The sequence below is a fragment of the Saccostrea cucullata genome, unplaced genomic scaffold (assembly GCF_032062105.1).
Source record: "Saccostrea cucullata isolate Sc308-1 unplaced genomic scaffold, CSIRO_AGI_Scuc_v1 ctg785, whole genome shotgun sequence".
NCBI lineage: Eukaryota > Metazoa > Mollusca > Bivalvia > Ostreida > Ostreidae > Saccostrea > Saccostrea cuccullata.
In genome coordinates, this window is record NW_026918257.1 from 1 (window position 1) to 142,902 (window position 142,902).

The following is a 142,902-nucleotide window of genomic DNA, read 5'->3' on the forward strand; positions in this document are numbered from 1 at the left end:
TGCGTTAAGAATGTACATCAACATTTTTACCTTGTGGACATTTAACGCACTTTGAAAAAAGTATGTGTAAGACAGAAATTCTAGACTCAGATATCAGTTATTGAGAGAATCGGTTTTTGATAATTTTATCTCATACGTGTTGGTGATACAGGCCGTTGGATAAACTTATGCTTTATCAACGGGTAGATGCTTTATCAATAGCACTTCCGGTTTTGACACGAACCCTCGCTTCAAGATTTTATTTTATTGAAACTTTTATTTGTGAAAATTGTTGCCCTTATAAAATGAATGATAAAGGGTAGCAATATCGTTAAAAGCAAGATGTCAAAGAAGTGTCTTATTTTATCAAGGAACCCGTTGGCTATTTGAAGACAGATGTTACCCCCCCCTCTTAGATCGTTTTCGGAGCAAGTAAAGCCTACATGTACCAGTTAAGTTGTTGTTATAAGACTCCTTTGACATCTTTAACAATGCTTTCTTATATTATACTACGTATGCCTACCTAGTAATGTAGGTGTAACTTACCATGGATCAGCAAACAATCTAGACAAAGTCTAGACCCCTAGCCTTGCCTAGCACGATTTGTACTGCCATCGTAAAAAGAGTTGATTTTCACGATCCCCATAGTCCTAACAACTTTCAGTCAGAAGTTCGTTTGATGTAAAGCTCCAGCAATTTTCACATGATGTTTTCAAAGACACAGATACACACCCTATTACCGGCAACTGTGACAACCGATGCAACTGTGACAACAGACGGCAAAGTTATCAATCGCTATGACAGAGACCTAATTGATATCATAATTTTGACTATTTATAACAATCATTTACTTTCTTTTTGTGGTTTACCGTTTTGATCTAACCTTAAACTATTTTTCTGTTAAATATAAAACTTTGATTCCTTATTGAAACAAAATAAGAACAAAATAAAGCTAAATTTCAATCGCTGTGCAGGAAAAATTGGTCAAATTGAGCTTATATGATAAAAACTGCTTTTCTTTGCTCACATTTCTTGTTGGATATAATAAATTTAGACTTTTTGAGGCATAACTTCAAAATATGGATAATTTTTGTTGTTTAATAAAAGCGCCACAAGCGTTTAATTTTGTTTGGTGAAATCATTTTGGCTATCGTGTACAACAGACGAGGCAAACAATGACAGCAGATTTAAAACGAAATACGTCAATCAGAAACAGTGGATACAAAGTTGAATAAAGTATAAATTAGCTGTATCCTGGTAAGCATCAAATCTCCTCAAGACATATTTTGGCTGTTAATATTGGTCATATGAATGGTACTTGCTATCACAGGTATTTATGGACATGTATCCCTCCCCCACGAGATTTTAAAAAAAAACTCATCGTAAAGATCTTTTTTTTTATTTTCCTATTATACACATGATGAATAAGTGTAATAAATATAATTTGTGGAAAAAATGTCCATTAAGCCCTGGGGTTTTATATCGGAGGGGGTGGGGTGTTCCTGTCCACAAGTACTCGGGTTGTATACGACAGCAACTGAATCAAACTATTATTCGATAATCAACACAATATATTTTGCGCACCTTTGGGGAGAATTTCTCCACTTTCTAGCATTGGTCAATCATTTATCTTTCACTCCCTTATTCTAAGCCCATTATTTAACTAATTTGTATGTTTTATCCATCTCCCAAACACTTTATAATGGTCTCTTTAAGTGATAAACTAGCTTGATTAGAATTATTTGTTAGGTTGTTGAAAATTCACTTCAAGCAAGTTTATTGCCTGTAGAGACAACTATAAATGGTTGGGAGGTGAATAAAATATACATGTTGGCTACGAATATTTCAAGTATTGGGTAGTGAAAGGTAGTTGATTGACCAATGCTTGAAAGTGGAGAAATTTTCCCCAAAAGGCGCAAAAAATATTGGTAAATTTTACCTTTTTTGCATTACTGGATCTGTAGCGTTATGGTCAAAGACAAATATATAAAACCATAACGCTACAGATCTGCAGCTATTTTGATCGCAACATCGCAGGTAGCGACAATAATCTGCAAGAACACTCTTACTGTGTACAATTTTATGCTGAAGTCTGCATCAAACGTAACAGCTTCGTACGTAAGGAATGCCCCTTTTAGCAATTTTATTAAAAAACCAAGTTTATAACTACTTAAAACTTTTACAAAATGATTAATATTTTTATTATTTTTGAATACTTTACTTGTAGGTACTTTAGTGTGGTCCTTGATTTTTCACAGTTCCAAATATCCATTGTTCGTTCCCTAGCTATCGTTGGAAAGCAAAATTACGAACATTCACCAATGGACCGTCTTATTTAAACATGTTGATTATCAAATAATAGTTTGATTCAATTGTTGTCGTATACAACCATAGGTACATGTGGACAGGAACCAGGGGTTTTCCTGGCTTGTTTTTGGGTCCGTTTACAGGACCCATTCCCAATCAAAAAATCAGCCATATTTTCCCAATTCTGAATCTTTTTTTTCCCAATTTTGTATCCTTAATTTTTTTAGAGAGTTCAGAAAGAAGTACAATACTTTGTTTCCTTGCAAGACGTCTGAAAGTCTCAACAGGTGTCAACATGCGATCGTATCATCGCTCTATATCATTTTTTTTATCATCCAATAACAGCTGAATAATGTGTAACTCTTTATAGCTGTCTACACTTGTTTACTCTATTGTAAAACAGACACTTATTGGTCCCTTCATTTTCATTTATATGGGAAAATAACAAAATTGGTCCTTTTTAAAATTTTCCCAATTTGATCGCATTTCGCGTCAATTTTCCCAATTCTATGGACCCCGGTCCCAGTTAAAAAATGGTAGGAAAACCCCTGGGAACACCCCACCCCCTCCGATATAAAACCCCAGGGCTTAATGGACATTTTTTCCACAACTTATATTTAAGGTCTTCCGTCTTCACGGAAGACCTTATAGTGATTCTATTGTTTCTTATTATTAAGGTCTTCCGTTTCAGTCGGAAGACCTTATAGTGATTCTACTGTTTTTTCTTATTATTATTATTATTATTTTTTTTTCCCCAAATCTTGTCGGCAAGATTTCTCAAAGATGGCTGGACAGATTTTCATGAAATTTTCAGAGATGATAGAGAACAAAAATACGCCCAGGCGTTTTTTTCATTTTTTCAAAATTCACTTCCGGTCGTCAGATATGTCCGATTTCCGCTTTTTTAAAAATAATTTTGTCTAAGTCATATCTCAGAAACGGTAAGAGATAAAGACACCAAACTTATATGAGTAATAGATCTTAATAAGTAGGCATGTCCATTTGGGTTAAGATCGTCCGCCGTCACTTCCGGTCGTCACAGGAAGTGATCTAAGAAATTGAAAATTTCAACTTTTCTTTCTTGAATCTTTTTTAGCATCACATTATAAAACCTTATTTGTACTTTCGAAATATATCAGTCCCACCGGAAACAAAAACGTCAACTTCCGGTTTTAAGAGAAAAACTGCATATTTTGAGTATTTTTCTTTCTCATAAATATTTTTTATAGATAAAGTATTTGTAATGATTTTTGGATATGTTATTAAGACTGCAAATGTCTACAGTAACGACAAATATCTTTGTAAAATTCACTTCCGGTCGCGTGATTTCCTGTCCTCAAAATGAGAAGTTATCATAGCTACATCTCGTAAACGGTAAGAGATTAAGACACCAAACTTATAGGAGTGATAGATCTTGATGAGTAGGCAAAATCAGTTGTGATAAGATTGTCAGCCGTCTCTTCCGGTCGTCACAGGAAGTGATCAAAAAAATCGAAATTTTGCACTTTTCTTTTATGAAACTGTTTTTGCATCACATTATAGCATCTTATTTGTAGTTTAGAAATATTTCAGTACTACCGGAAACAAAAAACGTCAACTTCCGGTTATAAGAGAAAAACTACATTATTTGAGTATTTTTCTTTCTCATAAATATTTTCTATTTATAAAGTATTTGTAATGATTTTTGAATATGTTATTAAGACTACAAATGTCTACAGTAACGACAAATATCTTTGTAAAATTCACTTCCGGTCGCGTGATTTCCTGTCCTCAAAATGAGAAGTTATCATAGCTAAATCTCGTAAACGGTAAGAGACTAAGAAACCAAACTTATAGGAGTGATAGATCTTGATGAGTAGGCAAAATCAGTTGTGATAAGATTGTCAGCCGTCACTTCCGGTCGTCACAGGAAGTGACAAATAAATAAAAAATTCAACTTCTCTTATGGAATCTTTCTTATTAATACATTATAGCATCTTATTTGTAATTTTGAAATCTGTCAGTCCCAGTGGAAACAAAAACGAGAACTTCCGGTTATACGAGAAAAACTGCATAATTTTTTTTTATAAAAAGAGCATTAAAAATGATTTTAGGACATGTTATTCAGACTGAAATGTCTAGAGTAACCTCAAATATCTTCAAAAATTTACTTCCGGTCACGTGATTTCTTGTCCTCAAAATGAGAAGATAATATAACGAGATCTTTTAAACTGTAACAGATCAAGACACTAAACTTATATGAGTAATAAACCATGAAGATTGGGCAACAAATAAATGGTAAAATGACTTTTGTATGTTATTAAGACTATAATTGTCTAAAGTAAAGTAAAGAATCTTGGTAAATTATACCTCCGGCCGTTTGTTTACCTGAAATCATTTAAAATATCATATGCTTTTTTTTTTAACCTAGATAAAAGCTCATTCATGCAGACAAATAGAGGAGAACGGAAGACCTTCTTTGTTGCTGTAGCAACAAGAGTTTCTAGTTATTATTATTCTTTTTTTTGACAAAATTTTGTGCAGGCGATTTCTCGAAAACTATCCAGCGGTTTTTCATGAAACTTTCACAAAATATGTGTCATTATATGAAGTTGTTACATCCGAAGAGAAATTTGGAAAATTCGCTTCTGGTGCCAAGTTATAGACAATTTCCTGATTTTAAAATACGATTTTGTCACCCCTTTTTGTCGAAAATGACTAAGGATATGAACTGGAGACTTATTGGAGATGATAGATCATGACTTTGTGGTTTGCAGAATCGCCTTTTCGTGTGTCGTCAGTACTTCCGGTCGTTACGAATTGCAAACTTAAAAAATTCGTATTTTCTAACTTTTTTGTTTTTCAGTATTTTTCATTTATATTTGGTATGGTAATAGAAGCCCTCCGTATAATGCTTACTATTTAATTTGTTTGAATGTTAATAAATCTGAAGTCTAGATATTAGCATTCAAAAATCTGAAGCGGGTCCAAAATGGCGGCTGTCTCTGTCAACGCCGACATTTCGCAATAGTGGTTTACGGAGGCAGCCGAGCGTTTGCTTGAACGAAAGTAACATAAGAATTAATTAAATGTAAAGGAATACTTGGATTGTCACGTCGTAGTTTCGTTGCAGTTCTGTGTCAAACTAACGTCTGCTATAATTGGTTTTGGCTGGTTTTCAAAGTAGAAAAACAAAAGACGATTGTTCAAAATGTGCAAATGAAATTCGATACCTTATATCTTTTGTGCATCACGGAAAAACTTATAAGTACAACTTTCTCAAAAAAGAATATCAATTAATATTGTCAGTATAAATCTTAACCACTGTTTTTCCTATGCACACTTGTGTCATATTAAACTAATAAATAAGACAAAAATAAGAAAACCATTTTTTTTTAAAGATTTCTTCATGGAGTTTATTTTAGCATTCTTGTTTCAAAGACCTGATTCAAGTTATTGAGCATAAATGATTTCTGATTCCTTGACCATCAAAGGGCGATCCATGTTTTTCGGCGAAACGTTTCAACCTTTTTCAATTAACTAATCGGGTTAGTTCAGTTTGGGGATAAACAGGAAATTAAAAAAAAAATTCATAACCGTTTCACCGCTTTAGTGTTACATGCATATATACAATATGCAATTTTTAAAATGTGTTAAATATACTTTCTAAACCTCAAATCTTAAGCTACATGTATAAGAACGTTCTTTTTTTAAATTTCATTGAAGCTATCACACCTATTTAATAGAACCTGCCAAAGAAAAAGCGCGAAGATTAACTCGTTGCGGTTGGCGCTAAATTTTGAATAGTGTCCCGCCTTTCATAATTTTAAGAGAGAAGCACTGTTTCCTTAACATATACAAGTAGATTTAGAGTAGAGGTCCCGATAGCGTAATATTTAGTGCGTTGGAATTTCATGCTCGCGACTTGGGTTCAATCGATCCCCCCTTGTGTGCAAATCTTTTCTTTTTTTCTTTTTCAGTTCGTTTTTTTTCCGGAATCGGACGGAAGACCTCTCGTTGCTCGCAACGAGTGTCATATCTAGTTATTAAACTTATTCATCATGTGTATACAGGAAAATAAAAAAAAAATAGATCTTTACGATGAGTTTTTTTTTAAATCTCGTGGGGGAGGGATACATGTCCATAAATACCTGTGATAGCAAGTACCATACATATAACCAGTATTAACAGCCAAAATATGTCTTGAGGAGATTTGATGCTTACCAGGATACAGCTAATTTATACTTTATTCAACTTTGTATCCACTGTTTCTGATTGACGTATTTCGTTTTAAGGTCTTCAATCCCTAATAGCAACAAATTCAATGAAATTGAAAAGATAACAGATATGTAGGCATTGAATATTCAGTTTATTTAGACATACTTCCCATTTATTACTATAAGTATGTTTAGTGGGATGTGTCCTAATTCATGACCTTGAATTTTGGTAAGAGTTATCTCCCCTTTTTTAATTAATAAAAAAAAAATCAATTAAAAAAAAAAATTTAGCGGGTAAAAAAAATTGTTTTCAATCATCATTCTATTTTTAATATTTCAATGCATCTTTCCACCGCAGGATTTATTGATATTCAAATTATTTGAATTTTTATTTTGAAAAAACGCTTTTCCCCATAGACTTCAATGCAATCTTTGTTAATTAACTACTGCTTAATTAATGAACTTTTTGAAAATTTCTCGTGGGCAATCCTTTTCTACTATAAAGTTCTTTAATATAATATCAGAGTATTGTGTACTTGACGGACATTTAAGGGTAGAGAATTTGGTCCCATTAGGGATTGAAATCCTTAAATCTGCTGTCATTGTTTGCCTCGTCTGTTGTACACGATAGCCAAAATGATTTCACCAAACAAAATTAAACGCTTGTGGCGCTTTTATTAAACAACAAAAATTATCCATATTTTGAAGTTATGCCTCAAAATGTCTAAATTTATTATATCCAACAAGAAATGTGAGCAAAGAATAGCAGTTTTTATCATATAAGCTCAATTTGACCAATTTTTCCTGCACAGCGATTGAAATTTAGCTTTATTTTGTTCTTATTTTGTTTCAATAAGGAATCAAAGTTTTATATTTAACAGAAAAATAGTTTAAGGTTAGACCAAAACGGTAAACCACAAAAAGAAAGTAATTTTATGAATGTTATAAATAGTCAAAATTATGATATCAATGAGGTCTCTGTCATAGCGATTGATAACTTTGCCGTCTGTTGTCACAGTTGCATCGGTTGTCACAGTTGCCGGTAATATATTAATAGGGTGTGAGATAGCTAAATTTTGAACTCGATCTACTTTCTCTCGCCGCATGTAAACATCAACGGTGCTACGTCATCAAGTTATACGTCATCAATTTGATTTTGGCAGTCATTCATGTAGTTTCGCAGGGGAAGTCTCAAAGTTTTGTTAAAACGAAAGTCGTATGAGATAAATAGAACATCTATAATTGTGTGATTTGAAATTGGCTTTATCCAACTCGTTGAAATGGTGTATATTCGCTCGGCAAGCCTCGCGAATATATACACCATTTCAACTTGTTGGATAAAGCCAATATCAAATCACACAATATAGATATCCTCTATATATCTTTCGAAAAATGTTTTAATTTACATGTATTGATTAACCCTCCTCAAGAACAAGGAGAAGATGATTATAATTATATAGAATGTCTCTCGGACCAACTCCTTTTTACTTAGCTAGCAAATTGAAAGTGGAAACCTCTCACCCCCCTCCAAGGTAAGCCCCCGTTTTTAATTCCTATATTATGTATATCTTAACAAAGCATTTGTGTGTCTACCCCCCCCCCCCCCCCCCGGTACTGATGCCTATGTTACACCCAGATATATGTATTTGCATAACTAGTGTGACGTTGAAAATTTCAATAAATTTTAGTTTTCATTAAATGCATGCAAACTGGAAAAAAAATTAAGTATACAGTAAAACATTCAAGAGAGAATGAATTTTCAAAGTATGGAAAAATAAAAATTGCCCACATTCACATCTTGAAATGACCTTATCACCAAAAAGTTATCCAACAGGTTCAATTATTTATCATACCTAAGATTTTCAATCATATTCACCAAGCCATACACATTTTTTCAAAGTGCGTTAATATAGTCGATATCAACACACTTTGGAAAGACATTTTATTTGTTCAAAAAGCGTTGATTTGGTCCCAATTTTAACGCACATTGAAAAAATGGCCAAAAAGGCAATTCACACTCTTCCTGATACAAGCGATTTCCTATTTGAGAAGTGTAATCTTTCTTTGGGTATTACATATATATACCTACATTTTTTATCTCTTGACTTTAGAGTTTAATCGTGGTTTTGCATAACTTTCATTTTTTCTAACATGGGCATAACTTTTGAACGGTTGGTTCTAGGACTTTGTTTCATGGTACATGTAAATGAATTGTTCAAAGTGATCGGTGTTCCACAGTAGCTTTCATTTAAAACCAATTTATTTGAACTTTTGACCTTGACCTAAATCTGAAAAATATTAAACAAAATTTTTAAATAGTTGTTGCCATGTTGGTTCCTTGGGACAAGACTTTTTGGGGTTACACATTTCGTTCCTCATGACCTTGAACTTTTAGTATGACCTGCATTTGAAAAACTAACCTTGCCTGTAAACTTTGAAATTTTTTGTACTCTGACTCATGTACCCTTATTATCCTTCCATTGGTACCAACAGTCTTGACCTTAAAACCTTGATCTTGGAATCTTGTGATGGTCTTTTGTAAAACTCAAACCTTGCATGGCTATATTATGGTTGGTGTATGCTGGGCTTTCACATACTGTAGAAGTACTTTTTTCCGCGTGGTATTAATTTATGCTACGTACGCCGTCAAACATTTTCCGCGGAAATTTGTCCCATTGAACTCAAAATACTTGTAAAGATTATAGTGAGAGTCTAAGAAATCCGCGTAATTTTCTACCCACCGTTTAAACAGAAATAAAGATTATGTGAAATAACGACCCCGTGGAAAAAAGTACGTCTACAGTATTACATTTATTTCTTACAGCAACTAGAAAACTGACCAGTCAGCAAGGGCCCCGCCATGGAGTAGAATTAATAGGATGCAGCTTACGGAATGATTAAAAAATGTACGAAGAATAAGCAACAGCAACTGTATTATTAAAATTTCAAGATAATTCCTGAATATTTAAAAGCCTGAAAATAATATCCTTGTATTTACATTAGGCAGTAAAGAACAACTTAACATTGAATGTATATTTAAACAATTATAAAGCTTGTGTTTTATAAAATGCCAGCCTTCAATGAATGCAAATATCATGAAGGCTTGACCTTAAAACAAACAGCAGTTGCACACAAAGGTTTTCATTAATCTTAAAGTGACAGATAAAGAAAAGCCTACTAAATTTTCTGCAGCAGGCTAGATAATTAATCCCAAGGGATTAATTGTACCTCTCTCATCATTTTCTTCCAAAGTTACAATAAGAACTTTTTCATTATTAATGATAGAATGGGGTTTTTATACAACTATCCTAAAAATTAATAATATTCTTGAATTAACATAAAGTGAAAAAAGTAAATAAAAAAAATCTTCTTTCATCTATTTCTTGTTATTAGAATTCAATGAAATCAGTAATGGTTATAAGCCGAAAACTGTCCATTATGTCAGATATTAGACGACCCGAGGCGCGTTAGTGCCGAGGTGAGTCTAATATCTGACATAATGGTCAGTTTGAGGCTTATAACTTACTTAAAACATTTCTCCACTGTCGAACACTTCCATTGTTAACTTATTGGACAGTCACAGGTAAGGTCTCGTTCTGCTTGGATGGCTACCTGGCACTGTTCATCAAGTAAGGCCAAAGAAAACCAGTTTTGGTTTTCCTTCTCTCTTTATAAATAGTAGGAATCATCGAGAGGTGTTTTATATCAATAAATATGAACATTAACTTTGTTTAGTCTTATTTATCCGCATTGCGACATTTTTTTAACCATACTACGCATGCTTAAAAGTCAGTTCAACAAAATTCTTTACAATTTATTCATTTAATAACGCAACCACCACGGATGACGACGTACATCTTAATTTTGAAAAAAGACCTTCAGAATCGGCAGTTTTGACGATGCCATTTATCGATTACACCAAGATGCCTCAGTTCAAGTTTTCTACCATATATATATTCTTATGTATCGGAATTTGCAAGAAACAGTTTCTGTTAACAGGTAATTTTTGTAAAACAATAAGATTTGAAGGACTTTACTCCAACCACTGTATAAGCATTTTCTATTTAAATGGGATTTCTGATGATTTTTGTTTTAATGCAACGGTTACTCTTTTGTGTGCAGGTTTTGAACTGGGAAGGATTTTACTCCAGCCATCCCTTAAAACAGCGACAGACACTTGCTAAAACAACGCGGGCCTAGGTGGAAAAATGTTCATAGAATACCGATCGAAATTACTACAGATTCCGTTGGAATTTCATGAGCGAAATTTTGTGCTAAATGCAGAAAAAGTGGATATTTAGATAAGCAAAAAAGCCCAAGGTTGTGTGTATGCTTCTCATTCATCTTTTGTGTCCCTTGGATTCTATATATGTTCCATGGATCGATCATTGTGAAATGAATCTAATACGGTGTATATAGCATTTAATGAACGCTGAATTTAGGAAATATAGGAAATTTATGATCGGAGCCACGGATAAGTCTTCAATAATGAATGTGAGACATTCAATTCACTGTGGATTATTTGTGACATTTTCTTGTGAAATGTTAACATTTAATGCTACTAATTTCCTACATTATTAAATTGTTTGATTTGTCATTGTCTTTTAAGTGCTGTTTATTTATTTGCCTCGCCCTTTGTTCTCATTTGAATGTTACCTGTACCTGTCCAATAAGTTGAATCTTATTGGACACCTACAGGTAACTTATTGGACGGGGTGCAGGACAATAACAAATTTATTGAACCAGGTTTAACAAAAGGTGACGTCACAAAAATGTTTTAATAACTATTAAACAAAAATAAATTATAAAAATTTATATTTAAATCCACATTTCAGAGTGTTCATAGCATTCCAAATTGACTTAAATTCAAAACAAACTTCATTTGCAGAAAGAGGTGGTAATTCATCTCAATTTGACAGATAAAGATAATGCTCTGGATTTTCTTCAGGAGGAAGGCTAATTAATCCCAAGGGACTCATAGCAGCATTCAGTTTACAATGGGAACATCTTCAGCAGTTATCTCTCTTTGCCAATGCTTTTGTATATAAAGTTAAGGAATCTACCCCACCACCCCAGCTCCAAACCAGGGGACATAGAGAACCAAACTTAGCATCAAAATATGTGTTTCTGCCTACTGAACTACCATACCAAATTTGTACTTGATTGGGCAACCATAAAAAAGTTGTCCATTCATTCTTATGCATAGTTAAGGAATCTACCCCACCACCCCAGCTCCAAACCAGAAGACATAGAGAACCAAACTTAGCAGCAAAATATGTATTTCTGCCTACTGAACTACCATACCAAATTTGAACTTGATTGGGCATCCATAAAAAAAGTTATTAGAAAAAAACAGAAAGTTTGTGGACGGAAGAGTGACAGACGGACAGCTAGACAGCTAGACAGACGGACGGACAGAGTGATTACTATAGGGCACCCGCAAATCCCTGCAGGGCCCTAATTAAGAGCTTTCCTTTGGCACCACATTTCTGAACTGTTTGACTTTTTGAAAAGAAAAAAAAAAAAACTTACTACCTTGATACTGAGGTATCAATTTTCCCCAAATACATGTATGATTGTAGTTATTTCTTACAATGGACTATTCCGATTTTGTGAAGAACATACATAAAGTTGACTGCACATCACTTATCGATAATGGCACTGCACAAACAATTTATTCCAACTTAGCAAAAAAACCCATGCAATCAAAGGGCTTTCTGGACAGGGCAAAAAGCGCAGACCCTTGGAAATTTCAGAAGAGGGATCAGGTGCCTTCATTGAGAGTATATCCTGTTGACAGGTTATTCGTTATTCTTTACATAAGCCCTATATATTGATAAGGTTGATGAAATATTCGGTTCTATAAAGTTTCACTGGAAATAGCCAAGCTTAACTATGATAATGTTATACATGTATATTGCGTACATATAGTATTTTTAACAACTGACTTTGAAATTCTTTTTGTGTCTTAAGCTGTAATATTGAGTCAGAACTCTATTTTCATACAAAATAATTGCCTGTTAAACACAAAGAAGAATTTGATAGATACCAAGTTTTATTTTAAATTTTTGTATATTTCATTTTTTTTCTTGCTCCATCTTCAGACCATTTCTTCTTCCTTAAAAAATAAAAAGATCAATTGCCAAACATATAGAACATTACTAGTATCTCACATTAAACCATTGCTATTGTGAAATAGAATTTCTTTTCAATTAAAATCTTCTTTAAAATAAGATTTAAATGTTTGGGAATTCCTGTGGTATACATGTATATAATATTGAACTGTAAAATTTGAAGTGTAATTTAACTTTGAACCTTTCGGCTGGTGATTGAGTTCCTGTCTTTGGACAATTTCTCCTCTTGTGACCCAAAGCTCCACAAATATGGCATCCTACATATAAAAAAAATCAATCAATCAAACAATCAAAAAGTTTTCTATATTTTTTAGATCCTTAAGAATGATACCTTTTGAAAGGGAACTGTTAAATATGGAACCTTTCTAGAGCTTTGAAGTAAAAAGGGAGAAAATTATTTTGTCATGGCCTTCTATGACTCAAGATTCAGAAAAGAGAATCTGTATCTACATTTCCTTCTGAATTCATAAGTACACTAAAAATTATTTTTACCTTGGCTAGGTTTCCCACAGTTGTGATCTTTTAACTGACATGATTTACAAACACTGCAATGTTCTTTGTTGGGCTTCACACACCGTTCACACTGAAAACAATGTTTGTATGTCCTGCCATCCTTCAAAAATATAAAAACTTCTGTAGACATTTTAACATTCTTGGAAAAATGTACACCTGAATATTCAGTGTAGGAGGAATGACATAGATTTAAAGAAAAACAAAAGAGATATTTGTGAAAACACTTATGCCCCCCCTCCCTTCCCTTGAGCATTACCCTAAGTCCAGGGGACATACTTCTGTTAAAAATTTCTCGATCATACCCCAAACAGAACTTGACTTAGATATTCTTATGATAAATCTTTATTTCAAATTTGATTTTAGTATGTGCAACCTCAGGCTCTGCAAAGAAAATGAACAGAAACTGCAGGTAATTGGAATTTTTCTAAGTCCATGGGGCATAACTCTGTCAAACATTGCTCAATCACAAAACTTGACCTAGACATTCTTATGATAAATCTGTTTACCAAATTTTATTTCAGTTTGTGCAACCTCTGCAAAGAAATGAATGGAAACTGATGATGGACCGACAGACTGACTGACAGACAGCAGCATAGCAATATGCTCTCCAAAGAGGATATAACAATTATACACGAATAAAATTGTACCTGTAGGTAGAATGACATATACTGAATGGCTTACAGATAATTCGTACAGACTTACTTTTGAGGGGCAAATGTCACAGACATCACAGTGAACATTTTCCTTAGAAGAATACCTATTACATACTTTACAAAACCTAAAAACATAAAAAAGATTTTCATATGATTTATCAAATGTCAGAAAAGTATATGGTCGAAAGATGAAAATGTAGTTTATATATATGTAATCTGATGAATATAAAAAAACTCATGACACACTACCTGTACCCCTCTTCTGCTGGGAGGGGGATCTTATGAGGGGGAACATTAGTAAATATCCTAACTGGGGAACCATACTTCTTCACATCACCCTGGAACAGCTGATGGTTGTCATAATCCACCTAAAAACAGTAAAGTGATAGATCAGATGAAATGAAATAATAAACCAATTACGTTATTATTGAATCATTTTCATTTTTTGTTTTCTACTACGATATTAATTCATTTGAAAACTGCAATCCATTCCTTTTTCATTTGAATGAAACATTAATAGGTAATTTACATAGTTTACCTACCTTGTAATCTAGCATTTGGAAATCTTCAAATGAATCAATTATCCTCTTCTCCATAAAGTAAGGAAAGAACCATAAAATATGTAGCGAGGCATCGTCGGGGGCTGAAAAAATTCAGACATCAGAAAATTTATATGTACAGAGAGGCTGCATATAGGATTTTTCATGATAGTTGGATATGATTTTTATCCAACAATTGTTTTTTTTTTAATCCATGAGCCTTGGCGAGGGGATAAAAACAAAGATGGATAAAAATCTTCTACAAATCGTAGGAGATTCTTTTTATCCCATGTTTTATACAATCAATGTTGTTTACACAGTTTTAATATAGGAATCACTTTATTTCATTTTATCACTCTCATGCAAAACCCATTGTGATGTCACAGCAATGGGATATCAAAAACGAGAGACCCATGGGCCTTATAGATCACCTGAGTATCATGTAACAACTTTCCAACCATTCAATTTGGTTCGTGTTTTAAACCAGAGGCCATGAAATTCACAATTTTGAAAGATCATAACTATACACTTGGCAGAGTAACAAAGAGAAAATGCATTCCACTTTATAACCAGTTGTGTTTCCTTACCCTACATATTTCAAAATTTTATCATAAATTTTTTGGAAATTTTATCATAAATTTTATTTCATCACAAATGGTTGATTAATACCAAAGAGCACATTTCAAAGCATTAATCTATTTTCAGACTAAGTAACAACCCACCCCATCCCACCCCCAGGCACGTCTGATCCGGGGACCCTTAAAGTAACCATTTTGAGAGAGGCACCTTTCTTCATCATAAATATGTACTCCATTCATTAGCTTTATACCCAGGAGCAAAGGGAAAGATTTTCAAAGAATTCATGCATTTTCAATATATAATCAATAGAGCCCCACCCTAACACCAGAAAAGCTGACCCTGCAGCCATGAAATTCCTACTTATGGAAGAGGCAGCCTTTTTCAACATAACTATGTACTTGGTTAGTTTATTTAATTCCCAGCAGTAGAGAAGTAGAATATCAAGAAAATAATGCATTTCCACTACATAATCTGTTTAGCCCCGCCCTAGCACTAGAACCCCTGCCCCTGGGGCCATGGATTTCACAATTTTGGTAGAGGACTCAATGCTGATTACAATCATGCCAACAGTTTGACTGATTGACATTAAGGAGTAAAGAACAAATTTTAAAGATTGCATTAATTTTATTGGTTTTGGCCACATCCCTCAGGCCCCAGGGGGGCAGGGATCATGAAATTCACAAGTGGTTGCAGAGAAGAAGCTGAAAATGTTCAAATGTTAACAGACAACACACAGTGATGGGAGAAAACACCATATAAGTAGAATTTTTAGCGAGGATTTAATTTTGGCATTATTAGCAAGGGTGCCAAGATTGCTAAAATTGAATATCTTTAAAAATTAATTGCATTTTTATTTGTAATATTAATGTGCATTTTAAAATCACTAAAATAACATCTCGCTAAAAATAAATTACCAGTTTTTAAGGACAAATCACTAAATTTGCATCTCGCTAAAATTTCCACTTATACGGTAGACAGCAAAAGGTCACCTGAGTTTACTCAGATGACCTAAAAATACATTTCTGTAAACCTTGTGATGTTATCCTCCAAAGGTTTGACAATTTCCTTAAAGAAGCTGCCAAAGCCTCCACCATCCCACCAAATGGTGGATCAAATACCATGGCAACCTGGTCATGGGAACAACTGTCCAAAAACGTGGTTAATGAAGCTGCCGATTTCTCCCCATCAAAGAAATAGTGGTTAAACATGTTGTACCTAGCATAGTGATTAGGCCCATACAATTGCATCTAAAATTAAAGTTCAGAATTTTATGCTTTTTGAACAATCATGAATTTGCATATTCATAAAAGAAATTATAATATTTTGTGATATAAATTGACTTACATATCTTGAATCCAAATCCAAAAGAAAACTTGTCAGTGTTTCATTCTTTTCATTCATTATTGCTTCATGAATTCTGTGCAAAATATAATAGTAAAATGTTTCCAGAGATATATTTTAATAATGGATATGTTCTTCATTTCTTGATAAATTAATAAAAATTTCACTACACAGGTAAAGTACTAGTTTACTCCATGTTGCTTGGATACATGTATATGTACAAGGGTTGATCCAAAAGTTCGTGGAATTTTTTCATATTTTATTTATTTGTAACTTTGTAAGCGAAATTAGTTGAAATTTACAACTGAGAATAAAGACACTTGTTGAATTTTTTAAATAAAAAAACATTTTAAATATTTATGACTGTAACTGTATAGCAGTTGCCATAGAAACGGTTGCTTGGAAATGCGGGGGAGACATTAAAGCGTTTATTATCATTTTAATTCTTTATATGTGAAATGATAACAAAACCGCACTGTGTGGTACATAAAACGAAAATTATGACATTATTACGATTGCTTGATCTTTTATAAATCTTTGTGTGACAGTTTTACTGATTTTACTGGATATTTAGTTATTAGTTAATTATTCACTGTTCATCTTTAAGTTGTTAGACAACATCCAATTTCGGTCTCGTCATAAGATTTGTGAAAATCCCGGTATCACTCTATCTTCAAAGCGTGTATTATTGACATAGACTGGGGAAAAATGCATTTAGTTACTGGTTTTCTAGTGGCATATGAAATTTAAGAAAAATAGAACTTTCGTGGACGTTGATTTAAGGTGATGCCGTTATTGGAGGCTCTGTTTTAAGTTTTTATCCCCTAGGCGAATTAAAAGCGTTAATGGACGTTGTCGGCTGATATACTGTTCTTGACATTGCTACTAAAATTGGAACATCATATGGAAAGATCGAAAATATTTTGAAATATAAGTGAAAAATGAAAATAAGTTGGTGCGAGAGAGGATACCCAGGCTTTTCTTGAGAAAACAAATGGAGAAATTAAAGAGCTGCATACAATTTTGTAGAAATACGTATTCTGATTTGACATTAGGGTGAAATGCTTCTATAACATGACGTGACATACCTTACTTGACCTAACGTCGAAGTCTCCCCAGGGTTTCACAACTATCCATTTTCAGAAAGCTTGTGTGACCTTATTAGTGATTAGAAAATTTTCCAATATTGTTGCATTATGACTCTTTATTACAGATATGCCTGTTGTTTGCTTTCATCAAATCGCGATAAAATTTTAGAAAGAAATTCCACGAACTTTTGGATCAACCCTCGTATATACATTTGTACATCTCTCTCTCCTTTTATCAGTTAATGTTGATAGAAATGAAAGACTTCTCTCAGAAGACATGTTTCCTTTTTCTCTCATTCTCATTAATGTTAATACTGGAATCATTTTAATTCAGTGAAGTGTAAGAATATCAAAATACTTTGAACTCCTGAAATTTCTACTAGTCTATCATATCAAATTTAATTCCTATGATAAATGCATACTTGTCTTTACATACCTAGGTGCTCCTAAACAAATTACATGTGTTTTATTTAGGCTCTTTAATTGCTCCAGGACAAACTTCACTGTCTTCTCAGAAAACAAATATTGCTGAAAAAGAGGAAACAACCATGAAATCTTTAATTAATTGCCCCATATTTTTTCCTGAGACACACACAATTATGGGTATGATAAAGCAACCCCTTCAATTTAGCAGTTTGTTGTAAGGAGACATTCTTATCCTCAGAAGATTTATTTCTTTTTCCTTCTTACTTCTTGATTACATGTACTTCAGAGTAAATTTTACAAACAATATAAAAAGCATTTATACATATAAAAATGGACAAACCAATGTGATAAGAAATACTCACAGCGTAAGTTTTGTTATTGTCGAGGGGAAGGAAAAGCTTTGATGGTACTTTTAACATGGCATTGCTGATGTTGCTCAGAATGTCATGTTTAGTATGATCCTTCACCTCACCTGGCAGCAAAAACAATCCACATGTCCGGCACAAAACTCTCTCCTTCTGAGGTAGCTTTTTAAAGCTTAAAAACCTAGGATAAAAACAAATTATAGAATAATTACATATCTTAATTAAATTATGAATTATTTTTTTTTTGAAAAATCCTAGTATAATTGAGGCCAAACCTATTTTGTCAGACACCTGATGGAAAAAAAAATATGCACAGGCAAGTGATTATATAAAAAAAATATTGGTGCGTCCTGAATATATGCAGTATATTTTTGTTTTTGTTTTATTCAGTGAATAAAATACGAGGGAAAGTTGACATATGATACCACAGACAAATACCTTTTCCTATACTGTTTGTGTGTATACATTAAATCTTCAGATTTATGTCTCATTTTTTCCATTTCTTTCTTTTCCTTTGTGGTTTTCTCATCACACCACTTGAAGAAACCACAAACTTTTCTGTCCCTGAATGCTGAACAAGCAAAGAATCTCCTGCCCCCATTAGAACCACTGTATCGAACAAACATAAGAGCTGGACCTAAAAAAAACATTACATGTGTATCTAAATTAAAACCAATAATGCCATACCAAAGTATATGTATTAGTTTAAAATAAAAAAAAGACACTTTTTCAAAATTATCATCTAATACATACCCACATTCTAAGAAAAGAATCTGGCAAAAGTGCATCAAGGACCTTTTTCAAGTTGAATTTTTTAAAACCCATAGTGTTTGATTATTCTCTGTTCAGAAATGAAAAGTTGAAGGAGTAGGATCTTTTTAAAAACTACCCCTTGTTAGACCTTACATAGAGAAAATGACAGAGGGGGCGGGCGTTTTAAAACGAGCCATCAACTTCTCAATAGAGAAAAGAAAGTGCAGGACCTGCTTGGTATCGGGTTTGTTCACCCGATCTACCTGTTCGCAGGAGTCTGTTCGAGCAGAGTCCGTTCCCCAGAAATATTGTTCGCCCAATATCTTGTTCGCCCTATACCTGGTTCACCCAATACTTGTATATTCTAGTATATAGTAATTATATGAATTAAGTATTAATTTCTTTACGAACTTGGGATTTTTTTTTAGTCTTATTATTTTTTAATTTGATGTCTTAATTTTTTTGAAGGCCATAATGTTTGAATTATAGTTAATTAGATGATTAATATGATTAATATCAATGTTAATTAGGGGATACATCGGATCCGTGTTATTACGAATTGCTGTATGCTTTGAAAACAGTTAAAGGACTGAGACGTCAATAGGTCCATTAGTGAAGCTGAACAGCGGATGATGAAGGTTTTACCTTTGAAGAATCTCTCCCTTTGATTTTTTTTTTTACAAAAAGTTAAGGAAAGAAATTCATTAAATCCTTATTCTATATCATATGGGCGAACGGACCCTGTGCGAACAATTCTTAGGATGAACGAACATACAACCGACCTGCATGCTTCATGGGCTTTTGTTAAAATTTTATAATATACACATGATATATCCAAGGATTAGATAGAATGTTCTATCGTTAAAATGATATTGTCCTACGGACCCGGTTTAACGACAGAATTCGTTCTGTGTATTCGTAATGTAGCAGAAAGAAACACGGGCGATAACTCGCATAGTGCATTTACTAGGAACAATCTAGAGAGTTCCGAATGTAAACATGGAGGTAATTTGAATCGAGAGAAAAACGTTGAGAAAATTAATTGGATTTTCGTCTTTAGATGGATTATTTTTTGGGATAAAAGGCATAAGCAATCTCAAAAAGGTTTGTTTTAATTATTTTGGTAGTTATTCCCAGTGCAAATCATTTTATATTCTTCAAAATCGTTTCGGAGCGGATCCGCTCCGATCTGCTACATTGCAAGTATATGGGACGTATTCTAACTGTGGTGAGGGCTTGTACCGAGACACAGTTAGATTATTCTAACTAATACAAGGATATGACAAGATAAAGAAAATGCATGTACATCTACACACACCATGTGCACATTGGGGTGCTTCCTCTCCTTGAAGATCGATGATTACATCAGTTTCTGAGATTCTGGCTGCCATAATCACTAATCAGGCTGCTTAAATGAAAGATTGAAGATGTCTCGTGTCCCACCTCATTCACTGTTTTGGGTGTTCAATATTTCATGAAGATCGAACCCGATCGTATAATTTATAAAAATACACATATTCACAAAATACAATGTTTAGAAGGAAACAAAAATAAAAATACTCATATTTTCTAAAGAAAACATTGAAATTTCAAAGCCCAAAAGAAGAAATGTGAATTTCATTAATAGAAAAAAATGTTACTGAAAATTTGAGTTATCTTTCTTGATTAGAACTCTTCAATGTTTGGAATCTCCATGGTTAGCAATACTTCCGCCAACATTTCTACTCACAGAAAACATACAAAATGAGTTTGTTAAATCAGGGAAGAAATGAAATTCGATTCAATAACTCAGATGGAAAATGTTTACTGGAAAATTGGGTAGAAGAGGTACGTTTATATTTAAAATATCGATATTTCTCTGATGAGATTAAGATATGAGATGTTTCAGTGTCAAATAGCTGTCAAACCACAGGGGCTTGTCACGAAATATTTATCTTCTTTTAATAAAGTTACCCCTACTATAAAAATACACAAGGGAGGAATCTAAAAATAGGAAATTCGCTACCACAAATTTTGACCGGACTTTCTGTCTTGTTTCTGGGCGACTTTTGTGGCGGACCAAGTAGGAGTGAGTGGAGTATAGATTCAATTTTAATATTCTTCAGTCAAATTCTAATCAACGCGTACCGTTAGTCATATAACTAACCTCTTTTCTCGATATTTGGATCTGGCGACAGTTCTTTCCATATGAATTTCCGGCGTAAATTGAATGCAGGGCTCTGATTGGTTGCTTTCTGTAAATAACTCGTACACAAAGTAGCTCTTTAATTTAGTGCACCAAAACGGAGGGAAAATCAAACTGTCATGATGGCATTGAACAATACAGCTGTGGTTTCATTGCACGTATTTTACTATATTTGGTTATATTTATTTATATAAACATGTTAAATATCCTTCACTAAGCATGTCAATCCTTACAGTTTATATTTTGTGTACGAGTTATCTACAGAAAGCAACCAATCAGAGAGCTGCTTTCAGTTGACGCATATGGAAAGAACTGTCGCCAGATCCAAATATCGAGAAAAGAGGTTAGTTATATGACTAACGGTACGCGTTGATTAGAATTTGACTGAAGAATATTAAAATTGAATCTATACTCCACTCACTCCTAGTTGGTCCGCAACGAAAGTCGCCCAGAAACAAGATAGAAAGTCCGGTCAAAATTTGTGGTAGCGAATTTCCTATTTTTAGATTCCTCCCTTGTGTATTTTTATAGTAGGGGTAACTTTATTAAAAGAAGATAAATATTTCGTGACAAGCCCCTGTGGTCAAACCACAGGAGCTTGTCACGAAATATTTATCTTCTTTTAATATAGTTACCCCTACTATAAAATATGTATTTTTATAGTAGGGGTAACTATATTAAAAGAAGGTAAATATTTCGTGACAAGCCCCTGTGGTCAAACATAGAGAAGGGAAAGACCTAAAGTACAGGGGTGAACAAAAAGATTATTTACAGACAAATCTTTATATATATGTAAATATGTACAGGTAGACGTATACACTTACATATATATTGTAATAGAGGACATCACCATTATAATAATGAAAATATATGCATTTTTAGCTGCTTCAGTAGAGGAAAAAATAACAATATATAAGCTGTGGACTGAAGTGCACAAAATTTTTTTTTAAAAATATACTGTGAAATCACAAATTTTCGTGGGGGTTTAATTTTCCTTGCTTGAGGTATGACGAGATCCATGAATTTATATCCACCACGAAATGTAAAATATTACATACATAAGAGCTCATTAATTCTTGATCCACGAAAACAAATCCCCACAAACTAAAAGATTTTCCTCAAACCACGAAAATTTGACCCCACGAAAATATCTGATTTTACAGTATATTTTTCTAAAATTTTCTTTTATCTTTCAAGAGTTTTTTCTCTAAATGTAGGTTTTGGATTTTTTTTTAATCTCGTATTTAATGTAATACTGTGTGATCTTCATTAATTGCTACAATCCATAAAAAAATTGATTATTGGATAGCGTGGTGAAATTTTTGGAAGTGAAAGAAAACTTTCCTCTCTTCATTATATAAAGACCAGTTTGTAAGAAATGAAATTTATCTTCTATACTATCTTGGAACAAGATAACAAAGAGTTGCACATTAAAGTAATTATTATACACTTGTGTAAAGTACACTTACAGGTACCTCTGCTCACAGAAATGTCTTTAAAAAAAGAGAATGTTCTACTTGTACAATGTATATGCTATACTCTGTTGGCCTTATTTTTCATTGCAGATCTTTAAAGTCATATTTTCATTTTACCTGGTATTGTTTTGTTTTGTTACAGCGACAAGTTGCAGACCTTGATAAAATAGATAAAGATGAAAAAATAACAAGTAGTGCACAGATCTTTAGAGATGGACATGCAGGAATTCTTACGACAGAATTTGATTCCAAGGTTGATAATGTTACTACAGTTCGTCAGTCCTACAAAAAACCAGAGCCATGTGGTGTGAGGCTAGTAGGTAATGAGATTTTTCCACAATCTGAGAAAGCATAGGCACTGCCAATCTTAATTGTTAAAAAATGTATGTATATCTTCTATACTAAAAACTACAATTAAGCTGGGGAGTGCCTATGTGAGAAAGTTGCAACTCACAAAAAAGTCATCTGAGTTGTTCTGCTGACATACAGGTAAATTATGAACAATGAAGAATTTATTTAAAAAACTAAGGTTAAAATACATCTCAAAGAAAATGTTTTAAAAACTTTCATTTACTCACACAACCCATATCCAAGCTATTCAAGATGTGGATTTTGGGGAAATACAAAATTTTACTTTAAAATTGGTTCTAGTAAGTTGAGGCATGAGTTTAAATGTCACTAATATATGAAGCATGGATTATTTTTCTTTCACATGCAGTTGATTCCATTAATCAAGGCCGGACACACTCTTTACTATATTCATTATTGATATAATTCTTAATTATATGTTCTCTAGTAAATTGGGTCAATTAATTAATTTCAGGTAAAAAGGAAGAATTACAGAAACTTATGCTTTTGGAAAAAGTTGGGTATGATTGTCTTACTGTTTCATTTTATTTCTTCAAAAAGCCAGAAAGCAATACATATGCATTTCCATGACTAGGTTTAAAAAAGAAATGAATGATAAAATATATCATATGCTGCACCAAAAAATTTTTGTGCACACCATGATGAATTTATTTTTCTTGTTGGTCATCAGGAGAGAAGTATTTTCAGATGAACTCAATCCACCTCAGCCAGAACCCACCGATTTCAGATCAATAACAATGAAAGACTTCAATAAACCTGAATTTGTCAGCAAAAAGCCAGTTCCCACAAAGGTACTACATCAAAATCATAGAATCAAATTTGGTGCATGGTTGAAATTAAACAGCTATTTTATGTTACTTTCATACAAATGCCATAAAAAGAATTTCTTTAAATATTTTAAATGTACTTTAAGTAGCAACTGTAGCATTAGTGACTAGTCCTTCTTTAAAGCCTTTTCCCCGATTCATTGACACAACAGTACGTGATGTTAACCAATACTAATGTTAAATCAAGACTAAAGTGCACTAACTTAAGATTGCACTTATCAAGTAAATACTGTAGGTAGATAATGCTAAATTTAGAGCATGCTAATTTTATACGAAATTAAGAGGCCGACTATAGTTTTATTGTGTGAAAACTACAATAGCGAAACTCTTCATTTTTATATCATATATAACTTACATTAACTTCAGTGTACATGCAAAGTTTGGGGGAAATCTACCGTCCAGGTATTTTTGAGGGACCGTCTCAAAATACAGGCACATGTACTATAGGATTATATGGGAATTAAATGCCAATTTTTAGCACTTTAAATCAAATTATACAAAAACTACAATAGACATTTTGACATTTTGTTCAAACTATAATATTTGATGAGTAATACTATATTATACAATATATGTAAGAAACACAAAATTATACCGTGTTGTTACCAGAGGGGGCATCTCAAAATGCAACCAGAAGTCTCTGTCGAGACTGTAGCTCTACTGATTTGTACTTATCAAAAACCATTGCACTATTTTATGTATCTTTGTGTAGTCTACTTGTGTGCCAGCTTATTTTGAAATCAAACTAAAACTGTAGAAGGAGTAGCGTTTTTAAGGAATTTCACAGAAAATTCTATTTTTAGTAACCATGGCAACACCGTTCATCGAAATTAAAAACCGATGCACTATTCTATGTATCTTAGTGTAGTCTACTTGTGTGCCAAGTTATATTGAAATCAGACCAAAACTGTAGAAGGAGTAGCGTTTTAAAGGAATTTCACAGAGAATTCTATTTTTAGTAACCATGGCAACACCGTTCACCAAAATCAAAAACCGATGCACTATTCTATGTATCTTAGTGTAGTCTACTTGTGTGCCAAGTTATATTGAAATCAGACCAAAACTGTAGAAGGAGTAGTGTTTTCAAGGAATTTCACAGAAAATTCTATTTTTAGTAACCATGGCAAAACTGTTCATCGAAATTAAAAACCGATGCACTATTCTATGTATTTTTATAGTGTAGTCTACTTGTGTGCCAAGTTATATTGAAATCAGACCAAAACTGTAGAAGGAGTGTGTTTTAAAGGAATTTCACAGAGAATTCTATTTTTAGTAACCATGGCAACACCGTTCATTGAAATCAAAAACCGATGCACTATTCTATGTATCTTAGTGTAGTCTACTTGTGTGCCAAGTTATATTGAAATCAAATCAAAACTGTAGAAGGAGTAGTGTTTTAAAGGAATTTCACAGAGAATTCTATTTTTAGTAACCATGGCAACACCGTTCACCAAAATCAAAAACCGATGCACTATTATATGTATCTTAGTGTATTCTACTTGTGTGCCAAGTTATATTGAAATCAGACCAACCAGAAGTCTCTGTCGAGACTGTAGCTCTACTGGTTTGTACTTATCAAAAACCATTCCACTATTTTATGTATCTTTGTGTAGTCTACTTGTGTGCCAACCTATTTTGAAATCAAACTAGAACTGTAGAAGGAGTAGCGTTTTTAAGGAATTTCACAGAAAATTCTATTTTTAGTAACCATGGTAATACCGTTAATCGAAATCAGAAACAGATGCACTATTCTATGTATCTTAGTGTAGTCTACTTGTGTGCCAAGTTATATTGAAATCAGACCAGAACTGTAGAAGGAGTAGCGTTTTTAAAGAATTTCACAGAAAATTCTATTTTTAGTAACCATGGCAAAACCGTTCATCAAAATTAAAAACTGATGCACTATTCTATGTATCTTAGTGCAGTCTACTTGTGTGCCAAGTTATATTGAAATCAGACCAAAACTGTAGAAGGAGTAGCGTTTTAAAGGAATTTCACAGAAAATTCTATTTTTAGTAACCATGGCAACAAAGTTCATCGAAATCAAAAACCGATGCACTATTCTATGTATCTTAGTGTAGTCTACTTGTGTGCCAAGTGATATTGAAATCAGACCAAAACTGTAGAAGGAGTAGTGTTTTTAAAGAATTTCACAGAAAATTCTATTTTTAGTAACCATGCCAACACCGTTCATCAAAATTAGAAACCGATGCACTATTCTATGTTTCTTTGTGTAGTCTACTTGTGTGCCAAGTTATATTGAAATCAGACCAAAACTGTAGAAGGAGTAGCGTTTTTAAGGAATTTCACAGAAATTTCTATTTTTAGTAACCATGGCAACACCGTTCATCGAAATCAAAAACCGATGCACTATTCTATGTATCTTAGTGTAGTCTACTTGTGTGCCAAGTTATATTGAAATCAGACCAAAACTGTAGAAGGAGTAGCGTTTTTAAGGAATTTCACAGAAAATTCTATTTTTAGTAACCATGGCAACACCGTTCATCGAAATCAAAAACTGATGCACTATTCTATGTATCGTAGTGTAGTCTACTTGTGTGCCAAGTTATATTGAAAACAGACCAAAACTGTAGAAGGAGTAGTGTTTTTAAGGAATTTCACAGAAAATTCTATTTTTAGTAACCATGGCAACACCGTTCATCGAAATCAAAAACCGATGCACTATTCTATGTATCTTAATGTAGTCTACTTGTGTGCCAAGTAATATTGAAATCAGACTAAAAATGTAGGAGGAGTAGCGTTTTGAAAAATTGTTTACAGACAGACGGACAGACAGACGGACAGACAGACAGACAGACAGACAGACGGACGGACGCCGGACGCATTACTATCACATAAGCTCTTCTGGTCTCTGACCAGTAGAGCTAAAAACTGTAGAAGGAGTAGCGTTTTAAAGGAATTTCACAGAAATTTTTATTTTTAGTAACCATGGCAACACCGTTCATCGAAATCAAAAACCGATGCACTATTTTATGTATCTTAATGTAGTATACTTGTGTGCCAAGTTATATTGAAATCAGACCAAAACTGTAAAAGGAGTAGCGTTTTAAAGGAATTTCACAGAAATTTTTATTTTTAGTAACAACGGCAACACCGATCATTGAAATTAAAAACCAATACACAGAATTATGTATCTTAGTGTAGTGTACTTGTGTGCCAAGTTATATTGAAATCAGACCAAAACTGTAAAAGGAGTAGTGTTTTCAAGGAATTTCACAGAAAATTCTATTTTTAGTATACATGGCAACACCATTCATCGAAATTAAAAACCGATGCACTATTCTATGTATCTTAGTGTAGTCTACTTGTGTGCCAAGTAATATTGAAATCAGACTAAAATTGTAGGAGGAGTAGCGTTTTGAAAAATTGTTTACAGACAGATGGACGGACGCCGGACGCATTACTATCGCATAAGCTCTTCTGGTCTCTGACCAGTAGAGCTAAAAAATTAGCAAATTTTACTATTTTTATAGAGTATTACAAAATATGACGTACACAATGGATTCACATGAAAACATAATAAAAATATTAGAGATATTCTCAAATTCATGTGTTTTAAATTTCAAGAGCGTATGTTTACTACTTTTTCTTTAATAATATTTTCATTACCCCTTTCTTTAAGAGACACAGATTATCATAACGTCAAAAACACACTGCAACGACGTCAACCTACCTATCAATTGCAAAATCGGTTAAAAAATCAGTTATATCAAATTGTCACTACATTTTTATATCTGTAATTTCTTAATTTTGTTTAATTTTGATAATTAAGCAAAAAAAGTTGCATTAAAACACTAAATACGCTTCATTTTACTATGATGCGCGAAATATTGCGCAATGGAAACTATAGTCGGCCCCCTTAAATTTATTATTTGAAAGAGAAGAAAAGGGAGGGTGCCATTATAATCATGGTAACTTAATTCAGTGGAGTACCAGGGCTTAATATCTGTTGCAAAGAGGTCAAGTCAAATGACCCTGTCCCAACTGAAAATTGAATCTTTTTTTCCCAAATTGAGATAAAAATCTCCAAAGACAAGCAGATTTAAACTTTAATTTAGAGCTTTTTTTTTATCAACAATTGAATATTGAGACTGAAATGTAAAGGTGTGATCTCACTCTACATATCTCCTACAAATCCGTGTCAAACAATTTTTATACTTGTCCAAGGATTGTTAGCAATCACATTAAACTCTACCAAACCAACTGACTTTACAGGGACGTAAACAAATAAGGGTTCATTAGCGAATCTGTGATTTAATTTAGAGTATGATGAGAACTTGTACGAGTTAATGTTCAATAATTATTTAAAATCATATATTTTTTAGAGTCATATTTTTGTGGTTTTCAGAAAAATCATTGATAGGAATTTAATTTAATTCATGAGTCTATTATGAAAACAAACTCACCCTCCCCCCTCCAAAAAAAAAAAATAGTGACTTTACATTAATTACAAAAGAAGATATGGGCAATATTAATCTATGCATTAATACAAATACTTCGTTTTTTTTTTTTCCAATTAGACACACGATTACAGAAAAGACCAGCCTGTTACGTTTTGGTCAGAACACAAAGATGTTATTCATGTAAGTGCATTATATTATTTATACATGTATATAACAGTCTATATACTTATTTATCATTTACCTAGATATGATTTATGTCAGTATTATTATCTCATTAAAATATGTGAAGGTGCGTATTCAATTTTGTGGATTAATTGCAGGGAGTCTCCCAACTTAAAACTGGAGACACGCCTTTCAGGAAAAATGATGCTTTCAGTAAACCTATAGGAGAATATTGGAATGAGCCCGCTCCTCATGAACTGGAAGACTACCCCAAGATGTGAAAAAATGTTAACTTTTATAGAAAAACTATTGAATTGTCATGCATCCACATTTTCGACCTCTGTTCAAATAATTTTAATGGTAAAAATAATTCCATTCTTGGATAGTATCAGAGGAAGAAAAATCAGTTATGAACACATTTCTCATACATCTTTGTGAATGGTGTTATAAATGTGCGATAAGATATAAACACAATAAGATATCTGGTAGTTTATAAGTTCACCATTGTATAAAATTTACTGTAATTGAATTTATGGCATATAATATTTCAATATATATACAAGTACTAGTTTTGTGTTTTGTTTTAAACCAAAAATTGAATATTGCAAGTGTTTGGTCCAATCCATTTTCATGGGAACATCTTTTATAAGCCACTTCAAGTTTGTGTGAGTGTGAGTGTGTTTGTCAGTTAACGAAATGAAGGGAGTATTTTTAGAATAAAATACTATGAGATATACAAGGGTTGTTCGAAAAGTTTGTGGATGATGTCATTCTTCGTTACACTACATTCAAGAAATTTAAAATAAGCACAAGAAAACTCTGAAGCGCCTATGTCTGAACTTGACGTTGTACTTATTAGAGTATTTGTTCAGATTTTTCCAGATAAACCGCCTTTTCTTCACTGACTGTTCTCGTCCGATACAGTTTCTTTACCACCTGTACAATTTATAAAGACATGCTCGACTTAATTGCAATATATTTTTTTATTCCTTTAACATTTTTAGAGTTTATTCAGGAGTTTCCCCTAGTATAACACACACTTGCATCAAAATCTGCTGCTCAGTGACGTTCAACAAAATCCTCATTTTTGTCGCTTTCAATGAGGACTACCTATTTTCTCAAACTGATTTCTTTCAAATGAAGCAAAATATAAAGCCCTAATTTGGAATCTGAATCAATGTAACAGTTCTCAATTTAAAAGTGTAGGATTTATTTTCGTTTTTGTTTCATTTTACAGAATATGAATACAAACATTATCACGTTTTTATATAATGTTTTGTTTGTGAATCACTCAATTTTGACCTGCTCCGCTGTCCGATTTTTTAAGTTTTTAATTCTGGATAGGTTTGAAATAAATCATGATAATTTTAATATGTTTGATAACATTTCTACCAAATTTGGTAAGCGTATGACATTAAAAAACCAGAAGTCTCTGTCGAGACTGTAGCTCTACTGGTTTATACAGCAATAAGTAGAGAAATGATCCTTGCCGCTCATCAAAATAAAGCAAAATGCACAGAATTATGTATCTTAGTATAGTCTATTTATGTGCCAAGTTATATTGAAATCGGACCATAACTGTATGAGGAGTAGCATTTTGAAAGAATTTTACAGAATTTTCTATTTTTTAGTAATCACGGCAACACCATTGACGTTCATCAAAATCAAAAACCAATGCACAGAATTATGTATCTTATCTTAATTGGACCAAAACTGTAGGAGGAGAAGCATTTTGAAAGAATTTCACAGAAATTTCTATTTTTAGTAACCATGGCAACACCTTTCATCGAAATCAAAAACCAATGCACAGAATTATGTATCTTAGTGTAGTCTACTTGTGTGCCAAGTTATATTGAAATAGGACCAAATTGTAGGAGGAATAGCATTTTGAAAGCATTTCAGAAATTTTTATATTTTTAAAAACAACGGCAACACCGTTCATTGAAATCAAAAACCAATGCACAGAATTATGTATCTTAGTGTAGTCTACTTGTGTGCCAAGCTATACTGAAATCGAACCAAAACTGTGGGAGGAGTAGCATTTTGAAAGCATTTCACAGAAATTTCTATTTTTAGTAACAACGGCAACACCATTCATCAAAACAAGAGGCCCACGGGCCTTATAGGTCACCTGAGCATAATGCAACAATTTTCCAGTTATTGAATTTGATCCATGTTTTAAGCCAGATGCTATATGACATTCACAATTTTGAAAGAGGCACCATTGATCATCATTACAATACACTTAGCAGTTGCTTAGCTTGGTTACTGAATATCCATATGCAGGGTAGGGGAACAAAAATGCATTCCAACTAACCAGTAGTGCCCCTAACACTGTGACATAAACCCCTGACCCAAGGTCCACACATTGCACAAATTTCAAAAAGGCACCCTTAATATCAAAAAAATAAATGTTTTATAAATACAAAAGAGCAGATTTCAAACAATAAATTCATTTTCAGTATATAAGTAGAGCCCCCACCCCACCCCTGACCCTGGGGCTTTGAAATTCTCAATTCTGCAAGATTAAGGCCCTTGCTCATCATAACTATAAAGGTAGTTCATCTGCTTTATACCCAGAGACAAAGAAAAAAAAATTTCAAAGATTTAATGTTTTTTCATTATATAATCAATTGAGCCCCGCCCCCTAACACCAGAACCCCTGACCCTGGGGCCATAAAATTCATAATTTTAAAAGAGGCATTCTTGCTCATCATAACTATGTACTTAGTTTATTTAATTCCTAGGAGCAGAGAAGAAGATTTTCAAAGAATTCATGTATTTTTAATATATAATCAATAGACCCCTGCCCTAACACCAGAAACCCTGACCCTGGGACCATAAAATTCACAATTTTGGTAAAAGCACTCTTGCTCATCATAACTATGCACTTAGTTAGTTTATTTAATACCTAGGAGCAGAGAAGAAGATTTTCAAAGAATTCATGTATTTTTACTTTATATAATCTATAGATCCCCGCCCTAACACCAGAACCCTTGAGCCATAAAATTCACAATTTTGGTTGAGGCACTCTTGCTCATCATAACTATGCACTTAGTTGGTTTATTTAATACCTAGGAGCAGAGTAGAAGATTTTCAAAGAATTCATGTATTTTCACTATATAATCAATAGAGCCCCCCCCCCCCTAACACCAGAACCCTTGACCCTGGGGCCATAAAATTAACAATTTTGGTAAAAGCACTCTTGCTCATCATAACTATGCACTTCGTTAGTATATTTAATACCCAGGGGCAGAGAAGAAGATTTTCAAAGAAATCATGTAATTTCACTATATATAATCAATAGAGCCCCGCCCTAACACCAGAACCCCTGACCCTGGGGCCATAAAATTCACAATTTTGGTAGAGGCACTCATGCTCATCATAACTATGCACTTAGTTAGTATATTTAATACCCAGGGGCAGAGAAGAAGATTTTCAAAGAAATCATGTATTTTCACTATATATAATCAATAGAGCCCCGCCCTAACACCAGAACAGTTGACCCTGGGGCCATAAAATTCACAATTTTGGTAGAGGCACTCTTGCTCATCATAACTATGTACTTAGTTGGTTTATTTAGTACCCAGGAGTAGAGAAAAAGATTTCCAAAGAAATAATGCATTTTCACTATATACTTATTTAGCCCCGCCCTAGCACTAGAACCCCTGACCCCAGGGCCATGAATTTCACAATTTTGGTAAAGGACTCAATGCTGATTACAATCATGCAAACAGTTTGACTGCTTGATGTCCAGGAGTAAAGAAGAAGATTTTTAAAGATTGCATTAATTTTAGTGGTTTTGGCCCCACCCCTCAGGCCCCAGGGGGGCAGGGATCATGAAATTCATAATTTTTGTTCCCCTTCACCCATAGATGCTTTGTGCCAAATTTGGTTGAAATTGGTTCAGTGGTTGCAGAGAAGAAGCTGAAAATGTTCAAATGTTTACACACGACGGACGACGGACGACGAACGACGAACGACGGACGACGGACGACGACGGACGAAAACGGATAGCAATAGGTCACCTGAGTTTACTCAGGTGACCTAATAAAAAAACCGATGCACAGAATTATGTATCTTAGTGTAGTCTTCTTGTGTGTCAAGTTATATTGAAATCGGACCAAATCTGTAGGAGAAGTAGCATTCTGAAAGCATTTCACAGAAATTTCTATTTTTAGTAACCATGGCAACACCGTTCATCGAAATCAAAAACCAATGCACAGAATTATGTATCTTAGTGTAGTCTACTTGTATGCTAAGTTATATTGAAATCGGACCAAAACTGTAGGAGGAGTAGCATTCTGAAAGCATTTCACAGAAATTTCTATTTTTAGTAACAACGGCAACATCGTTCATCGAAATCAAAAACCGATGCACAGAATTATGTATCTTGGTGTAGTCTACTTGTGTGTCAAGTTATATTGAAATCGGACCAAATCTGTAGGAGGAGTAGCATTCTAAAAGAATTTCACAGAAATTTCTATTTTTAGTAACCATGGCAACACCTTTCATCAAAAACTGATGCACAGAATTATGTATCTTAGTGTAGTCTACTTGTGTGCCAAGTTATATTGAAATCGGACCAAAACTGTAGGAGGAGTAGCATTCTGAAAGCATTTCACAGAAATTTCTATTTTTAGTAACAACGGCAACATCGTTCATCGAAATCAAAAACCGATGCACAGAATTATGTATCTTGGTGTAGTCTACTTGTGTGTCAAGTTATATTGAAATCGGACCAAAACTGTAGGAGGAGTAGCATTCTGAAAAAATTTCACAGAAATTTCTATTTTTAGTAACCATGGCAACACCGTTCATCGAAATCAAAAACCGATGCACAGAATTATGTATCTTAGTGTAGTCTATTTGTGTGCCAAGTTATATTGAAATCAAACCAAAACTGTAGGAGGAATAGCATTTTGAAAAATTGTTTCCAGACAGACAGACAGACAGACGGACGGACAGACAGACAAACGGACGACGGACGCATTACTATCTCATAAGCTCTTCTGGTCTCTGACCAGTAGAGCTAAAAAGATATGACAGGAGTCCACAAATTTTTCGAACAACCTTCGTATATTGAATTTCAAGTCATTTGAAATACTTGTATTCAGAATCTTCAATTCTGAAAGAACTATATGCGGTATATTGCATATGTTTGCCCCCACTAAAGTCAAATTTTGAAAACTTCCTGAAATGTGCTGAATTCAATAAATTGTACGAGAAATATAAGTTAACAGAAAATATTATAGTTCCAGAGCAGTGTATTCACAATTTCTGTTTTTATGACGTCACAAACTAGTTCGATTTTATATCCTTTTTCAGAAAGAGGACAAAATGGACAAAATTTCAACAATTTAAGCTTTAAAATTTATAGAGCGCATGTGTGTTCAGGAACAATATTGACATATTTCATTGATATCATCATTCTACACATTATATCAAAATATTTATCCTGAACACACATGCGCTCGGTGACTTTTATTTAAAATATCGACGAAATATGTACATTTTTCTGCAAAATTCATAAAAAACTGAAATTTACGTCATATTTGTGACGTCATTACGTACATATGACGTCATTATTTATGAAATTATTCAGTGCTTTGAAGTCAGCATATACTCCCCTGTTTAAGGACTTAATTAAATATTACTCCATCAAAGTTTGATTTTGGGGGGCAAATGTTGGTTAATACCGCATATAGTTCTTTGACAATAAATGGCATTATGCATATACTTTTTCCATGTGTATTTACAAGAGCTTGTACGGTGTTATTATAAATGATAACTTTTCATAAAGGAAGAACTAAAATTGATGCTGCATCTTGTAAGCATAAAACCTAAGAAGTGGCTGTAATTTACCAAGCAATTACAAAAGATTTAAAAAACAAAATAGTTTATTTCCTCAAAATTTCACACAAGAGCATCATGGCTCAAATCAATATAATTAGGATTACAGCACAATCAACAAAACAATAAATAATGACTCTTTGTCTCATCATAATGAAAATTCTTATGAACTGCAGTTGCAGTAGCGAGTACACAACTAAACAAAGTATTTTTCTATACTAATTATGTCTACTTCAGTTTATCTGTTTCTATGATTGATAGTTATGACAGAATCGACACAAAAAAAATAGAAGCTTACAAATCTTGGATGGATCTTATATTTGGAATTTTTAAGTACAAAAAACCTTCAATATAAATTGAATATGTTGTATAAGTTTATACACACAATGCCATGACAATTAATCCTAAACAAAACAAATTACTGACATGGAAGGTCATTACTAACAATATAACATGGTTTGTGACAAATGGTTCCTCTTTAAGAGATGTGGTACATATTTACACTATACAGATATGTAAGGATTCTTCGTGAATTTTTGAACTTTTCAGTACATTGTACATATTCATCTTTTTATATGGTCAATAGGTTTTTCTTTTTTGGTTACAAAGGCATACATCATGTACAATTGAAAGTATCTCAGTTGATGAACTGAGAAAAATCCAAAGGTTTTAAGATACTGAGGGTAAAATTCATATAGAAAAATATGGTTAGTATGGAAGTTCAACAACACAAACATCAGTCTACAATACTGAATATTGGGTTTAATAAGAGATCAAATCAATCCAGCACAAACTGGAAACCAACTGGAAATTTTAATTTATTTAAACAATTGAAGGTTTGAAACTCCTTGTCAAAATGAAGAGTACAAGTAATGATCTCATCATTTGTTTCCAAGATCTGAAACAGGTGCATTTCTGAATGATTTGTTACAAATAAAAACATTATGAAATACAATTTTGTAGACTAGATTTTTATAGAAAATACTGTCTGGATTTAAAAATGTTTTTGCAAGAAAAATTTAATTTTGTATATATGTAATTGTGTAAAAAACAGAGTTTTTAGGAATTTTTTTTTCTTTTGCACAAAAACACAATATTATTACAACATATACATAGGTCATTAAATTTTGCAATTACTGTGTATGTAATTTGAACAAAAAATATAGAAACAGCTAGGTTTTGAGTACCAGGTAATATCTTACAAACATCTGATCTTCAATGCATATTTTCCTGCATTTTATTTATACATGAACAACATCTACTGTGGTCATGTAAGTTTTAACAACATGCATGCAAGTGTATGATGTCTTAATAGATCTAAGAGCAAAATTATTGTTGTTTTTTTTTTTAGTTAAAATGTATAGTACTGGTAACTAGATCTTAACCTTAAATAGGACAATGGATTGCCTGAATGAGTATCACCATGAAAAACATGTAACAAAAGTGTTTTACCTGTGATGAATACACAAAATACACAACATATTGATCAGAAATAAAATTAAGATTTTTTTTACATTGTCATTTGAGTTTCTTTTAGAGTTTTTATCTATGTTCATGCTCTTAAATACTTAGTTTATGCCCTATCTACATAAAAAATATGCATAAAAATCTTCAAAATCAACAGAAAACAGCAGGATTGTTCTAAATCTATTAATATTAGCGAAAAATTAATGACAAATTGTAAAATACACAAAGAACTGCAAGTCATGCATATGAACAGGAGGTAAACTTAAATGCTGTTGCTCTGCTACAAGTTCATCAATTTTTTTAGCACTTACTCATCATGAATATGTATCTGAAAGCTTTATATATGCACCCAAACAACAAATTCAATAAAACTGAAAGTAGCTCAGTTGTCTTGCCAAAACAAAAGAAACACCAACAATGTAACAAACTACAAATTAAAACCACCCCACAACCCTCTCCAAACAATAACAAGAATGATACATGTATTAGCAATAATTACAATTTTTTATAAAAAATTATTTGCAAGTGCCCAATTTCCTTCACAAATATTCTTGGGACTCTTTGGAATGAAAATATAGGAATGGCAATTGTATAAATTCAAATATCAAACACAAATCTTTAAGACAACATAAAAACCCTGAAGACCCAAATCCTGATTATTCTTGCACATGCATCCCCACCACCAGTTAAGAAAACAGCTCAATGATGAGAAGCAGAAACACAAAAGAACTTTAGATTTTTTAAACATTTACATGCACAATCAAAACTTGAATGTTTTATTTCTTTTCTTTTTATTTTTTAAACATAAATATTCAAATGAATCCAATAACCTATTCATATTTCGTTGTTTTTAAAACTTGTCTGATATTTTCCTCAATATTAAGATTTCCTTACAAACCATGTACTTTATATTTGTATAAGTACAACTTAGGTAAACAGAGTAAAAATTTGGCTCTTAAATTTGTTTAAAAGTTAACATGATGGCACAATGCTGATTTATACTGATTGAAACATTGTCATTTGAGTAAAGGTTTTATAATACATAAATGGTGTATTAAACAAGTAATCTAGCTGTGAAAACTGCTAACATCATCACTAGAATACATCCACTCACAGAATGTGTACCTGAGGTCAAAAATATTAAGCCATTGTGATGTGGTGGGTGATTTAAAATACAAAACAAAAAATATGGCTGATTGTCTGCTTGTAAACATTGCATAATTCAAATGCAGGGGCTGTCATGTGTACTCATTGAATTCTGTTATGCTGAGCAGAAAACTTGTATGAAAAATGGATTGTTACCATCAAAAAGGGGAAAATGAAAAACACTATACCACATGTATACAGTCACAAAATTTGCCTAAAATGCAAATGACATTTGAGAAAATTCAAACAACATCATGTACAATACTGATGGCTTGGTTTCAACTCTGGTGCATATTGGAAACAGAAAGCTTGTTCTCAAATTAAAGTGTCAAGTCTGGTAACTTAATTCAAATCAACATAATTTTAAATAGATGTAGATGCAGCTCACAAAGACAAGTACAACACTGTCCAAAAAAATTAACAATAAAAATGCCACAGCACATAAAATTTCAAACACTGATAAATAGAAGCTTCCTACAAGCTTCTAATAGCATTTCAATGCTATTTTGGACATATTATGTTGAAAATTGAGAAGATGCAAGCTTTTATTCCATTTTGTTAAACAAATGTTGAGGTTGTTTTAATCTTGGAAAAAAATGATTTACTGCAATTCCAGATGGAGATGTTTAAATGAGAAAGAATTGCATAATAATTTTTTTAAAAAAAGTTTTGTGTTACATGTATATTATTAGAAAAAAGCAACCCATTATGAAAACATTTCCTCACGACCAGTTATAAAAAGTTACACACAAGGTCAAAATAAAATTATCATTGTCCTAATTAATTTATGGCTGAAATTTGTTATAGTATTAAGGTTGATTAATATATTAGTAATATTAAGAAAATACACTGTACACTAAAAATAACTTTAGTAATTTTTATGGCACATATGTAAATAGAAATTCTAATATGTATATTCCATGTTGAGAACTCTGAAAATCAGAGACCCCTTAACATTCCTTAGAAATGTTTATCAATACATAATTTTAACATGTTTAGTGAATTTGACTACCGTACATAATTTATTTAAATTTAAATGCATATATATGCATGCTAGTAATTCTATTTTAAGTGATTCTTTTCACAATCACAGGTTGCTGCAATAATGTGCCCCCTCAGATATATCTTAATAGCTAATGTTTTCAGGCCATGTCAGGCAAAATGATCTGCTTTTAAATTATACTTAATTTGAATAAGATGCAATTGTAATTCATGACCAACAACCTAACACTAAAACTTGTTAAAATTAAAAGTGCATGTTTTCCAGTCAGCCCCAACAAACACAACTGGTCACACTTTGTGACTTGATGTACTGATATTGCACTTAAATATAGGAAAGGTCTTACAAAGTGAAAATGATTTTTCAATATGCTATTACTAATGCATCAATAAATAAAAGCATTAAATATAAGTTTTAAAGGGATACATCAGTCTATCTTAACCATAAACAGGATGTCATATGACAGTTCTATATTGATAGAATTCTTTTCTCTAAAAATTACATTTTCCTGTCAAATATGAATTCATCAAAAATTGTTTTAAGTACATGTACCAGTTTTAAACTTAAACTGAAATTTAATAGAAAGTATCTTTTGCATTTAAATACTATACAGAACTACAGGATGTAAATCCTAAAAATAAAATTATATAAATTTCTTTGTAGCAGCAGATCAGAATTCAAGTACAGTAATGGTGAATGTGAAAAAGCTTTGTAAATACATACTACTCTTGGTGTATATAATCACATTCTTTTCCGGTGAAAAACAGCTAGAACAGAACAAAAGCACATTCCATAAACATTTCTGATTGCACGCAATAAACAAATCAAAGATGGCAGGCTTAACTTTTGTGACCATAAAAAAATAATTATCACAGACTTGATGAAAAAGGTTGACCTTAGAATATATATGTACATGTACATACAGGGAAAGTACACAGTATTTTCCACTCACATGTAAATAGGACATCATTATTCTAAGTAATGACAAATAAAAATGCATAGAGCATTCACACATCATGGATTTTAAAAAATAAAAATCCACAAACAAGGAGACAGAAGCACACTCTCCAAGACTTTTTTCTCTAGCCCTGGTCTTATGTAAGTCCACTTTATCAAAGATTGATGACACACCCTGTATGATTCCAAAGATTGATGACACACCCTGTATGATTCCAAAGCAGAGGACGTAGGTGTTTAATGTATGACTATACTTTGGTGTTTTTGCAATTCTCTTCTTTGGTTTGACAATTGTTTAAATTGCCTGTTGTTGTTTGCAAAGATTTCAGATTCAAACCAATCTAAAATTTAAAGTATTATTAAGTTTGTATAAAATGTATACATGTAATTATAATGAAAATTTGGAAATAAAAAATATTTTTTCCTTCCAACTTTTCAACTGCCATTAAAAGTCACCCATTTTAATTTCAGTCAATCTTTGTACTGAACAACATTGTATACATGGATTAAGGTCTACTTTTATTTTAGGAAACAGAGCAGAGAAATCATACCTCCTCTAACATGTGGAGATTGGCCTCCAGGACCTGGTGAAGTTGTTGTATAGTGGCCATGTGGGAACTGGCCTGCAGTTCATAGAAACTGGAATACAGATTGCTCCTACAAAGTATTACACAAATACAGAAAAGGACATAAAAAATAATCAAATGCAGTGTTTTCTGCAAAGTTTTATATTTGACATCCAACTCAATATGGTGCAGACTGCAATAACAAAATATTTAAGCATTTTGGAAATTTGGTGTTGGCTATGGCTCAGTGGCCTCCATCTTAAAAAGATGGTCAATAAATTAATAAAGAAAAGGTACCTCCAGTTCTGTTTGGCCACTGGGGTCCAGAATTCTTTCCCATCAATTCTTGCTTGAAGAACCAAGATCTTGTATGTAAGGGCAACAGCAGAAAGCATTAAAAACAGAATCCTACAATGTACAGATTTCAATCCTTGATCCACAATTATACCAGATGACAACAATGATATGCAGAATTTTAAAAAAAATCCTACAAAATACAGAATCCAATATTTAATTCATCTGCAATTTCAGATGAAAAGAATATTATAATGATATTGCTTTTTCTGCAAGCTACAGTCGAAAATATTTTGAAAAATTCTCTATTTACATTTATGTAAGCAATATTAAATATAGTTATATAAATGATGTCCAAGTTCCTTATTTCTGTTTAAACTCGAATATCATTCTATTTATTTCATAATTTTTTTATGACTTACATAACAGAACAGACAGCTAACAACAAATTGGTTCTGGGTATCCTGTAAAACAAAAATCTCTTGATGACATACCAGGACATGTATAGTGATATCAATCAGCAAAGAAAGATTTAAATCTAAATATTATATTTATTACATGTATGACAAAGAGCTTTTAGTCATAATCAATGTAATGTACAAAAAGTTCATGGTGCAGAATTAGTGCATGTGGGAAAAAGACGGTCATGTTTACCCCCCCCCCCCCCTTTTTTATCTTTTTTTCCACATTTAAAAAGGTCAAGGCATTCTAGTCTTAAGACAAAGTAATGAATTCTTACTTTTGGAACTTTAAACTTAATTCTGAAAAAGCAGCCATCATTTTATGCACTTCAAAACCTGTAAAACAAAAGTGTAAAGAAAAGAAGGTTAACTGATGGTTATAATGACACATATATACATGTACCTCTGGTAGAAGCAGGGTCAATAAACTTTCATTTTGGCCCAAGATAATTTCAAGATGGTTGCAGAAATTTTATGATTTAATGTATAATGGGAAAAAAAAGATTCCTTTGAAAATATTTTTAAAGCCAAAAATGTTCTTAAAATTGTCTAATATTAACTTGCAAGACATGGATTTTATTCAATCAACATGGAATATTAAGAAATTTTGTGAGGTAATGCACATGCATTGACAGTTTTAATATCAACTGTTTTTTTTTTCATCTGCTAATTGATATTACAGTAGATGTATTTCCTTTTACAAAGCATACTTCAAGAAGATTTATTATCTTAAGTATTGTTTCAGAGTGACTAATTGCCCAATGAATACCGGTACATGTACTACTTACATTCAAAAATATATGGAATGTTAAAAGCACGAATCACTGGTCCCTTGCCTTGATCTTTTCGGACTGAGGTCGGGGATTTGCCATTTTCAAGAAACTTAGTAGAGTCAAGTTTATCACTGTCTAATTTATCACAAAGATTGCACACGCCCACATCAGAAGAGTCTGACGTGACTATATTGTTATTTTGATTAGAGCTTGAGTTGGTGTGGACAGTCTGATTATCACAGTTAACGCATCCCTTGGGATATTCCTCGTGACCCTCTGGATATTCCTCACGACCCTCGGGATCTTCCTCTATAGAGCAGGCTTCCTCCTCCTCCACTTCGTTATCACACTCTGATGGCCCAATAGAGAATACAGGAGTAGAGACCTACAATCATTTCAAAATTTGTTATGTATTATCTTTGAAACTTCAAATTCAGTTAATTTACTAAATTACAGTGTAAAATTAAATTCTTGATACATCAATCCTTTTATTAGAATCCATTATATGCTTGATTAACCCTGAATCATTTTTCTCCTGGCAATTTTAATTATATAGATGTCATGGAGTTAAGCACATATGTACCGAATTTTCAATTAATGAAAAGAACCATGATGTAAATGTGAGTTAAGCAATAAAAAAAGATGCAAAACCAAATTAAGATCAGTCATTAGTATTGCATTTAATTTGATCTTTGATCTACTTACAGAGGCATTAAGTACTGCAGTTTCTTTTAGAAAATCAAATGTATGATCATTCTGAAAATTAAAATAAATACAGCTAAAGCCAAATTTTGTTGAAAGAAAAGTACTGAAACCAAAAGTTACATAAGGCTCTACACAATCAAAAAGAATTTACATGCAAGGCCTCATCAAGTGTTTCACACACACACACACACACACCTGTAAAATATAGTATCTGATGCAAGAGTTTAGTTATGTACATCCATTGACTCATCATCATTGCAAGTTTGGCATAAAGTAGAGCTTTAGAGCTTAAAGTAACTTGTGGACCTGTTCAAAAAATACTTTGTCCATTCACCTTCAAAATATAGGTCACAGGTCACATATAAAGTATGTATATGAACCATGAAAGGTAGTCAGCATATCTACTGTATTCATCAATCACAAGTTTGTCAAGGAAGGATTCATTATTACTTAATCTTACCACTCATCAAAAACAGGTCAAATCAGCATGTGAAGTATGACTGGTAAAAATTAGCACCACTATAATACATCCATCATCCTTTCAGTTTAATCAAACTAATGTTCTTAGTACTATACTTGGGCATGGATCTGCTCCATGCCCAAGATTAAGACATTAAAGATTTTAATGTGCACATGCACTCATACATTTAATATAGGTAAGATAGTCATCCAAACTAAGATTGATCCAGCAGTCCAAACCAAAATTGACGGTGACAGCATCCCTTATGAATTATCTATGCAAGGAAGGACTTCAAGAATTCTTAGTAATAGCCACACATCAGAAAATTAAGGTCTGATGTAAAATCCAAAACACATCTGTCATAAAGCATCTGTAGATACAGCACATCTGCAAGTTCGTATGCAAGGAAAATGAACCTGCTTCATGATGCAAATGCTTACAAAGGGGATGTAGAATAATAAAGTAACAAAAAAGAAAAGTAGAAAACTACAAGGGGAGGGGTGAATTTAAACAAGAACAGAATGTTTTACGATATGAAACAATTAGAAATCATCCATTGCTTTCATTTAAAAGTCTTACAACACAGTGCCACATTTAATGTACAAAAATAAAGCATACTTGTATATCATTCCTTTGGGCAATTAACAACTTTTGTTTTAAGCTAATATCTATTCTAAATGTACTATTACATTACATTCATTTCAAAATCAGAAACTTTTAAATTACCTGAATTCTTTTGACAGATTGGGTTTTCTTCCATACTGTGTTTATAAACTTGTATGCATTGTCTCTCATGAGAAAAGATCCAAATGTATACTGTAAGTAAAAAAGATCTTTAAATGACTTCCGTGTTCTATATTTTTTTCAAAGGTTTTACATTTATTATTTAAGAAAAAAAATGTCAAAAAACAACTTTATCAACAATAAAAAGACTAAAAATTAGATTCCCTATAAATACTGTATCTTTTTTTTTTTGTGTGGATTATCGCAAAAAAATTGGTATATTTCGGTATGAGATTTGCACCCATAGACTATGTAGTATGCATACCTTTTCCTCAGCAGTCTGCACACCAATAGCATTTGGAAACACGAGTGCAGTTTTCTCCCTTGTAATGCTGATCACTTTCTCCAGTGGAATCTGAAGCTGAAAAATAGGGAAAATATTACATTGCATTCTTTTACTTGTTTGTCTTCACTATGCATGCACTGCTCTCTGTTATTGATTTAATGATAATTAGGGGTCTTAGACAGAATTGTTTCCCCACTAAAATATGTGTAAGATATGTAGTCATATATAGATACATGATGAGCCTGTTGTCTCTAAAATGGACACACCTACAGGTGTCATTATATTGGGAAACAGGAGAGTCCCTTCTCCTACGCTAACCCAGATTCCATCAAAGTAACTCAAAAGTAAGCAATCACAGCCACAATTATAGGTTTTACATTTAGAAATGTTTATTACAGACTTTTTACATGATTGTCTGTACATTAACCCTTCATTCTCCTTAAAATAAACATTGTATTAGTCAGAGGTAAAACTATTATTGATATTTTATACCAAATGAAACTAAATATTCTTATAGTATTTGAAACAGATAGAGTCAATCACTTCTAAACCTTCACTTGCTGTTGGTGATATTGGAAAAAGAAACCCCAGAGAACATGCTGTTAACAATTGGAATGATATGTGGCATATTGTACTGTGAAGCATTCTAAATGCTACAAGAATGCTGATAACAAAGAACAATTTTCCAATCAGGAGTCAATTTTTGCTCATCAGATTGAAGCATGTCCCTGTAAATTATTTATCAATTCTTTAATATTGGTACACGTAATAAAATTATTTTGATTTTCAGTACTGAATTCACCAAAGCCAATAATCGTGTTATTGTTATAGGTACTATGTCATCATCAACAGTGTAATTAATCCCAGCTATAAGCCCTATTGTTGATTATACAATGTATATTGAATTACATTGCACCTTTGAAGATCTTCCTTTTTACGTGTGAACATTAGCATGCATTTTGTTCATATAAATTTTAAGCTCTTGAAATTTGAAGTGTAGGAATTTGAGTTTCTCTAAATTATTTTAAACTTTTTTTTGTATAAATCCTTTGTATCTGTCATATTTTGTAGTACTCCATTAAAGAACAAGGAAATTTCATTAATTTTGACATTTTGAGAGTGCCCTTCAGAAATAAGATAAGATAGGATAATTTTGTGTTCCTTACATATAATGTACAATATAGCATTACTCATCATATCTTATAAATTGAGCGAAATTCTTATATAGTATTTGTAAAATTTGCTTTAAAGTGTAAAAAAATAGGTACTTTCCTATATAATCCTATAGTAAATGTACCTGTGTTTTGAGACGGTCCCTAAAAAATACCTAGACAGTAGATTTCCCCTAAACTTGGCCTATACACTAAAGTCAATGTAAGCTACATGTGGTATAAAATTAAAGAATTTCTCTATTGTAGTTTTCACACAATAAAACCCCAGTCAGCTCCCTTGAATCGAACTTCTGAATTTCTCTATAGAGAGTAGAAAACATACAATTCCCTGGTCATCAGAATCCTTCAAGAATAGACACCTCTCGGTATCATATAAAAAAAACTTTGCCCTTCAAACTCAGTTTTTACATGTACATGTATTTGCCAAAAAGAATCTCTCACCAATTGGGCCTTACTCTCAAAGCATTCCCCTGACACAGAAATAATTTCTTAAATACAATGTACAATGGAAATGGCAAGGGAACACTGGCAATGTTAATATTTTTTATAGTGTACATACAAACTGCCTCATTCCTAGATTCTGTTTAACGAAGCCTCTAACTTACCCTCCGTCCACGGGCACGTATCTTGGAGTAAAAGCAAATCCAGTTTTGTGATATGTATATGCTACCATGTAACAGAATATCTCCAATATAGGCACATGAATAATCTGCAATTGAAAACCCATGAAACATGATTCTCAACATTGTTCACAGCATCAAGAATGCAAAATTTAATTCATGTTACACATGTATTAATAATACAAGTAATTTTTTTCTAATTTACAATGTTTACTATGTGTTAGGTACTGTACAAGCACCTGGCATAAAATCAAATCACTAATACAATCGTGTAACAACTTACCATTTAGTGGGTATTCCTCTTCAGGCACTGCTTTGAATAGTTTGTGAAATTTATTGTATTTTGATTTACTTCGCAAAGGAGAGGGGTCCTATAAATAATTGTAAAAAGAAAAACAATATAATTAGTGAATTCAAAAAAAAAATTGTACAACTGTAATACAGATCTAGACAGCTAACAAGCAGGTACTGTAAACCAACTTTCATTCACGTGTGAGTATTTTTCGCGAAGTTCGCGAGAGCCTTGCCATCGCTAATATTTCTCACCCTGAACCGGTCCTTGAAGTCTCTGTGTCAATTAACAACTGATGCAAACAACGCTTGATCGTGAAAACTAATTGTCGTGAACTTGTTTACCCTTGCTAAATCGCGAAATAAAGTTGTCGCAAATTAAAGTTGGTTTACAGTATATAATATTTGCCACAAAAAGTGATGATGACAAATGAAAGAGATATCTCATGTGGAGTTATGGTAATAAATTTAATTACAAAAACTCAAAAGCTTTCTGAGATATGGCCCAGAAATAAAGCTTTACACACACACACACACACACACACACACACACAGAGAGAGAATGTATGACCCCGACCTTTAACCTTTTGACCCAACAGAGGTCTTCCTTACGCCATAGGAAGTTGACATATAAAATTTCGCTGCAATAGCTTAAATATTAAGGCTTCTCAAGATATTGCCTGGAAATGAGTTTTATACACACAGACATTGGGTGAATTTATGACCCTAACCTTACCTAAAAATCAATAGGGGCCTCCCTTAGACCATTGAGAGTTGTTGCATTTGAGTTTATAGCAAAAGCTCAAAAGCTTCTCCAGATATCAGGCAGAAACGAAAGTGTTACAGATAGTCAGAAATAGATAGACAGGCAAAGGTTAAAGTGGGTGACAAAAAAAATTACATTCCCATTACCCTTATAATTTATTCTATTTAATGGCAGTATCCATTTTTGCATTGTAAACCCTAAAAGCAATATAAGCAGCACTTTTAATAATTCTATTTTGCTGTGAAAATGTGCTTTTTTGTTATGATAAAGCTGTTTGTAATTTAAACCTTTATCATCAATTAGACAAAACGAATTAAATTTTTGCAGAAGTAAAATATCTGAACAGTTACTCCAGCATCCTCTAGCATCCATTGTCTGAGGTATATAAGGAGAGTAGGGACGTTAACCTAGGCTCTTACTTGTAGGAGTATCTGAACAGTGTAATGTATAGTATTTATATATTGTACAGGATGACAAAAATGTATAATTTTGCTTCAAGAATACATAGCTGATATTGACTTGTAAAGCTTTGTGTATGAATCTGCTATTGGTCGGGTTTCTTTGAAAGGACAGTAAATGAGAAACAGGGAGATCAAGGTCATAAATAGAGAATTATAATACGATTAAATTGCTCTCATCAATATGTGTCTTTGTGGTAAATTTGATATTAAGCTTATCTTGAATAGTGGAAGCACAAAGTGAATGGACAGAGTGAAGAACAGGAAGGAAGGAAGGACTCATTGGACATGACAAACAACTACATGCCCTGCATGGCATGGTCATATTCCTGACCAGTAAGTGTGTGTGGTTTTTTTTTTTTTTGCTTGATAAAACACATGAAAAATGTGTTATCTATATATCATAAGTACATATTTACTTTTTCATTTTTCTTATATGATTAAGATCTTTGTAACAAGAACATGTGTCCATTTTATAAAAGAACTCGATTATGACTAAGAACAAAAACAAACTTTCTTATTTGCATCAAAGTGAAAACTAGAACTGTCCAAACGGGACAAAATACCCCCGCTGGGTTTTTCAGAAGTAAGTTTTTCCTTATAAAGATATGTATCAAACATGAATTATGAAATTTTTCTTCCAGTGACCTTGAACTTCCCCAAATAACCTTGGGTCAAGGTCATGACACACCCCTGGGTCATGGGCAATCTTTGTGTGAGATGAGAACCTACCAAGTTTATCCATAAGAAAGATATGGACAGGACACGAATTATGAAATTTTTCTTCCAGTGACCTTGAACTTCCCCAAATGACCTTGGGTCAAGGTCATGACACACCCTTGGGCCATGGGCAATCTTTGTGTGAAATGAGAGCCTACCAAGTTTATCCATAAGAAAGATATGGACCCGACACGAATTATGAAATTTTTCTTCCAGTGACCTTGAACTTCCCCAAACGACCTTGGGTCAAGGTCATGACACACCCTTAGGTCATGGGCAATCTTTGTGTGAAATGAGAACCTACCAAGTTTATCTATAAGAAAGATATGGACCAGACATGAATTATGAAATTTTTCTTCCAGTGACTTTGAAGTTCCCCAAATGACCTTGGGTCAAGGTCATGACACACCCTTAGGTCATGGGCAATCTTTGTGTGAAGTAGTAGATTCTAATGTTCCTCTGTAAGAAAGATATGGACCGGACACGATTGCACAGACAGACGGACGGACGGACGGACAGACAAACGGACAGACGGACAAGGTGATTCCTATATACCCCCCAAACTTAATAATGATTTATTTAATCTTTTTAAAAGTAATGTAGAAAGTTATTTTAATGCTAGCAGTTTTGAACAGAATGATCTATTTTGCAAAACTTTACAAGCACCTACAGTTTTGGGTCTTATAGTCGTGAGTTCTCTTGTAAAACAGGCCCCAGCATCTCTTCACACCTACCTTGCTCTCCAATTCCTTTGTATTCATTACCTAACTTCAATCAGCCTGAAATAAACATTAAAACAGATTAAAAAAGTATGAAGTCAGAACACAGTAAGTCAGAGTATTGCCTCTGCTGGCATTTATCAATAATTACCAATATACACATATATTAGGCCTTCACATTAGCAGAATGGTCAACTAAATCAGAAAACTAATATTTTCATTTTCAGTCCTTTGATCTCTTATTCCTTATAAATAAATTGTCTTGTCAATTAAATATATGCTGAATGTTTTTATCAGGCAGTCCAGCTTATTTACAGAGTAAATAACAGAATTGATTCAGAAACCTTTCAAAGACCCAAAATCTATACATGTTCTTTTAATAATCCATGTGCCACCAAGCTTCAAAGTAATAACATTCATTTAATTGATTTTGTAAACTTATATTAACATGGATAGCCTATTGCAGCCCATATATCATCTAAAATGAGAAAATTAAAATGCAAAAACATACCCATAGAGTGTCAGAATTATTTTGCATGAAATACCCCACTTCCAAAGTACATGTTTCAAATTATAATAAAACCTGATTAAAAGCATAATGTGATATATACATATTCTAAATCAGAATTACAGATTTCCTGTATTGATCTTTAATTGTAACTAATTAAGAGCAATTCTGGCCTAAAAGGCATTTACAACACTTCCCTTTACAAGACTACTTCCTCTCACTCAGGATTTATGCATTTGTTTAAAAAATATATCACTCTTCTCTTGCCAATCTTTGTAGAAAATTCTATCTATAAAATATCTACTCCAGGGTGTTTGTTTATGTCTTACATTCATTCATTTAGACAGAGATCATATATTAATTGTTTCCATATTTTTAAAAGAGATGACCCAGAACATTGGCATTGAAACTTGACTGTAAATTATTAAACTGTACCTGCTAGTTCCATTACATTTCACAATGCAACACAATTTTTGTACAGTTTGCATGTTGAAATATTACCAAAAAATTTTCTTGCACAGTTAATGGTAAATTACATTCACATTTTCGAGATAGTCCATTCTAGAGCACTACATTTGTAGTTGAAAAAAAAAAAACTCAATAAAAAGGGAGTTCAACACAACAAAGCTGACAGCAGACTAAACACCCAATACTTGTCAGTGAATTTTATTTACACAAGTGTTTTACAGCTCCTGATTCTAGCTCACTTTTTTTAGAACCTCTACAGACACCATTTATATTTTTTTCTTCATTTCCTTCCAATATTTTAGTTTATAATCTTTTATTGTTACAGCTATAGGATATATGTATTTCAATTCCCAGAATTTCTTCCTTACCCATCTCCCCTGTTACAATTATTTCCTGTACACAGCAAATTTCCTGTCATTCCTTTCATAATAAAGCCATGTTATTTAGCTTTAGCTTCTTGAATTCAGTAAAACACTCAATCACACTGCACTGTACATACCGGGTACATATCTACCGGTAGTTAAAAGTATCGCAAACTTGTATCAAAGACATATATAACAGTTTTATCAGTGCATTTTATAGTCCATACATCACACTTCCTTCAACACAGAGAGAGTATAAAACAGCCATAATTAAAGGTGATCAGACTGCCAAAAAGTTGAGGGCTGGTAGTTCATCATTTATTTAGGACATGACTGCAGCATCTGATCAGATTATATACATATACTGACAGCATCATCAAAGCTTACTTTTTTACAATGTAAAAAAAATCAATAGTCTAATGTGGAATGAGTGTTGTATAATGCCAGATATCAATTTTGTTTACAACTCCTTTCATGGAATAGCTTCTGTAAGAGTGCTGGAATATGTACACAGAACATTGTGTAGGACAATTGAAGTTACATATATAATGCATTACTAGGGGCCCGCCCCTTTTCTGTAAGAAATATTCACTTAGAGGAAAAAAGAAATATTGGCCTTCAGGTTACAATTCTGTATTACGGTATATGTTTATGTTTAGGACTCCGACTGTGTATTGAGCCAAAAATTTCGATACAATACCATACAATATTTTTTAAAGCAATATGCGATATATTGGATTCTAAAACAAATCCATCAGAAAAGGCTTTAAATCCTTTTAATGCATAAATTTCATAACAATTAAGTGTTTTATTACCCATTTTAAAGTTCTTGTCTCATTTTCATTACAAATATAACACTTCAAATTAAAACTTTTAATGACAGCAAAATCAACATGTTCAAATAAAATTTTCTTTGTATTTTGTAATAATTCTAAAACCAGAAGTCTCTGTCGAGACTAAAGCTCTACTGGTTTGTACTTTTTGTATTTTTAGTAATTACGGCAACACCATTCATCTAAATCAAAAACCGATACACAGAATTATGTACCTTAGAGTAGTCTACTTGTGTACCAAGTTAAATTGAAATCAGATCAAAACCTGTAGTAGATGTAGCATTTTAAAAGAATTTCACAGAAATTTCTATTTTAAGTAACATTTTTACGGCAACACCATTCATCAAAATCAAAAACTGATAAAGAGAATTATGTATCTTAGTGTAATCTACTTGTGTGCCAAGTTATATTGAAATCAGATCAAAACTGTAGGAGGAGTAGCATTTTTAAAGAATTTCACAGAAATTTCTATTTTTAGTAACCACGGCAACACTGTTCATCGAAATCAAAAACCAATATAGAATTACTGTATAATCCCTATATACCACCCCTGCCCCTATAAGCGCCCCCTTAGGTCTTTTTTAATTTTCAGGAAATAAGGGCCCCCTGTACAGTGATTGAAATCATCTACAATCATATCAAAAGTCTGCCTAAATTTGAAGAAAGTGAAAATGAAACTTGTCTATAATCCAATTTCTAGATGGAAAATCAATCATTTAGCTTAATTTTGATGGATTATCTTCAATTAAAATTTTTTCAAAGATTTTTTGGAAGTTAAAATATGACATTAAATATTAAAAATAGAATACTAAAATAATCGCCCCCCTTTTGCAATTTCTAAGTGCCCGGGGCGGTAAATAGGGATTATACGGTATGTATCTTGGTGTAGACTACTTGTTTGCCAAGTTATACTGAAATCAGACCAAAACTGTAGGAGACCTAGCATTTTGAAAGAATTTCACAGAAATTTCTATTTTTAGTAACAACCACAACATCTTTCAACTAAATTAAAAACCGATATACAGAATTATGTATCTTAGTGTAGTCTACTTGTTTGCCAAGTTATACTGAAATCAGATCAAAACTTTAGGAGACCTAGCATTTTTAAAGAATTTCACAGAAATTTCTATTTTTAGTAACAACCGCAACACCTTTCATCTAAATCAAAAACCGATTCACAGAATTATGTATCTTAGTGTAGTCTACTTGTGTGCCAAGTTATACTGAAATCAGACCAAAACTGTAGGAGGAGTAGCATTTTGAAAAATTGTTTACAGACAGACGAACAGACGAACAGACGGACGGACGCAGGACGCATTACCATCGCATAAGCTCTTCTGGTCTCTGACCAGTAGAGCGAAAAAAACTGTTTTATTTCCTTACAAATTTATATCCTTTATTTTATTATCCTCTATCCTTAAATCATCCTTTATTTTTAAAAAATGAAATATAATCTTTGGTGATTGAAATTCCCATCTTTTTAACAGAATTAGAAGAAAAACTGTTTGTCCGATACGTATTGGAAGTTATTTCTTGATATGATATTTTTCTTGTCATGAATATCGATATGTATCGATATATCGATAAAGCCCTTAATAATTTATGTTCCATATATTCTTTACCCCCCTCATATTTTTGTAGGTACCTCATTATAGACCCACCACACAAAATATGTTTGACTTATGTTCATATTATTTATTATATAAATACACAGTCTGCACAGTTGTGTAAACCTAAAGGTATTACATTTTTACATCAGCTTAATTTCAATAAAGCAGGATTGGTTCAGGAACATTATATTTAAACTTATTCCTTTGAAAATCAGTAAAATAGAGAGTGTCCAAAATTCCTATCAAATTTCTTTTTATCCGACATGGTAAATCTTGAGGGGAAATCCCTGTAAAATTTTTAAATGTACGTAGTATGAAATTCCTACTATAAAAAATAAAAGAGCTCTGTCAATTGATTCAGCTCAGACTAAAGATAAACATTGTATAACAATAAAATAGAAGATATTGAATCAACTCAAATGTTTTCCTTAAAAAAGGGGGCTCATATGAGCTGTGATGAGTTCTAAGAATTGACAGGGTTTTTTTACAGGCTATATGAACAATCTAGCTCTATGTGGGAAAGGAACTTTGGTCTCCATATGCCAAGTTTCTCACAATTTTGTTAAAATTGATACTGTATGAAACATTGTATTTAATAGTTTAACTTCCTAGATATGTGGTAATATTTATAATGAAAACAGTTAAAGATATAAATAAATGCATTTTAAACATGTATGATCTATCTTGCCCTTACTTTACCCCATTCCTGGGGACAAAAATTTAATTAGGAACTCATGCATATATGATATTAAAGTAGAAAATCCATCATGCTTGCTTGGAAAGCTTTCTTGCTTATGGTTTAGGAATGGTATACACTTATCAATTATAAATTTTCATTAATATAAACACAAAATATAATTGTACATGTGTATTACAAATACCCAGTAATTTTATTGTATAATACATAAACACATATTTTACCAATTTTTTTCCACTGCTGGCCTGAACCCAAGGGACTGTTTCATTATTATTATACTAAACTAATTATAGCTTAGGTCATTTAACACAGACAAACGGATTTCTGTGTTGCAATACTATATTTTCAATATATATGACATATTAACCCATCCTAGAGTCACTAAATCTTGGAGTAATGAGTTTCACAAATCTGTACAGGGTAGCTGCTAATGTTTACATGTAGCAAATAGCTCATTTGCTAATTAAAATTAATTTCCAAAAATATGGAACACAGTTTTTGGACACTGCATAAATTTTGGTTGTTTTGGTTCTGTTATCTAAAAGAGCTCGGAGATGAGTTTCATTACATACTACAGTGCAGCTCGCTACAAACAGAAAGAACGCTATGCTTAACAGAAAAACACATAAAATTTCAGAATATAATTAGTTTCAAAAACATTATGAATGACAATATAAAACACTGCTAAAATTGTGCTCCTTAATAAAGAAAATAAATTAAAAATGTTCCCGGCCTTAATTCCCATACTTCACATTTACAGTTTTTATTTGTTCTTATTCTTATTCATGCATGCCTTTTAGACATACTGCTATATATAAAATCACCTATATGTTTTTGTATCTCTGTATACTATTGTAAAATGGTGGAGATATTCAAATAAATGATTGATTGGTCCCATCCCTCAGACTTTGAATAGTAAATTCACAAAATTTGTTCCTTTAATTCTTCTACATGCAAAAACTTGTTAAATTCTGCTCAGCCATTTCAGAAAAAAATTGTTAAAAAATGCTCAAAATTCAAAGACAGGAATTTGGATTTAGCTATTGGTTACCTGGGATCTGTCCTCAAGCTCTGCACCAAAGAAAGTTTCTTTTAGCAGTTAAAAATTAAAAATTTATGGTTATTTTACCTACCAGGTAATATTTTGACTTACTAGGTTATGGTTTATTTTATAAGTGATATTGCATTAAATCATTATCAAGGCACAATATTTAATAAAGTAAGGTTTGCATGATTTATACAAAATGGTGCATGACTACTGGGCACTATAGCACCTTAAAACATATATGAAAAGAAATAGATTTGGCAATAATGGGTGCATTTTTAGTCTCTAGTATCTAAGAATATCTAATGCTAGCTGCAGATCTGTAACTCTCCGAAAAAAATATATTGATAGACCGGAGAGCTATAGAGCCACCCATTGAAAAAACTGTATATTTATTGCGCACAAAAAAGTGCGCTCGGTTCTCGATTTATTTCTCCATGTTTTCAAAATGTGATCTCAAAATATTACTAACCGTATGTTCTTAATATATTCTTTCGCTGTTTCCACAACCAAACATTCCTCATAAATGTTGTTAATATACTCATGACCCTGATATTGTAATCATAGAACATTTCGCTTATTTATACTGCCATTTTGGTTTCAAAGATAATTCGGTCCAATATGCTTCGTTCAGATGTCAACTACGAGAGTACTTGATAGAGGAGAAAGGAATTTTTTGAAATCGTCCCTTTTTTGCAATTGAGATAAGAATTTGGAAGAATTAATCAAGAACTGAGCGCAATAAATATTCAGTTTTTTCAGTGGGTGGCACTGTAGCTCTCCGGTCTATCAAAATATTTTTTTCGGAGAGCTACAGATCTGCAGCTAATCTAATGCAAATTTAATTCAGATCATCTGTTATTAATAGTCCAAAATATCCAGGACAATGTAAGAACTTGCACGTCATTATGAAAACTGGGAATTTTGCTGTATCCAACTGGAGTTATAATTTCAATACTGACATTTTTTTCAATTTATTATTTAAACTGTTCGTAAAACGATCCCCTATCTCCACCCTGAATATACATTCAACAAAATACCCTATGAAAAAATTCTTACCTTAATAGATTTTATGAAGAAAATGTATGTATCAAATATCCTTACATTTTTGTGAAAAATTCTGATCACTGAACTCAATGACTATGATTTAGAATCAATCACTCAGCACTTAGAGAAAAAGTCCAGCCAATTTAAAGTATTTGATTTGACATGAGGAAGTCACCATGTTTCAAGGTTTTATGTTTTGCTTTTGTATTTAGCAATGGCTGTTCTGGAGTTCAATAATAAGAACTCCCTGAATTGCAAAACCGCTTAACCATGAAGACTTTTAACTGTGCAGATTATTTAAATAAAAGTACATAATTAATATCAATATGTGTATAATGACTTTATGTCATTGGAAAAAGAACAATTCTGATAAATAACTTTATAGATTATAACCTGCTTACTTCTAAGGTATAAGTAACGTAAAAGTTACATTATGAAACACACCTTTTAAGCTATAGTGCTATTAATAAAATAAATCCTCAGTGCTTTAATTAAAAGCATTTTTGTTTAAAAATACATAAATACGATTTACTAATTTCTACTTCAGAGTAAATTTGATATCAATTAATCATCTCATTTGATTTTTAATTTGGATTATACTATTGTGTCAAATATATTTGACAAAATTTTGTTCTTCCTAATCCAATTTAAAATACATAAAAAACAAAATAATAGGAACTAGGAGCAGGCTCACATCTAAGCCATATGTTTTTTAAGTGCCCTTAGCATCTTTGTGAATGTGACCTTGAACTTGCGAGAAAAAAGGTTGAAAAAAGAGAAACATCCCCCTATCACAAGCAATATTTGAGTGAACATATGGAAAATCCTATATTCTTTCATTAGAAAATAACAAACATACCTGATATTAATATCATTTTTTTTTCTGATAGTGACCTTGAACTTGCCACAAAATAACCTCCTCTTAAGGTTGTAACGTACTTTAACTCAAAAACAATTTTTGTTTAAAATTTTTGCAAATGGCCTTGAACTTGCCTCGTCTTTAGTTCACTGTTCTTGATCAAGACATGTACACCTCCAAGACATAATATTTTATGAAATACACATTACTATTGGGTTTTTTTCTGGCCACTTTTACCATGAACTTGAAGTCTGGTAGTGTCCATCCCTAGATGCATCCTCCATGCAAGTTTGGTCCTGGTAGGGCTTATACTGTATACAGGGTTATTTTCGCCCCGTGTTATTTCCGCCCTTTTGAACTCGCAAACAATTTTGCCCCGTATTAAATTCGCCCTGTCTTAGTTCTGTTTAAGAAATTATATTGTGTAATTTGAATTCGCCCCGTTTTAAATTCGCCCAATCAAGAAGTGGGCGAAAGGGGCGAAAATAAAACGGGGGCGAAAATTTCCCTGTATACAGTAGTTACTTGGGAATGGACCTGCTCCTAAAACTTTAACCTGGTCACTCATCTGGAAAAACGTATGTCGAATCCAGCATCCGAAGCAAGTCTGGTAGTGTCCATTCCTAGATGCATCACCCATGCAAGTTTGGTCCAGTTAGGATGTATAGTTACTTGGGAATGGACCTGCTCCTAAAACTTTAACCTGGTCAATCATCTGGAAAAACGTAGGTCAAATCCAGCATCCGAAGCAAGTCTGGTAGTGTCCATTCCTAGATGCATCACCCATGCAAGTTTGGTCCAGTTAGGATGTATAGTTACTTGGGAATGGACCTGCTCCTAAAACTTTAACCGGGATGCAGACACTTACGCCGACACCGGGGGTACAGCATAAGCTCACCTCGACAAAGTCGAGAATGAAAAATGTCAAACAATTCTAGCAAAAAGTTGTACCGACTTATATGGGGGTTAATGGCAAATCCCTCCAAAGTAACCGCGAAAAATACAACTGACTTATAGGTGGACCCACTTATAGGCAAGTATATACAGTACTTTGTAGTAGCTATCACTAATTCTCTACAACAACGTTATATCCTAGACAGGAACTTAATACTTTTTCTGTCAGTGACCTTGAACTTGTCAAAATGACTTTGGGTTAAGGTCATGACATACCCTCAGGTCCTCAATAACCTATGTAAAAAGTATGAGTTTCCATTGAATTTCCATTACAAAGTGACAGCCTTGACAAGATTGCATACATAGGCAGAAGAATGGACAAACAATTCCTATATGCTCCAAAACTTCATTTGGAGGGGTATGAAAATATGCATATACAGGAATATATGTAACATTATATGATACATTGTTAAGAACTTAGTTCTATGAGACTTCCCCTGATATCTTTTTAATTATAAACATGAATACATAAGTATCTTTCTCAAATTTTTAAGCACATATGGAGTAAACTACTGTACAGTAAGAAAGATGCACCTTCCTTTCATTCTGAAGTTGCACTTTCATGGGTCATTTTCCCAATAAATTCGAATATAATTCACCATTTGACTAAAAATTAACAAAATACTGACCCATTCTGAAATAAAATTTACCTGAGAATGACCTGATTCTTGTAACTGTTCACATACAGGTATAAACATTTTCATTTTGACTTCCTTCTGGACACTCTTGTAATGCAACCAGGTCAATCCGGGTCACTCTGGTTCAACCATCACCATTCTGTAAAATGTACAAATAACACAGATTTTAATAAATATGAACTGTCAAATATTCATTCAGCTTTTCAATCAGTCTATGCTGAGGTGTATAGATTGAAAAGTTGTAATTTCTCTTGAAGAGAAAAAATACACAGCATTGCCATCTTTAGTAAACCTCACAATTCTCTAATCTGGAATGATTAGAAAAGGAAGAAATGACAATGTAAAATTATGTCGCTGGACAAATCAATCAGGAAAGCACTCAGTCAATCTACCTAATCTATCTAAGTTCTCTCCAACAGGAGTCCAGCTGCAGCAATTAGTCCAACTCGGATGTGGACTGGAAGTGCACTTTATGAGCAGCTTTATCCACAACCAATTCCATACTGTGCCTATATTTGAAATTAATAAGGAGCTTACTATGAACTATATTTGAAATTAATAAGGAGCTTACTATGAACTATATCTGGAAAAACATAGTAATTGGAAATATACCTTTAGGCAATTATTCTGGAATCTATTGACTGGCTTATAGATAGATGATAAAACCAACTAATTTTTTCTTTGAAAAATCAGGGAAATAACAACTACAGTAACAACTAATTAAACAGTATTTATGTGTACACAGTTTTGAATTTTTGCCCCTGCTTCCGTGAAAGTGAGAGAACATAAAATCTCATTAATATGTCTATCTGTTGCAGTCTGACAAAAACTTACCTTGTTCATGACTTTTGACTGCATAACTATTATGACTTTTGACCGCATGACCTTAAGAAGAGATAAGGGTTTCATATTTCACTCCTACATTACCTGTGAAAAGACTTTCCAAACATCTTCAGATTTTTCATCCTGTGACCTTGACCTTGAAGCTTGACCTGATTTTCAAAAACTTAAATATTGATAATAATTTTGAATGAAGACAGGACATTCATAATTGATTTGTCCATTATCTGTGACAAGCTAGATCTTCCCAAATACATTTAAAGTAAAACTTCTGTGACCCTCATCTTGAAGGCTGACTAATCAGTCTATGCGAAAGACATCGGACCGTCGGACCTGACCAATGTGCCGTGCCTCCAGTCCAATGCATCATTTTTTACACTGGACCAGAATGTCCGATGTCTCAGTGTCTAGTTTTGAGCTTTACTACTTTGACACCGAGTCATTTAAATGCTTGTACTATAAGTAAAAAAATTTGCACAAATCCAAATATGTAAATAAATGTGATTTAAACCACATGGAGTCCATGATCATGATTGACCGCTTAAGTATTATGCTGGAGGGAGCCTTGGTAAAAGAAAAGCTGTTTCTTGGTCTGACAGAATTTGGTTTGGTCCTGTATGTTCATTGATTACACAGGAGCGAATGTCCTGTGTGGCCCAAAAAACTTTTGCATAGACTGCTTAATCTTAAAAATGATTTTCAAAAATGTTTAATTTGCTTATATCTTTTGAATCACTGGAAGAGAGAGGTCTCTCATATTTCATATGTGCATTACCTTTGACAAAGCCTTTTCAATATGATATGTTTGACCTTGTGACCTTGACTTTGAAGTTTGACCCAAATTTTCCAAAATTTAAACATTGGCAATACCTAAATGAGAGAAGATACCACTTCATATCTAAGAAGTATATTATCTGTGACAAGATATTTTTGAATGTGCTGATATTTTGACTAGTGCCCTTGACCTTCAAGTTTGACCTAATTTTCAAAAAATCATCACTGCTGATAACTTTTGAAGAGAGAAGAGGACATTCATTATGTGCCTTACCTGTAACAAGATGTTTCCAAATGCACTGTGATTTTTAACCCCATGACATTAAATTTGATTTTCATTTTCAAAAATTTTAATATAACTGACCAACTTTTGAATGAGAGAAAATAAGAAATTTATAATTGACATTGTCTGTCCCTTAAAGATGAGCCAAATAAGATCTTTGTGCAAAATATTTCTTATATCTGATGTCAGTGACGTGCAGGCATGGAAAGTTTAATTTTTAATAATTTATAAGAAAGATCTTCAGTTAAGAGATGTAGTTTTATAATGCCACATAACAATATTCGTTGCAACAAAATCTATAAGTATATTCAATTTTAAAATCATTTGCATTTCACAAAAGATCAATCTCTGTGAAGCATTTTCAATGTGCTAATAGGATAGGCTCAAAAATACTGGTTTACTGATTTAATTATTAAAATATAACTGAATTGAGTTAATGTGTCAGACACTCATAAAAGATGCATAGAAGATGCATAGAAAAATCAGAAATACATGTGTAAACCTGAATAAATTCACATCTAGCTTGGCCTACACAGGGCTGCCTCTCAGTGATGCTGGTATTAACTATTTGTGTAGAGGTTAAAAGTTAACAGATAATATCTGTTGCATCAGATCTTAAGGGAATATTGTTTGTAACTTTCTATATCATCAGCAAACAGTGATGAGTTCAACAGCAATTTTCATCCAACTGCTGAATGCATATTCATGAAAAGTACCTATCCAATGTTGTTCTGCCTATAATATTGTTCAGATTAGAAAAAGTTTACAGTTTGGTCAGGTTTTGTAAACTGTTATCAAGTTTATGTCTCCAGAAGTATGAATTAGGTCTTACGTTAATTAACCTTACTCAGCAAATAAAACAATACTATGGACTATATTATAAGAAACTGCATCTTATGGTCATTAGAACTCCTTCTTTTTAATTTTTAACAACTTGGCTGTAGACTGCATTTTTTAATGTAGTCCAGGGTATTGTTTTATTTGCTGGATTCAATAATTGATGATTGCCGAGTGTTAGGGTTGTACATATTAAATAGCCTTACAGTAAACCTGCATTATGCTGGAATCTCTAGAGAGCAGATCTTCTATTGATTTTACAGATTTTGGGCCAAGCTCTTCACAGTGATAACTGTCCATGCAACAAGAACATTTCTCATTTGACTTAAAATATGCTGAATCATTATGTGAAGAAGAATAAAAAGAGAGGTTTCAGAAATAAACCTGAATAAACAAATGTCTTGGACACCATATAAATTCTCTCACTGATTGTTTGATATTTAATTCTAATTTTGTCCAGAAAAAGATATTCAATGTATTGATAATTTAAGAGCATCAAATGTCATTAAATGAACAACTCAGCTGTGTTTTATACAATAAACTTTAAAGATAAATAGTATTAATGTACAATAACTTGATAGTCAGTTTCAAAATTTCACAAAATTAAAAATTAATTGGATAGTTTTTCCCCAAGGTCTCACACATTGATTCAAATCTACAATCATGAAGGAAATGTCAATGAGTTAGTAGAAACAAAATGAGACCCATGGGCTATATTTTAATTAGTATATGTTCCCTCTATGTTCTCATACGCAATTTGCATATTTTGTTCATGTATTAACCAAACATATGGTAATCAAAGATTTCAAAACATAACCTTCGATAACTAAGGTTTTATTATGAATTGAATTTTATATACTAATGCTAAAAGAAAATAAATCTCAATTTATCAAATTTTTCTTGAAATGTATAAAAGATGCAAATTTATCCCAACAACAAATTCAGTTTGCTATTTGTTTTTAAGAATTTTACATGGCATATACACATTTCTATGCACGCTATAGCATGAAAAACATGTATAGTGTAAACAAATATTTAAATAAATTTGTTGCCTATATTGCAGATAGAAAAAGGACTTCAAGTTTATTGTAAACAGTTATCATGTTTATGTCTCCAGAACTTTAATTAGGTCTAACCTTGTATGGAAAATATAGGTCTAGATTCAGCATACAAAGCAAGTCTGAAGTCTTCTTTTTAATCCAACTAGGTGCATCATCCATGCAAGTTTTTTTTAATGTAGTCCACGGTATTGTTTTATTTGCTGGATTCAATAAATGTAGGTCAGATCCAGCATCCAAAGCACAGTAAACCTGCATTATGCTGGAATCTCAAGAGAGCAGATCTTCTATTGATTTTACAGATTTTGGGCCAAGCTCTTCACAGTGATAACTGTCCATGCAACAAGAACATTTCTCATTTGATTTCCCAGCATCATTAAAGCAAGTCTTGTAGTGTCCATCCCTAGAATGCATCATCCATGCAAGTTTGGATTCCCACTGATTGTTTGATATTTAGCTAATTTTGGAAAAAGAAAATGTATTGATAATTTAAAAGCATCAAATGTCATTAAATGAACAACTCAACTGTGTTTTATACAATAAATTTTAAGATAAATAGTATTAATGTACAATATTGATAGTCAGTTTGGGAATGAATATGTTGGTCAGATCCACATCCAAAGCAAGTCTTGTAGTGTCACATCCCAAAAATGCATCATCCATGCAAGCTTGGTTTGGGTAGGTCATAAAAAATTTAAATAGTTACTTGGGAATGAAAATGTAGGTCACATCCAGCATCTGAAGCAAGTCTTGTAGTGTCCATCCCTAGATGCATCATCCATGCAAGTTTAGTTCGGGTAGGTCTTATAGTTACTTGGGAATGAATATGTAGGTCAGATCCAGCATCCGAAGCAAGTCTTGTAGTGTCCATCCCTACATGCATCATCTATGCAAGTTTGGTCTGAGTAGGTCTTATATTTACTGAAATGAAAATGTAGGTCAGATCCAGCATCCGAAGCAAGTCTGGTAGTGTCCATCCCTAGATGCATCATCCATGCAAGTTTGGTCTGGGTAGGGCTTATAGTTCCTTGGGAATGGACCTGCTCCTAAAACTTTAACCTGGTCACTCAAATGGAAAATGTAGGTCACATCCAGCATCCGAAGCAAGTCTGGTAGTGTCCATCCCTAGATGCATCATCCATGCAAGTTTGGTCTGGGTAGGGCTTATAGTTCCTTGGGAATGGACCTGCTCCAAAAACTTTAACCTGGTCACTCAAATGGAAAATGTAGGTCACATCCAGCATCCGAAGCAAGTCTGGTAGTGTCCACCCCTAGATGCATCATCCATGCAAGTTTGGTCAGGGTAGGGCTTATAGTTCCTTGGGAATGGACCTGATCCAAAAACTTTAACCTGGTCACTCATCTGGAAAATGTAGGTCACATCCAGCATCCGAAGCAAGTCTGGTAGTGTTTATCCCTAGATGCATCATCCATGCAAGTTTGATCCGGGTAGAGCTTATAGTTACCTGGAAATGGACCTGCTCCAAAAACTTTAACCTGGTAACTCATCTTGGGAATGGACCTGCTCCAAAAACTTTAACCTGGTCACTCAAATGGAAAATGTAGGTCACATCCAGCATCTGAAGCAAGTCTGGTAGTGTCCATCCCCAGATGCATCATCCATGCAAGATTGGTCAGGGTAGGGCTTATAGTTCCTTGGGAATGGACCTGCTCCAAAAAACTCCAAAAACTTTAACCTGGTCACTCATCTAGAAAATGTAGGTCAGATCCAGCATCCGAAGCAAGTCTGGTAGTGTACATCCCTAGATGCATCATTCATGCATGTTTGGTTCAGGTAGGGCTTATAGTTACTTAGGAATGAACTTGCTCCTAAAACTTTAACCTGGGACGCCGACGCCGACGCCAACGCCGGGGGTATAGCATAAGCTCATCTCGACTTCGTCGAGGTGAGCTAAAAAGTAAAAACTTAATCATTAAACTTGAATCCTCTCTTACTCTCTCTCTTTCTGTGCATGTATAAATATACATGTACATGCATTATAAACGAGGGGCTCATGGGCCACAATGCTCACCTATGTAACATTGGCCCTGCTGTTCTTCACCCCCCTATAATACCTATTGTGGACCTGCCCTACCCAAGGGGAGGGAATTAGAATCTACACTATCATCAAGGATACCTGGATAAGACATAAGTTTTAGCTTTTCTGACCCAGCTATCTCAAGAAGATTTTTTTTTTTATAAAGTTTTTTTTATATATACACGTATATATATATTTCAGTGTAAAACTTTGATTTTCCATTATGGCCCCACCATATGCCCATGCTGGGCTCGATGATGATTTGAACAATTTAGAACCTACACTACCCCTGGATGCTTACAGTCATAACTCTTAGCTTTTTCGGTTTTTGAGAAGATTTTAAAGACTTAATAATATGTAATTCTATTGATATGATTTGATATGATGAAAGTAGGTATGGAAAAGTAGGTGTGGAGGTTTAAAAAGTTTTGAGTTAACTGGGCTGTTTTTAGCCAGTAGATTAGGAGAGTCAGTGCCAAAAGACATTTTTTTTCAGATGACTTCAGAAGGAAAATAATTTTGCATTTTGCTGTTATTATTTCTGTTCTTTTTTGCTTTGTCTCGTTTTATGACAAAATTAAACATCACATTACGGTATGTCAATATTTCCAAACAAAACAATGGAATATCCCACACTATAATCTTCTTTATACTCTGAATCAACTATGATTACAATTTAACTTAACAAGTATTTTGTGACTTTTTTTTTTAATTCTGCATTCATGACATAATAAATCATTGCTGTTTCCCATTAAAAACTTCCTTTGTTTGTGGTGATATTAAAATGTCATTGCAAACCTCTTAATCTAATAATATAACATGTATGTTCAAACAATGGAATCAAGCGTTACCAAAACTTACATCAAATCTCTTTTTACAGCATGTATACTTTGGCCAAAGTAAATACATAAAATGAAGACCCAGTTTGTTACCCCCTGCTTTAGACCAGTCACCAATGTTCCAGTTAAATGCTACTTTAGAAAACATCAAACAAAATTGTGGCAAAAATTGGAACATTTAAACAATAACGGGAGATATCGATATCAAATTATAATTTTTTTTGTACTTGAACTTTGGCTATCAAAATGATCAATATTATACAGTGCATGACATAATGACAACAGCTTAAATAATTGACTGCTAGCCAATACACCTATATTACAAAATGTAATTAATATTACAGCTAGGGTCATTTATAAAACACTGTGTGAAAAAGAACAGTTGGGTTTAGGATTTCATGTTTATTCTCTCCAATAAACACACACAGTCACAGTGATTCTGAAAAACTCTACTTCAAATCATGCAATACACAGTGTTTGTATTGAACACAAGGTTCTTTCTTTTTCCCAGATGTTGGGCCATTTTATACAGTTGGTTAGGAGTTGGCAACCAAACATTTTTTTTTAACAGATGGCCTCATATAATTCCATTAAATTCTAGCTGAAGTATTAGACAGTTAAAACAATTAAACCATGTCAAAAATCAAGAAGTCCAAGAACAACAATGTTTGTAGACCGATTTTGTCTTATATAAACTATATATCAATACCAAGATGTCATCATCATATTCATGTTCAAGATTAATACCAAAATAGTACTGAAGTTTGTCTCATTTCCAGTCTTTAATCAACAGAAAAATCAGTGTAAACAGACTAAGGTGGCTATTAAGAGTTTAAATGGTTTTCTATGTAAGATTTGGCATATTAAATGAGCCAGAAATAGAACTGGTATTGATTACCATAATTATGTTGAAATCACCATGTTTTGCAGACTTAGACTATGGTACTACAATATATCCAAGCATGTACTAAATAATACACAGGAATCTATTATAAAGAACTATATGCAGTACATTACATATTTTCCCCCTAGAAAAGTCATATTTTGAAAATTTCTTGAAAAGTGCTAAATTGTATATATATTGTATGAGAAATCTAAGTAACAAAAAATATTAAAGTTTAAAAGTAGGATATTGTCCTGTTTTTATGATGTCACAAACTATTAGGATTTTGTGTTAATTTTCAGAAAGAGGAAAAAATATACAAAATTTGCTCAATTTTTACAATAAAATTTATAGAGTGCAGGTGTGTTCAATAACAATATTTATATAAAATATTGGTATTAACTATCATTCTACACATTATATCAAAGTATTGAGCTTGAGCAGACCTGCAGTCAGTGACTTTTGCTCGAAATATTGACCTAATATACCAAGATATACACAATTTTCTGTAGAAATCACAGGAAATTTTAAACTTACATCATTTTCCTGACGTCATATCAAACATATGACGTCATGGCTTATGAAAATATTGTGCTTTCAAGTCTGCAGATATCCTCCTGGTTTAAAACATAATTATATATTTCTCAGTCAAAGTTTGATTTTGAAGGCACATATTGGCCATAACCGCATTAAGTCCTTCAAATTTTGTTTCATGCAGATTTGACAAACATAAACACTTGCAACTGTAAATGCTACCGTTTCATTGCTAGGAAAGAAAATTCTATTTATGTTTCCAATTTTTTTAATTGGTTCTCTTCTTTTTAAAAATCATGAACTCTAGTTAAATAAGAAGAGGAAAGGGGCATTTACAATATATTACTACCCTCATCACCTTTGAAAAACAGTAACAGTTTTTAGAAAATTATTTCTCTGCCTCAGACATATGTCTGGCGGAGGATAACATGAATGCACTTTCACTCTTTCACCAAATTTTATGCTAAATCATTCTGTCAGCATTTGATATGTATGAGCATTTTTCATGCTATACCTTAAGCATTTATTATACCCTTGAAGCTTGAAAAGGGGGAGGGTATGGATGTCCATCCGTCTGAACGTCTGTCTGTCCGTTCGTTACGATTTGGGGAACCCATCTCTTATCCGCAACTCCTCTTATACTACTGATTGAAATTTAATAAGACTTTCATAGAATGTTTGTTACATGGTGTCATTGTGATTTCCTATTTTACTTTTTGATCTGAAACATATTTTGGCTTTCCCATAGCCAAACATTGATACCACCAATTTTTTTCTATAAGATTGAAGGGTACCCATCTCTTATCTGCAACTCTTAACCTATATACCACTGAATAAAGTGAATTTGAATTTAACAAATGTTTAATTTATATTTATCTTACCGTAATAATGAAGTTTTATACAATCCTTGGATCATTATTGATGATTTCAGTTAGACTGTATTTTTATATCAGGCATAAGTAAGGTTTCAAATATCATAGTTACCAATAGTAACCAAAGTGATTTTGATCTACCATACCTGTATAAAACATTATCCAAGATTGTGTTTTATTACAATGCTTGGCTATGCATTTTATTGGGAAAAAGGGTGTTGAGGTGTAATTTTATATCATCTGAAGCTACTAAGGTCACACAGTAAAATAAATCTGTTCAGCCTGGTCCATGACATTGACAGCCTCATTTATATTCAGAAAAAAATTACAGATCCTCACTCAGTATTTATAAAAACAGCTGTAAAAATATATACTTTTCCAAAGAAAATTCTAAAACTTACAACTAGAATCATTGATATTTTACATATAATATTTACTATTTGATTAGTTTTCTTGTTAGCATTTTACACGCTGCATAGAAACACACGTTTTAAGCCTTTTGTGATAAAATTACAAATGCAATGGCAACCAAAATATTCCCTTGAACTTCAAGAGAAAGTAACTGACAGCATAAGTGTACAAGTTTTACATACTTACGAAAACCAAAGAAGTGCACCAAACAAATTCGATTCTTAGGTTGGAATGAAAAAACTAATTTAAATAGCGCACTTTACAGGATGATGATCTGTTAACAGGTCCAGCACAATCTCTTGATTAAGCTATATAGCTTTAAAAAGCTATATAGCTTTATTAAGCTATTCAAAATAGCTTGATAAAGCTATTTATATGCAGTTTTTAACAAAAAAGTTGTTTGAAAGAAATAAACAAAAAGTCGCAAGTATTTGACTATTCATATATGTACTATGGACTATCAAAAATACAACCTAAATCATAGAAAGTTCTTACATTGCTGCTGTTGAATACTTTAAGCAAAATATGAATTTCCATTGTTTGAGTAACTGTGTGTGCGGTGAGGCGTGGGTAAGTATGATAGCTTCTCATTGTGCTGAACTGTTACTAATCAATTATCCTGTTGGCCATAACTGGCCTCCTTTATAATTTCATTCAAGAAATAACTGTGTGGTCACTCATCAATAGCCCCAAAACTTTTAAAATTTTGAGTACAAAGTCTCTCAAGGAGACGCAATTTGGTGAGTGATTTTTACATGCATTGTATTCAGAAGAGAACAAAGTTTAATATTTCCACTGCACCTAGGTGCGACTTTTTGCACATGTTGAAAAAATAACACATTGGAGGTAAAAGTCTGAGAAAATAGCTTAATCAAGCTATTCTGAATAGCTTAATAAAGCTGTATAGCTAAATCAAGCTATATAGCTTAATCAGGAGATTGTGCCGGACCTGGTTAAGCCGTTAGCGTTATCAATGACAGTCATCTTGAAGAATGGAATGAATATTGTCCTTAGTCTAACGTTACATAAAATACTTATCAAGCATGCTAAGCTTGGAAAGTGGAATTCATAACAACGTTTCAGAACCCAATGAATCATTGTCATCAGCTTACCTGCATGTAACCAGACCTTCACCAATACATTTCAACTTTCGCAACACCTCACGTCCTCCATATTAAAACGCACGATTGTCATTGGTTGGTACTTGTCGAAAGATCAAGGGGAGTAACTCGTATATAAAACAAAATCTTTGCGCCCCCCCCCCCTTTTCCCCACAATTCACCCCAAAGTGTACAATTACCATTTGTTAATAGTTATGAGCGTCGTAAACATCGTAAAGAACAATCTGAATACTTCATTCATATTTGCGAAAAATAGATTTCTTCTGTATTTTTTACTTGAATATATACCGACTATATTGCTAATTTTCCAAAATTTACTAATTTGGCCATAACTTTTAAATGGTTTTGCTGGGATTTTCATACTTTGCAGATGTTATCCTTGTGACAAGACCTTCCAATAGATACCAACAACTTAGACCTTTTGACCTTGAAGATTGACCTACTTTTTAAAATGTTAACCTTGGCAATAACTTTTGAACGGTAAAGGCTATAGGGCTTTCATACTCCACAAATTGACAACCCTTGTGACAAGACTTTTCATTTGATACCAACAACTTTGACCCTTTGACCCTGAGCTTGAAGTTTGACCTACTTTCTAAAAACTTGAACTTTGGGTATAACTTTTGAACAGATGGTGCTAGGGTTTTATATTTCATTTTTGTAGAACTTCTTAATTTAGTGAGAAGGCCTTACTTTGCCAGTTTGGGTATCAATTAACATGTTTGATATTTAACATTCGCTATGTTGCCAGACGGGGGCATCAGTGTTTCACAAACACATCTTGTTTTTTTTTAATATTATAATTCTAACCAGTAGTTCTACGAAAAATGAAACATTTCAGGGTATAAAACATGAAAAATGTTTCAAAAAGCAATATTAACATCATAATACTCTAAAGGTCATATACTGATCAGTGAACATGAAAACAGATTTGTCAATAAATCTGGTGGGTCTATTGTTAACTTATTACAACATTTTCAATATTCCATTGATTTGAAGGTAATGTTAAGAAAGTTAATGCTAGATCAATTCAGTCTTACTATTTTTCAAATAAAGCTGAATATGACAATTTTTTTTTTTATTTCTGACGGTTCAGTATAAATTATGATTCATATAGTCTCGCATTAATTCATTTGAATAAAAGTTAAAATTCCGGTAAAATTATCGTTACAGAAGTGAACTCACAGCTCAATAAATGTTGAAATATCCGACAGTACACTGTTAAAATCAAAGCTTGTTTTAGGATATCAAACAAAAGTATGAAGCATTTCGATCCCAATATAAAAAAAAGAATACCTTTAATGCAATAACCTCTTCTGAATTACAGCTAAAGGAGTTTTTTTTATGCCCCCATAATTTCGTCCGCCTGTCTGTATATCTGTCTGTCTGTTTGTCCGCAAAAACTTTAACCTTGCTCATAACTTTTGATTTAGTGGAGATACTACTTTCATTTTTCATAAAGATGTGTATTCCTTGTGACGAGACCTTTCTTTGAGTACCACTAAATTTGGCTTTTTGACCTTGACCTTTGAGTTTGAAACACTTTTACACAAAAATTCCAAACTTTTTTTTTAATTTGGCTGTAACTTTTAAACGATAGATACTAGGACTTTCATACTTTACATAAGGTATTCTTTATGACAAGACCTTTCATTGCATACCAACAACTTTGACCTTTGACCTTGGAGATTTATACTCGTATATTTAAAAAACTTAGCCTCAGCCATAACTTTTGAACGGTAAGGACTAGGGCTTTTATACTTCATATATGTAATCCTTGTGAGAAGACCATTCTTTGGATACCAACATCTTTGATCTTTTGATCTTTTAACTTGGAGTTTGACCTACTTTTTATAACAAACCTTGACCATACCTTTTGAAGGGTAAGGGCTAAGGTTTTCATACTTCGGGTGAAACTCAAAGGTCAAGGTCAAAAATTCAAGTTTGGTACCCACAGAAAGGTCTAGTCACAAGGAATACACATGTGAATTATGAAAGTCATATCTCCACAACATCAAAAGTTATGGGCAAGGTTAAAGTTTTTGCGGACAAACAGACAGCTAGACAGACGGACGGACCGACAGACACGACAAAAACTATTTACCCCCGATTCTTCGATTACGGGGGCATAAAAACCATAACGCCACAGTTCTGCAGCTATACTTGCCAATTTCATTTGATCGAACTGATGGGTTTATGCAAGTTGTCCGTAAACAAATGTTCAAATCACTCTTCCAGTAACCACGAATTCGAACGGGTTGGAAGAGACACCCTTGCTCATCAAAGCTATTCAATTAGTTTGTTTGCTAAATAAATAGGAGGAGATATAAAATTAAGGAATTTTTATAATACATAGTGTACCATATCACCGTGCGCAACGTCATGATGAACAGACCTGGTCATCCATATAACCAGTGGCCCGATCCTGGGGCAAGGAATATGACAATTTTGGAAGAGGTCTCGATGTTCATTTTAACATTTTGAATGAAAGATGTCCATTCGTAAAAAAGAAGCCGGTATATCAGTTTTGTTGGATTTGGCCGCCCGATCCCTTAGGCCATATATATATACAGGGGACTTAGAACCGAAACTTAATAAAATTTATTCCCATTGTGTTTCAGTTTAAATTATGTTAAATGTCAATTTTCCTTAAAATATTTGTTCCATCTTGATGACAGTTCAGAGAGTGATTTCATCCGTAGATCCGTTGGCAGGGTAAATCAATTTCTAGTAGTACTCTTCTATAGGGTGCAAAACACAGTTTTATGTATGACGTTATCAGGACGTTACTTGGTGCGGGACAAGCAAAACTGACCCCTATAAAAAAATAAAATGGAGGCTTGTTACATAGACTTCTGCATATCAATGGAAAGATAAAATTGTGAATTTTGTAAATATTCAACTATAATACATTCATCAATTACTACTGGGGGGTATTTGACACCAGAAATATGGGGGATATTGGGTTGTTTATGCATCCATTTTCAGTGCACCTATGCATTTTTAACCCCCCTGCTCAACAAAAACAGAAAAAATCAGACAAAATAAGTTGCATGCATTTCACAGAACAAGTCTTAAGGTTTTCTTTTAGTGTGCTTTCAGGGTACATTTTCCACCTCTTGAAAGAGCTACATTACCTGCTAATTGACTCATGCAATTCTGCACATGTGAAAACTGGATGTTTTGGGAGTTATCTCCCCCTATTAAAAAGTCTCACAATTTTTTTTTTCTAAAAATGAATGCACATTTTTTTCTTTAAATATTAAGATAAGACTCTAATTTATGCGAATAAAAACAAAAAAGATGCAGTTTTCATCTAGATTCCTATAAATAGCAGGAAAATCCCTACCCAGCATGCTTCTCTCTGGGGAAAACCCCCTGGATTTTATACGAACTAATTTCTGCCTGAAAATAGAATTTTTGGGAAATTCCTTCAAAATGCTTCTCCTAAAGTTTTGGTCTAATTTCAATATAATGTGGCACCCAAGTAGACTAGCCTACAATATAATTTAGTAAATTGGATCTTGTTTTTGATGAACATTGTTGCCATGGTTACTAAAAATAGAATTTTTTTGTGAAATTCTTTCAATATGCTTTTTCTCTTAAAGTTTTGATTTTAACAATTATTAATAAATTATCAATCTGCTATTATATTATTATTATGTTTATTCACCAATCAAGGGCCCACAGGGGGCATGAACAATTATTACAAAATGATAACATTGATTACAATTCTATATTAAGGATAATGTAACATGACTTGTGATTAAGTTTGACATTGAGAAGTGCATCACCACACTGGATCAAAAGCATAAAAACCATAGAATGATAAAAGAAAACACAATTAAATAAAAATGATAGATATAAGGTAAAAAAAAAATCTTGTAGTAATGGCAGTAAGAAATAACTATTTTTTACGGAAGCGTATTATAGGGTCAGGCTCAGCAGTATCTTTTATTAATTTGTTTTAACAAATTATCAATTTGTTTTTAAAACACATTATCTAGATAGATAAAACAAATTATTTATTTTTAAAACAAATAACTATTTTGTTATAACAAATTAATAAAAGATACTGGTACAGCCCTAATACGCTTCCGTACGAAAATGAGTTATTTAGTTCTGTGTACAACTTATCTATAGACCATTACACCGGAAACCAGAAGGTATCAGCGGTCACTGGTCAGCATGGCTCGATACATACACAAACTTATCAATATTCAAGGCAGTTTAAAGCTTGCATGTGTGTCAAGGCTTAGAAATTTAGAAACTAATACCGGAAATGCTTATTTGAAGGAATCTGTGAGAAAATTCTCTTATACGTTCATAAACTTCGAAAAACCGTTTTGCAATGTTGGAACAATAGGTCATGTAGATCACGGAAAAACAACTCTTACAGCTGCAATGACAAAAATCTTATCCGAAGAAATAGGAACTACCAAAGCTGTAAAATTCGATGAAATCGACAAAGCACCAGAGGAGAAGAAAAGAGGTATAACCATAAATGCTGCACATATTGCCTATGAGTCAAACAAAAGACGATATGCCCACACAGACTGCCCAGGCCATATAGACTTCATAAAGAATATGATCACAGGGACAGCTCAGATGGATGGTGCTATTCTTGTTGTAGCTGCAACAGAAGGAACTATGCCACAAACCCGAGAACATGTATTACTAGCCAAACAAATTGGAGTTAAACATTTAGTGGTTTACATCAATAAAGTTGATGCTGCAGATGAAGAAATGGCAGAGCTTTGTGAAATTGAAGTCCGTATGCTATTGGATGAATATGGATATAATGGATCTGAAGTTCCTGTGGTATGGGGATCTGCACTTTGTGCATTGAATGGAGTTAATGAAAAGCTTGGGAAAGAATCTATTTTAAAGTTAGTCAATACACTTGACGAGTATGTACCAATACCGGAACGAAATTTGTCAGCTCCATTTGTTTTTCCCATTGAAACAGCAGTAAAAATTCCAAGTCGTGGTACAGTTGTTGTTGGAACTTTAAAAGAAGGTATCATTAATAAAGGTGATGCTGCTGAAATCATTGGACAGGGAGTGTCCGTTCTGACATCAGTCACTGACATTGAAGTGTTTCACGAATCAGTGTCTAAACTTGTGGCAGGTCAAAATGCAGGGGTTCTTTTGAAAGCTGTAAAACAGACTAACATTACTAGGGGTATGTTCTTGGTAAAACCTCATACAGCCAGTCAACATACTTATTTTGCAGCGAAAATTTATGTCCAGACTAAAGAGGAAGGAGGACGTACCAAGCCACTCAGAAATGAGTATCAACAACAACTATTTTGTTCATTGTGGTCCATGGGATGTATTGTTTACTTGCCGGAGGATTTACCAATGATCATGCCAGGGGACACTGCCGACGTCAAAATATTATTACGCCAACCCATGATTTTAAAGGCTGGACAGCAGTTCACTATCCGTGAAAATCAAATATCATCTGTGACTGGAATTGTGACAGAAATCTTACCTCCTCTTAATGTTGAAATTAAAGGGTTCACATTCCTCAAACCCCAACCCCCTGTAAAAATAGAAGGAAAGAGAAAAAGGAAATAATGAAAATTGAAAAATCTTGTTGTGTCTCAGAATTTTTTTTTTTTTTTTTTGAAAATCTTTTATTTTTATAACATTTATTTTAAAATAAACATCAAGTTTAACTCAATTAAGTTTACAAACTTTACACAGATATTACTGACTGAGGCAAGTAGATTTGACAAGGATTCATGTCTGATAGGCCTATGGATTTTCTTTTCTCAGAGATGGGCGCATTTGACGTGTGATCTGAAGGAATCATTTGCGAAACATTTATGGTTTAAATATCCATGATTTGGTTGGCTGAACATATAGCTGGTCAGATTTTACAAACACGTCCATAGGGGTTTTTTTTTCATTTAGTTTGAAAGACCTTGTGAGATTGTAACATTTATGTCTTTTTTTTCTTAAGGGGTACTATAACATAGTAATTTTTCACAAAAATAAACACCTAAAAAAATGTAATGCATAGATTCATGATACGTGTACATGTACACTATAGACTAGAAGATCAGAATTCATTTCGATCGAGAACCAAACTGAACCAAAATTAATCTAATTCAAAATTTAAATACATCAGTACATAAAACGAAATTGACAAAATAAATGGTTGTTTGCATGAAAAAAAATTAACGCCCAATGCCAGGCTCGAACCAAAAACTTTTCGCTTCGAGTGCACTGAACAGGTAACCCAACTTACTGAGCTATCACTGCTACAAATAAATAGCAGATTTTAAAAAGACAAGCACCACATTCACACATTTGGATTTTTTGTGAAAAACTTCATTTTTCTAGGTCTCTGGGTCTTCTCTCCATTTTTAAAAAATGTGTATTTGTTTCTTTGAATTAAAATACACACAAATAATTTTTTTAATTCATGGAGAGAAGACCCAGAGATAGAAACTTTTTAGAAAAATGTGTTTAAAAATGTACAATTTTGTACCAAATGTTTGATCTGGCCAAATTTCAAGTCATTTTTTAGCAAATCAAAGCTCAATTTCGGGAAAATATTTTCCTTTTCTGTTGCACAGGAACTCGATAAATAAAAAAAGTGTTAAAATTTCATGTGACGTCGATAAAATTTTCACTTTTCAATTACGCCCAGATTCCTGCCGAATGCCAATCAAAAGCGCTCTCGTTCTTTAGAATTTAGTGAATTGCACTAGGTGACTCACTTTTCATTCTCATAAAGATGTGTCCTGGAGAAGGAAGTTATGATTAACAAATGCTAGATGGGCAACATTTTAAGAAATTGTAATATCATTATTGATATGGTATTTGTAAATTTGAAAAAAAAAAAAAAAAAAAGTACATGTATGAAAATTTGAGGGGAGAGGGGCTAATTTCCAAGAGGGTCTGTAGATTTCATTGACTGGTTGCAGGTCCTACAAACCAGTGGTGTCAAAAGTACGGAATGAGTCTATTTATGAATATGAAGTTCTCTCAACTTTTTTTGGGGAGGGGAGGGGGGGGTGTCTGAATATTGATCAACAAGTTCTGATAGCTTACAAACGTTTACAGCTACAAAAAATTAATTTGCAAATGGGAATGGGAGTCAAATGAAATTTCAATGGGGTATACAAAAATAAATTAAGTGGTTTTTAAGGTAGCTGCAGATCTGTAGCTCTCCGAAAAAATAATTTGACCGACCGGAGAATACTGAGTATATTTATTCGGAGAGCTACAGTTTTGCAGCTATTTTGTAAGGGTATTCCGGGTTTCTAAAATCTTTATCTAGATGGACAATGAGTCAGGTAATACATGTATCCATAAAATTCACTGTTTGAATTTTTCTTTTCCAATATTTTAGCTAATTCTGATGTAAACTTTAATGATTAATTTTCTTTTAGGTTTCTAATATAACTGTTTCAAGCTTACTTCTTATCAGGAATTTCTTTTTACATTCACACCGTTTAGTAATACATGTACATGTAAAACATTTATTGCTATAGACAGGTTATCAGTTAAAGTTAAAAAAAAAAACAAGATGTGTTTGTGAAACACTATGCGCCCCGGTGGCAACAAAGTTCAAAAAAGCTATTCTAAGCATATAGGTAACAGTCAAGGTCATTGGCCTCGATGTCATTTGAAAGAACTTAATTAGTGGAGTATGCATACCAAATACGAAGTCTCTATCTCCTATGGTTCAAAAGTTATGGTGAAAAGTCGAAAAAGCTATTTTTGGAATATAGGTCACTGTCAAGGTCACAAGGTCATTGACCTTGGTGTCATTTGAAAGAACTTTATTAATGGAGTATGCATACCAAATATGAAGTCTCTATCTCTCAGAGTCCAAAAGTTTTGGCGAAGGTTAAAGTTCAGGCACGAATCGGAAATTTTTTCCAGGGGGGGGGGGGGTCCACCCCAGTCAAAAAAAAAATCCAATCCCAAAAATTTCTTGAAAAGCAAAAAAAAAAAAACAAAACAAAACATTAAACTCGCCCAAACGTTAAAAACCTACTTCGTTGGGGGGGGGGGGGGGGGGGGGGCTATGACACATGAAGTTGACAACAGACAGAGAGAAAGACAGGACAAAAACAATAATCGCCCTGCATCTATCGATCCGGGTGCATGACAATATGTGTGTGAAACACTGATGCCCCTATATGGAAACATAGCAAATGTTGAATTTTCTCAAATACAAATCAAATATGTTGGTACCCAAAGTAAGGTCTTCTCAAAAGAAATGTAATGGTAAAATATGAAAGCCCTAGCACCACATGTTCAAAAGTTATGGCTGAGGTCAAAGTTTTTTAAAGGTTGGTCAAACTTCGGGGTCAAAGTTGTTGATTTCTAAAGAAAGGTCTTGTCGCAGACATAATATATTTTGAAGTATGAAAGCCCTATCCCTTAAAAAGTAAGGACCGTTGTTTAAAGTTTTGAAAAAGAGGGTAAAACTTCAAGGTCAAAGTTGTTGGTATTCAATGAAAGGTCTTGTCACAAGGATTATATATGTGAAGTATATAAGCCCTAGCCCCATCCGTTCAATAGATATGGCCAAGATCAAAGTTTTGTGAAAAGTAGATCAAACTCCAGGTCAATGTTGTTGGTTTTTAAGGAAAAGTCTTGTCACAAGGATTACATGTGTGAAGTGTGAATGTCCTAGCTCTTAATTACTGTTCAAAACCTATGGCCAAGGTAAAAGTTTGTAAAAGTGGGTCAGTCTTCAAGGCCAAAAGGTCAGAGTTGTTGGACGGTATCCAATGAAAGATCTTTACACATTTATAATATATATGTGAAGTATGAAAGTCCTAGCACCAACCGTTCAAAAATTATCGCCAAAGTAAAAGTTTGGAAATTCTGTGGTCCCCAAAGGAAGGTCGTGTAACAGGGAGTAAACATGTGAAATATGAAAGCCATCTCCACGCAGTTAAGGACAAGGTTAAATTTTTTGTGGACAAACAGATAAACAGACAGGGAAAAAATTTATATACTTGTACCCCCAAATCTTCGATTTTAAAGGGGGAATAACAACTTACATCCAAATCTTATTTATTCATCTAGTAATCTAATCAATCCATTCATCTAGTAATCTAATCAACCCTTCTGTAAATGAGCAGTCTGGGAAGCTGTAGACTGATGAGGAGTGGATCGTGTCATAGGGCCATATGTTATAAACTGATTTCATTGCAAAATCTTTTTGAAATATCGCTCAAATGGAAAGATTAACACTCTTACTGAATGTATGAATTTTCGACTTTGACCCCCAAATCAATGAGGGTCTTCCATAGATCAGAGGGAGTTGTGGTATACATTTTCAGTGCGAAAGCTCAAAGGCATCTAGAGATATTTCACGGAAAGGAAAGTATTAAAACAATTTATGATCTGAACCTTTGTCTTTTATGTCGATGGGGAGTTACGTAAAATTTTATTGCCAAAGCTCAAACTTAAGACTACTCGAGATATTTTGCGGAAACGGAAGTGTAACTAACAGACAAAAATACAGACAGACCGAAATTAATATCCCCCACTTTCAGTGAAAGCGGGAAACTATTACCACCACTTTGTGGTGGAGAGCTGCAATTTTAGACCTGTGCTTGACACAACCATTGAGAAGTGATGGTCTTTTTGTTTCAGATGCTTTAAACCGAGGTCCTCTGTCAAAGCAGGTCTGTTTCAAATATGGATATTTTACTTGAAAAGACGTTAATGGTAATCTAACAACCAAGCTTTATTATAAAACGTGATGACTTTAACTTTTCTATCGTCAACTTCCCTTACTGACGCAGCACCTGCTACGGAGTTTATGTATCTCAGTTGATTCGATACACGAGCATGCTCTAAGTTTCGAATCAATTTCTAAAACTAGGTAAATTATTGACAAATAAGTTGATGAAACAAGAATATCAACAGTCTCGTTTAAAGTAATCATTTCGTAAGTTCTATGGTCGATACAAGGAATTTGTTTATCATTGAGTCAAATGTTGACTGACGTTTTTCACACTGATTGTTAGTCCATTATTTATACACTGAATTGACGACGGATTTTTCCGTTATTTCCCGATCATGACAAGGAGCACACGGCGGTGTGATCGGTGGGTAGGGGATGCTCACTCCTTCTTGGTACCTGATTCCACCTCTGATGGTTACAAAGGCGTCGGAACCGGTGGGCTAGGGGGTCTTAGCCCCCCCCCCCCTATTTTTTCTGCAAAGATATACATTAAATAGGCATTGAAAATTGGGGTTTACCTTCTTTTGTTGGTTTAGCCCCCCCTTTCAATTAACCCCCTCACTTTTAATTTGCTTCCGACGCCTATATGGGGTAGGAGATCCGTGTTTGCTATGCTCCTATTTTGTATTGTTTTATGGACTTTTGATCTTGTATATACTGTTCGTTATCTCCATATGATTCATGATCTAACCTAGATTGTCCGGATGAGTGATTTTAGCCATGCATATTTTAACCAAATATAAGTTCGGATGATGTATCCAGGGGATGGGTACTTCCCAATTTGATTAAAATCAGATCTTTGTATTGGACACTTCCAGAATTGCTTTGGATTTTGAATCTGACCTTTTCATCTATTATTTTCAGATGAGTGACCAGGGTTATGTGTTTAGAATAGCTATATAATATTATGGTCTGCTATGATAAAACTTGCAAAGATAGTGGAGCTAAGGGTGAAAACTTTCAGACTTATTTTGAATGCTTGAAGTGAAAAAAAATGCTCTCTTGATTACTTGGGGACAGGACCACCCCCAACCCACCCCCTGTATAAACAAAGGTCCCGTGTCGCAGTATAGATGCTGGCACGATAAAGATCCCTCCCTGCTCGGTGGCCCTGAGTGCCAAGTATAGGACAAAATTTGCAGCTCTCCACCGGCAAGTGGTGGCGTTTCCATATGTGTGAAACATTCTCGAGAGGGACTTTAAACAATATAAAATCAACCAATCAATCTGTTTTAGTATCAGAGAGTATGAATATTAGGCTACACTTTTAGCAGCATTTGATGTCGACCGCGATGCAAATTACATATACATTACTTCCGTTTCGCACAGAACATAACACACCCCAAACACCGTGCATAACTCCACATATGGGGGCGCGGAATGGTGATATCACTGTGTTCCGCCGTAAGTGAATTTAGGATTACTTTCATCTCAATCACTGTAGGAAAGCTAATCAAGTCAAAGTACATTGCAAATTCCGCTTCGAATTCCGCACCCCCGTATGTCACCATTCCGCGCCCCCATATGTGGGGTTATGCACGGTGCCAAACAAACTCCCCCAAACCCCAACCCCAACCAAACTTTCTCTAGCTTATAAAATTAAATAAACACATTTTAGAAGGATTCAAACACTGGTTTTATTTTGTTCTACGATTGCGCATTTTACAATTTTTAATAAAAACATATTTTATTCTATTTTAATATTTTATCAATGTAATCTTCTGCTGGGACTCCTATTCGATCACTTCTTTTTCAGGTTGATTTTTAAGTATTCACTCCGTTTACATGTTGTTTTTTTTAGAATATTCTCCATTTACAGTATGATTTCCTGATATTTACTTCTTTACAGGTTGATTTCTAGGTCTGGACCTATACTTGCACTGACGTCACTTTCAACCCAGCTGACATGTATCTCCGAGTCATTTAAGCTTCGTCCCTTTAAACAAAATTTTACATATTCTATAAAATACTTATCTAGGTTAATTAATTTCTCATTTAAGTTATGAGAAGAAGGTTTTAAAAACTAAATGGAATGTACAATTTATAAATACCTTGACGGTCGGAGTTTTTCTGAATTCAATATACATCAGCCAAAGATAGACCAGCTCCATTAATACAAGCGACACCAGTCCCTAGGGTTTATTGAAAAAAGGTAGAATTGCGAATTATATAAAGGAGATTTCCGTAATAATTTGTATTATTATACATATACCTCTATTGATTTTTTTTGTTATATAAAAATTAGGTAGTTAAATGTGAAAAGTTCCCCTCGACCTGTTCTATTTCCCTCAATCGGCTGCGCCACAGGAAATAGTCCTGGTCCTGGGGAACTGGAATCTTGCTAACTCCCTCAATGATATTCTTTAACTGTATATTAATTAACAACGAAAACCAGTTAATCGTCGAATGGTGCGACTATCTAACATTTTCATGTAATACATGTAGTAGCAGTTGCATGCATTGATGGATTTGATGCGTTGTAAAACTGGGGGTACTGTGAGCACCGGGGTCATTAGATTGATACCCCTACCTTCCTATGATTATAATGACAAAGTTCGTGTTTTCTGTGAGACCCGGATTAAGTGTCAGATCAGGCGCGTAGCATCGTTTCTGAAAGGAGGGGCAGCCAGAGAATTTTTTTTTTTACGTTTTTTTACTTAACTGAAAAAGTTGACAATCAAAAAAAAAAAAAGGGAAAAGTTGCCCAAAGTCGAAAATCCTATTGGGGTGGGGTGGGGGGAGGGTAGAGGCTAACTTTTCTCAATGTCAATTACTTTTAGTAACAATTTTTCATACTACAATTCTCGTACATCACTAATAGTGGGGGGCCAACTAGACTTTCAATTAACATTTCCTATACTATGAGTACTTCAGTATACTGTATACTGCCCCCCTGTTGCTACGCCCCTGCAGATCAAGAGTAAAATATGCACAACTGCATTATGTAAGAAGGAATCTGTGAAAGTATCATTAAACTTTATTCAGTGGTATAGGATGAGATATATGCGGATAAAAAGATGGGTAGCCTCCAATATTATATAAACAATGGCAGTGGGAAATCCAAAATATGTGGAGGAGAATTTTAATCATAAAGTAAAACTAGAGGTACTGTGAGCTCTGAGTTCACTAAATGATACCCCCGCTCCCATATGATTATAATGGCAAAGTTTATGTTTTGTTCTGAAGGATCCGTAATAAGTGTTAATTAATGCTTTGTAATAACATGTATATTTAAATATATACGAAAGCCTAGCTATTAGTACAAAAGCCTATATATAATAGGATCAATCTATGGAGAAAATTTTTTTAAAGGGCGTTATAACGCCTTTCGAAAAGGCGTAATAACGCGAAAAAGGCGTTTTTTCGCGTTATAACACCTTATAAATTTTTTTCTCTTTAGATTGATCCTAATAGGCTTTCGTAAATATGATTGAAAAGCAAATTTAAAGGTCACGTGAGTGTGTATATCTGGATTTTAAAGTAGAGGGTTCATCGTGAGGCAAAAAGTGTGTTATAAATATTACTCACTATGATAATCCTGATGTCGAACGGATTTGAACAGTTTGTATCCCTATCACAACCCGCAAAATCTGAGAGTGTTACAACATCCCAAAGGGATACTTCTGGTTCATTGCTAAAAAAAATATAATTATGATCTGAAGATATTTTAACAGCGGAAGACATGCAAAACAAGTTACTTGTAACCTTTTGTAAGGAAATTCTTTAAATTATTACATAGAGATTTTCTGCTATCAAAAATATAAACAATACGAGATACTGTAAATAACTGTCATGAAATGCACCTACCAGTTCAGAAACTCATACATAGGATGAAGTAAAGCAGGCATTATCGCAAGTTTAGATGCCGAATAGCTAAAAATCCTTAAAGACTTAAAAAATTTCATTGTTTCTGTTCTCTAGCTTGGGCTTATTGTGACGTCTTTTATTGTCTTATTGTGACGTCAAAGATTAAAAAATGTAATGAAATATAAAGAGTTCTATAATGAATTGCCGTGTGTTGCTGCGTATCATAGTAATTAAATAATAAAAATAAATAATGATAAAATTTACTTGATAAACATACTAAAACATTTTTCCTTCTTATCTTACAGTGTACAACAATTTCAATTTCGGGATTGAACGATGTTGGTCCGAATTTTACCCTCTCCTTGTCCAAACCCGATGGAAATTAATCGTGTTGCCTGATGAAGAGATCAAGAGTTTCTCTTGAGTGCATCGGTTGTTAACAACAAAATTTTAGCTCAGAGATAATTATACAAGGTAATCAATATTGCTGAATTTTTGAGCTAGGAACCCCTAGTATTACTAGTATTACTAGTATTATCTCTGCTTGAGAAAATTCGGACAGATAAAGCTGATAGCTCACAGGGGCTTGTGTAGAGAAAATAAATCAGTTTATAAAAAATTGTACCTCGGAGAAAAAAACACTTTATCTCCGAGGTACTAATTTTTTTAACCGATTTATTTTCTCTACACAAGCCCCTGTGTTTCAGGTATTAGAAATAATTCAGAAATTATCGTTTCAATTTTCACACGAAAAATGCCTCACTAATAGTAATATAAACCAGCATTTCAGGTTGACATAAAAAACACTAGGTTTTTAAACCCCCAAAACACCAGCTGGGGTACAAATTTTTTTAAAAACCCAGACTGGCATACCTTTCTCTGTTATAATGTAATATTTACATTTGCAAATGTTTTCCTTTATATAACACTACTGAAGGCAAGCGTTTTTATAACTGTGTAAATACAGGTATGGGGTATTAGAGGTCATAGATGTGCAGAAATTAACGTTTCAATTTTCTGTGACGTCATAAAGGTCGACGCGCGTATAGTGGATTACATACATGCCGTTGGGTTTGAAAAATAAACGCATTTCACACGTTAAAAGTAAAAAAAATATAAAGTATGAATAAGTCACAAATGTAAATATAAGTAATAAGGTATCAAGTTTTTTTTTTTAAAACCCAGAAGCCCTTCGGGCTTTGGCATACCTTTCTCTGTCAAAAAATATAATTTCTTATTAAAGGGGGTATTTTTGTGTGAAACATAAGGCCGGGTTCTGTCCACGTGCAAGTACCTGTGATACTGTGCTAGGGATACCCAATACTCAAGTTTTTTTGGTCTATCTGATTCATGTAGATCTATTTGTCTTTTGAAACAAAGTTATATTCTATCAATCTATTGATATGTTTTTTTTAAAGTAAGAAAATGTACATTTTTATTAATCCACAGGTATTCCTCAGCTGTAAAACTTTTTAATTGAAAATCTTACGTCACATGGAATAATTAGTACTTTTTGCCCAAACTAACAATAATGTATAAGTCTAGAATTTTTTGTTTCAATGTAACATATTTATTTTTACATTACAGTATTCAAAATATGTTTTAAGTTAGTTTTTGTTTTGAATAATAAATACCAGTAAATAAATTCTATTCTTTCACCACATCCTATTTGGTATCATGTTGTATGGTTAATCTTTCTTTATGTACATGTATATGTTGTAGATCTGATAGATATGGAGGAGAAGAAGAGAGAGAGACAAGAGTTTATAGAGGAGACTAAGACATTCTTACAGACATGCCAGAACACCTTCAGCAATATCCTGCAACAAATGGACTGGTCACCTTCCCATTTTATACAGGTACATGTATTATACAGGTAAATGTATTACTTTAAATGTGCGTAATTTATCCCCAGATCTTATTCTTTAACCAGTTTGAAAAGTCAATACATTCTCATGTCTATATTTTGTTTTAGAAACAAAAGAATTTAATGTAGTTATTCTGAAATCAATTTTATAATCTTGATCACTACATGTATTATTTTAATATAATTCTTTTAATTATTCAATTTTATAATCTTGATCACTATAAGTATTATTTTATCATCATTATTTAATACTTCAATTAAGCAAAAGGAGATGGGAGTATGCTGCTTTGATCCAGGACATATAATGAGTAAGGAGGAATTGAAGAAACATGAGCCAATATGTAGGTTTACCTCTAGAGGGGTCCCAAAAACAGAGGCTCGGGTAACTATTGCATATATACTTGTTAGTCTTGTTAACCCCCTTCCCCGCAGTCACGCATTTTAACGCATATACCATTTCCTATATCTATAAACGCAAAATCACGCATTTACCGTTTCCCCGCAATCACGCATTTTCACGCACTTTAAAAAGTTCAATAAATCTTCAATTTATTGCCAAATTCCAACTATTTTATACTTGCTCAAATCTAATAAAATAAGAAAATTTATTTTCTAATTAAAATATTACGTTATGATATTATTTTTTTGTACCCTTAGAAAGTGCTTTTTAGTGATGTTGCTTAACAATTCTGTAAGTTGTAAAGAGTTAAACTGCAACATGATAATGTAAATTTTTTGTATTATTTTAGTGAGAAGTGACTAATACATTTGTGATTGGGCAATTTAATTACCAGGTAGATTGGTGATCAGGTTACTTTGTGAATGACAATTGTTAGGTAAACCATTCCATTAGGAATAAAGTAAGAGAAACATGTTTAAGCAAGATGTGTTTGTAAAACTCTGATGTCCCCATATGACAAGCATGACAGCTTTTGGCAAAGGTTGAAATTTCTCAAATGCAAGTCAAACTTCAAGATCAAGGGATGAAAAATGTTGTTACCCATTAACCCAAAGAAAAGACCTGTTATCAATGATTTTACTTGTAAAATATGAAAACCCAAGCACGGACTATTAAAAAGCCATGGCCAAGATTGTGGGCTAAACATGAGCAAGGTTAGGGTCAAAGGGGCAAGTTAAAGGTACTGAAGGAAAGGCCTTACCATAAGAAATACACGAGTGAAATATTAAAGCCCTAGCTAGCACCAGTTGTTCAAAAGCTATGGTCAAAGTTGATATTTTTCCTCAGTAGTCAAACTCCAAAGTCAAGGTTAAAATTGTTTTATTCAATGAAAGAATACACCTGTGAAATATGAAGGTCCTGATACTAACTGTCCAAAAAAGTTATAGTCCAATGTAAAAGTTTTTAAAAGTGGCAAAAAAAGGTAAAAAATAATTATATCCATAGAAAGATCTTATTACAATAAATACATGTACACACATAAAGTTTGAAAGCCCCAGCACCAATTGTTCAAAAGTTATGACTAAGGTTAAAGTTGAATTAATTATAGCAAAATTGGGTCAAATGTCAGGTCAAGTTCAAGAGTTCAAATACTGTTGTCCCCCCCCTCCCCCCCCAAAAAAAAGGCATGTCACAAGAAATACAAATAAGATGACAGCCATAGCTTCAGCCAATCAAAAGTTATGTCCATTGTTAAAGTTTTGTGGACAGACAGACACACAGATGAACAAAAAACTATTTACACTATGAATCTTTGATTACTGGGGATTTACTACCAGGTGAAAATAAAAGAAATCTGTATATTACTTGAGATGGTGTGTTTGATTTGAAATAATTGATTTCTTTTATATCTTGTGTAAAATATTTTTAGGATGAATCCAAGAAAACATCACAGTTTTTCTACAGGAATATAAACAGTGTCTGCAATGTTCCTATTGGTATGCATCAATATATCATCTAGCATTAAATTGTTAAACAATTGAAATGTTTGGTTTCCATGCCAGTTCTCCAAAGAATTCTCTCCTATTTTGATACTGCTATAAATTGAAAAAAAAAATATAATGTAATGATTTGTAGACAAGGAGACATTAAACAAAGTGCTGTGGGAGCATCATGTGGAAAACCACTCAAGTAAGAAATTGCTTGCTATCTTTGATGATAATCTCTGTATAAATAACTTACAAGAACAGAGCGGGATTGTAATTACAATACCTAATAATATATGCATTATTTTCTTAAAGAATTTATACTGTGAGAATAGATTCTGTGTATTTTACAGAAATACTCATGGTATAAACTGGACCATGTAAGGAAACATACCTATATCAGTATTTTTTTCATGTGCAGTTTTTTATGGCAAGAGTGAAGTCCCTTTGACAACAGAAGAGGAAACCAGTTTGCTTACGCCAAGTGAACGTGGTGCTCTTCATAGTTATATAATAAATAAAGCCAAAGAACAACGAAATATTCAAGGACTGGAAACAGATACTCTGCTCACTGCAGATTTTCAAGAAATTGTTAAAAAGAAAGCTTTAGGTAATGGGAAAAATTCTGTTGAAATGCTAAGTATATCCTCTTCAAATTATGATGCAAGCTTTAGTAAATAAAGATTGCTTTTAAAGATTTTATTGAGAAAAGAAATCTGTTGATGTGCCTTTAACACTATCTTGAAATTTTATGTGTTTACAGAGGGACAGAATAGTAAGCCTACAAGTTACACTGAGTATCTGAAGGCCATGAGAGACTACAAGAGAAGGAGACAGTCTTACAGAGCAAAGAATGTACACATCACAAGGAAATCTTATACAGAGGTACATGTTATGTTCAAACTAGAGTTATAGTAAGACAACTTCTCAATCTTACCATGTTGAAGTTATTAAAACAGTTGTTCTTTTTTACATTGTTTTGGTATTAAACTTCCTCTTCATGTTTTTTGGTATTTAGATCATCAAGGAAGTAATTGAAAATCAAACAGAATATCTCACTGAGATATTAAAACAAGACCAACAAGGTGACCAACAGGCAACAGAAAGAGATAAATCAACAGAGCTCACACAGGACTTAAAGGACACTATCACAGAGAAGATAGACGGAAGACAAAATGAGAATTCTGATGTCCATCAAAAGAGAAGCTTAGATACTTCTTATCACAGAAGTAAACACAGGAGCAGAAGTCGTGAAAGAAGTCGACACAGAGAAAGGGACACAAAGCATGATATGGACAGGGAAAGAAACACAAAGAAAATACCAGAGTATAGAAGCAGAAGCAGGGAGCATAGAAGCAGAGAGCAAAGCAGGGATAAACATAAACACAAGCACAAACACAAGCATAAACACAAAAAATCTGAACACTGATTTTATTTCATGCTTGTTTACTAGTCTACAAATGTTTTGCTAATAAAATTTGAGTTGCATATATTTATTGTGACTTTATTAATCAATTCCAAAATTGACCTATATTTTTTACTCTACATTAGATTGGACCCCTGGTCATTCACATGTATGGTGATGGTGTTTGAACTGCAGGGAAAAGCTGCATAGCATTTGCACAATCTTTCAGCACTATAAAGTTATCTTTTTACTCTAGATTGTAAGATTAATTTCATTCACCAAAAAAATTTTATTATTTGTTTCAACAGCTACAGAGCCATATTGTTCTATCTGAACAGAAAGTTAAAATTTTAGATTACTGTATTTGATTTTAAAATATATTATTGGCAAAAGTGTGTTACAGTTTCCTAAGTGTAAGTCATATTAAAGCAATTTCAAGGGCTGTGCTTCTAATGCTTCAAAATCCTGAAGGGACAGGGACATGTTTAGTTCTTACAGAGAGAATTAAAAAAAAAAATCAATGTACATTTTAAAATATTTGAATTGAAAATATGAACAAAAAAAAAAAAAAACAATTGGCTTGCAGAAAAAATGCCCACTAGCTGCCACCAAAAAAAGAGCTTGAGGTGATATTTGAGACTTTCTGTATTTTTAGATCACCTGAGTAACTCAGGTGACCTATTAATTGCTATCCGTTTTCATCCGTCGTCGTGTGTTGTGCATTGTGTGTTAACATTTGAACATTTTCAGCTTCTCTGAAACCACTGAACCAATTTCAACCAAATTTGGTGATACAGCATCTATGGGTGAAGGGGAACAAAAATAGTGAATCTTATGATCCCCACCCCTGAGGGGTGGGGCCAAAGCCACTAAAATTATTGCAATCTTGAAAAATCTTCTTCTTTACTCCTGGACATCAAGCTGGCAAACTGTTGACATGAATGTAATGAGCATTGAGTCCACTACCAAAATTGTGAAATTCATGGCCCTGGGGTCAGGGGCGGGGCTATACTCTACTATATAGTGAAAATGCATGATTTCTTTGAAAATCTTCTCTGCTCCTGGGTATTAAATAAAGTAACCAAGCACATAATTATGATGAGCAAGAGTGCCTCTTCCAAAATTGTGAATTTTGTGGCCCCAGGGTCAGGGGTTCTGGTGTTAGGGTGGGGCCCTATTGATTATATAGTGAAAATGCATTAATTCTTTGAAAATCTTCTTCTCTGCTCCTAGGTAAAAATAAACTATGTAAGAACATAGTTATGTTGAGCAAGAGTGCCTCTTTCAAAATTTTGAACTTTATGGGGACCCAGGGTCATGGGTTCTGGTGTTAGGACGGGACTCTATTGATTATGTAGTGAAAATACATTAATTCTTTGAAAATCTTTTCCTTTGCTCCTGGGTTTTATGCCAATTATGATCCAATTATATACATGTATATTTATGATGAAGAAAGGTGCATCTAGCAAAATGGTTATTTTTTATCCCCCCCCCCCCCGGGTCGGGGGTGGGGGATGGAGTACATAGTCTGAAAATAAATTAAATGCTTTGAAATCTGCTCTTAGCAGCTGCTTAGGTATTAATCAACCATTTTATTATAAAATTTGCAAAATTTTGAAATATTGTCTGAAAGTTACATGCATGTATCTGAAGAAAAGTGATGATACATTTTTACAAATATCTTTAAAGAAAGAAAAAATCCTGGAAAACGTCAGATGTATTATTTAAATTGGTGCCTAATATATTTTCAAGCAATATTAAGACAACCGCCCGAGGAAAAATCCGCAATACAGGACAATCGGGCTTTCGTTGTCCTAGATTTACCGCCTGTCATCAAAGTTTCACCACTTCCGGCCAATACACCACATTGTGCAATATTTTATGACCTTATTCTGCTTTCTGATAGCAGTATAAATAGGACGTCAGATATTCAGTAGACCAAAAGCCCTTTGGGCGTCCAGCGTTCCAGAACAACCTTCTTTACCAAGTTTTCTTTTTTCACTGAGTGTAAGCTCACCTGTCGAGCTTGCACACTCTCAAGTCCCAACAACGGTGTTAGGCGGAGTTTATTCTAAAAACTTATCGATTTCCATAAAACTGTTGGAAGAAGACTCAATTCGTGGTAAGGAATTTACAACAAACCTGTTCTACGAGCAAAAATCTTCATCTGAAGTCGGTTATCGTAGTATGCTAAATAGATCAAAACCACTTTGTCAATATTTTAATACGAAAAGTGGTTGTAAATTCAAAGAGAACTGTAAATTTTTGCATCCTTCTCCAACAAGCATTTCTAGTCCATCATTATCAGATAATCAAGAAAATGGAGCGCCAGTAAACGAGCAGCTAGAAGCCGACCTTCTTTCTACTGCTGTTTCTCAGTTGTCTGTAAGCAACCAGAATCATGAGGCAGTAAACAAGGAAAAGGACACAACACAAAAACTCTGTTTTAATTTTGAAAAACATGGAAATTGCAGATATGGGAACAAATGTCGTTTTCTTCATGCATTGCCAAAGAAAACGCATAATAAGGCACAAAAATCTGACAGAACTTTGAAATCTGATGGGAATGATTCTAGGAAGAGAAATGGGAATCAGCAGACCCAAGAAAGAAAGCGAACTTGTCACTACTATCAAGCAGGCCATTGCCAGAAGGGAAATGATTGCAGATTTTATCATTCAGATGAAGTCGGTAAAGGAGACATCTCAGATGCCATCTTAGCAGAGGACAAGAAACAAGTAAAGAAAGAAAAGGATGGTTGTAATGAAGCAGTATCAGCAGGCCACACCAATGGCAGAAAGGGGCCAAAAAAGGTTCCATTAGCAGCTGGCCAGAGAAAAGTGGTACCCAGACCAGTCCAGCCTGTGAAGGAATTTAAGAGAGATAGCTTAAGTGAAAATGAGGTTGAACAGCTCCGATTGACAGAAATTGAACAACTGAAAAAGAGACTTGCATCGTCTAATGTAGAAGTCATTACTGACAGTAAAGACAACTTCTGTGTTCAGTTTGACTTTTCATCTAGTGACCCAGACTGGGTGAGATTTTTATTTCTTTCTTTAAAGACATGTAATTGCATTTATCAAGTGTTTATGATTAAAATTCTTTGTAAATGAGGTTGCTTATTAGATGAGATTTTGTATATCCTACATATAAACTTGTGCTCTTATGTAATTTATAAATGTCTTTATTTTCTATATTTAATTATAGCCATATGATGTGGAAGTATTCACTCTTCAAGTCACCATACCAAATGAATACCCTCTGGAGGTATGTTACATTTACATTTTCTGACTTTTATGGTCTTACAATATAAAGCATATTTAAGATGTACTTTTTAAACTTTTGCTCTAATAATTTCTTTTCTCTTTGCAGATGTTTGTTGTTAGACTACCTGATGAGCAGAATTTACCAGAAACAGTACGAAGGTAAGTTTCAACATTGAATTATTTGATGAAATCCAACAAATCAAAGTATTTTGGTATTCATATAAGACTTATTTTGAATGGGAATGTAAAGAGTAATGTTTGTTAACCTCTTTTATGTAGGTACATAGAAGCTTCTCTTGAAGACTGGGTAAATACAAAACAGGCAGAGTTGATAAGTGCTGGAGTAGTTAGACTGGAATTTCGACCTTTCCTGAAATGGTTGGACAGGAGTCTGGAATCTATTGTGACAGGTGCTCTAAAACAGGTTAGTAATGGTAAAAATGTTTGCTAATAATTTACATGTATACTCTTTTTCTAACTTCAAAATATTATAGAAGTCCTCCTTTTGCAAAAGAACGCAATTTTTGTGATCTGTATGGTGTAAAAAGATAAGATAAAGTAAATTCCAGGTTTCAAAGCATGAAATATCTTTCTGAAAAAATAGATCTCTTTGTTTCAGTTAAAGAAGGAACTGGAAGCCAGAGCAGCAGGACTACAGTTTATTCCAGCCTCCAAACTACAAGAAAAAGTAAAATCAGCAGGAAGTGATGAGGATCAGGAGGAAAATGAGGAGGAGGAAGAGGAGGGTGAGGATGAAAGCATGATGTTTAAAGGAGTGGCCTACAGGAAGACTGATGAGGACTTAGTGTATACAGGTATGTGAGAGTGACGTGTTTCATGTACTGGAATATTTCATTCAATCTAAATGAGAAAGGTTTCTTTGAGTAATTCCCCTTTATATTCGTTGCACATTGGTGATGAGTAGTCATAGTTTCATTGGTTTTGTATTCCATTCATTCAGATTTCTTTGAGTAATGCCCGTTTGTATACTTTATGATTTCAATGTCGTATTTTGCAGGACCACAACAGGATGTGGAATCTTCAGAAGAAGAGGAGGAGGATTTAATTGAGTCTGCCATTACTACTGACAACAAACCAGAGAAAGATGAAAGGCGGGGGACAGAAATCAAGCTAAGGAACCTGACACTGAAAGACAACGCTTCAACACTTACCTGTAGTAATATAAAAATCATCATTCAGTGTGCTCGCTGCAAAAACAAGATGGATGTCAACACACCCTCCGGGAGACCTAACTTGGTGACCTGTTTAAAATGCAGCTACCCTCAGGTTTTGACCTTTCGATCAGCAATCATGCATCAGTTCTCGTCTGTAGTTGGCTATCTGGATTTAGATGGATGTCTTCCATTTGATGTTATCCTTCAGGACTGTGTGTTTAAGCTAGGATGCTTCAGCTGCAACAAAGAAATGAAAGCCAAGGTACATTTTATAGAAAGAAAATAATATTTGTTGGTTATTTTCTAAATTTATTGAAGGAAAAAATGTTTAGGAAAACAACAAATTGAAAGAAATTCTCTCTTCTAGTTCTGTCTACAATATCCTGTTCATTATGTTCACTTTTTTATGAACAGAGTATGGCTTTTGGACAAGTTACAGAGACATGGTGCTCTACATGTCACGGAAAAATGAAAGTGTCAGCAGAGTCGGTCAAGTTTGCCCAACTTCTTCCTTCAGAGCCAGAAACAGGTATCACTTTACATTTTAATGATTTATTGTAGATACAGGAAAACCTCATTGTCTTGAACTATATGGAATGGGAACAAAAGTTTTAGATGTATGAGGAATCAATATTTTGAGAGTAGAATACATAAGGAAAGAAAAGGTGTTTGACTCTCAACTCACATTGACATATCCAAATATAGACAAGATTTCAATGTTAGAGATAAAAAGTTCAATTGTATTTAAAGGCTTTTCTGAATAGAAATACATGTATTTGGGTTCTATTTTCAGATGAGAAGAGTTTGCATAAAGTTCCAGTCTTAAAGCCAAAGAAAAATTTGAAAGAACCAGAGATCCAACTAGGTCGCCCACTGCCTGAGGATGGGACATGTAAACATTACAAGAAAAGTTTTCGATGGTTCAGGTAGATTCATTTTCAGAATTATATAACTTTAAATTTAACAAGTGTTTAACATTTATAAAGACAATAGTTTAAGTTGGACTTTACTAACATGGGCCTGTCTTCTTTTAGGTTCCCCTGCTGTGGTAAGTGTTACCCATGTGACATCTGCCATGAGATGAAGGAAGGGGACCATGAGATGCTGCTGGCCACCAGAATGATCTGTGGACACTGTTGTAAGGAACAGCCTTTTGCATTGGATAAAGCCTGTGTGGCATGCAAAAAGTCAATGACTCAAGTCCGCACTGCATTCTGGGAAGGGGGTAAAGGATGCAGAGACAAGTCTAAAATGAGCAGGTTCGTCCAAATGATTGATAAAAAATTCACTGTTTACCTTCTGTTCTCAATATACATTTACTGATTAATAATATTTTGAGTAAAAGTATTTGACAAGGAATGTATTTATTTTGAAGTTAAAATTTTTTTTTTTTAGGAATGATGTTCAGAAATATTCTGGACAATCAAAGACTGTATCCAGAAAGGCTCAAGAGAAATTAAAGTCATCCACAGCAAAGAAAAACACCAAGCTACGACACAGCAGCAACTAATACAATAACATTGTTTCTTTAAAACCTGATACACATGGGTAAAATTTCAGTAAAGTGCTTTGAAAGAAGATTTTACTTTATACAGTTGATGCCATGCATCTAGATGCAATATAACATTTGCAAAATATGTTTTAGGACAAATCTAATCTAAATCTAATGTATATACATATACCAGTGTGACAAAAATATCTTGTTTTGTAGTTTGCATTTTCAATACTGATAATTTATTTAAATATTGAATGCCAAATAATTGGAAAATAATAGTAATTAAAAATGAAATTACTGAATACCTAAGTAGCAATGTACAGTAAACCCAACATAACTGCTGATTTTCATATGTTTATATTGATTTAAAATAGTTATATTTTTAATATCATGTTTAATTAAGAAACACTTTTGATAAATGTATTTGTTGTGAAAATATTTTTGAAAATAAAATTACAATATAGCAATTAAAGAAATTTTCTCAGAATTTTGAGCTTTGCAGATAAGTAAGTTTTTGGGACACACTACTGTGGTTTCATCAATTTTCATTGGCATCAATTTTTGTGTATTTTGTAATACAGACGTTTTCGAGGATACGTAATTTCGTGGAAAAAAGCAAGGAATGAACATTTATTAAATTCGTAGATCTGCTCCACAACAAAATCCTCGAAAATTGGTGCTCGACGAATATTGATGAAACCACAGTATTTTCAATTCGTAGTGGAAATAGAAAAAATTGCTGTCAGTATACAGTGAATTGGGGGATATTGCACAACCCTGGAACTCCAGAATCTCTCTAGCCCAACAGTATTGCACAATCTGAGATTGGCATTATACTTCACAGCTTTTGTTGGTTTCTCAGTCTTGGAACTAGTAAGAATTGCTTTAAATATGATGTGTGTGAAAACTGATGCCCATGTATTATAGCTTATGGCAAAAAGTTAAAAGTTTCTTAAGGCAAACCTACAGAAGCATGTTAGTGCCACTTGGACACTTTTATTTTAATTTCAACACTTTAATCTAAATTTTACACTTTAATCTGTAAATTTTACACTTTATTCTGAACAATCTATATTGATGCCACTTGGAGACTTTTTTTTAATTTCTACACTTTAATCTGTAAGATTTACACATTAATCTGTAAATTTTACACTTTAATCTGTAAAATTTACACTTTAATCTGTAAATTTGACACTTTATTCTGTAAATTTTACACTTTATACTGAACAATCTGTATTAATCTGTTCACTAAATGATGTCCAGCCTCCCATATGATTATAATGGCAAAGTCCATGTATTGCTGTGAAAGACCCAAAATAAGTGTCGGATCAAAAAGTAAATTAGGAGACTTAGATGCAAAATGACATTATGCTGTAAAGAATCTGTGAAAGTATTATATTTAACTTCATTCAGTGTTATAGAAGAAGTTGTGGATATAAGAGATGGTTACCCTTCAATATTATAGAAAGAATGGTAGTACCCATGTTTTGCTGTTGGAATCCACACTTTCTTGCGTATAGAACGCAAACCGCATGAGACATTTGGAAGGTCTAGAATGTGACGTCACATTACATTGTACATGCATTTCTATTAGGACTAAACAGTTTTTAACTTTTTATGTTCCTGTAATCGAAGATTCAGGGCATAATTTGCCACATCCATACGTATGTTACAAAGTTATTTGTCTCGTGCGGTTTGCGTTCTATACATACGCAAGAACGGCTGGTCACTCAGGTCCATTCCCATGAAATTAAATTGGTGAGCATTCAGCTCACTATTGATACCCTGCCTCCCAAATGATTGTAATGTGTAATGACAAAGTCCATGTTTGTTCTGGGAGACCCGAAATAAGTGTCAGATATTATGCACCTGTAATATGAAAGCCCTATCTGTTCTCTTTCAAAAGTTCTGACCAATTTAATGTAATGCTAATTTTTTTTAAAGTAGGTAAATCTTGTAAGGTCTAGGGTAAAAATCATGGCGTATTTGGAAAGGTCTTATCACAGGTAATATTCATGTAAGATATGAAAACCCGATCTCTTCTCATTCAGAAATTATGTAAAGTTTTTGTGACAGACGGACGGACAGACTTACAGACGAATGTCCCCTCGCTTTCGCGGATAAAAAAAATAGGAGGTGCACAATGGTATTATGTAATAGAGAATCTGTGAAAGTATCGTTATATTTTATTCAGTACGTGGTATAGGACGATTTGCGGGTAAGAGATGGATGCCCTTCAACATTATAGAAACAAGATATGTTTGTAAAACACTGTTGCCCCCGTGTAGCATCATAGCGATGGTTAAATTTTCTCAAATGCAAATCAAACATGTTGATACCCTAAATAAGGCCTTCTCAAAAGAAATAAAATATGAAAAATAAAACCCTTGTACCACCTATTCAAAAGTTATGGCTAAGGATCACGTTTTTATTTGTAGATCAATCTCCAAGGTCAAGGACAAAGGGTCAAAGTTGTTGGTATCCAATGAAAGGTCTTGTCACAAGAATTACAAATGTGAAATATGAAAGCCCCCGCCCTTACCGTTCAAAATTTAAGGCCAAGGTTGAAGATTTTTAAAAGTAAGTCAATCTCCAGGGTCAAGGTCAATAGGTCAAAGTTGTTGGTATCCAGTGAAAGGTCTTGTCACAAGGAACAAGGAACATATGAGAAGTATGAAAGTCCTAGCATCAACAGTTCAAAAGTTATTATTGCAAAGTTTTTTAAAAGTATGTCAATCTCCAGGGTCAAGGACAAATTCAGGTCAAAGTTGTTGGTATCCAGTGGAAGGTCTTGTCACAAAGAATACATATGTGAAAAATGAAAGTCCTAGCATCATACGTTCAAAAGTTATGGCCAACAAGCTTATAGTTTTTTAAAATTAGGTCAATCTCAAAAGTCAAGGTCAAAAGGTATCCAATGGAAGGTCTTTTCAAAAAGAATATATATATGAAGTATGAAAGTTCTAGCATCAATCGTTCAAAAGTTGTGACCAAAGTAAAAGTTTGGAATTTTGGTGTAAAAGTGTGTCAAACTCTAAGGTCAAGGTCAAGAGGTCAAATTTGGTGGTACCCAAAGAAAGGTCTTGTAACAACTAACAAGGAATACACCTGTGAAATATGAAAGCCATAGTCCCATCCAGTCAACAGTTATCGGCAAGGTTTCAGTTTTTGCGGACAAATAGACAGACAGACGGGCGGACAGGGCAAAAACTATATACCCCCGAAACTTCGTTTACCGGGGCGAAAAAATGGAAGTGTCCATATTTTGCTCAAAAAGTAAAATACCACGGTAGGAGGTGCACAATGGCACAGAGTTGCGGAAAATAGATGGGTACATCTGGGGATATAATAAACTTTACCTGTAACCATTTTGCACAGATGGTGCAAATATAACACTACCAAAATTGCTTCGGATGCTGGATATCTGACCTATATTTTCCAGACGATTTACCAATTTATTTAAAGTTTTTAGAGCAGATCCATTCATAAGTAACTAGTTATAAGCTCAAACTGGACCAAACTTGCATGGATGATGCATTTAAGAATACGGACACTACCGGACTTGCTTCGACTACTGGATCTGGGCTCCATTTTCCAAAGAAGTGACCAGCCATCTTTAAAATAAATTGTTTGCTTGCCCTCTCCCGACTCGGGGTAAACTATTGGGTCGGTAGGGAGATGGGAAAATCTTTTTTCCAGAAAGTTTCAACATATTTGTTCACGTGATAAGAGGAAGAAGCAAATTCAAAGATTTGTGGTCTGCCGCTTTCGGTGTCTTTGTGGGTGAGATGTTATTTTTTATGACATCTTGTGTCTAATATGAACACCCTATCACATGTCATTTATTTAGAAATTATCATTGAAGTTGATTTAAAAAAAAAAAATAAAGTCAATCGTGAAGGTCAACGTCAATGGGGTAAGAAATCATAGCATGCTCGGAATTATCTTCTCACAGGTAATGCACATGTCGAATATGAAAGCCCTATCTCTTCTCCATATAAGGAACAAGATGTGTTTGTGAAACACTGATGACCAAGTATGGTAACATAACGAAGATTAAACTTTTCTTAAATGCAAATGGAATATATTATTACCCAAAGTAGGGTTTTTCTCACAAGAAATACGATTGTGAAATACAAAATCCCTAGCACATGTTCAAAAGTTATAGTCGAGGATAAATTTTTGAAAGGTAGGTCAAACTCCAAGGTGAAAGGGTCTGAGTTGTTGGTTTCTTAAGAAAGGTCTTATCACAAGTAATACATATGTGAAGGATGAAAGCCCTAACCCTAACCGTTCAAAAGTTATGGCCAAGGTTAAAGTTTTTTTTAAAAGTAGGTCAACTCCAAAGTCAAGATCAAAGGGTTAAAGTTCTTGGTATCCAATGAAAGGTCTTCTCACAAGGATTACATATGTGAAGTATATAAGCCCTAGCCCTTACCATTCAAAAGTTATGGTCAAGGTTAAAGTTTTTTCATAAGTACGGAAATCTCCAAGGTCAAAAGGTCAAAGTTGTTGCCACAAAGAATACATATGTGACATACGAAAGTCCTAGTATCTACCGTTCAAAAGTTGGGAACAAGGTTACAGTTTTTAAAAAACGTAGCTAAAACTCCAAGGTCAAGGTCAAAAGGTCAAATTTGGTGGTACCCAAAGAAATGTCTTGTCACAAGGAATACACATGTGAAATATGAAAGCCCTGGTCCTTACCGTTAAAAAGTTATGGTCAAGGTTTAAGTTTTTTATGCGCCCGCATCGAAAGATCCGAGGCGTGTATTGTTTTTGTCCTGTCTGTTTGTCTGTTTGTCTGCAAAATTTAACCTTCCTCATAACTTTTGAACCATGAATGAAAGAGACTTCATATTTGATATGCATACTCCACTAAATTAAACTCTTTCAAATGACACCAAGGTAAATGACCTTGTGACCTTGACTGTGACCTATATGCTAAAAAATAGTTTTTTTCTGCAAACTTTAACCTTTGTCATAACTTTTGAACCAGAAAAGATGGAGACTTCATATTTGGTATACATACACCACTGATAAAGTTCTTTAAAATGACACCAATGGTCAATGACCTTGTGACCTTGACTGTGACCTATACGCTAAATATAGCTTTTTTGACGGCAAACTTTAACCTTCCCCATAACTTTTGAACGAAGAAAGATAGAGACTTAATATTTGGCCTGCGTACTCCACTAATTAAGCCTTTTCACATGATACCAAGGACAATGGCCTTGTGACGTTGACTGTGTCCTATATGCTAAAAATAGCTTTTTTTGGAACCTTCACCATAACTTTTGAACGATGAGAGATAGAGACTTCATATTTGGTATGATTACTTCACTTATCAAGTTCTTTCAAATGAAAATGACCAATGACTGTGTGACGTTGACTGTGACCTATATGCTAAAAATATGTTTTTTAACTTTGTTGCCGCCGGGCGCATAGTGTTTTTACAAACACATCTTGTTCATAAGTACGTAAATCTCCAAGGTCAAGGTCAAAAGGTCAAAGTTGTTGGTAACCAGTAAAAGGTCTTGCCACAAAAATACATATGTGAAATATGAAAATCCTAGTATCTACCGTTCAAAAGTTGTGACCAAGGTTAAAGTTTTTTTTAAAAGTAGTTAAAACTCCAAGTTCAAGGTCAAAGGGTCAAAGTTCTTGGTATCCAATGAAAGGTCTTTTCACAAAAATTACATATGTGAAGTATGAAAGCCCTAGACCTTACCATTCAAAAGTTATGGTCAAGGTTAAAGGTTTTTCATAAGTACGGAAATCTCCAAGGTCAAGGTCAAAAGGTCAAAGTTTTTGGTATCCAATGAAAGGTCTTGCCACAAAAAATACAAATTTCAAATATGAAACCCTAGTATCTACCGTTCAAAAGTTAAGGCCAAAGTAAAAGTTTGGAATTTTTGTGTAAAAGTGGGTCACACTCAAAGGTCAAGGTCAAAAGGTCAAATTTGGTGGTACCCAAAGAAATTTCTTGTCACAGGGAATACACATGTGAAATTTGGAAGTCATAGCTCCACTAAATCAAAAGTTATGGGCAAGGTTTAAGTTTTTGTGGCGGACGGACAGCTAGACAGACTGACGGACAGACGAATGAGATTTAATGTCCCTTCGCTTTCGCGAAAGCGGGGGACAATATTAATAAAAAGAACAAGATGTTTTGTGAAACACTGATTCCCCCGTACAGCAACATAGCGAAGGTTAAATTTTCTCAAATGCAAATCAAATATGTTGATACCCAAAGTAAGGCTTTCTCACAAGAAATACAAATATGAAATATAAAACCCTAGCACCACCTGTTCAATAATTATGGCCAAGGTTAACGTTTTTTAAAGGTAGGACGAACTCCGGGATCAAGGTCAAAGGATAAAGGTTGTTGGTTTCTAAAGAAAGGCCTTGTCAGAAAGATTACCTATGGGAAGTATGCAAGCCGTAACCCTTCAAAAGTTATTGCCATGGTCAAAGTTTTTTAAAAGTAGGTCAATCTCCAGGGTCAAGATCAAAGGATCAAGATTGCTGGTATCCAATGAAAGGTCTTGTCACAAGGATTACATATGTGAAGTATGAAAGCCATAGCCCTTACCGTTCAAAAGTTATTGCCAAGGTTTTCGTTTTATAAAAGTAGGTCAAACTCCAAGGTCAAAGGGTCAAAGTTGTTGGTTTCCAATGAAAGGTCGTGTCACAATGATTACATATGTGAAAAAATTAAAGCCGTAACCTTTACCGTTCCTACATGTAAGTTATGGTCAAGGTTAAAGTTTTTTTTTAATGAAAGAACTTGTCACAAGGATAACATTTATGAAGTACGAAAGCCGTAGCCCTTACCGTTCAAAAGTTGTGGTCAAGGTTAAAGTTTGGTGTAAAAAACTCCAAGGTCAAGCCCAAGAGGTCAAATTGGGTGGTACCCAAAGAAAGGTCTTGTCACAAGGAATACACCTTTGAAATATGAAAGCAAAGTCCCACCCAGTCAAAAATTATTAGCAAGGTTAAAGTTTTTGCGGACAAACAAACAGACAGAAATACATTCATACATACATACAGACAGACAAACGGACGGACAGGGCAGAAACTATATACCTCCGAAACTGCGTTTACCGTTAATAAAAAAATATCTTGTCATGGACTGTAAAACAAAAATTTTGAGTCGGACCATTTTCAGTCAGTCCGTCGGGAGAGTGCAACCGAACAATTTTTTAAGGTGGCCCCAGTTTAAAGTTTTTGGTGCAGATCCATTGCCAACTAACTGTAAGTCCTATCAACAATAAACTTGCAAGGATATCAAACTGAAACCAGGATGACAGATTATTTGGTACTAGTACTAGTATTATAGCTGCAGATCTGTAGCTCGCTGATCTGAAAAAATTGGGATAGACGACCAGATCTGTCCATATTTATATTTTTCGGAGAACTACAGTTCTGTAGCTTCTCAACAGTATTAGAAAAAAACAATATGTGTTTGTGAAACACTATGCCCCCGATTGTTACACAGTTCTGGGGTGGAACGTGGACTGAAGTGGTATACACTTACCCTTGACAGCTCAATAATTATGGGCTGGGTTAAAGCTGACAACAGACAGACAGGAATCTTTCGATCCGGGGGCATAAATATGATGTTAGATCTGCTTTTCTTATAGAAAACATTTGTTGAGGTGAGCTTCGTAATATATTTTATTTTTTTGATAACGTAACTTGCTTTTTTATAAACCATGTAGTGATGAATTCAAATTTTTTTTTATAATGGAGGATGGAGAGTGGGAAGGGGGGAGCCTTTGAACTTCCTGCATGTGTTAAAAATTTCTTCTTAATTAAGAACTCTGTTAATCATAACGTCAGAAACACACTTTTACGAATTACATCTAATAATCAATAAGTAAATCAGTTGAAATTGTAGTTAGAATTTTTATACCCCCCCCCACCGCTTGAAAAGTGGGAGGGTATATAGTGATCAAGATGTCCGTCTGTCTGTAGGTCCGTCCGTCAGTCCCTTTGTTACGCTTTGGGGTACCTATCTCTTATCCGCAATTCCTCTTATAGTTATACCACTGAATGAAATTTAAAGCGACTTCAAGTATCTTTGTGACATAGTGCCATTATGCACCTCCTGTTTTACTTTTTGATCGCACGTACCCATATTTCGGGTTTCCCACGGCAAAACATACATAGGTACTACCATTCTTTCTATGATACTGAAGGGTATCCATCTCTTATATCCACAACTTCTCCTATACCACTGAATAAAATTTAATGATACTTTCACAGATTCTTAATAGCATAATGCCACTGTGCATCTAACTCTCCTATTTTACTTTTTGATCTGACACTTATTTTTGGTCTTTCAGAGCAAAACATCGACTTTGCCATTATATAAACAAGGTTAGCTTTTTTAAAAAAGCTGACTGTCAGCCACTGGAATACAGAAAGTTTCTCTCTTGTTTTGTAATGGTTTATGATTTGATCTATCCACCATGTTGTGTTCCTTAAATATAATAAATGCCATTGTAAGAAAAGTTAAATTCTTGTAATCGTTTTCTTATTTGTAACATAATGCCACATACATAATAAATAATAAAGCATAGAATAATTTTTTTAAAGAAAAATTATGAATTCATGAAAACCACCACAATATGAAATATTTGTAAAATGGAATGACCTTTGTTATGGCGTCCGTAAAAAATGAAAAAGGGGCAGGGGGTTAACTCTATACTTAATATATTTTAGTTTAGGAAAAATTCTGCGTGATCATTACAATGATCTTCAATAAATTCTCTTCGGCGCAGACATCAGAGAAAGTTCATCTTATACCGGTAAATGAACAAAAGCAACCATGGCGACTAAGATCACGTTAAATTCTATAAAAATGATATAGATTCTGATGAATAAAAGGAAGGTAGACTTTGTGTTAGTTTGTTTTTAAGTTTTCATTTGTGCATTTCGATGCAATGCATGATGTGGAGGGGGGAGGGGGGGGTGGGGCATGCTGCATGCATATTTAATTCCATTTCTAAGTTTTAGCATCCATTTTAGTGTTATTAGGAAAGAAAAGAATTGCTTCCAAAAAAGTAATGAACGCCACAGAAAACAATTTAAAATGGAAATTCAAATATGTTTATCCATGTACACACAATGTCTTTGATGATGTCTACCATCATAGCAAAACTATAGCTTAAAAAACTGGAATCCATCTCCCCCCTCTCTCCTTTCATGGGGGGGGGGGGGGTTGACCCTGTCTATAAATCAGCACAGTTCTCTCAGGCTATCGCACTTCCACTGTGGTCAATTTCTCACATGTGGGCGCGGTTCACGTGCACAAGCGGCACTTACATGTCTATCATCATGTAAATTATAAGAATTTTTAAATGTCTCACAGTGGTCTTCTGATGTTTTCATAACTTCCATCATTAGAGTGAAAAGAAATTGATCTTTTTTTTTTTTTTTTTACTATTTTGGTACCTTTGTGGCAAGTGGATTGTTGTGTGAATTCCGACCCGTACATGTCTTATGCAAGGTATTGAATATTGATCGAGGGAGTTTTGCATCAGGCATCCAGAAGAAATGTAAATCTTCGGCTTCCAATGGCGATTGAGGGAATAAATGTACTTGTCTTCTATTAGAAGCAATGAAATATTTTCATAGTATCATTTAATACTGACAAATATCCCATCTAGAAGCTGAACAGTCTATGTCATGAATTTTCGTCCAGAACTACGAAGAACAAGAAACATATTGACGCAAGCGTCAAAAATCGGCCGCAAACCAATTAATTCTTTCATAATACAATTAGAAACTATAAATTCTTATATTTATCTGTTAATATATATCCCTATGACATTAAACATTTGAATGCGACATTCCAGGGTTTTCTTCAGTACATAATACCTGTACATTGCTACATGTACAATGTATTTAAGCAACTTACTCATAGTCCTCTGCGCACTCAGTTTCATTTGTACAAACGAACTCTGGCGGAAGTTTGATGTTTAAGTAGTTTTAACACTTAGCCATCAAAACTAACGTTTAAACTTATCTAACTAGAGACAGTTTAACTTTAAATAAAACGTAACAACTATGTGGGGCTCCTCGCTCGCTCAGAGGATGTTGAAACCCCCAAATTCCCTCTAGATCCGCCACTACATTTTTTTCTCTATCTTGTTTTCGTGTGAGATGTGGCGGGAAAAGACTTGGCATATTGTAAAACGCGCTTTGTCCTTGTCTGTTGGAGAAAAATCTCCTAATATTCTGTCTGATAATAAACTAAGATTAAGTCATATTTTTGAAAACTTTCCGTATTAAAGTACATTGTATATTTATATTTACACGTCATTTTAAATTATATATACAACAAATCCTGTTGAAGTAGAGAAAGTAAATTTGTTTATACATGTATATAACGCGGCCCTTGCTTTAGACTATGCCCAACATGTGTGCTTATATATTTCTCCGCACTTCAGTTACGTCGGAGTTTGTCAATCAGGATTGGATGAAACATTTAACCCAATATTTATAAAATTTTAATTTTATGATTATTGTGCGTTTTTGTTTAACATTTAAAAAATCTTTCTTAATTTTCTATTACATGAATGTTAAATATTTTTTATTCAAATTGTTCTAACTCCGCAGAAACGCACGGCGACTTAAAACTTTCATATCATATAACCGACCGCCTCCTGGCGGCCGGTAACAATGCATGAAGTCTATAAATAGATCGAGGTCGTGAGTGTGCGTGAAGAAGCACGCCCTCTGGTTGGAGAAAATTGTGCAAAACTTTTTCCCAGAATTCCGTTTAACGCAAGCGCACTTGCAGTTTCATCCTAACGTAACTAGTCAGCCCGGGGGCTGACTAATCATATAGGAGGCGGGGCATCATTTAGTGATCATTGCTCACATTACCTCTTGTTTAACAAAGGATTTCTTTCTTTTTTGGTTAAATTTGATAAATTATGTGAAATAGTGTAAAAAAAATAATAAACATGAAATTGTTTTTCTGCGCGAAGCATTGGGCAATGAAAACCTCAGTCGACCTTCAAATACAGGTTAGCGTTTTTGGCCCATGGGCCTCTGTTTTACAATCGAAATACAAACTCATTCATGCAGACATTAAATGCTTATTCAAGTTCGGGATCGGCATCAAATCCTTTTTAAATGCAGCTTGTGTTATGTTTTAATATTTCAACTTATATAATTTGATGTGCCAGGTGGGAGAAAATATTTTTGCAGGTAAGTCCATGTTACAAAAATAATCGATAGGTCTACATTAGTAGCAATGCCCAATGATTTTTAAAGAGTCAAAAAATTGTTAGTTTTTTATGTCCATTGTGTAAAGTATGACCCACTGATTCCATATCAAAAATCATTTCTTAAATCGGGTGAAAATTGAGCTTTTAATGAATGTTTAAAAAATGCAGAATTCTTACAGAGTTATCCATCTTTCCGAGGAAAATGATTGGAAAGTGTACATCAGCAGATTAAAAGCAGATAATGCAGGAATACTAGATCAAAACAATTTTAGAATATAACCTATGTACCAGTTTGTTAATTTTATCTAAAATTTCATAATTTTCTAGTGCCACTGTTGAGACATAGAAGAAAATATGACACAGAATGTGAAATGCAAGAGTTGTCTTCCTTTGTTTTCTTTATTTATACAGAATAGCTTATGTCTCATTATTCGTATGCTGTGTTGTCATTTAAAGAAATAAACTTAGCAAGAAAAATCAAAGTATGATTATAAATGAATTTTCATTTGACTTTCACTGTTTTCTTCACCAATGTAAGTCAATCTTGAAATTTATTCTTGTTCACTTTGAGATGAACCCTACTTTCGTTTTCGGGCACGAAATAGTCTTTGAACGGAATTTCATTATTAAAATGCTTCAGGATAGTTCAAAAACAAGAATATAACATTGTATCACTTGACAAATTAGTAAACAGACCATCAGACGTTCAATTCACGTTGTGTACATTTTTTCTACACACGTGTTGGCTGGCTTACAATCCGAATTTGCTCCAGTAGGCCTTAGAAAATTCGTGTGGCGAACAAGAACGGTTGAATACTTGCCTGTAAGTGATATGCATTTGTAGTGGTATATCAGAAAAGTTATTTTTGCATGTTTTGACACTGTACTCGTCCGTATATGAAAATTAGAGATTTTTAAATTTTTCAATCTATTTTTAAAACAAATCGCGCCATACTTAAACATTCAGGGTTGGTAAAGGGGGCATTCAAACTTCATAGAAAGGTCGTCAAAACGCTTGAAAACACGAGGGAAAATGTATTCACTTTTTAAGCTCTTTTTTGATACGGAATCAAAACGAGGCTGAGGAAATCTGGAAAGTTATCTCCCCCTTGCTTGGGCATTGCTAACATTAGTGTCAGGATTATAACTAGAAATGGTGACAATATCTGAATATTGTTATTATATAATAATTCTTATTTCCATTCGGCTTTGTCGTTATGATGCAGCTTAATTGCTACTGGCCACGGATATAACTTGACAGTGACCTGTAGTCAGTTTAGAATTAATATTATTAATAACAAGATTCCATTGGCCATAAGAGTAAAATTTGGTGTTGATTTAAACAAGTTCCTTTCCCACTAATATTAGGGAAAATACTCTCAATGCTCGTAAATTCAATTGACAAATTAAAAAAAAGTAGAACACCTGCTCTTATGAGAGTCTTGGACTTGACATAAGGCTATCTGGGCAAGGTCACTGGCAGAAAAAGTGTATAATTTGTATAGACAAATCCATAACTTTAAATGTATAAAAATTGCAATTTTGAGAATTCAAATGACATATAAAACTTCCTTCACCTGAGAGTGGGACATTTAATATATATAACCTTTATTAACCTTTACTGTCTGTGCCAGGAATAGTAAATATTTTTTGTGTACTTAAAAATGTTCTTAAGGAAAAAAATATGGAATTCATATTACTTATGACCTGAGGGCATGTCATGACCTTGAGCCAGGTCACTTGTATGATTTCAAGGTCACTTAAAAAAGATGCTAAAGTGTTTCTATAAACTCTTTATTGGATAAACCTTGGAGAATGCTTCACCTGAAGATGACTTTTGTCCTTAGGATGTGTTATGACTTTGACATAGGGTAATTTGTGCAAGGTCAAGGTCACTTTAACAAGTCTCTGCTATACTTTATGATAGGAATACATTAGAAATTCATACTTATGCAAAAGTATGATCTGGATCGAGTCTTTCATTAAATTTTGGGGTATGTTCAAGTGTTCAAGGTCAGTGACATTAGTATCGAATGCTCTAAAACTTCATGTGAAGTACTGCATGGTATATTTGATGCAGCAATGTTTTTTTTTAAAATAATCAAGTTGGAGGTATCCATTTGTAATCATGATAAATTTTGTCCCCAGCTTTAGCGAAAGCAAGGGGACATTAAATTCTCAATTATCTGTCCGTTTATCAGTCTGTCTATTACGTCTGTCACAAAAACTCTAACCCTTGGTCATTGTTGAATGAGAAGAGACAGGGCCTTCATGATATGCCTGTGACAAGACCTTTCCAAGTATGCTATGTTTTTTTTACCTCTTGACCTTGACCTTGTGCTACTTTTCAAAAATTTTAATATTTAGACTTTAAAATTGAATATAACTTTTGAAAGATATCCAGATGCTTCAGTATCTGGACGATTTTCCATTGGAACAGATTTTAAAAAAAATATTTTTGTTTTGTTTAACGGGTAATTCAGATATCCGGACGCTTCACATATCCGGGCAATTGACTAGGAACCAAAGCATCCGGATAAATGAGGCTCCACTGTATAACTTTTGAAAGATAAAAGAAGCTTTCATACTACACATATATGTTACCTGAGACAAGAACCTTTCTAAAATATACAATGATTTTTTACCCTGTGACTTTGAATGTTGAAGATTGACCTACTTTTTTAAAATGTTATTTTTCCTTATTTTGAAATTTCTATGGAATCATGTGTTTGCCCTGTTCACAGATTTGCATTGTTTGTAGATTTTCTTTTAGATCAATTTCTGCATGTTCCTTCTCTTCACTAATTTAGCTGACCTTATCTGAAAGTTTCTGATTGCCTTTCATCCATCAGTCTGTAAACTTTTCACATTTTCAACTTCTTCTCAAAAACCACGGGGCCAATTTTAAACAAAGCTGGTATATAGCATCCTGAAGCTGAGTTTAAATTGTTAAGATGAAGGGCTAAGCCCCCTTACAAGGGGAAATAATCAAGAAAAGACAGAAATAGGGTAAGTAAGGGCAAAAAAAAAATTCTTCTCAAAAACCAATGTACCAGAAAGGTTGCATATGTGGAGGCATCCTGGTATAGTGTAGATTCTAAATTTTTAAGATCATGACCCCAAGAGGTAGGGCTGAGGGCCACAATAGGGAATCCAAGTTTTATTAAAAATTGAAAGATTACTTAGGAAAAAATCTTTGAAAATCTTCTCTTCAAGAACCACTGGGTCAGAAAAGCTGAAACCTATGTGGAAACATCCTGGGTAATCATGACCCCCAAGGGGTAGGTTGGGGCCACAATATAGGTATTACAAGGGGGGAAAGTCTCTGGTGAAGAACTGCGAGGCCAAAGTTACTCAGGTGAGCATTTTGGTCCTTGGGCTTTTTGTTTCATTTCATCTGTAGTTTAAAAGTCTGTTTAATAAGTAATTGTTCTGAGTATATATATATGATCTTTGCAATCAATGACATATCTGTTAGTTTTATCTCACAAATAAAATATGATTTAGAGTGGAGTATGGCTTTTTCTTTATTCTTTCTCCATCTAGTATGAGAATGTATACTTTATGTTGAGGAGAATATCAATCATGCTCACTCCAATAAAAATCATAAAAAAGATTCATCCTTTTCTGCTTAGATGCTTTTATTATATATCCATGTATGACATTGCAAAATGTGGTTTTAAGTGTTATTCTACATTATAAAAATTGCTATATTGCAAATCGAGGTGTACATTGCAGTGCTGTGACGAACACAATTTTTTTGATAATTTCCAGAATATGAAAATACACGTATAAATGGCTAAAAGGGAAAACATTGAAAAATGACCCTCAGATACAGACTGGGCAGTTTTACATGCTGCATGGAATTTTGGAAGTTACTGGCATACATCTATAGAGTCGTTGTACATAAAAGACCAACAACATGGTATCAGGAAAGGGACTGCCATCTAAGGATCCTATGGCTCCCCATCCAGGGAATCCGAGCGGTCCACCGCCCCAATATCATAGGAATGCACATGCTGGATCTGTACAAATACTATCCCACGATGACACTTGCAAACTGTGCCATGAGGGTGGTCTACTACCCATTTCAAAAGGTCACAATTCTCCAGCAGCAGCAAAGTGGTATATGGCTTGTACTTGTCACCTTTACCTATTGTTAATAATTATGTATATATATCTTTGTAGTAATTAACACCACTGTGAATAAATGCAATTGGTCTGAAATTACCAATATCAATGATGAAGTCTCACACTAAAAAAAAAATCTAGCATGGTCGTACGTCTCTTAGGGGACTTTCATATGGACTAACTGACAAATCAATTTTTTAAGTGTTGTGATTTTTTGTTCCAGAGAAAGAGAAGATATACAAAAACGTAACAGATACATTTGTCAAGATATTTCGACGGCAGGGAATAAGTGGACTTCTGAGAGGTGTAACATTCCGAGTGTTTGGACAGATTCTGTCCTCTCTGACCTATTTCAGTATTTACGAGGGTGTGCGAGAACTAACGTCCCAGCCCTCTATAGCTGGGTTCACTGCCTCCTGCACCGCCTCCTTCATAATCTGTCCATTTGATCTCATAAACCGACACGTCATTCTGCTAACAAAGAAGGCCACAAGTCAACAAGAGGTCCAGATCCTGAAAAGTCTCCAGCCTCTGCGGTACCCTAAAGAAATAAGACATGGGGGACGGTGGATATTGGAGAGTTCAGTCATCAAAGATGTGGGAAATAGACATGGATTTAAGGGGTTTTGGAGATCTCTACCATTGGTGATGATGTACAATGGAGTTCATAGTGCCTTGTGGTGGTCATCATTTGAATTTGTCTCAGGTAAAAACAGGAAGTAAAATTGTTGTAGCAAAGTCCTAAGGACTAGCAACTTTACCTCACTATATTCATTATATTTGTATACCAGTTTGTCAACAAAGTATGTAAATAAAATTATACCCAGTATCTTATTTGCAATATACATGTTCATATAGATGTTTTCCTTTAAATATGAAAGCATGCATCTCTCTGGGGAGTATCTAATATCCAAAATTGATTACATGTAACTGTAATCACTCAGTTTAACACAATATCAGAAAGATATTCACTAAGACTTCTGTTTCCTATAATTATTGAGAAAATTCTTTTAATATCATTTTATTTGGAACTCTGGTTTCCTGAGAAGTAAGGACTATACTACCAGGTATACATTTTGAGGTCTCAAGAGTCAATCTGGCCATAGAAATATCTTGAGAAATCTTTGCTTGACTAACTAATATAAATATAATAGTTTGCGTATAAAATAATTGTAAGAGTTGCTTTTTATTGTATAGGTATCATGGCCAGTATGTACCCTGAGATCCAACTTGGTTCCCTTCAACTTTAAAATCATCCAAAAATTGCTCTTGACGTCAAAGGTCAATTGGGTCAGATCTAATATAAATATAATAGTTTGCATATAAAATAATTGTAAGAGTTGTTTTTTTATTGTATATAGGTATCTTGGCCAGTATGTACCCTGAGACTTCTCGGGTGCTGAGGAATAGTGCCAGTGGCATAATATCAGGATTTGGAGTAGCTACTGTCACAAATGGTCTCTCCATTACTACTACAAGAGCACAGGTAAAACACCTTCATTTGAACTAACTTGAATCGATCTTACCAAAAACAAGGAAAATTTAAGAAATTTTCAGATAGATTTTAAGCTAAATAGAAGAGTCCCAGAAAAAAAAAAATGATCTGGCTAGCCAAGGGTTTTATCCGCACCACTCCCCATAAACCACTCCTCCTTTATGGGGAGAAAGATTTGATTTGAAAATGATTTAATTAACAAGATGAAGTGATGTGGAATATGTGCCTTGATTTTATTTGTTCTACAAGTAAATTGATCTCAGAAAGAATAATGATATGCATGATTTAGCAATTTTATATTATTTTTTTTAATGATGCAAAAAACTTTCAGCTGAAGCAGGCCAGTATTCAAGAGGCTGCCAGGAATATCTACAGAGATGAAGGGTTTCTTAAATTTTTTACCAAGGGACTTCGCCCCAGATTGCTGCAAAACATTATATTTTCATTCCAAGCCACACTAGTGTATGATTCTGTAAAACAGTTCTGCTTAAAGGAAAAATATAAGTCAAAAGTTTCATGGTGACCATAAAATAGTTGTGGGCAATATAGCAGACAAAATTAAAACAGCTAGATTACATTTTCTGTGATCTTTTTTTAATTATTTTTTAAAACATGTTTTATATAATTGTATTGTTGAGATTATTTCTATATTTGTATCTATTTATTGAATTGTGACACTGAGGTTTTGGAGGATTATTTTACTTTGTTCTTAGTTGTTTGTTTAATAAAACTGAAATCACGAGAGATATTATTTACTTTGGGGAATGGTTTTATAATTTGACGATGCTCTTTTACCGAAGATTTGTTTAAAACCTACATGTTTATGTACATTCTAGGAAAGACCTCAAATTTATTTTGGGGCTTTATTTCAAGACAAGGCTACACACAGAGATGTAAACTCAAAATAAAGGTACCAATTTAAGGTAATTATTCAGAGATTACAGAGCTCACCTCAACAAATGTTGTAAGATAAACTCCAACAAGTTGCACATGTCCCACAATAAATTCATAATCTAGCAGTGATCATCCTTAGATGAATCATTCATACAAGTTTTGCTTCAGTTATGTCTTAAAAGTTCCTTGTGAATGGAGCTGCTTTAAACTTCTATTTTGGTCATCCATCCGGAAAATGTTGGTCAAAGTGTGCAAACATAGATGTATCATCCATGCAAGTTTTGTCTAATAGCACAAATAAATACTTTAGAATGAAACTGCTCCAAAAACTTTCCCCAGGTCAACTATATCTGGAAGATGTAGGTCAGATCCAGCATCTGAAGCATGTGTTGTAGTTTGCATCCTCAGGGCTCTTAATTAGCAACTAATTTAGTTGCCAAATTGAAGACCATTTTAAATTGACTTGGCTATCATCGAATTCCAGAATTTGTTTGTTTATACATTTTTAGCAATTTATATTTTTTCTGAAGAAGCGAAAAGAAATTTTTACAAAAAGAGGAATTCTTTTTTAGCAATGGACATGTGTTTTCTTCAGGTCACCTATTTGTGTTTTAGTAATCACCCCTATATTGTTTAATACATGCATTTAAATAACTTAAAAATTGTATGGCGACTTAAAAAATTGCATTTGTGACTGATTTTTTTTTATTATATAGGCACAAGCTGATGCCCAAATTTAAGAGCTTACTTAGAAACTTGATCCTCAGCTTATCTTCTTGCAAGTATTGTCATGGTAGGTCTTCTTGTTACTTGGGAGAGATCTGCTCCGAAATCTTTAACCTGGTTACTCATCTAGAAAATGTTTGTCAAATCCAGCATTTGAAGCAAGTCCAGTAGTGTAAATTCTTAGATGTAAGGGGACTTAACTTTCAATGAACCTGTTATTTAAAAAAAGTCTGCAAAAAAAGGGGGCAGCCCCCCATCCGCCCCCGCCTCCTCCCCTCTGATAATATGTGACTGCTAGTGTTTCATAAATGAAACCATTTTATTCTAGCTTGTCTTAAAATAAAATTCTATGATTTCATCAAAAATAACAAGGTCACATTAGTCCGAAACATGTATTTGAAGGCTTTTGACATAATGACATTCACTTTATAATACACAGTAAAATACGTGTTTGCCAGGGAATTCTTATCATGCCCCCATAATCGAAGAATCAGGGGTATAAAGGTTTTGTCGTTTCCATCCGTCTGTTTGTCTGCAAAAACTTTAACCTTGCTCATAACTTTTGATTTAGTAGAACTATGACTTTCATATTTCAAATGTGTGTTCCTTACTACTAGATCTTTCTTTGGGTACCATCAAATTTGACCTTGACCTTGGAGTTTGACACACTTTTAAACTTGTACTTTGGCCGTAACTTTTGAATAGAAAGGGCTAGGGCTTTTATACTTTCCATATGTGTACTTTGTGACAAGACCTTTCATTGGATACCAACATCTTTGACCTTTTGACCTTGGAGATTAATGTACTTTAAAAACTTTGAACCTCGGCCATAACTTTTGAACAGTAAGGGCTAGGGCCTTTCATACTATTATTATACCTTGACTAATCCTTGTGAGAAGACCTTTCATTGGATACCAACATCTTTGACCTTGAACTTGGAGTTTGACCTACTTTTTAAACCAGAAGTCTCTGTCGAGACTGTAGCTCTACTGGTTTGTACTTATCAAAAACCATTGCACTATTTTATGTATCTTTGTGTAGTCTACTTGTGTGCCAACTTATTTTGAAATCAGACAAAAACTGTAGAAGGAGTAGCGTTTTTATGGAATTCCACAGAAAATTCTATTTTGAGTAACCATAGCAATACCGTTCATCGAAATCAAAAACCAATGCACTATTCTATGTATCTTAGTGTAGTCTACTTGTGTGCCAAGTTATATTGAAATCAGACCAAAACTGTAGAAGGAGTAGCGTTTTAAAGGAATTTCACAGAAAATTCTATTTTTAGTAACCATGGCAACACCGTTCATCTAAATCAAAAACCGACGCACTATTCTATGTATCTTAGTGTAGTCTACTCGTGTGCCAAGTTATACTGAAATCAGACAAAAACTGTAGAAGGAGTAGCGTTTTTAAGGAATTTTACAGAAAATTCTATTTTTAGTAACCATGGCAACAGCATTTATCGAAATCAAAAACCGATGCACTATTCTATGTATCTTAGTGTAGTCTACTTGTCTGCCAAGTTATATTGAAATCAGACCAAAACTGTAGAAGGAGTAGCGTTTTTAAGGAATTTCACAGAAAATTCTATTTTTAGTAACCATGGCAACACCGTTCATCGAAATCAAAAATCGATGCACTATTCTATGTATCTTAGTGTAGTCTACTTGTGTGCCAAGTTATATTGAAATCAGACCAAAACTGTAGAAGGAGTAGCGTTTTTAAGGAATTTCACAGAAAATTCTATTTTTAGTAACCATGGCAACACCGTTCATCGAAATCAAAAACCGATGCACTATTCTATGTATCTAAGTGTAGTCTACTTGTGTACCAAGTTATACTGAAATCAGACAAAAACTGTAGAAGGAGTAGCGTTTTTAAGGAATTTCACAGAAAATTCTATTTTTAATAACCATGGCAACACCGTTCATCGAAATCAAAAACCAATGCACTATTCTATGTATCTTAGTGTAGTCTACTTGTGTGCCAAGTTATATTGAAATCAGACAAAAACTGTAGAAGGAGTAGCGTTTTAAAGGAATTTCACAGAAAATTCTATTTTTAGTAACCATGGCAACACCGTTCATCGAAATCAAAAACCGATGCACTATTCTATGTATCTTAGTGTAGTCTACTTGTGTGCCAAGTTATACTGAAATCAGACAAAAACTATACAAGGAGTAGCGTTTTAAAGGAATTTCACAGAAAATTCTATTTTTAGTAACCATGGCAACACCGTTCATCGAAATCAAAAATCGATGCACTATTCTATGTATCTAAGTGTAGTCTACTTGTGTGCCAAGTTATATTGAAATCAGACCAAAACTGTAGAAGGAGTAGCGTTTTAAACGAATTTCACAGAAAATTCTATTTTTAGTAACCATGGCAACACCGTTCATCGAAATCAAAAACCGATGCACTATTCTATGTATCTTAGTGTAGTCTACTTGTGTGCCAAGTTATACTGAAATCAAACTAAAATTGTAGGAGGAGTAGCGTTTTGAAAAATTGTTTACAGACGGACAGACAGACAGACGGACGGACGCCGGACGCATTACTTAAGAAATAAACAACGTTATTCAGTGAACATGGCGTTATGAATAGCAATTGCTCTGCTGGCATATTCCATGATGCGCGCTAGCGCATCATGGAAAATATGCCAGCAGAGCTATTGCTATTCATAATGCCATGTTCACTGAATAATCGTTGTTTATTACTTATATTTGCATTCTTTGATTTTTTTCAAGAATATCAGAGGAAATCCTGACTTACATAAGGACGCAGCTTGTCTTCAGTAAAGAAAAACATACGGCTTTAAAATCAGTACACCTAGCTGATCAGTGCTCCTTTTCTCTAATAAATCACAAACAATTTATAAAGTATTTCCCTCTCAAACACAGTTATCTGGATACAAGCAGCGCCGTCATAACATTTTTGTTTTGATGCGTGACGTCATCGATCAACGTTATTGAAACCCTCTGACAAAAATCAATAATTTAATACTATGATGAAAAATGAGAATGCTTTTATAATGATTATTACTCCAGAATGCTTTTCTATGATTTTTCTTTTTAGTTTTTCTATTTATTTTTAATAGCTGAAATCATTCTTGAAATAGATATATACTAGTTAAAGAAATTTTCTCTTTCTGAATGTTTTTACCCAAGTGTGAAGAGTTATCGTTCTTTGTATAAAAATGCATGATTCGAAAAAATTAAAATATGGCAGTTCTCTAAAATTTTAAAAAGTTTTATTATACAATTAAATACATTGACCAAAATTGAATTTTTAAAGATATAAATCAGCAATTTTAGATATTCCGAATTTCGTTTTTTTTCAAAGAATATTATTAAAAACTTTTATTTACTCCTCTTTCGAAACATTTCATATATATACTTCTCAACATGATACTTCACCGTAGTCGAGATTGTTCTACACGAATCGGACAGAGCAATTGCACTATTAACAAGAGCAGTTGCGTCTATAGTCCTATGAACGCAGTCGATGACTACATGTTCATAGTGGGGGAGAGCAGTGAATATGCAAATATTATCGCATAAGCTCTTCTGGTCTCTGACCAGTAGAGCTATAAACAAACCTGACAATAACTTTTGATTGGTTATAGGCTTGGGCTTTCTTACTTCACATATAAATTCATGTGACAAGACCTTTTATTCGATACCAAGAACTTTTATCTTTTGACCTTGGATTTTGACCTACTTTTAAAAAACTTCAACCTTGGCCATGACTTTTGAATGGTTAGGACTAGGACTTTCATTCACCACATATATAATCCTTGAGATAAGACCTTTCTTTAGAAACCAGCAACTTTGACCCTTTGATCTTGACCCTGGATTTTGACCTACCTTTCAAAAATTTACCCTTGGCCCTAACTTTTGAACAGAAGGTGCTAGGGCTTTCATATTTCACAACTGTGTTTCTTACTTTGAGTACCAACATATTTAATTTTCATCAGTGTTTCACAAACACATCTTGTTTTTAGAGAATAAAAATATCAGATAGTCTCTTTTTATATTTTACTTTTCCTTTTTTTTTTTTTTAATTTTCATTACACAAGAGCAACCAAACATAACAATGTCTATGAATTCAGCACAGCTACCTCCCAGAAAAATTATATTCAGAGTTATGCAATGCTGATATATAAGTTGCATTTACATGTAAATACAGATAATACTACAAAATCTGATTAAAAAGCAGTGAAAACAAGTTTTTTGAACAATACAAATCAACTAGAACCTTTATGATTGGATGATCTTCCAATGACTATGACATCACAATATACAATAAGTTTCATCATAGACATGAGTACAGGAAATTGTCAACAGCAATTAACAGTTCAAGGGGGCAAACTCTGTACATTACATAAATTACTATAAATACTGATATACAACTATAATCAATATTTTTCAATTTGCATTTAAATGACAAGGCCAAATCCACTCTACAAACACTAAAAGTCATTTTCACATTCATACAAAATCTATTGTGTACGTAATTGATAGAAAAAAGTAAAATTAACCACTAGTTGTTTGTATGATAATGAAACATGACCAATGAGCCATACTGCTCACTTGAGTTATATTCACCTTAACTTGGATTTAAAAAGTTTCCTCTATATTTTCATGGATAATAAATAATCGCTCCCATAAAAATACCCCACTATACATTACAAGAGGGCTGTGGAGCAATTATTTTGGGGTTTTGACAATTTTTTCATATTGTACACATAATGAATAAGTGTAATAAATATAATTGAAAAAAAATGTCCAATAAGCCCGGGGGTTGGATATCGAAGGGGGGGGGGGGGTCCTGTCCACAAGTACTTGTGATCATAATAATATTAAATACAAGGAATAGAAGCCTTGAAAAGGTTTGACAATTTTTTAGGAAATAAACCACGATTTTAACTTTCTACATGGGAATTCTCATGTTTAATATTGAAATTCTTGAGTTTTCAAAAAAAAAAATTAATGAAAAAAAAAGAAGAAAAATAATGCAATTTATGTTAGGACATGTAGAATGTAGTTGTAAACATGAATGTCATGCCTCTATTATTACTGGTGATGGGATGTATGTAGTGAGCATCAGGCCTTTTGACGTACATGGAGAGTCAAAAAAAGATCTTTACCAGTCTTGATACATATTTTTTCTAGAATTAAACAGGGCTTAATAAGGCCAATTGTGAACAGTGGCTAAAGGCTCTTGCAAGAAAAAAAAGAGGGACACAATAGCTTCAATGCATATCACCAGGAACAAAATTTTCTTACCTCAAAACAGAACAATGTCAAATACAAATGTACAAGTAGTACATCATTAAACACAATGATATGTCAGAACACAAACATGGGAATTTAAATTAAAAAAGCCCCACTAGACATGTAATAAGATACATGACTCTCCCATCCCTTTTGACTGAGGAAAAAAGATTATCACAGAGCTTTGGATAAAGTATAATAACAGTTCACATGTATTAGTTGTCAAAGAAACAACATGTCAAATAACATTTGTCCAATGTCGCACTAGTTCCATAAGTACAATTAAAACACAAAACACTTTTTCCTACTTCTGGTTTACAAATGAAATTTCATTGTTCTATTTGTGTTTAAAATGAAATTCATGTCCTCTCCAATCGATTTTAAAATTTTCAAAAAAGTTTCACTACCACGGGTAAATACACGTATCATCACTTCCAAATCTTATTTAGAGCTAACAAATAAATAAATTTAACAATCCCACCTGCCTGTTTTGACTGGTTGAGACCAATGAAAAACTTGAGAGCCAGAATAGTGCATGCGTCTATGTATCTGCTTGTGCAGACTGAGTTGGGAGATTTTTTTATAGGTGTGGGCAATGTAATCAATTGAGAAATATATGTTCAACATAAGTTTCAAACAGTATTTTGGAGGCAACATTTCAAAAATGTTTAAATCCTTATGGAACTTGTGTAGTTCAAGAATCAGGTAGGCTAAATGTAAGTATGTAAACTGAGACAATAATGCTGAGCAACTCTAATAAAATCGTGTAATGAGGCCAAAGTCAGTTTTCTTCGTATACAAATTTTAACAGCACTTCCTTAAGTATAATGTCTATGTTACATGTATATAGATAAAACTACTTGCAACATTGTCTCTGGAACTGTTTAAGAAATAGAAAATCCCACAACATGACATCTTGCTACATTTGCAAATTATGCGATTGAGTAGTGTTGAGCAACTGAAAATCATTAATCATTACAAACAAAGCAATACGTGTACAACATCTTGTAACCTTGTTACAATGGCACAAGTTATTTTCAATGATTACACAGTGAACACATTTAAGGCAGCCAAACTGCTACAAGAGTTGCTGAAGTTGATAAAGATCCTTATGCATCTGTTTCTTATGAAGTTGATAAGACAATTATTCCCTCAAATTGTTCAATTTCTAAGCATAAACAACATTATACCTGGATCAAAGTAATAGACTTCATATAAATACTGAAATGTTACAAAGTAAATTAGATGTGTCAGTCTGACTCAATTGCTCCTTACCCATGTGCACATGCAAGTTTGAAATATGCAGAACTCCAAGTGCATGAAAATAACAATGAAAGGAAATGGCACAAAATTATATATTGAACTGATCTTTTTTATTTTGGGAATCAGTTCTCTATGCCCTCACACCTTACAGCAGTGAGAAATCTTACAAGAAGAGCACGCTAAAAATCCCAAAACAAAGGTGTATCTAGAAAATTTAAGAAGCCAAGGATCATTATCTTTTTAAAAGTTTCAATCTACAAGAACTACATTTGTCAATGATCTGAAAGTTATCAATATAAAAAGACAAACAAAAGATATTCTCTTTATCTACAAGCACAGGAAACAAGTACAGAAAACTGAACTGTTAGAAATTTTCAAATTCCAAGGGCCATACTTTCATAAAATGAGTCAAGTAACACAAATCTTAAAGTCTTCAACATCAAGAAACACACCAAAAATCACCTCATTATCAACAATCCTAGCAAAAAAAAAACCAAACCCTTTTAAAACAGTTACATTTTAGAATTTTTCAAAGTTTCTAAAGGCAAGATTTTTTATAAAAATTAGTTAATCTACAAGAAACTTGAACTTGATCTGTTAGACATCAATAACAAGAAACATACCTGGTACCACAAAAAAATCAGTGTATCATCTACAAGCAACGTAAAAGAGAAGTCTAGAAAATGGTAATTTTTAGAAATTTTCAAAGTGTCAAGGCCATTACAAATGAGGAAGCTGTGGTTAGGGTGACCCATGAAATCCAGAACATCAGTCCCCCACAAACAATGATGATTCCACAGTAATGTCAAATCTTGTCGTATGTGATCTAAGGGAGAGTACCAGTCCCCATACATCATGTATTAAAAACAAATTGAAATAACTGAAATCATTGCACTTTTATCCACATTAAATTAAAACGGCAAGAAAGGTTTGTCAGTTGGTGATACTGTACAATCAATTATTTTCCTTGAGTTAAATTTTGTGTATGAGGAAAAAACGGATCATGGTTTGATTTTGGAAGAGGGTAAAAAATTGATACTATAATTTACAATTTTGTGCATGACCTAAACATGTGATTTTCTTCATATCACAAAAACAAAAATGAAACTTTCAGGAATGGTTTCACAATACAGTAATTATTATCTGATCCATCTCATTTTTTTTTTAATTTTAATTATAATCAAAATTTTGTGTGGTTGATAGCTTCATACAATGTCACATGCTTGCACTCAGACACCCTGTTGCTGTCCCAAGAATAACCCTTGATGACATTAATAGCCATAAAGTATAGCCCCTGACCACTGTTAACTGCCAGTTAAGTATATGCCTGACTTTGTAGTTTACAAATTTTGGTCTTTTATCTTTGATATTCATGCTGTGAGGGAATCTAAGGTCTTATCACTGTCCAGATCATTCTTGACAAGTTCTTCTTTGATTCTGTCATCAAGGAATCCCAGCTCCTGGAACTGCTTGAACAATGCTAGAAACCTCTCAATCTGAAATAAAATGAAAATCAGTTTAAAGAAATGAAAGGAACAAAACATGAATATTGTTGTACAGTTATGACATCCCTTGCAAGAGGGAATACTAAAGCTGTATCTAGAGAGATAAGATGAATACTGTGTAAGAATCATTCATATGTATGACTGTTGGAGATGAATTCTTCCTAACCAGGGGCAAAAAGTATAAAGAGGATATTCCATGTTTTGTAGTTTGACATTTATCTATTTCAGGAGTGTCACAATTTTTTAAAAACATTTCCATTAATGCAAAGCAAGATTAAAATTTCCTGTCTCATGAGTGATGTATGAAAATACACATATGGATGCAATCAATGCCCCCCCAAAAAAGTAATAAGATGACAATGAACAACATACTCTAATAACTTTTTGAGAGACAAACCTTTTCCTGGTTATTTTTGAACAGAAGAAGAGCTTCTTCCACTCTGTGAAATTCGTGTCCTTTGTCCGTAAATTTTCCAACCACACAAAGGTACTCAATGACCTAGTAAATTAATAAAGATATCTCAATAATGATTTACCATTACATAAAGAGAATATTTACTGAAGTAGCAAATAGTCATTCTTTGAAGCGATATCAAAATAAAATGAATTTACAGAAACATTTCAAAAATTGAATGTTAGGGTGTTCTTGTTCTACCTCTTTCTCATCTGCACCAAGTTTTTCTACTGCCCGGGCGGCACAAGCTTTCGAAAAGCCCATTCCAACAACATTATCAACAATTCTCCTGGAATCTTGTGGTAAATTATTGTACGGGTCAACATTTACAACCATCTTTAAATCTGTTGTACTTCCTGTTTGTAATCCCGGCTGAGCTGGCTGAGGTAATGTGGAATAGCGGTTCCAGGACTGCAACAAAAAAATCATCATTGAGTCACCAGACAACAAGTTAAAAAACAAACATAATTTTTAAAAATGGTACTGGTTATGGTTCCTAAATAAAAGAAACTACTTTACAGGGGAAAAATATGTTATAAAACTATATGAAGCAAACTTTCATTTCACTAAGATATAATATTATCAACATGAAGCAGGCAAATCTATTAAACTGATGGATTTGTCTCCTCTTCAATTCTTAAGAACCAGCTGACTCTTTCACAAAGTACCTTGCAACTTAGTCACTAAGAACAGATGTTACAAATCACGAAGATATAGCAGATAGATCACAAAAAACTATCACAATACATAATTATTACATTAGATTTACATGTATTGTGAATTTTTCTTTAAAAGAAATGAGGTGCTTTGATTATTTTTAATAAACAAATTAAAAAGTAAACAGTTGTCAATTATTTATGACAGTTAAAGTTGTTACATGAAAAAATTTACAGCTAAAAGCTCAGTGTAACTATACAATTACCCTGTACTGCACTTGCCTGGATCTCCTTGTCCTATCTGACCCTTAATTCAATAAAGGGACAAAACAATTGATTTTTTTATGTCCACTAGTCAAAGATTCGAGGGCTTCTAGTTTTTGCCCTGTCTGTCGTTCTGTCTGTTTGTCAAAAAATACTTTAACCTTCCCATAACTTTTAAGTTGGTGGGGCTATGGCATTCAAAGTCAAGTACAAAATCTTTATTAACATGCTGGATCTACAATGGGGAATTGGAACCCTTCCTCCCTCAAATTTGCAGAGTTATAAAATGTACATACCAAAGTTATTGAAAATGACTTTGGCTCCCTAGAAAACACAGACCTCTGTCAACAATGGTTAATAAGGTAGAAAAAGTCAGTCATGTGTACGAAGCTTAAGAAGTGGAAGTATGTTGCTGCATGTATTTTTGCTGTTTTTTTCTATCACAGACATTATTGAGTATTGACTGAATACTTACAAAACAGGATTATGAGGTGAAACAATGCATGCATGGGGAAGTTATAATTTTTGTATTACATTAGTCAATAGGAATGGCAAGGAAAAAAGTTCCTGTTAAATCCAGTGACTACAAGTACATGCAATGCAACACAAAGACAGTACTATAGAATGATTACAACAGGAAGTGGGGGTTATGGGGATGCTTCATACTTACTGCTTGTGAATTTCCTTGTGGATCCTGTTAAAAAGGTACAATGCAATGTTTACATGAAAGACACAGGGTCTATATATACATTACACAACACTCAATTTTTGACACAAAGTGGTTACTGTTTAAGCTCTACTTTGAATGAAAAGCTAGTATATGATTTACTGAATAATGAAATTTGATACATGTACATGTATAGAGCAGTGTTACATTCTTTCAACCAAATACATGAAAAAAGACACAAAAGTGAAACAATTCATTATTTAAACCACAACAAGGGGATACATGTAAAAACAAAGAATTTAAGTGTTAGAGAAACCAGGTTAATCAAAATGGTTTCATCACTCACTGAACATCAAGCATATGTTAAACTGATTTTACCTGTTTGGAGGAGGGTCTTGGAGGGGGTGAGATTGTGAGAGGGAGGGGTAAATCTTGACTCGGGTTATTTGATGGATCTGGTAAACTATTGGTCATCCCAGGCTGAGGAACCCCGAACGGTTTAACAGGAGCCACGTTTACATATGCTTTAGAGTTTTTAGATGCTGTCTCCTTTGACGGTTGATTTGTAGGTAGGAATGGATTAGTACTTTGTGATGAGCCATCAGTATCATTAACAAGGCCAAAACTTGGCGCCTTTGAAAAACTAACAGACTGTTGATCACTCATGACACTCACATTTTCATAAGTTTTCGATTGGAATTCACTTTTGCACATAGGTTTTTCATGAGTTCCATCAGGTACATCTTGCTCAAAGGAATTTGTTGATTTTGCGGTGCCACTAATTGCTGGACCACCAATGGGTGGCAGGGGGTTCTTGGCAGCCAGGCTTGGTCGTGGAGGAACTGGGGGTATGATTTTGCCCTTGTAAGTCTTTTGCTTTCTAACTATTTTATTTTTGACATTTCCACTGGGTCGTTCTGGCTTCTTTGTTACATCCAACTCAACATAATCCCCTCCATCCACTTTGTTAGTCACTGAATTTTTAGAGGAGCTTGACGTCACAACACCATTGGGAGGATTGTTCAAAATCTTTGTGTTTTCATACACAGTTTCTGGTTTCTTTGCCCCTCCACTTGTTTCTTTTGCACTACCACTATTGTCAAACACACTTTTCAACTCAGTTAAGTCATTCAGAGTCAACCTCTCAAATCGATCAAAGGGATCATCCTCTTTTTCAAACAATGAAAAATCCACAGGTTTCTGTGGATCAGAATCATTTTGGTTGGTTGAGTCATTTTGACTTGAGACATCTACAGGTGTCAGTATGTCGTTAGAAATAGCTGGCAGTACAGGCCTGGCTGGAGCCTGTGCCACTGCTACAGCTGGAGAGGTGGCCTTGTTGTTTTCCCACCCATCGTTCTCATACTCATGGTCTGATTGATCAGAATCACAGCTTTTATCCTCAGCCTCCAGCTGGGCTCTCACTCTACGTTCTTCCTCTGCTCGTTGCTGAGCAGCCAGTTGCTTTTGTCTCTCATTGGCCCATTTCAGGACTCCCTCCTCCAAGGAAAAGTCATACTGAAAAAGATACAGCAAAATATCAAAAAACAAATAGTACAGCCAACTAGCAGAAGTACTTGTATCTCTTAATGCTAAGTCCTTTTACAATACTTTTGAATTAAATTCAATTTGTTGCATTAGGATATGAAACTTAAGATGATTTTAGCACTATACAACACTAAGGGTATCCGCTTTTCATTCATTTAGGTATACTTAGTCTTTTACATTATAAACTAATATTTATTGAGATTAACCAATACCTCTTCCTCCACTGCATGTGTTCTCAAACTCTTTAAATCTCTTGGGCTGATAATCTGAAATAGGTAAAATACCATTAGATCTTTCATAAGAACATGACAATCACTTCACTCACCTGAGCCACTAGTAGTCTTTCTGCTCTTAAACAGCAGAATTCCCCAATACATTCCTACATAAAACTGTTGTGACCCAATCCTAACCCAATGAGTCATATTTAAAAAAAAAACAACTTGAATCTAAACTTTCTATTAAAGATGCTTCAATATTACCATAACACACAAAAGAAACCTCAATAGCCTTCTTCCAAGAATTCTCTGAGCTAAGTTTGGTTGAAATTTACCTAGTTATTATGGAGAGAAGACGATATTGTGTAAAGTTTACGAAAATGCCAGTGAAAGTGACACTGAGGACAGACAATGGACAATTCTATTATAAAAGCTCACTTGAACCTCAAGTAAGGTTTTTCAAGTAGTTGGATATGTATATATGTGTATGAAATTAAGGCTTTAGCACATCAAGCAATGCAATAGGTTGCTGGCAAACTGAGATATCAAGATGAAGCTCCCAGAAGACCAAAAAATCGGAGAAAAAATTACATATACATCAAAGCTAAACCTTTCATAAAAAGTTTCACATTTTTAACTCGGACATGAAAAGTGATGAAATAATATGATGCGTGATGTTATGTCACAGTCTGGACCAAACGTGTCCAACCAGTGGTCAATTATTACGATTTTTTTTATAGTATCTATTTATAAGTACAGCTACACTCTTCCCAGTGGTCACACCATCAAAAACACTGTTTTTATTATAAATAAATAGAATTCTGTAAGTTTGTTTTGTATTTGTAATATTCAAAAATTAAATTCCCCTTTACGACTTTTGTTGATTACATATTCCAACAAAAGACCATACAATGGAATAAATGATTATATCGGTATGTCTTACTACTGAGAATAAATCAATAAAGGGCTTTACACACATACAACATGTGCACTATACCATGTATACCTAGCCTCTATTTAATTCTGAACAGTCTTTCACAGTGAAATCTCAGTACATGTAAACATATGTTTCAGTACACTAGTTTTGAGTATACATGTATCATATACTTAAGACTAATTATCTACCATATTAATGTATCAAATTTCCTTATCTGTAACAGAAAGTGAAAATGGTTCTTCCTTATATGTTTGTGAAATTGTACATCTTAATTTCAAACTATTCATTACATACACACATATATATTCATCTTTCCAAAATCTTAAAAAATTCTTGATGATATTTTTTTTTACCTTGTGTTTCTGTGTAAATTTTGGTCCAATTTTAAATGGTACGCCATCCAAACTTGAGTGACTGGAACTATATGCTACAACATATATGTCAACACATTATTAAAATACATCTATCTATATGACGTCCATGTAGAAAGCAAAACATCAATTTAAAAAATCCTCCAAATTCTATTACATTAATGTGCATGTGCTTTTAATATTTTAGGTAAAAAAAAGAGAACCTATAACTGAATCAGAATACGTACCAACACTGTCTTGTCTTTGAAAATTTCTGTCCATTCTTTAGATCAGCATCTGATAAGAATCAATATTTATCTTTTGATTAAAATTGAATTTAAAGTATTCTTAAAATACAAATCTGAAATCAAACATCATTTTCTCAAACTCATGGGACCTATCTTCAAGGATTGGAGATATTGAGGGTAAAATATTAAAAGAAAAAGTGCTTGAGACTTTTCATTCACTTTGACATAACCATGGTATTCAAGATATCAGTGTTTTTGAAACAGATATTCAGCTGTTCACAGTTATATGACATAGTTTTATTTTTCATTTAAAGCCTTATAAATTAAATTAAAGCTTTATAAATTCATTTAAATGATGGAAAGGACATTCGTGAATAGGTTTGGCAAATCAAAATTAAGCCTAAAGGATTTCACTCACAGGCACTAATGATTCTGAAATAATTTTTTAACCCACAGTATAATAATAACTCAAGGTATCCAACTCCAAATTACACTAGGTACACCACTCTCTAGAATCACACTCATTTACACTTTCAGAGAAAATGTTGGGTTTAACTGTTTACACTATTGTCTTCTATGATAATATATCTACACAACCAAAAATGGTATGTTTGTCTTTATTTTCTTTACAGCATCAAAACTCTTTTCGCCAAGTGGAAAAGTCAAATTACCCAATGAAATGAAAAGTTTTGAATCTATTACAGAAGCATGCAAGTGCCTGTGATTTCACTTACTGTTTTATCATAAGCACAAATCTGAAGATATTTCTAACCAGTTTTATCTCTTTGTCTACTTATTTTTAGCTTAACTGATCTAATAACAAATTTATCTAAATATAGCTGTATTAATCATAAAAAGAAGTGATTACACATGTTACAGATTGCTTATGATTACAAAACAAACTGTAATCAATTACAGTGGATTACTACGTCAATCATCCCATCCGTGATCAGCAAAGATGTAGAATGATTCCATAAATACTATAAACTATTTAATACTTATATACATAAATAAAAATAAATAAAGAACTAAAATACAAAAATGATACCAAGAGATATAAAAACATGATTTGATTTAAAATGTATAGTGATTCATATTAAAGAATTGGTTTGAACAGGAGGCATGGATGCCTATGATTATTCTCTACATAGATCAAGGCACAATTACATGTACATTTAAACACTGATTAAAAGGTATGAAGAGTATATTATCAATTGGCACATATTTAGACTAAATCAGTAAATCTGAAATGTTTTGAAGCAAATACTGGTATTGAATATTATTGTAATACACAGTATTCCTGATCATGTATTTTATCTTATAACCAGTAATAACATTAGGCTCACTTTGACTTCAGTTCAACAGAAATATTTTTTTCTCTTCTACTGTGATACACAAATCATTACAACGTATATAGCTATTTATGTTCATTTGCCTTATTTAAAACTTCTTTCCAATAGATAAGTTGACTCACTTCATTTGTTGATACAAACCTTTTTTGCTACTTTAAATAAGTACGATAACAAAGCTGATTTATGGCCAAATGGCATCAAATGAATTAACTGATTATATTTCCTATATATTTTTCTGCCATGTTCGTGATGTCATTGGTTACAGACTACTAATTTTACCCCTATTTCATTGACCACTCAAGTAGTTCCAGTTTAAAAATAGAGGTTTTTTCTTAAAAATTCTATGGGGTGTTTATGGGGTGGACTGATGTTATTTTTGGGTATAGATGGAAAGAAGAGGGTTTGAAAAAAATATAAAATTGTTAATATGTGAAATTTTGCACTTAAGCGCGTAGTAGTAAGGGTGTAAAGAGGCCCATATTTACCCTTTCCCCGAAGAGAAAGTGAAAAAAGCAGGGTAGGGGTTATTTGCGATGCCTTAGCAGGAACTGCATGCGATGAATTTTCCTGAGAGTCTGAAAAATTTTTGGACTTGAATTCTTCTTACTCTGTGCCAAGTTTCAGGTAAGTTGAGCTGGTGTAATTTTTTTAATCATTTTTTATAGTATAAAGGAATGTATAGCAAAATAATTGGTAGTCTGTGTCCTATGAGGTCAGAGGTCAAATCTCACGTTAATCAATTTATTGGCACTTTTTGGATAATTTGGAACTAATTATGCAAATTGTTGACAAATTTAATTGAAAAAATTGAATTTTGGAGAAGTTAAATGGATTTAGAAAATTGAAAAGGGGGAGGGGGGCACCTGCTCAGGTTGTCAAATGATATGACGTAATGTGTGCAATTTATGTGTGTCAAGAATTTATGCAATATGAATTTTGATTCTATATATAATGTTGTAGGTGACATAAAACCCATTCCTCGCCTATCCTGTTATTTTAAATGCCAAATGGAGTTCAAAAACCAAGGTATGTTTTAATCATTTGATTGTTCAGATTACACTGTTGTTAATAGGAAAGAAATGCCTAATTTCTCAAAACTTTGGCTACTTGGTGTCTGTAATTATAGTTGACACAGTTACTTATTAATTTGACACAATTACTTATTAATTATGAATGTAAACTAAAGTTCAAATTCTTAATAAAGCATTTTTTTCAGTGGCTCATTTCTAGCTGACTGATGTGGGATTGCAAGCAGTTATAGCCTGGATAGGTGGTTATATAAAATATCAGGCCAGTTGCCAGTCAGAAGTGAACAATTTTGTACCAGTAGCAGAGACAATGATCATTCAGAAAACAAGATACAGCTGTCAACAATATTACAGTCCACAACAGCCAAATTAAAGGTATGTAGTCAACGACTCTTAAGTTTGTATTATTTTTTGTGTTCTTTTTTACACTGTTTTCATCTGCCATCATCATCTCTTGCCAATCAATGTGTACTCTCTGAAACTTTCTCTTTTTCCTTCTTCTTTTGGAATTAAATATCTGCTGTCTGATTGCTGGCACTGATCTGTGATTGTCCAAGAAAGGGGATGTCAGTAAGGTGCTCAACATTTCATATGGGATGTTTGGTCCTACTGACTTCTTCTACTCTTGTGGCATCTTGGACATCATTGTCGGTGGTTGCATATCAGACAAAATCATCAGCTTTTGACAAGGAAATGTGTTTTCAAGATTTTGGATAAACACTGTGCAGAAATAGTGCTCCACAGGTAAGACAGAATTTATGTACTCCATTTTAATAGAACCTTCTCTACACCCCCCCCCCCCCCCTTGTTCTTAAAAGTCAACTTCCAAGCAACTCCAGGAGTGATTATAAGTGACACAGGCATTGTATGACTATGTATTTTCTATGCTGAACCATTGAAAGTATATAGACATGCTTTTAAATCATTTTGTTTTTTTGGTACCTTTACAGTGCAGAGTTGCCTCCCCTTTTTCTACAGCAGCCTGAAGAATGTATGTAGGTAAAATGCATATATAAATTTCTTTTCTTGAAAATTCAGAATTATAAAATCCAAAATTTCACAGAATTTTTGGTATTTATTATCTAGTAATGCATATTGTTACAAGAATTACCCATTAAATATGACCAGGGATAATCCAATTAGAGTAGTAAGTACCACTTCCTGACAGAGGCTGAATTGACCAGGTTGGATAATCAGCTTATAACAAAGGTATTAATCTCTTTCTCTTAACTTTTATACTTATTTTTTATAGCCTATATATTGTAGAATTTTTTAATATTTGTTTTACTAAAATTAAAATGTGCTAAATATTTTCATTTTTAATATTTCTAAGAATTTTATGCTTCTTGAAGGTATTTTCTTGAAAAATTGTTTAAAATAATTATGCAATAGGTTAAGTTTTGTTCTTGAAATTTGTGTAGGACATATTTATCTAGTATACAAAAATATAAGGAAAGAAAATAACTGTCATCTATGTGAGCTGTGAGCATTTCAAACACTGTGTGCCTAATGCTCATTTTACCCTCTGATTTAAGGTGTTCCAGCACATCAAGTAAAGGGCCATAACTCTGCTTAGGAATCATCAATTTCAATGAAACTTCACCGGCCATTTTGTATATACAAAAGACTCCAGCATGTCAAATTTCAGCACAATCAGACAAGGTTTGTGTCCTTATTAGGTTACAGACTACTAATTTTATTTCATTGACCACTCAAGTAGTTCCAGTTTAAAAATAGAGGTAAAAATTCTATGGGGTGTTTATGGGGTGGACTGATGTTATTTTTGGGTATAGATGGAAAGAAGAGGGTTTGAAAAAAATATAAAATTGTTAATATGTGAAATTTTGCACTTGCCGTAGTAGTTATACCCTTTCCCCGAAGAGAAAGTGAAAAAAGCAGGGTAGGGGTTATTTGCGATCTCTCTCTCTCTCTCTCTCTCTCTCTCTCTCTCTGGTGTAATTTTTTTAATCATTTTTTATTTAAAGGAAATAGCAAAATAATTGGTAGTCTGTGTTTATTAGCTGCGCAAAAGGGAGATCACTCTCAAGTCCAAAAACGGAATACCGATTATCAAAATAAACTTGATAAACGTACTCATTTTTCAAATCTTTCAAACTAATGAGAAAAAAAAATCCAATAACCACCGATTTTTAACTGTAAAATGTAATATTCAAGCTTTTTCCCTTTTTAATGTGATATTTTCAGGCTTAATTCCACAACCCCCCCTTAAAAAATTACAATATTGCAGCTACAATTTTGGGAGTTTTAACATTTCATATCCCTTCTATCTTACATGCAATTATCCATTCAACCACAAAACAAGATAAAAATAAAAATTGAATAAATAAATGAGTAAATAAATAAAATTTATTTATAATAATGTCGAATTCTATGAAAATCTATACATTTCTCTAAAGTATTTAGTTTTTCATGCGTTTTATTTAACCCAAAGAACCCGATTTCGTCAGCAATATATCTTTAAAAAAGAAAGGTTGTTTGTCATCATTCAAAAGTATAAAATTATCAAGGTCTTAATTGTTTAACGTAGGGTTTACCACAACACACCTCCCCATCCAAAGAATGAACTTACGGCTATAGGAAATCTCAGTATATAAGGAACTTTTACTTGAAGTCACAATTGATTTGTCACTTGCCAGTGTTATCTCTCTCTCTCTCTCTGAAATTTGAAAGCGATGGTTTTTACAGCAGAAGGATCTGTGACGCGCAGTATTAATTAAAAACATGCATATGAAAAATAACACCTGATTACTCATTTGCAAGAAATTAAAACCCCGGAGAATTCTTTTCGTAGAAAGTTCAATGTTGTTTTTATACAAATTGTCGAAGATTTCAAACGGAGCATAATAAAATGGCTACAGAAAGCTCTCCGAAAAAAAAAATTTAAGACCGGTCTGTCAATATTTTTTTCCCGGAGAGCTACAGTTCTGCAGCTAAATGACACCCCCCCCCAAAAAAAAAGAAAGGTTCCGAAACAGAAGGGATGTGTATCTGGCAGATTATAGACATAAATATCGTTATACTAAAAACATTGCAAATAAATAACCTGTCCTCCGCTGAGAATAAAACCAAGAGACCCAAAGGCCTATAATCGCTCTCCTGATAATTTTGTACAATTTTAAATCTATTTGAAGCCTCCTATTTTTTCTACATTTTTGAAGAAAGCCTTAGAATTTCAGTTGACACACTCCGAGGACACAATTGATGAAGTAAGAGGATTCTAAATTAATTAGTATCTAAAATATTTAAATTATAAGCCATAAAATTCCAAAAGTTGGTCTCTCTGACCTACTTTTTAGTTGACACAATTTGAGATTCATCAGCTGACAAAGTTTGATGATTTTGTGCCAATTATAGGGTTATTTAAAAATTACCACATATTCCAAAAATACCAAATACCAAAAAATAGATCACTATGACCCTTTTATTATGGCATAAATGACGAAGTTTATTATCGTCTAGGTTTCAAAGTGCCCAAAATACTACTCTAAAACAATTTGAAAATGAATGGCTACAGAATTCAAAAAGTAGGTCACAATGACTTACTTTTTGTTAAATATTTTAAGGCACCAAGATGAATCAACTCACAGGGTTTGACGATTCTAAACTTTTCATTATCTAAAAATGACATTGACGTTTGAAAATGAATAGACACAGTGACCTACTTTTTGGTTGACACACTTCAAGGCCTTATGATGCGTATTTATGATCATAGACTTCAAAGTGTCGAAGATACATGTATGCATGAAGTATGAGCCATGCAAAATTAAAAATTTTGTTAATGATCCTATAGTAAGCAAATGATTAAAGTTTTAACACAACATGATTTTTGGGCAACTTTGAAATGACCTTGAGACCATGCCCTTTGCCACAGGGCAATGCCTTGAAAAATGTCAACTACAACATATCCATATTTATGTAAGTTTGGTGATAATCTGCCCAATATTTAAGAAGATGACTTTTTAGCAACCACTACTTTTGTTTCTATTTCCCTAATCATTTCCCCTTGTTTTAGGGTCACATTCCTAGTTTTAGCAAAAAATGGATTCTCTACAAGACAAAAATTGACATAGGGGTTCTTGAGATATGGCCAATATTTCAAAATTTTGACTCACACCACACAAATGGCTTTAACATTAGCTTTTGGCCCAGATAAGCTAAAAATAAATAATTATTTTTGTCTGATGATTTTGCAAACAAATTTTGACTAAAAAGAATTGTCATATCCCCTTTCAGAATTAATTAAATGTTTGTCCCTTTAAATACACAGTTTTTAAAAGAAAATCAAAATCAGAAAGTTGCTTTTAAAATTCATGTCCACAAGTAACATTTTCATTAGTGGAGTTAAAAGGAGTAGAACAAAGCTAGAAGATGAGGGCAATCCAGATAGACCTATGGCCATACATATATGCTAAATATGACTCAGAAAGTATCATCTGGGAGAATCCTTGGACAGTCATCAGCTGGAAGGGCATTGACATGATATTTCAAAATAATGAAAGTATTTTTTATAGAATTTTCCCTCAGTCTGTACAAGAGTTGTCCTTCTGGGACTGATTGATACCCCAGCCTCCCTCCTCCAAGGGGACACACACACACAAAAAAATATAGGCATCTCTTTAGCTATCCCCCAAAAAAACTATGCTTGGGACATCATTTTCCATTCTGATTGTTAGGGAGTGGTGTAAAAGTGAACATCTGGAATTACTCCAGGCATTGGAACATTGATTACAGAAGTTTGTATGTAATCCTAAAAGATTATTGAGGAAAAGATAAAATCCAAATATATGGCTAAAGCCAGTTATATTTGTACCACCCCATATAAAAAAAAATAATCCAGTCTGTGTGTATTACTAGTAATCAATTATGTTTATTTGTTTTTAACACAACCAATAAACATTTTCTTTGATCAGAATGCCTGGATCAACAAAATTGCTGAGTAGAAAAAAAGTTTTTTGACTTTGACAATGTTAAATTAATTCCATAAAATAAGGCTCAAGTTACACATTTTCATATGAATAACTGATAGCTGAAGTACAATAAATTTATAAAAATGCTCTTAAGTTCATGCTTGTCGATTGGATAAAATTAAATTTATTTAAACTTGATTTTTTTTTTTTTTCCCAAAACCAGCAAGATCAACTTACAAAACATTTTACACATAATTTGTAATAATGTGTTATAACTTTAAAATATGAATGCCCACAATGCACAAGTATTTGCTTAAATTTCATTGTTATCTTTTGCAATCAAAAAATGGTGCTTTTGAAATAAAAAAAAATTCTGAGAAAGAAGATGTAGAGAAACTGTCACTGGGTGAAATAAAAAAAAGCTTTTACAAAATTGTATATGTACAGTACAGTATTTGTAATGAAAACCACTACACAACTAATTTATTTTTTAGAAAAAATACGTGCAATTTTTTTTTTCAAATTTGTTTATGAAGCACCAAAAAGGCAGCAAAACACTAACAGGAAGCACCATAAAATTTCTGTAGCCATAGCACACTACAGAACATAACGTCCTTCAGCTGATTATAAATATCAGCTTCTTACAGTGAGACGTCATTATATGACCTCACGGGGGAACTAAATAAGTACACATGCTTCAGATATGGGGAATCGACTGTTAACTAGAGATGGCACTGTGACTATAGACTCCTCCCACTGTTTGGTGACCAGTAGCACCACTTCTTGGATTTCCTCTACAATACTGAATGGACAAGTCTCCTATCCTTGACCACCTTCCATTGACATTGCTATAGCCTGTTTTAACATTTCATCCTCTGGCATTTCCTCTGAAAAGAATAAAAATTTTGGGTTTTAATTTTTTTTATTTTAACATCAAATGTGAAACTATAATTCCATAATTTGAATTCTAAATAGTAAAATACTGTCAAATCTACTTTGTAATATATTGTATTTTGCACTATCCTGTCTCAGAAAATTGTAAACTCTTCATTTTCTTGACTTTTTTAGTCTTTTTGTGTATACGGATAGAGTCACTTGGAAAAAAAAAATTCAAGAAAATGTGAATTTAGATACGGTGAATTAGTCGGAACATCTTACGGTTAACCGATTAGCAATTCTGTATTCAATTGCCATCCATTAAAATTAACCATGTAATTTTCTTTTCATTTTCTTGTTTCCTTCTTATTTATTTATTTTCATTGAAAACTTCACCCTAGCAAAGTTTACAGTGGGTAGACAGCATTCATGTACCTTCTTCCACTGCCAATTTTTCCTCTGTTAAATCACCTTTTTCTACAGGCTGGGGTTGCTCTGTTACAGAAGTCTGATTTGGATTTTCTTGAACCGTGCTGACTGTCTCTTTCGGATCTTCAGTTATTTGTTCAGTATTGGCTGTCTGATCTAATCGTTGTAGAAATGCTAGTCTTTTCTGTCTCACCTCCTCTTGTGATGGAGGTTTGACATCTTTGGACACAGTTACTAACTTTTCTTCACTTGGTCCTGGAGTATTGTCATCTTCTATTATATAGCCTAATAAAGTGTGCAAGAATGATATTTAAGCCTCTATGAATTAAAGCACTACAACACCTGATATATATGCCCATACACTGAGTACATAAACATAAATATTACAAAAATGCTCATAGAAGCCTCTAGCTTGTTTTTTTTTCATTTATAAATTATCATGACTCAGTAATCTTTATGACTGGTTAGTGGTATTCCCCTACAGTGATTTGATTTTCTGTGTACCTGTGTTTTTTCAAATCAACTTTTCTAGAGGCTTGAGCCAAGTACTTGTTATCAATTCACTTGGATCGATATACTGTTAACGTATTACATTTTGCTGTGTATTCTTTTTAGCGTCTTTGGCGGTCAAAAGAAACGTCCGCTAATTCAAGTACAATGCTAAATGTCTTGCACATATACTCATGTATACGAAAATGAATAAATGCGCTAAATGAAATCTACGCTAACCTGTTCAAAAATCAATTTGCGCCAAATATCGTACACGCCAAATATAATACATTTACAGTAGGTAGTTATACAGGTAGTAAAATGTAAAATTGTGACTTTGAAAATAGTTTCACATTTCAAATGCAATATTTTAGAAAATTTATGTTCTTCAGATGTTTTTTTTATAATTTTTATGTACAGTAACAAATTACTCGGTATGACATGCGCGTCAGATATTACCCTCTAGACTCATCTGTAGTGCCCTCTGTAACATTTTATCATCCTTCTCATCCTCGCATCGACTCTCCATTAGAGCCCGCTGTAACTCGGGGTCATCTGTCTGGGCGTCTGACTTACTAATGGACTGATTCTCATTAATTAGGCGCGGTTTGAGGAGTTGTACTGCTGGAGCCAAGCTAAGGATATCATCTGCTTCACACTCTGGTAATCGACCAGTCACAATAAATATTGAGTATCCTGTGAAAAAAAATGTATTTAATTCTTAAACTAAACAAAATCAAAAACAAATAAGAGCATTAATTTTGTGCTTGATATGACACTAAGTACCGGTATTCAAATCTTGGCTAAATTAAAGATGACTCATGTGCATGTGCTATAAATTGGTGTTTCTTGTACATGTATACTTTACAGCTGAACTTCTGTCTTCAGAATGATTTTTTAGTATTTCTAAAATACTAAATACAGCTTACTCCACTTATATTGAACTCGCTTATTTTGAAATTCCGCTTATTTTGAAATAGAAATAAATCCCCAGTTTTTGCCTCTTATATTCTTTGCATTAAAATAACGGTTATATTGAAATCGGATATATTGAAATTTCGCTTATATTGAAGCCACTGATCGGTCCCCACAGGTGATAATGAGTTGTTTTCATAACGGTTATATTGAAGTACTCCCTGGCGGCTGTCATTACGGTTGGTGGCAATAATTAGGCCTGATTGACCAGGTGATATACAAAAGTGTGATTAATTAAGTTTTCACCTTGTGTGTTTTTATACTGCATGTTCTTATGAAGTAAAATTCATCACTGTTAAATTCTTTGCGTCCATGTATATAATACGGACATCGAGGCTAAACCCCCACAAATCTAGAAAACAAACATAACTTTGAAATTAAATGCGTGCTGTTAATGGCTATTGATATGCCTAAAATCAAAATAACTAAGGGATTAACCGGAGTACACTTTCGATGAAATACAAGCAGCTTTCAGCAGTACTACTCAACCGAGTTTTAGTCCGGTGAATTTTCTCCAAAACGCAAATAAATGCGATTGGGGAATAATAATGAGGTTGAAGATTGTCTTTTCAATGTAACAGAAAAAAAATATTTAAACTTTCTAGGACTCATATTCTATGTTATCTGTTCACTGTTATAGATAAACGAGAACAAAGTTAATTTGTTCGGGTTTGTTCTTCTTTATTTTAGATCGGGATTGAACTTGTAAAAATCGCGGCTTCGCGATTTCGCTTATATTGAATTACGGATATATTGAAATAATTTGCATGGTCCCCTGAATTTCAATATATCCGGAGTAGGCTGTATATCATTATTTTAAATATCTCAAATTGTGAAACCCCAAGATGTCTCAGAGTTTTTTTTCTGTCCCATCAAGTTCACAATAAGTAGGTTTGACTGTATATTTACATTCAGAGTCTTGTTAACCTCCAAAAAATTATAAAATTTACAATATTCAAAAAGAATGACACTCCATTTACTTAAATACTGTGTTTCTTTACAGATTTCAAATTCACAGATTTGACATAAATCATAGAAAGAACATGAAAAATGTATCTATAAATAAAGGTGAAATGATCTGAAATTAGAGTTACTTCCCTTTGGATGTCAGAACATGGAAAAATGGGAAATTAATCAATGACAAATAAGTCAGTGATAACATCACTTGCCTTCTTGTTGGAGTTGTGTAAGGAACAGAGACAGATAGGTGTCAGAGATAAGTTCAGGACCCGTTAGCAGAGAATTCAGATTAAACCACTGTTTTCCAATCTTTCTGATGCAAAACCAATGATCACGGAAATTGCAGATATAAGCATTCTGTGCCCTGGAAAAGAAGAATATCATTCAAAAATACTTTTTTGCTATGTATTTAATAAAGCTTTTGATATTGATGAATGAGGCAATTACTGGGTGAATAATTCTCAGTCACTAAAGATTACTTCAGATGTTTGATGAATGCCAGGGAATTCTGTTTTTGAGAGATAGAGAGAATGAGAAATGGGAGGAGGAGGAAAATTCTAAAAGTTCTCTCTCTAAATGAAAATCTGTATTTTTTTTTTCAAATTTTGAACATTAAATAAATATTTTGACCGCTTATGCCAAAATTTGTAATATTTCCTATATTGAATTTTATTCCCAAAGTTTAGAAAGCGATATGCAACAGAATTGGTTGTGTACATACTATGCATAGTAATAGTATGATACAATGTTTCCTACTAGCTTGGACTAGTGGGTTAACCCTGTAACTCAATTGGTAGAGCACTGGACTGGCATGCCAGAGCTCTCTGGTTCAAACCCAAATAGAGGCACACATGTCTCTGTTACAGATGCTCTAGAACGAGTGTACATGTATAGTGAAAACTATTTCTCAAGCTTTGATTATACTTAGCAATATTAAAATATATTCTTTGCAATATACAGTGTTTTCCCTTTATTTTAAAGTAAAGGTTTAAAGATCGATTCTTACAGGCTAAGGGTTGAGGTTGATGTTAATGAACAGAACTATGTTAACCTTAAAACAAATTTTGATTTCTAGGCGGCATTTTTATCAATCGAAGCGGTCAATTTGGCCGTCAGCCGGTTCTTAGGGAAAACACTGAATATGCTCAGTTACTCACACTGGATTCTGTCGAGCTTCTTTTGCAATAGTATCCTGAGAATTAAACTGAACTACATTTAGCCCCCATACTTGTAATGCTTTCACTATGACTTGTATGGAGAAAAATCCACTGTCATCAAAGTTGGAGGAAGCTTGCTAATCAACAGAATGGAAAACGACAAACTTTGAAAAGCTCATTCAACTACAACATCAATTTAAAAAAAAAAACAAATAAAAAAGCGCCAAAATTCACATCTTTAACTAAACATTCAGCATCATTAAAATACTGTGTCTATTTTGTCTTTGTATCCAAAATATTTATCTGTAGAAATGAGATGTTGAGCAGACCTGTATAAACCTCTGATACTCTATACTCTGGGTTCCAGCCTCTGCCATTTGTAATCGCTCTGATTCATCAAGTTGGCGTGCAATATCTGCTAAGTCAACGGCACTAAAATACTGTCCTTGTAGCAATGCATTTAAACAATGCTGAGCACATAATGATCCCTCCTGCTGTAAAATCAGAGAAATTGAAGAAGTTTGATCAATGTCTCAAAGTAAGAGAAGAAGCATGAAAAAAAAAAGTCAGGTGTCCCACTGCACTGAGTGGACTAAGGACGCTGATATTGTGAGGGATCAAAGAATGCAATATGGTTTAAAAATCAGATTGATTTCTCTATGGTAACTATACAAGATCAACACTTTTGCTGATTTTTTCTTTTTTTTTCTTCTAGATTTGGATCAATGCAAATTTGAAAATTAGCCATTCTTGTAAACTTTTGCAATTTCAATTTAATTTCAATTTTAGAATATAATTTTGGAATATTTCTTTTTCATAGGTACAATGTTTCTTGAAGATTTATCTTTAGATTGAAAAAAATATCTACACAATATATGATACAGAGCCAGATACTAAAATACACTCTTTCATGATAGTATCTAAAATCTTGACAGACTTATTGATATTTGCCACAATTAGTACGACAGTAAGGGTAATTTTTTTTATTTATTATTATAAAACGAACTTTAAAAGCTATACACTAGGAGCAGAGACACAAATAACAGAGATTCGCAACTCCACCATTAGCATGTTTGTTTACTGAAATATGTGATGGTCCTGGTACTATCCTAAGAATAACTCTATTTTTGTCTTGTACTTCATTCTAAACTCTAAAGTAAATTTAATATTAATTTTACAATGTTTGAGTGTATGATTTGTAAAGTTTTAATGATTTTTAAAAGCGAACTAGGCACATAAAAGAGGTTAATGATTGACAGTCAGCAAAATAGTGGCAATATGGTTGACAAAGAGTCACCTGTTATAATTTTGGATTTCTCTTTTGTTCTTGTATAACGTACACAAACTTACAGAAAAATAATATCATAAATAATTCATTGATATAAATTTTAAAAAAAATTACTAAGTAATCCCTGATAATTTTAAAGTTTTATGTGATTTAAGTTGCATGAGATTTGAAAAATTAACAATAGGGAAGGCGAGATCGCGCAAGACTCTGAACAGTTGCAAATCTCTTTTATTTATGTCTCTGCTAGGAGGTACTAAAAATGTGCTATTCATAAATAGTAAAAGTGGCATTTGATTCTGTTTGCAAACATTGAAAATCGACCCAAGATTTTTGCCCGTTTTGAATTCTGGACTTAGTTGGCATTTTACTGCTGAAGTAATATTTCAAAAGAAATATTTTACATATTCATTCGATAAACTTTTGGTGAGGCTATCACTTGCCACCTCTCAAGGTTCCTTTCCGACGACAGTCATCTGGGTCTAATATTACGTATTTGAGTTTTATTCCTTTTAACAGGTCCAGCACAATACCCTGATAAAGATATATAGCTTGATAAAGCTATATACTTTATCAAGGTATTACAAATACCTTAATCAAGGTATTTTATTTAATTAAATTTTTTTAAAAATCTTAAAAAATTAAATACTGAAAGTTGAGTTCTGAGTTGTTGTCAGTAAATTCATTGCCCATGCATGTAAAGTACTCAAACACAAAGAAATCAGTATAAAAGCATGTTGTGTGAGGAGACGTTCTTTTATGCTGCCTTTTTGATACCAGAGTGCTTTTCATACACGAGTGGACACACTGACCACAACTCATAATGCAACTTTTAAATATATTTTTTAAAGAATTTTTTTTGTTTTTTTTTTTTACATAAAATATCTTGATCAAGGTATTTGTAATACCTTGACAAAGCTATATAGCTTTATCAAGCTATATACCTTTATCAGGGTATTGTGCTGGACCTGTTTAATGCACTTTACTTAATCAGGTCCAGTACAATCTCTTGATTTAGCTATATAGCTTTAAATAGCTATATAGCTTTATTAAGCTATTCAGAATAGCTTTATTTATCTATTTATATACTGTTTTTCACAAAAAATGTTTCTTGCTAGAAATAAACAAAAAGTCGCATGTATTTGACCCTTCATATATGTAGTATGGGCTATCAAAACAACAACCAAAATCAAAGATAGTTCTAACATTGCAGCTTTTGAATGCTTTTAAGCAAAAAGAGAATTTCTATTGTTAGAGTAACTGTCCATTACCCTGAGTGCCTTGAGGCACGATTGCTTCTCATTGTACTGAACTGTTACTAATCAATTATCTTGTTGGCCATAATTGGTCTCCTTTATAATATCATTGCAGAAGTAACTGTATCAATTGCTTTATATAGCCCCAAAACTTGTGGAACTTTGAGTGCAAAGTCTCACAAGGAGACGTAATTGATGAGTGATTTTTACATGCATTATTTTAAGAAGAGTTCAAGATTGTATATCATCACTGCACTAAGGTGCGCTTTTTTGTACATACTGAGAAAATTACACCTTTAAGATAAAAGTGTAGTAAAATAGCTTAATAAAGCTATATAGCTATTTAAAGCTATATAGCTAAATCAAGAGATTGTACTGAACCTGTTAATACCTCAAAGAAAACAAACAGAAGTTTTTAATCCAATGATGTAATTGAAGAGTTAGGTCTACTCTTTAGTCTAAGTAAGTCACTTTTATTTACATCGTTTTTAACAAAAGCTGTACAAAATGATAAGCTCTTTAGAGAAGTAAACAGGTTTTCTACCCACTTCTTCAAAGAGAATACAAAATTATGGGGTGCATAGTCATAACGACGACTGACTAAGTTCCCTTTGCCAGGTTCAAACCGTCATAAATTCTTATAGCTTAACTACTGAACTTGTAGTCTATGATAACGTAAAGAATAGACGTCAAAATAACTCACTTCTTCGTGAAATATTGCGTCCATAGCCTTTTTTCAAGACAATCAAGTTTTTCTGATCATATTGTTTACGAATTATGGGAACCTCGATCCCGATTGAATTACCGAATAGACCTTCAGCTGTATCTTGCAGTTCACTGACTTTAGATACTAAAATAGGGATTGCTGATATTTTTTTATCGAATGTAAAAGTGTTTATTTCACCAAACGTCGAGGAAAAACTAAATATATAAAATAAATAGACTCTTTAGCTTCTGGTGATTTTTAATAAAATCTGTTTTATGCCTAAAGTTATCTTCCAGTTTCAAATTGCAATTTCCATCTCTGAGTTGTCGATCGTTACTCTCTCAGAAAGTGAATGTATGAGCCGTTGGTAGGCTAGTGAATGGTTAATTTGACAGTTCCCGTGCTCTCGGTTTTTTTTTTTTTTAAAAATAACGTGAATGTTCTTCGGGGGTAGAAGTGTATCTTTGTTGGTTGCATTGCTCTATAGATGAAAAGGAGGTAAAACTCCAAAAACACGCTGCTAATTACAAGCTCTGCAGTTAATTATTAATCCGATATCGAAATTATATAGTGCTGTGAAATCTTACATATCAAATTACATCCAATATCATCTTGATTAAAGAATACATTTATACATTAAAATTTGACTAAACTTGGAAACAGGGACAATTTACAATTTTATCGTTACATGTATAATTTAATGTAATTTCTCTATTCTTAAATCTTCAAAGAGGGCATGCATAATAAAAATGTATATAACTACAATTTGATGTTCCTGTACGGGGTTGGGCTGATTTTGCTTATAAATGTATAATTAAATTACCTCATTTGTCAAGAGCATGCGCTACCTACGAATACTTTCTAAAACGAGGCTAGATATTGACAAACATGTTGATGACACAAGAATATGAACACTTTCGTTAATTTTGAGTAATATTTAGTAAGTTCTATAAAAAGTCGAGAACTCTTTTTCATATCCACACACTGAATTTGTTACTGAGTTTCTGTTTGCACAATGATGACAAGGAGCTCATAGTTTGTGTGACCTGTCGGCAGGGGATGCTTACTCCTCCATGGCACTTGATCTGCTGGTGTTTTTTTTTCAGGTCCGTGATTGATCTTATTCCAATTTTATTTCATTTGTTTTTTGAATTCTTCCTTACCTCCATATTTCATGGCTACCCTTAAGAAAGTTATAATTTTGATATGGAGAACAACAAAATGAGTTCTATCGATACATTTAAAATAGGAGATGTGTAATGTCATATAATAACTGCATTCAGTGGTGTCTAAGAAGTTATAAGGATTGGTTATAGAATATTTTGAATACATTTTCACGTGTATATAACTTGGACAAAAATTAATTGTTCTCAGTTTTATTTGCCTTACCTCAAACCTTTAATGGAAGAGCGCAGACAAGGAAGAACATTTTTTCTCTTGGAGACAGCATAAACACAAAGAGGTGCTGGTAATTTAATATAATCTCAAAACATATTTGCATTCAAATTTTGTAAATTTTGCATTTACTAGGAGGAGTGAAACATAAGCAGGTAACGAACAGTATTCAAGATCAAAAGTCCATAAAACAATACAAAATAGGAGGAGAGCAAACACGGACCTCCAAAACATCAGAGGTGGAATCAGGTGCCATGGAGGAATGAGCATCCCCTGCCGACCGATTACATCCGCCGTGTGCTCCTTGTCATGATCGGGAAATGACGGGAAAATCCGTCGTCAATTCGGAGTAACAATTAGTATGAAAAACGTCAGATGAAGCACTTGACTCAGTGATAAATTGTATTTGCTGACAAGGTCATTGTATCGACCGTAGAACTTAAGGTCAAGATCTAGTAAATGAAAGGTGCCTACAGATTTATCAAACTTGAGAAATAAATTCCTTTATTGATGCTCTACAACTTTAGCTTGGTCAAATAAGGTGTTTCGGGGCATAATTTGTAGGTAAACAAGATGAAAAACTGTATTAAACTGTCATTTTCAATGAAAAATTAAGAAAACCAGTCATGAATATGGGAGTTTTTTTCGTATTCGGCAAAGGAAATGTATCCAGATTGCCTACAGTCTCTCAGAAAACGGTAATTAATATGTTCATAGCCCCTTCTTTAAATAAATATCAAATTTACTATAGGTATCCGGTTTACTTTTCATATGATTTCAAAATGAATGACATGAAAATACCCTATATTTTCTACATAATTCTGCTAAAGCCGTAAAGTACGGGAAAAAGAAAGTTGAAATTGATTATGACGTCATAATGGATCTAGCACCAAAAAATTAGCCTCATGTTATTTACTAGATCTTGACCTTAAGAAATGGAGACTTTAAACGAGACTGTTTATATTCTGTTTCATTAATTTGTTTGTCAATAATTTGCTTTGTATTAGAAATTGTTCATACAAAGAACATGCTCTTGCGTATCCGATCAACTGAGATACATAAATTCCGTAAGCAGTTGATGGAGGTATATATTGCTGAATAAGTAAGGTAAGTTGGCGATAGAAAAGTTAAAGTCATCACGTTTATCATATAGCTTGGTTGTTAGATTACAATTAACGTTTTTTCAAGTAAAATATCGAAATATGAAAGAGATGTGTCAGACTCTGTGGTATATTTTATTTCAAGCTCACCAGGATACATCGTATCGACATAAGAATGGAATATCCATTGATAGTAGTATAAGGGGTCTGTATGGGGGGTTCAACTGTGTGCACTTTTGGGGCTGGGGTGGATAGGGGGTTCAACTGAGTGCAGGTTTGGGCCTGTGGGGGATAGGGGGTTCAACTAGTGCAGCCCCTGGGGATAGGTGGGTCAAGAGAGTGCAGCCTGGGTGGATAGGTGGGTCAACTGAGTGCAGCCCCTGGGGGATAGCCAGGTCAATTCATTACATATAATCCCCCTAAATACGGGGTGTGTTTACACTGTGTTTACATTATACTATATACGCTGCTACTACGATTTTGGCAGCGACTTTTATACCTGTTGCATCATCTGTAAGGGCCCTGTGCAAAAAATACGATAGACCTACGTTTTTTTTATGCTGACTACACGAGGTATAATATGAATACATTTTTATATCTCGTAACCAGCCTCTATAACCAGGCAGAGCGCATGCGCGCAACAAATTTACATCGAGATCGGAAAACAGGAGAGAGGAAATTCGGAATATATAATGAAAACTAGTAGTGCTATTCTCAGATGCAGAAATTTATGCATAATTCAATAAAATTTTATTTAAAAAGCCGAAGAATTAATAAGTCGACATTGCAATTAGTTTTTATTTGTTTATTTAATCTTTTATTTATTTATTTATTTATCTACTTCTTTATTTATTTATTTATTTATTTATTTATTTATTTATTTATTTATTTATTTATTTATTTATTTATTTTTTAATTGTAATAATTCTTGATAAACTTAGTAACTTATTTATTCATTAGGAAATTAATTTGTCTGTTTATTTATGAATACATTCTTTTCTTCATTAATTAATTTTTCTAATGAGTAATCAATTCTTCTATTTATTTATTAATTAATTATTCTTTTATTTAATAAATAAATTTATTGATTAATTTATTATTTATGTTTTAAATCATTTCAATTTTAATTTGTTTGTT

At 33.4% G+C, this 142,902-nt stretch overlaps 10 protein-coding genes and 1 long non-coding RNA gene across 13 annotated transcripts; 5 read left to right on the forward strand and 6 right to left on the reverse strand.

Annotated features, from left to right (window-relative positions):
- Window positions 1-12,532: 12,532 nt before the first annotated feature.
- LOC134260570 (rRNA N6-adenosine-methyltransferase ZCCHC4-like) lies at window positions 12,533-20,301 on the reverse strand. The gene is made up of 12 exons (XM_062743119.1): window positions 20,192-20,301; window positions 18,559-18,757; window positions 18,118-18,301; window positions 17,766-17,857; window positions 16,245-16,317; window positions 15,931-16,147; window positions 14,325-14,425; window positions 14,032-14,150; window positions 13,832-13,907; window positions 13,109-13,229; window positions 12,798-12,873; window positions 12,533-12,600 (listed from the first exon to the last, which is right to left on the reverse strand). The coding sequence occupies exons 1-12, from the start codon at window positions 20,262-20,264 to the stop codon at window positions 12,543-12,545; spliced, it is 1,389 nt and encodes a 462-aa protein (XP_062599103.1). The 5' UTR covers window positions 20,265-20,301; the 3' UTR covers window positions 12,533-12,542.
- Window positions 20,302-20,559: 258 nt separating this feature from the next.
- Window positions 20,560-28,866, forward strand: LOC134260580 (sperm-associated antigen 8-like). The gene is made up of 6 exons (XM_062743126.1): window positions 20,560-20,700; window positions 22,676-22,853; window positions 23,357-23,402; window positions 23,573-23,693; window positions 28,271-28,333; window positions 28,474-28,866. Exons 1-6 carry the CDS (start codon window positions 20,617-20,619, stop codon window positions 28,594-28,596), a joined length of 615 nt encoding a protein of 204 aa, XP_062599110.1. The 5' UTR covers window positions 20,560-20,616; the 3' UTR covers window positions 28,597-28,866.
- Window positions 28,867-34,197: 5,331 nt separating this feature from the next.
- LOC134260603 (uncharacterized) lies at window positions 34,198-38,913 on the reverse strand. Its single transcript, XR_009990578.1, has 2 exons — window positions 35,994-38,913; window positions 34,198-35,963 (listed from the first exon to the last, which is right to left on the reverse strand). It is a non-coding gene; the product is annotated as an uncharacterized LOC134260603 (long non-coding RNA).
- Window positions 38,914-38,944: 31 nt separating this feature from the next.
- Window positions 38,945-67,396, reverse strand: LOC134260590 (GRAM domain-containing protein 2B-like). 2 transcript variants are annotated; one of them, XM_062743137.1, is made up of 14 exons: window positions 67,316-67,396; window positions 56,846-56,972; window positions 47,828-47,872; window positions 45,142-45,229; window positions 44,844-44,947; window positions 43,046-43,141; window positions 42,724-42,813; window positions 41,538-41,588; window positions 40,848-41,217; window positions 40,338-40,395; window positions 40,021-40,062; window positions 39,602-39,712; window positions 39,290-39,395; window positions 38,945-39,079 (listed from the first exon to the last, which is right to left on the reverse strand). In XM_062743137.1, exons 3-14 carry the CDS (start codon window positions 47,852-47,854, stop codon window positions 38,987-38,989), a joined length of 1,236 nt encoding a protein of 411 aa, XP_062599121.1. In that variant the 5' UTR covers window positions 47,855-47,872; window positions 56,846-56,972; window positions 67,316-67,396; the 3' UTR covers window positions 38,945-38,986. The 2 variants fall into 2 exon arrangements, with proteins under 2 accessions (XP_062599121.1, XP_062599130.1); XM_062743146.1 differs by lacking the exons at window positions 56,846-56,972; window positions 67,316-67,396 and adding an exon at window positions 54,395-54,561.
- A 4,083-nt stretch (window positions 67,397-71,479) lies between these two features.
- On the forward strand, window positions 71,480-72,925 carry LOC134260529 (elongation factor Tu-like). The gene has a single exon (XM_062743084.1). The coding sequence runs from the start codon at window positions 71,513-71,515 to the stop codon at window positions 72,905-72,907; it is 1,395 nt and encodes a 464-aa protein (XP_062599068.1). The 5' UTR covers window positions 71,480-71,512; the 3' UTR covers window positions 72,908-72,925.
- Window positions 72,926-78,666: 5,741 nt separating this feature from the next.
- Window positions 78,667-80,991, reverse strand: LOC134260539 (uncharacterized). The gene is made up of 4 exons (XM_062743093.1): window positions 80,862-80,991; window positions 80,583-80,688; window positions 79,106-79,186; window positions 78,667-78,990 (listed from the first exon to the last, which is right to left on the reverse strand). The coding sequence occupies exons 1-4, from the start codon at window positions 80,957-80,959 to the stop codon at window positions 78,898-78,900; spliced, it is 378 nt and encodes a 125-aa protein (XP_062599077.1). The 5' UTR covers window positions 80,960-80,991; the 3' UTR covers window positions 78,667-78,897.
- Window positions 80,992-82,583: 1,592 nt separating this feature from the next.
- Window positions 82,584-86,107, forward strand: LOC134260549 (U11/U12 small nuclear ribonucleoprotein 48 kDa protein-like). Its single transcript, XM_062743101.1, has 7 exons — window positions 82,584-82,720; window positions 82,991-83,110; window positions 84,558-84,624; window positions 84,764-84,817; window positions 85,034-85,222; window positions 85,376-85,497; window positions 85,631-86,107. The coding sequence occupies exons 1-7, from the start codon at window positions 82,595-82,597 to the stop codon at window positions 86,039-86,041; spliced, it is 1,089 nt and encodes a 362-aa protein (XP_062599085.1). The 5' UTR covers window positions 82,584-82,594; the 3' UTR covers window positions 86,042-86,107.
- Window positions 86,108-87,862: 1,755 nt separating this feature from the next.
- Window positions 87,863-92,397, forward strand: LOC134260609 (uncharacterized). The gene is made up of 10 exons (XM_062743166.1): window positions 87,863-89,050; window positions 89,223-89,282; window positions 89,388-89,440; window positions 89,561-89,705; window positions 89,901-90,096; window positions 90,300-90,718; window positions 90,871-90,985; window positions 91,250-91,382; window positions 91,491-91,715; window positions 91,852-92,397. The coding sequence occupies exons 1-10, from the start codon at window positions 88,205-88,207 to the stop codon at window positions 91,964-91,966; spliced, it is 2,307 nt and encodes a 768-aa protein (XP_062599150.1). The 5' UTR covers window positions 87,863-88,204; the 3' UTR covers window positions 91,967-92,397.
- A 10,623-nt stretch (window positions 92,398-103,020) lies between these two features.
- On the forward strand, window positions 103,021-109,565 carry LOC134260560 (solute carrier family 25 member 44-like). Its single transcript, XM_062743109.1, has 5 exons — window positions 103,021-103,177; window positions 106,972-107,322; window positions 107,552-108,034; window positions 108,690-108,814; window positions 109,155-109,565. The coding sequence occupies exons 2-5, from the start codon at window positions 107,019-107,021 to the stop codon at window positions 109,344-109,346; spliced, it is 1,104 nt and encodes a 367-aa protein (XP_062599093.1). The 5' UTR covers window positions 103,021-103,177; window positions 106,972-107,018; the 3' UTR covers window positions 109,347-109,565.
- Window positions 109,566-114,477: 4,912 nt separating this feature from the next.
- LOC134260616 (ubiquitin-associated protein 1-like) lies at window positions 114,478-125,433 on the reverse strand. The gene is made up of 9 exons (XM_062743176.1): window positions 125,323-125,433; window positions 123,830-123,878; window positions 123,585-123,658; window positions 122,292-122,345; window positions 120,910-122,049; window positions 120,535-120,558; window positions 119,146-119,355; window positions 118,888-118,989; window positions 114,478-118,481 (listed from the first exon to the last, which is right to left on the reverse strand). The coding sequence occupies exons 2-9, from the start codon at window positions 123,861-123,863 to the stop codon at window positions 118,356-118,358; spliced, it is 1,764 nt and encodes a 587-aa protein (XP_062599160.1). The 5' UTR covers window positions 123,864-123,878; window positions 125,323-125,433; the 3' UTR covers window positions 114,478-118,355.
- Window positions 125,434-131,659: 6,226 nt separating this feature from the next.
- On the reverse strand, window positions 131,660-139,365 carry LOC134260627 (ataxin-3-like). Of its 2 annotated transcripts, none has more exons than XM_062743187.1 (7): window positions 139,268-139,365; window positions 136,353-136,517; window positions 136,024-136,160; window positions 135,076-135,230; window positions 133,391-133,627; window positions 132,485-132,727; window positions 131,660-132,024 (listed from the first exon to the last, which is right to left on the reverse strand). In XM_062743187.1, the coding sequence occupies exons 1-7, from the start codon at window positions 139,289-139,291 to the stop codon at window positions 131,957-131,959; spliced, it is 1,029 nt and encodes a 342-aa protein (XP_062599171.1). In that variant the 5' UTR covers window positions 139,292-139,365; the 3' UTR covers window positions 131,660-131,956. The 2 variants fall into 2 exon arrangements, with proteins under 2 accessions (XP_062599171.1, XP_062599167.1); XM_062743183.1 differs by having other exon boundaries at window positions 132,449-132,727.
- Between the last annotated feature and the right edge of the window lie 3,537 nt (window positions 139,366-142,902).

Excerpts from the sequence above, each read along its gene's own strand:
- LOC134260560 (XM_062743109.1), top strand. The coding sequence starts at position 107,019 with ATGACCCTCAGATACAGACTGGGCAGTTTTACATGCTGCATGGAATTT. Across the intron at positions 107,323-107,551 it reads TCTCCAGCAGCAGCAAAGTG|AGAAAGAGAAGATATACAAA; the intron begins GTATATGGCTTG and ends TTTTTGTTCCAG. Across the intron at positions 108,035-108,689 it reads ATCATTTGAATTTGTCTCAG|GTATCTTGGCCAGTATGTAC; the intron begins GTAAAAACAGGA and ends TATTGTATATAG.
- LOC134260616 (XM_062743176.1), bottom strand. The coding sequence starts at position 123,863 with ATGGACAGAAATTTTCAAAGACAAGACAGTGTTG. Across the intron at positions 122,346-123,584 it reads AATTTACACAGAAACACAAG|ATTATCAGCCCAAGAGATTT; the intron begins GTAAAAAAAAAT and ends TACCTATTTCAG. Across the intron at positions 119,356-120,534 it reads CACAAGGAAATTCACAAGCA|TCCTGGAACCGCTATTCCAC; the intron begins GTAAGTATGAAG and ends TTTTTGTTGCAG.
- LOC134260529 (XM_062743084.1), top strand. The coding sequence starts at position 71,513 with ATGGCTCGATACATACACAAACTTATCAATATTCAAGGCAGTTTAAAG.
- LOC134260590 (XM_062743137.1), bottom strand. The coding sequence starts at position 47,854 with ATGAATACAAAGGAATTGGAGAGCAAG. Across the intron at positions 39,396-39,601 it reads GTGGCCAAACAGAACTGGAG|GAGCAATCTGTATTCCAGTT; the intron begins GTACCTTTTCTT and ends AATACTTTGTAG. Across the intron at positions 39,080-39,289 it reads ATCTCCACATGTTAGAGGAG|ATTGGTTTGAATCTGAAATC; the intron begins GTATGATTTCTC and ends TTTAAATTTTAG.
- LOC134260570 (XM_062743119.1), bottom strand. The coding sequence starts at position 20,264 with ATGGCAGCCAGAATCTCAGAAACTGATGTAATCATCGATCTTCAAGGA. Across the intron at positions 18,302-18,558 it reads CACAAACAGTATAGGAAAAG|GTTTTTAAGCTTTAAAAAGC; the intron begins GTATTTGTCTGT and ends TTTTTATCCTAG. Across the intron at positions 16,148-16,244 it reads TGGATTTGGATTCAAGATAT|ATGCAATTGTATGGGCCTAA; the intron begins GTAAGTCAATTT and ends CTTTAATTTTAG.
- LOC134260580 (XM_062743126.1), top strand. The coding sequence starts at position 20,617 with ATGAGTTTGTTAAATCAGGGAAGAAATGAAATTCGATTCAATAACTCA. Across the intron at positions 22,854-23,356 it reads ATGTGGTGTGAGGCTAGTAG|GTAAAAAGGAAGAATTACAG; the intron begins GTAATGAGATTT and ends AATTAATTTCAG. Across the intron at positions 23,403-23,572 it reads ATGCTTTTGGAAAAAGTTGG|GAGAGAAGTATTTTCAGATG; the intron begins GTATGATTGTCT and ends GTTGGTCATCAG.
- LOC134260549 (XM_062743101.1), top strand. The coding sequence starts at position 82,595 with ATGGAGGAGAAGAAGAGAGAGAGACAAGAGTTTATAGAGGAGACTAAG. Across the intron at positions 82,721-82,990 it reads CACCTTCCCATTTTATACAG|CAAAAGGAGATGGGAGTATG; the intron begins GTACATGTATTA and ends ACTTCAATTAAG. Across the intron at positions 84,818-85,033 it reads TCATGTGGAAAACCACTCAA|TTTTTTATGGCAAGAGTGAA; the intron begins GTAAGAAATTGC and ends TTTCATGTGCAG.
- LOC134260609 (XM_062743166.1), top strand. The coding sequence starts at position 88,205 with ATGCTAAATAGATCAAAACCACTTTGTCAATATTTTAATACGAAAAGT. Across the intron at positions 91,383-91,490 it reads AAAAGTTTTCGATGGTTCAG|GTTCCCCTGCTGTGGTAAGT; the intron begins GTAGATTCATTT and ends GTCTTCTTTTAG. Across the intron at positions 91,716-91,851 it reads GACAAGTCTAAAATGAGCAG|GAATGATGTTCAGAAATATT; the intron begins GTTCGTCCAAAT and ends TTTTTTTTTTAG.
- LOC134260627 (XM_062743183.1), bottom strand. The coding sequence starts at position 139,291 with ATGGACGCAATATTTCACGAAGAA. Across the intron at positions 133,628-135,075 it reads TACACAACTCCAACAAGAAG|GATACTCAATATTTATTGTG; the intron begins GCAAGTGATGTT and ends TTTTTTTCACAG. Across the intron at positions 132,728-133,390 it reads ACTACAGATGAGTCTAGAGG|GCTATATAATAGAAGATGAC; the intron begins GTAATATCTGAC and ends ACACTTTATTAG.
- LOC134260539 (XM_062743093.1), bottom strand. The coding sequence starts at position 80,959 with ATGAAATTTTTTAAGTCTTTAAGGATTTTTAGCTATTCGGCATCTAAA. Across the intron at positions 79,187-80,582 it reads TCGACATCAGGATTATCATA|GGACTGGTGTCGCTTGTATT; the intron begins GTGAGTAATATT and ends AATAAACCCTAG. Across the intron at positions 78,991-79,105 it reads GAAAAACTCCGACCGTCAAG|GGACGAAGCTTAAATGACTC; the intron begins GTATTTATAAAT and ends TTTTGTTTAAAG.